Genomic DNA, 144,179 nt, shown 5'->3' on the forward strand with positions numbered 1-144,179 from the left:
TTTTAACCTATACAGATACACTGTATTTGTATGCAAAGAATTGTCCTTTGTAAAGGGTATACTTAGGCAAAAAAAAATTGAAAAAAATATCTAACAGGCGGTTTTGCCATAAATCAAAATATTTTTGGGATTTGCTATTTTTCTATTTGCAATCCAATATTTTGCTATTTTCTTGGTTAAATTTGACAGAAATAGCAAATTGAAACTAATAACATATCTTTAGGGATTGTTGGAACAATATAATATTTACAAATACATTGTATTTGTGATATGTGATATTTTGTTTGATTTTATGATCTTGTATATGGACAATTGTCATCAGTGCAAGGGTAAATTCAGGTAAAAAAAAAAATGAAAAAAATTATTCTGACATTTAGTTTTGCCATAAATCAAAATAATTTAACAATTTGCTATTTTTCTTTTTTGTATCCATAAATTTGCTATTCCCACGGCTTTCCCTTCTTTTTTTCTCTCAAATCCTAAATCTCTATTTCTCACTTTTTCTAGTTTAGGAGTTATTGGTTTGGAGAAATATCCATTACAATGTATAAACCACACAACATTACAACAAGTCGGGCTACTCTCAATGGATAAAACCGTTAGAAAAGGTTTAAAATATACGTTGGAAACTCATTTTTCGACGCAGAACGAGACACTCGAGTAGAGAGTCGGAAGAACTATGTTGGGAAACCTATTTCCGATGCGTTACAACACGGCATCAGGAGTACATGTCTCCCGACATCTTCATTTCCGACGTTATCCGTGCATCAGAAACAAGCCATCCCCATTGCTTTTTAGAGTGCGTCTGGAGATATTCCTATTCCCGACATCTTTGGTACGTCGGAAAATCGTTTAAATATATACATTTTATTTTTTTATGGAATGTTTTTTATTCAATTGTAATATTCGTTTTCAATTCTAGAACGATTTATGCAATATTAAATTACAGAAAATAAACAATAAATTAATAAACAATTATATAAAATATTTAATTCAAGTTCATATCTTTATGCAATACACCGACTAAAAAATAGTAAATGTTAAAAAAAAATTTAAAAACGTTATGTACGTCTAACAAGTTGCGTACGCCATTCTACACTGACGGGACCTACAATGATACAAAAGTGCCTAAGTTTAGTACATATGCATATCATCATTGAATAATGTAATTTCAAAAACTTAAAAATGGAAACATATATACGTACCGCAAGGGATTATGGTCCTTGTTGTGCCCGACTCATGTTTTCTATGAGTTTCCACATTTGTTCCACTTGTGAAGCTAGCATCTCTGATGTCTTTCTCTGTTCTTCAATCACTCGTTTAGCTTCATCAAGCTGGAACCGTAATTAGAGCTTCATCGTGAATTGCGAACACGAGGTTGAGGCACTACGAGCACTGGCCATCTTACAGGACTTGAGCTTGGGTCCTCAACCAAGACCTTTTTAGTAGCCCGATCGTCTATCCAAAACAGTTTCAAATATCTCTCTAGCATTTGATTCTGCAACAAATTTCAAAATTAAGTTAGCAAGACACAAATAAAAAGGACATAATTAATAAGGACAGAGTATTGCTTGAATAACTTAAAGCGCATCTTTTGCAGCTTGTAATACGAACGTGCCAGCTCGAATATGTGTTTTCCTGAATAACTCCACACAGTTAACCGACTCACCTCGTTGCTCAGGAGCTTGTGTTGTCATTGTAGAAACGACTTTGACTCACTCTTATGATTGTAAGGCTGCTTTTCTCTAACAGCCTTGTTCGTCCGTGATTGCTCATGCATGAAAACAATTGTTTATTTCTTATACATATAAAAAGTTGAATGAAATAACCATTACAAAATATAAAGGTCATCTAGAATGCATGACTCATGTAGTGGTCGAAGAGGAAGTGCCAATCTTTCAAACGTACAATCAACATATGTGATGGGTTGGCACGTGCCTCTTCAGGGTCACTGTACTTTTTGAAGTGTGTGTGACAATCGGCCCTGAACTCCTTGAAACTAGTGAGCATTTGATGCTCAATGAACCTATTCATTGCTTGATTGTTGAAATCAAGCATGAAAAAGTGCTACACATTACAGAAAACCTCACAGTAGGTTGGTTAACTTAAATATGTTTCAAATGAGAACAAAATTGTCTATTTTACGTACCTGTAGGTCGCCCTTAACGACCTTGATGTATTCTCTTCCTACGTCTACCAACCTAAGGCAGTGGACTGAAAATATCTACCTTATATACACGCCATGATACACCATCTTTTTGTTCAATTGAAGCTTGTAAATCATTGAGCATACTAAACATATCATCCTCTTCATGAAAGTGGCTACTACAAGTCTCTTCATCCAAAAGGGTTACTACTAATTCCTTCATCAAAATTTTCTGTACCTTTATTCAAGTTATCTGGCACTCCATGATATACTCATTCTGTGTAGTAAGGAGATATTTCAATAGTAAGTAGATGTCGTTTTACACCCTCTAATGAGTTCCAATTTGAGTTCATATATCCCTTGCATTGACGCCTTATTCGTCTGTAATCATCAACGTCAAACTTGGCAACATCTAAAATTTTGGCCACTCAATGAAAAACTTATTCCTAAGTTTCATCCAACCTTTATCCATCGTTAAAGCCCCTAAAACATAAATATGTTTGATTTGAAGTATATTCCTCCCCTAACACCCTAAACTTACTCCCCTGAATAAACAATAACAATCTCCCAAACTTTTCACTAAAACTAACTTTAAACTACAGAGGCTACCATAATGCAGGATAGCCATCAAAACCTAATTAATCACAAACAAATTCAAACCTCGGATACTACCTATCATTCTAACAATGCTACTTTACAACCTACCCTACCACATCTTCAAACCCTGAGAAATACTAACAAATTCAAAACTGAGTTGACACAAAAAAGGCTACCATAACTACAGGATAGCCAAAACAAATCTCAACCACAAATTAAAACATTTTTAAAACAATAGTAGCCCTCGCCCCCCTAATTTTTAACATGAACCCCTCAAATTTTCAATTCAACCCCTCCCACCCCTTCTTGCACCCAATTAAATCCCTCCACTCCCTTCAAAATTTCAATTCAACCCCTCTCCCCCTTTAATTTTCCACCCACCCCCTTCAAATATTTAATTAAACTCCCACCCACTCAAATTTTCAGATTTTCAACCCACACATTCAAATTTCTAATTCCCCAACTCAATTTCTCAAATAACCTCTTCCCCCCTTTGATTTTTGAACCCACATTCAAAATTTGAACTTAAAACAAAAATCTATTCCTAAACAATATCCTAAAACTAATTCACCATTAAAATCCTAAACTAATTTCAGAAAATAAAACTCTAAACTAATTCACCATTAAAATCCTAAACTAATTAACCTAATCTAACCTAAGAAAAACTAACATTTAAGGGTTTGAAACTTACCAAAATAAGGACGAGTGACGGCAGAGACACGACGGCACGGGACACAACAACATCAGAAGCAGCACTACGGTCTCCCTTTTGTGCCCGACGGTTTCCTTTCTCTTTGTTTCTTGTCTTCCCTCTTTTCTCTCGTTTCAGTTTTGTGAATTACAGAGCTGAAATGAGGATATATAAGGGAACTCCTGACACACCACGAAAATGTCGAGAGCTCTTCCATGTTTCCGATGTCATTAATGATTCGTCAGAAACGGCCAGCAACATTCCCGATGAATCACTAATGGCGTCGGAAATAGTTAAAATCATTCCCGATGTCATGCATGGAATGTCAGAATCATTATCTAACATAATTAATGTTCGAATATATTTCAATGGTCCATGCACTACGTCAAGAATGGTGTTAACTATTCCCGACGCATGACGAGTAATGTCGAAAACAAGGGTGTCCATTCCTGACGCCATGCATAAGACGTTGGGAGAAGATATATATTTTATTTAATTGTGAACTATTTCTTATGCCCTACACCCCAACGTCGAGAATGAGTTATTGTTTTTCCACATCTAATTCGTGGCATCAAGAAAAGGTAATATTAAAATAATGTATTCGCCATTTCTCGACTTGTGCAAAACGGCGTCGGGGAAGGTGTCTGTCTCGACGTGTTTTCTTCCGACGTCGTTTTGTACGTCGAAAATCCTCCGATTTTTTGTAGTGCAAGTTTGTTCTTGTTTGATTTGGCTTTATTTTAGTGGACCTTTTGAATATTGTCTCCTCGAAATGAAAATACCTTTGGTTTCGTAAAAAGCATGCATCTCATTCAACGAGCTAAACTTTTCAAACTTTTTAGACTCTTTTTCATGAATTTTTTGTTCTAATGGTTTTTGTAAAATAAAAATAAAAATTGGATTTAATTAGATGATTGAAATGATACGATGATGATCATTATTAGATCATGACATATATGGACAGATAAATCATTACTTTTGCAATAATCCATTCGTATTCACAACATTTACTTTATAAATGTATCTATATGATATGATGTGATGCGGTGTTTAAAAGTCTCATTTAATTCAATGATGAATTTTATAGATGATTGGAGAGTTGATACTATTTAGAAGAGTCTAATTAAATTGATAATAAAACTAACTAATCCTATTGAGAAAATAAATGATTTTTTTTCCTTTTTTGGGTACTTAAACTAATGGATAGATCAGTACCATCTACTTTTAAATGGTTGATTATTGTTGGTATCTTTATTATCTAAAAGTTAACTATTGAATGTGCAATTGAAAGGAACTAATTAATACTATCCAAAAATATATAGGAGAGGTAGTTTACTTATATAGACATTCTAATTTTACCTTAAAGCGAAAAATTCTTTAGTTGGTGAAGGATGCATAAAGCCTCAAGGCTGTGATACGAAGGGAGATTCAATTATTTTGTGTAACAACTGGTGTGGCTGAAAAAGAAGAATAAATTTTGTCCATCGAATGAACGCAACAGTTACAAATATTTTTTAAATACAACAAAAGTTTATTTTTTTATCCAAGTATAAAATTCAAGTCTCATGAATCATGGCCTCAACTTCCCCTACAACTAAACCTTAATTTCTTCTCAATTTTATATCGAACCATTAATTTCTCGTGAAACAATGAAGGTTGTTTAACACGTGATAAAACTTGTTACATACGATGTTACAACATATTCCAAAAGACGTCATAGAAATTTGTAAAAAACTGAAACCAGAATAAAACATAGAGTGTCTGTTAACCCAATTCGGTGCAATACCGCCTACGTTTAAGGTGTAGTGTATCTTTGGAAAGATATATTCACTAATATATAAAGTCAAGCAATTACAACAATGCACTTATTTGTAAAGAAATTACAATATTACATTGGCACACAAATAGCTCATAGACAACACTGGTCACTTAGGATCCTCCTTATAAGTTTGAAACTTCTTATTAATGAAACTTAGGTTGTGCTAAGTGTGAGAACCTCTCACCTTTGCCATTTTCAGTAGAAACCATTTGAGACAGGAGAAGTTGCCAAAGAGAAGCCATTATGTACCACCTGTGGGAAGCACCATCTGGGTCGTTTTTTCTTTGGGACAAGGATTGGCTTCAAGTGTAAGCAAAAAGGGTATACAGCTAATAGATGCCCTATGAGGTTTACTAGGGTTGCACAAAACCAAAAAGTAGGTGCACCAGAGCAGGGTAAAGTCTTTACTATGAATAAATTTGAGGCTGAGAAAGCAGGCAATGTAGTGAAAGGTACGCTTCCAGTGTTAGGGCAATATGCTTTAGTTCTGTTTGATTCTTGTTCATCACATTCCTTTATCTCTTTTGTATTTGTATCCCATACATGCTTAGGAGTAGAGCCCCTAGATAATGTTTTATCAATGTCTATTCCATCTGGGAAGGATATGTTGTCAAAAGAAAAGATAAAAGCATGTCAGATTGAGATAGCGAGTCATGTAATAGATGTAATGTTGTTAGTCTTTGATATGAATGATTTTGATGTAATTCTAGGTATGGATTGACTAGTTGCTAATCATGCTAGTATAGATTGTTACCGTAGGGAGATGGTGTTTAATCCTCCTACAGGGATCAGTTTTAAGTTTAAAGGGGTAGGAACAGTAGTATTACCTAAAGTGATCTCAGCTATGAAAGCCAGCAAGCTGCTTAACTAGGGTACTTGAAGTATCTTGGCCAGTGTAGTGGATACTAGAGAGGCTGATGTTTCCTTGTCATCAGAACTTATGGTGAGGGATTCTGCAGATGTTTTTCCTGAATAATTTCCAGGATTACCCCCTCACAAAGAGATTGATTTTGCTATCGAGTTGGAACCTGGTACTGTTCCTATATCTAAAGCTCCATACAAAATGGCCCAGTAGAGTTTAAAGAGCTTAAGGTTTAATTACAGGAGTTGCTTCACAAAGGCTTCATTCGACCAAGTGTGTCACCTTGAGGTGCACAAGTTTTGTTTGTTAAAAAGAAAGATTGGTCAATGCGCTTGTGTATTGACTACAGAGAGTTGAATAAGGTAATTATTAACAAGTATCCTTTGCCCAAGATTGATGATCTTTTTAACCAGTTGCAGGGAGCTACAGTGTTCTCTAAGATCAACCTTCAATCAGGATACCATCAGTTGAGGATTAAGGATAGTGATATACCGAAAATAACATTTCGTTCGAGATATGGGCATTATGAGTTCATTGTGGTGTTCTTTGGATTGACGAATGCTCCAACAGTTTTTATGGATTTGATGAACGGAGTGTTTAAAGATTACTTAGACACTTTCGTAATTGTGTTTATTAACGATATCTTGATATATTAAAAGACAGAGGCAGAGCATGAGGAGCATTTATGCGTGGTTATAGAGACCCTTCGAGCCAACAAATTGTATCCTAAGTTTTTAAAATGTGAGTTTTGGTTAAAGCATGTATCTGTTTAGCCCATGTGGTTTCAAAAGATGGTGTTTTTGCGGATCCAGCTAAGATAGAAGCTGTTAACGGTTGGCCTCGACCTTTTATAGTTAGGAAGTTCATATCTTTCTAGGTTTAGTAGGCTATTACCGACGGTTTGTGGAGGACGTTTCTCGTATAGCTACTCACCTTACTCAGTTGACTAGGAAAGGAACTCTATTTCTTTGGAGCAAGGCTCATGACGATAGTTTTCAAAACCTTAAATAGAAGCTCATTACAGCATTGGTCCTTACAGTACTCGATGGTTTATGGAGTTTTGTGATTTACAGTGATGCTTCCAAGAAAGATTTGGGTTGTGTTCTGATGCAACAAGGTAAGATAGTCTCTTATGCTTCCTGTCAGTTGAAGAGTCATGAGCAAAATTACCCTACGCATGATTTAGAGTTGGAAATAGTAGTTTTTGCACTAAAGATATAGAGACATTACTTGTATGGTGAGAAGATACAGATCTTTACGAACCATAAAGGCTTGAAATACTTCTTCACTCAGAAGGAGTTGAATATGAGACAACAAAGATGGCTTGAATTAGTAAATAATTATGATTGTGAGATATTGTATCATCCAGGTAAGGCGAATGTGGTAGTTGATGCCGTTAGTAGGAAGGTATCACATTCAGCAGAACTCATCACCAAATTGGCCCCTTTGCATCGAGACCTTGAAAGAGCTGAGATTTCAGTATCAGTAGGTGCAGTCACCTCGCAGTTAGATCAGTTGTCAGTACAGCCGACTTTGAGACAGAAGATTATTGTTGCTCAATTTAATGATCCTTATTTGGTTAAGAAACGTCGTGTAGCAGAAACGAGGCAAGCTGATGGGTTTTCCATATCCTCCGATGATGGACTTTTGTTTGAGAGGCATCTTTGTGTGCCAGTAGATAGTGCATTTAAGATAGAATTATTGACTGAGTTCATACTTTCCCATCAAGCACCCAGGTAGTACAACAATGTACCAGGATCTGAAACGAGTTTATTAGTGGCGTAATATGAAGAGAAAGGTGGCAGAATTTGTCAGTAAATGTTTGGTGTACAAGCAGGTTCAGGCACCAAGACAGAAACTAGCAAGGTTATTACAACCTTTGAGTGTGTCAGAATGGAAGTGAGAGAATGTGTCTATAGATTTTGTTACAGGACTGCCTAGAACTCTGAAGGGTTTTTACAGTGATTGAGGTTGTGGTTGACAAGCTTACGAAATCAGCACACGTCATCCTTGGGAAATCCACTTATACTGCTAGTAAGTGGGCAAAACTATACTTGACTGAAATTGTGAGACTGCATGGGGTGCTAGTATCGATTGTCTTTTTACAGAGATGCCTGTTTCACTTCTAAATTCTATAAGAGACTTCAGATAGCCATGGGCACAAGGTTAGATTTCAGTACAACTTTTCACCCTTAAACTGATGGTCAAACTTAGCGTTTGAACCAAGTTTTAGAGGATATGTTGCGAGCTTGTGCATTAGAGTTTCCTGGTAGATGGGATTCTCACTTGCATTTGATGGAGTTTTCTGATAACAACAGTTTTCATGCTACGATTCGCATGGCATTGTTTGAGCTCCATATGGAAAATGTTGCAAATCTCCTATTTCTTGGAATGAGGTCGGTGAATAGAGATTGTTGGATCCTGAGTTAGTTTAGTCTACTAACGAAGTGATCTAAAAAATTAGAGCACGTATACAAGCAGCATAGAGTAGGCAGAAAAGTTACGCTGATGTGAGATAGAAAGATCTTGAGTTTGAGGTGAGAGACAAAGTGAGATTTTTGTTGGACCGTCTGAGATTTTTGAGCGAATTGACCTTGTGGCGTATTGTTTGGCATTGCCACCATCACTCTCTGTGGTTTATGATGTGTTCCATGTTCCAATGTTGAGAAAGTATTTGTCAGTTCCATCCCATGTGGTGGATTACGAGACACTGGAAATTGATAAGAATTTGAGCTATGCAGAACAACCAGTTGAAATTCTGGTTAGAGATGTAAAGATGCTGCGTAGCAAAGGAATTACTTTAGTCAATGTTTTATGGTGAAATCACAGAGTTGAAGAGGCTACGTGGGACAGGGAGGATGACATGAGAGATCGTTACCCAGAGTTGTTCGAGGATTAGAACTTTCGAGGACAAAAATTCTTTTAGGAGGGAAGAATGTAATGCCTCAAAGTTTCGATGTACGTTCCCAACATAGTTACTTTATGTTAGCGAGAATTTAATTTGTTAGATGCTAAGTTATTTAAGTTTAAAGAGGAAAAGAAAAGAAAAAGAAGAATATGAGTTTTATAATAATATAATATATAATATAGTATAATATAAATTATATATTATTATTATTATTATTATTATTATTATTATTATTAACAAAAAAAAAATAATATTAGACGGGTTAGAGATTAAACGAGCAGGGCGGAAGAAGGACCAAAAAATTACCCTAATTGCAACTAATCAACAAAAAAAACTTATATTCGAAGCTCTGATTGATGCTTGAACCACCACTAGAGTTCACCTACTATCCTTCGGACTCTGAACCGAGTTGTAAGACCTATTGGATGAAGGAAATCGGGAGAGAGAAAAAAGATGGAAAAAAATGGAAATGAGTTGGATTTGATTTTTAGAAAAAAAATAGCCCAATTTTTGTTCTTTAGAAAATAATCCAACAACCCTTTTCCTTGAGGCCCTAAGAGCCCAATTTATAGAGGCTTTTCATGCAAGGTTGTATGTACATGCAAACACATGGGCCAACAATACATAACCCACTAACCATTAGTGGGCTTAATGTATTTATAGTTTGCTACCACCTACCCCAATATAGTTAATGGGTTTATACAACAAAATGTTGGATTTTTTCACTAATTTTAGTCAAAGGGTAAAATTGTTATTCCTCCTTTGAACCAAGACAATATTGTCTAGATGCTAACTCTAGAATAACATTTAGTTATCGCTTCTTTGATCGAGAATGTACTAACAATTTAGTAATTCTTGTAAGTGTAACCTGCCATTTTCGGTTCTCATAGATCAGAATCAATATGCTCCCGAAAGTGGAAAAACAATATGAAAACTGATTTAAGAAAAACTATCCATCTTTGGAGATTGCCGTGTTCTGAATCCTATAATACAACCCTCCGAAGGGAACGTCTCTCCTGAGCAGACAAGCAGGCGCATTATAGGAATCTCATGGTGCGACCTAATGGAAGAGACCGTGGGAAGTGTCGTCACATATCTCTTATCCACTTACTACAAACTACTTCTCCTATTCACCTTGATCTTGATCCATGCAAACACTCTTTGAAGGGAGTCCGCTCTTATATACGGCGGAAAGCCCTGCATGGATCTCACGGTGTGAACTCTTAGGGACGCTAGAGCTAAAAGTACATTACTTCTCTCTAACTGAAGTATTCTACAATGATTTTAATGGTATTTGAAACTTTAGGATTATATTTAGGCTAACGTGAACAAATCCTAAATCTAGGTGAAACATCCGAGCATAACTTATTATACTGGATTTTAACCTACGATGTCTAAGTGGTAAACCAATTTTATTACCTCACACCTCTCACGCATGCTCATAAAACTAGGTTAACTAGGCTCAAGAACTGATTACGATCTCCAGGCAAGAGGTGTTCCGTACACTGTCAACTTAAGAACCTCTAACCTTAGTCATCCTATCTGACTTGTTACAAGATCGAACCAGGTGAGCCTCTTACAAGGAATTTTACAAGATATCGACCTAATTCTATGAAAATTGGAAGATATGATTTTAACCTAGGTGAGCATGCATCTTATCTTTGTTATAGATTTTAAACGTCTAATTCTTTTTATAACACTTAAAAAAAACTTAGACAAACCTATAACATACATCTAACAATCAGCCACTACATCTCTCCCCAAGTTGTCACCGTCAGCCTCACAACTCTGACGTGCACCCATTCGCAACAGCCGTCTGACCCTCTTCTTCTTGTTGTTGTTTCATCGACCATCAGCCCTCTCTGTCATCATCCGTTCATCCAACTTCAAGCCCGATCACTCGTCGTCGTGACCCATCTTCCATCCGTCAAAGACATCAAGACAGGAGTCGTGGCCTCGTCTTCCACCGAAGCCCAAATCTTTGTTCGTCCGAGCAGATAAGTTGCCCTTCCTTAGCCACGTGCGTCAAGCTGTCTTCCAAGCCAAGTCGCCAACTAGCTTCCCCTTTTTGCAGCCACGTCACCCACTTTGTGGTAAAAATGAAATTTTAAGTTTCATAGTGTTTGCCATAGCCGACTTAAGTATAATTGTTGGAATAACATGTTGGATAAACTGGGTTCATTACCATTGAATTTTTTGAAGGTGTAGAAATTGAATTCTTGGATTTTACAAAGGGTTTGTTTGGAGTTTGATTCTCCTCTTATTTGGGTAAGTTTGTAAATGTCGCTTCAGAGTGTTTTAGATTAAGGAAATTTTTTGTGAAAGTAATTGATCTTTTTCTGTTTCATTATGTTTTGTTTGGATCGTTCGGATTTTATGCAAGTAAAGATTTCTAGCTATCTTGAGGTAAGGGTTCCTACTACTGGACTCAAATTTGAGATTTAAACGTAGTAAATGTTACAAAAGAATGTTTTAGATGCTGCATTAAATTGATGGTTATGTGCTCATATAGAAGGTAGTAATGATATACTCTTCACTGGTTTTAGACGGCATGGCTGTTAAGTGTAGTTTGTATACATTGATGGGTCGTACTATTGACTAAATATAGATGATGAGGATTTTACAGCTATATATAACTTAGATATATTGTTGGGTTACACTGTTGATGGAGTGATGATATCTGAATGTTCTGCATAGTCTATGCATATTGTTGAGTTGTTGTGTTGATGGACTAAAGGTTCAGGACCGTCATGTGTAGGTTTTATAATTATTGATGGACTGTGCCACAGACTGAATATAGACGTTAGGCATAGTATAGATTACTTGTAGTTTGTGTTATTTTTTGGGCTGAGACGATGAGATTGTCATATGTAATTACATAGTGATGATTTGATTTGTTGACTGAATTCAGGTAGTGTGACTGTATTGTATGGATTGGATATAAGTGTAGTGACAGATGATACTGTTAACTGAACCTAGATCGTCTTACTGATTATGCTTAAAAGATTGAACTGTTTGTAACGCCCCAAAAATTTAGATAATTTTGGAGTCAGTTATCTTAATTTTGTTTATCTAGATTTAATTTATTGGGCGTTATTTTGAATCCATTTAATGAGAATTATTTGATTTAAGTGGGAATTAAAATTAATTAAATATTTCTTGAATGAATATTTAATTAATTAGAGGTTTTGACACGTGGTGTTTGTTGAGTTTTTATTAAATGGTAGGTTAAGAGGATTAAGTAAAGTTGTGGATTTTAGTGTTGTTGAAGTTGAATTTAATTAAATAATTATGGACGTTATTTAATTAAACAGTAGGGTGGAAAGTTTGTTGGAGATTTGATAATTATATGTATACGTGGAAATATATATATAATTATTATGTTAAAGGAAAAGATAATTATATTTGTTGAAATATAATTATTTAAGGAAAAGATAGTTGTATTTTGAAGAAAGGATATTTATTAAAGGAGAAAAAGTAAAATAATTATATTTTGGGAAAATATAATTATTTGTAAAAGAATAATTAATTACTTTGGAGAAGATAAATAATAATTAATTATTGTGGAAGATAATTAATTATTTTGGAGAAGGATAAATAATAATTAATTATTGTAGAAGATAATTAATTATTTTGGAGGAAGATAAATAATAATTAATTATTGTGGGAAATAATTAATTATTCTGTAGAAAGATAAATCTTGATTATGGAGTGAAGTTGCTATGGTTGGGTTAAGATAATTCATGTTGAAAGTTATATACATATAATTATTATGTTAAAGGAAAAGATATTTATATTTGTTAAAATATAACTATTTAAGGAAAATGTAATTGTATTTTGGAGAAAAGATATTTGGTAAGGGAGAAAAAGTAAAATAATTATATTTTGGGAAAATATAATTATTTGTAAAAGGATAATTATTTTGGAGAAAGATAAATAATAATTAATTATTGTGGAAGATAATTAATTATTTTTGGAGAAGATAAATAATAATTAATTATTGTGGAAGATAATTAATTATTTTGGAAGAAAGGTAAATAATAATTAATTATTGTGGATGATAATTAATTATTCTGTAGAAAGATAAATATTGTTTATGGAGTGAAGTTGTTATGGTTGAGTTAAGATAATTCATGTTGGAAGTTATAAGTGATTTATTAGAAAAGATTTGATTGATTAAATTAATTGAGGACTTAAGTTAATTTGAGATTTTGGAGGGAAAAGTTAGTTTGGTGGAATTGTAATTAATTGAGTATATATATATGGATATATATATTTAATTAATAATTTGGAAAAGTGTAGTTAATTATATTATGGAATATAATTATATTTATTTGGAAAAGAAAATAATTCATGAAGAGAGAGATGATTGATTTTGATTGGACGAAAAAGATATATATTTATAAGAGAGAATAATGGTTTAAATAAATATATATTTATTGTAGTTTTTAGTGAGAGAAAAATAATAATAATAAAGAAGTATTTTTATTTTTATTAATGGTTATAAATGCCTAAGATTAAGGCATTTATTTAGGAAAGATAATAGGAATAAAGATATATGTATATTTTTTTGGTATTATATATATATATATCCTAAAAGGAAAAGGAAAAGGAAATAATAATAATAATAATTATTATTGTTATTATTTGGGTCTATAAATAGCATTGGAATGTTTAAGATGGAATTAAAGGAAAAAGAAAAAGGTTCTTTATCTTCTTCTCTAAGATAACCCTCTGCTGTCGCCGCCTCAGTTAAAGTTAAGATTGGTCTCTTTGGAAGCTTGAGGATTTAAAGTGATGAATTAAGAGGATTTTTCAACCTCCATTTGAGTAACCTTGGTAAGCAAATAAAATTAAATTAATATTTTATAAATTTAATTTTGGATCTATTTGAGGTTCTTTAAAGGTTCAATTGGCTAAACTTTTTAAGATCTAAATCTTGGATTTTTCCCAATCAAGGTTGAATTGGTTTCAACCCCAATTTTTGGAAAGTTAATTAATTTGGAAGGATTTTTGGATGTTAGCCAATTGCTAATTTCATTAATTAAGATACTAAGTGTTCCTTTTATGATTAGGATCAAGTTAATTGAAGAATTTTACTGTCAACTAGGGAGTACCTTTGTTTGGCTAAAATCTCCAGGTAAGAGATTCTCCTACTAGACCTTCGAACTGAATTCAAGAGACCGCATGTAATTATGATTATGCATTGATGGTAGCTAAAATGCATAATTTGATGATAATGATTATACTGAGATTATGATGATAGTTGATGTTGATGATGATGACTGAGATTATTATGTTGATGATTGATGATGATGACTGATGTTATGTTAATGACCGGTAGTATGTTGTTGATGACTGTTGATGATTGTTAATGCATGATATATTAATCACATGATTAAGGACGTTAAGATTAATACTCATGCCATGTTATGATGTTATGTTATGCTACATGCTATGGACAGGGTGTTCTGTTAACTTTGTCTATTAGAGTCGTACCTGCATGGGTGTCCTTCGGGATCACCACCTATTTAGGACTGTGTGGTCCGACGGGACGCCAGTCTAGCATGGATATAGATATGATTCGAGTGATTCGACGGGGTCCTCGCATCCCGATTGTCTTAGTGTTACCCCCGGGTTCACTACAGACCAGCATGTCCTAGGTGCTCCCTCGGGACACCGAAGACCAGATTTTCGTTCCTACGGGAGCGCATGTTGCACGTGTTCGGGAACGTGCCAGAGACTGGGTACCATTTTCAGGACACTAATGGGAAGTTAACAGACACCTAGCGGGACTAGTAGTAGGTCCCTTACTGAGTATATGTTTATACTCACTCTTTCTATGTTTAACATTTCAGGCGAAGGTAAAGGTAGACGAAAGCTGGCGAGCGACAGAGAAGGATCCGTGACATGCCATATGGGGACTCAGTTTTGCTTCCACGTTTATGTTTCAATGTTTTCATATTCCGTTTTTAATGAAAATTTAGTCTTCCCTCGTTTCAAAAAGGTGTCTCTTGTCATTGTTTCTTTTTAGTAACGACCTCAGCTTAGTATAAAGAGTTGGGTCGTTACACTGTTAGATTAAGCTATATTGTGATGTGACTGTTGTAGACTGTTTAGAATGAACCAAAGGGTAACAATTAGCTTTATCTATGGGGTAATGTACCTTGCAGGCACGGCGTCCTACAGGATCACCACATGTTATGTATCCTTCGGAATCACTAGACTGATATGTTTATCCTACAGGATCACTAGACTGATATGTGTATCTGATGGGACCATTAAAGTGATATGCGTATCGTTCGGGATCACTAGACTGATAGATGTGTGCGTCCTACGGGACCACTAGACTGTTATGTTGCAAGGTATCCCTTAGTAGGAAGCTAATTGTTATTACCCTAACAGGGCCAGTAGTGGGTCTCTTACTTGGTATACTTATACCCACCCTTTTATGTTTAACAGGGCTAGTATTCGGTCTCTTACTTGGTATATTTCAAGAAGGACGCATGAAGGCCATATGGGAATGTCTAGTTTTAATGCTTTCGCTCAATGTCTTTGTTGTTTTCGTTTTGAGGATTTTAATTTGAGTTTTGTTTAGAACATTCGTTCGTTTGTTTTGTTTGAAGATTGCATAAACTATGTTTTGGAACTTTTTAAATTGATTTGAAATAGGGCCCGAAGATGACTTTATTACATCTTGAAGTTTTAAATGAATTTTGATTAGGTTCTTTATTGAGTTTTTATGATTGGATGTCGTGTCTTAGCAGTAAGTAATGACCAAACCTTTTATGTTTAATTCTTTTCAAGTAAAGGTAATGTACGAGGCAGACCGGCGAGAGGCAAGAAGAATGCATGAAGGCCATATGGTTAGCAATAAGTAATGACCTCAGCTTAGACAAAAAGGTTTGGTCGTTACATTAGGCTTCCTGGCCCTAAGACCAGCCGATCTTCTTTGGAGCACACTTCAAGAATAAACAATGGCATAACTTCAAGATGTTGATCAACAAGGACTCTTCAACCACAATAAAAATAGTACTCATTTCGAACGAATTATCGATATGATCTAGAAAATCACTCATGATCAATAATGGTCCCACAATCTCATAGATCTACATATATGTTTTAGTAGGGTTGAGAATATATTGAAGAAAATAATTAATAAATCAATTATGCGAGGAAAAATACAGTAGATCATAAAATCTAGAAAGCCTTGCTACTAGATAAAGGAAAATAATATTCTACCATACGTTTTTATTTATCATATAACAATGTCTCAAATTATGATAAAAGGAAAAGAATATTCTATCGATGTGAGTGGTTTTAATATAATATTGGGCATACATTAAATTATGATATTTCATATGTATGGTCCAAATCACACTCATACATGAAGTAATGAACCTGTGCACGAAACTACCCTGATAATCTAAATAGTTGTATATCATTATAAAATATTACTTTTTAAAGGATACAAGTGTAAACAAAGACGATGGGAATATTCACTCCTCTATATGTGTCTTCGATCCGTCCTACCACTTGATTCAAATTTTAAAAGCTTCTCTATGATTATTATATACATCAAATAGTAAAAAACTAGAAATACATTGAGATTTTACCGATAGATCAAATAGGCTAAGTCTAGTAGTACTGCTTCTTTACCATTTCTACAAAAGCATTGTCAACAACAATTCTTTGAATTGATGAGACAAAAAATTAAAAAAGAAGTGCAATTAAATTCTCACTTTTTAAAGGCAGATAGATACTACATTACAATGGAGGATATCTAATCTAAAGTCATTGTCACTACCCATATATAAGAATTGAAATAATTGATTAGTAAAGATTTCAAATATATTCATCCCTCTGATCCCAATATCAAATTATCTCATCTCCTTCCTCTTATGTGGCTGATATTTCTTGTAGTGAAACAAAATCTATGGACCCAACTTTGTCCTCAATCAAAAAAAAAAAAATTATATACACCAAATTAATTGAACCCAATTTTTGAGGAAAAAAAAAATTAAAAACATCCCACCTTCATTTCATCTTTCCCCCAACATTCACATGGCCATGTACCCACTACAAAACCCACTTTACATTCATATGTATAAATATAAATTGACACCAAAGTTTTCTTTCATTGCAACAATCCCAAACCAGAAAAAAGAAACATGGTAACTCCAAAAACCCTAGTTAAGCTAGCTCGTAAATGGCAGACGGTTGCCGTGGCCGGGAACGGGCAGCGGAGGATCTCACTGCCAAGAACAAGAAGCTCCTCCTCTGTGGTAAACAAAGGTCATTTTGTGGTCTACACGGTGGACCAAAAACGGTGCGTTCTGCCCATAAGGTATTTGGGAAACTATGTTTTAAAGGAATTGTTGAAGATGTCGGAGGAGGAGTTTGGGCTGCCCGCGGATGGACCGATAAAGCTGCCGTGTGAGGCGGCGTTTATGGAGTATATCGTGTATTTGATCCAACGACATGTTGACCTTGAAGTCCAGCAAGCTCTGGTTTTGTCGGTTGCTCCAGCGATGAAATGCTCTTGTGATTCTAGTTTGTTTTCTTCGACGGCGCCGGTGGCTGAAAATGGCCGGCCGGTGATGATTTGTGGGTTTTGACATATGATTTTTTGTGAAGGAATTTGGACTTTTTACTAATCATAATTATTAACTTATTTAATCAAACTCATTAAGATAGTGATTTATAATACTTTTAGGTTTAGTACCACAATGTAGGTAGCAAATTGAACCTCCGTCCTCTGGCAACAAACATAAACATATTAATTAGGATGGAGGAATTTTGAAGTATTTTTTCTAGTTCAATAAATTTGGAGGTGCAGATCAAATCATTCATATTTGAAATGGTAAGTGATCATGTAATTAATTTATCCATCAAGTCATTGTTGAGATTGGCAAACTTTTTAAAAGAGTTATTGCTTTCTTCAAAGATTTTGAGTATGTTAGTGTTGATTGTTAAAACATTGAGAAAAATGGGCTCTTTTTTTTTTTTACAAGAAACCAATGGATAAAAATATTATTAGGTGTATCCGATCGAACATTTTAACTAGTTTAACACACTCTTAGTACCTTCATTGTACATCATATCCAAAATGACTTTGATTTTAGGCAAAAACTTGTTGTATAAGAACTGTTGTTTTGGTGTTACGTAAGAATCCTAGCGACATTTAGGAAGACATTTACTCTACAACTGTAGTTTTGGTCTCATAGGAACTGTCGTCTTTTCAAAGATTATTGCTCTGATTATATTTCTATCAATCTTCATGCTTTTTGTAATCAATGTTGATTCGGGTATGCTGTGTATCTAAACTTAACTCTATCCATTGACATGTTTATTTCTCCTCTGTGCTTAGTTGAATATCTTTTTGAAAGATGATAGAGAGGATACCATGAAAGTGTTTTTTAGTAGAGATATGCAAGTGTATCTCTGATTTCTGATATACTGTATTCTTTTCAAAAACAAAAGAAAAAATTGTTTTCTTCTGACATCATGAGTTTTAAAAGGAATTTCTCTCTCCATATAAATTATAGATATATATATATATATATATATGGTACGTGTTCATGATTTGATTTTAAAAGAATGAATTGATTTTAGTCAAACATATTTTAAATACTCCTTTCTTTTCTTAATAAATTGCAAAATCTATTACCAAAATAAAATATCCCACCATGGCTTTCAATTATGTTTGACTGAGATATTGTGGTCAAAGTCAAAACAATTATTCCTCTCCTCTCCCAACTCCAACATCTCTCATTAAAGAAAAAAAAACAAAAGATTATATATAATATTATTCTCATTCAATTACGTTACGTATTTTTATTTTTTATTATTCTCAATGCATTATATATAAATTATTAAAAATAAAAAATTTGACAAAATAGTTACATTTCATAAAAAAAAAAACAAGTGTAATAAATTTTAGGGAAATTTTTTTATATATAACAAACTATTGAAATATTTACTGGTGTAACAAAACTCATAAAGTTAGTCATTTTTTAAATATTTCAGCTTTGTTTTTCCATCTTTTTCTCCTCCTTACGATTTTTTAATCGTCTTCCTCTGTACTCTTCTTTTTTAGCTGAGATTTCTTCCTTTTTTTTGTTTTTAGATTTGGGTAACCAAATCTATTTCTTTCTATCGTGCGTGCATATCTTTCTTCATCTTTCTTCTTTTTCTTTTTTTCTTCATTCACTACATGCATTGTATCGTCTTTCTTCTTTTCTTTTTTTACGTTTAGATTACTTAACCAAATCTAATTGTGTAATTTGAAAAAATTGGTTAGACATTTAAATTAGGGTAACTAAAACTAAAAGATTGTGTATAAAGAATATTCAAAAAAATCGTTTATACCAAATTTTGAAGAAAAAAAAATCGTGTAACCAAATGTAAACGATCCTATACCAAATTTTGAAAAAAAAAATTGTTTAGATTTGGAACCCCAAATCTAAACGATCGTATAACCAAACGATCGTGTACCAAATTTTGAAAAAAAATCATTTAGATTTGGAATCCCAAATCTAAACGATCCCGTAGCCAAATCTAAACAATCGTGTAGCCAAATCTAAACGATCGTATACCAAATTTTGAAAAAAATGGTATAGATTTGGGATAGCCAAATCTAAACGATCGTATAGTCAAATCTAAACGATTGTGTAACCTAATTAATTAAAAATCGTGTAACAAATTAGTCAAATCTAAATGATTGTGTACCAAATCACGTTACCAAATATATTACGCGCATTGTTGATGGGATATTTTTGGTATTTTACATGTTGGGCCTCTGGGCTTTTTCCATTTTCGGAATTGCTTTATACAGTGTAAATATTTTGTCACTTTTTTATACTTTTGAAAAGACCCTAAATTTTATCTTTTAATAGTTTTTATATGAAGTATAAATAGTTCGTTTTTTTATTTTTGAAAAACGTACCTCATTTTTTTATTTAAAATGTTCAAGTTTAATTTTCATTTTTTATATATATATAAAAGATAAGACGGGTTAGTTGGGTGCATCCAGACATCTCTACTAAGTGAAGATCCCTATAGCACTCTCGCTTCATTAATATATAGGAATAAAAAATACAGGAAGTAGGAGAAAAGGGCTAGAGATGAGTTCCAAAGAGAGTTATACAAAAGCATTAATGTTTAAAGCAATCGTATTAAGACTATAGGTCGAAAAGTGTTTCGATCTGCTAGTCCAAAACCCAGTAAGAGCTTGAATGTCTTCCTAAATCACAATAGCACTACGCTCCTGCCCTTTGAAAATCCTATTGTTTCATTCCAGCCAAATGATCCATAAAGTAACAGATACTGTATTAAAAATAATGGTCTTTTTCCTGTTGTCCGTCTTATGGCTACAAGTATCTTTGCATAGAGAAGCAACGTTTATACCAATAGTTATCCCCTTTAAGTTATCAGAAACCTTTTTCCAAAGTTCATGTGAAAACAGGCAAGAGATGATGAAGGTCTTCTAAGCGTTTTTTGCATAAAGAACACCAACTTGGGTTGAGATTCCAGCAAGTAAGTCTTTTTTGAAGATTATCAACAGCGTTAATACATTCTTGCAACGGCGTCCATAAAAAGAACTTACATTTTTTCGGGATGCTGGACTTTCAAAGGTTCTTGAAGATGACAGAATTGGTGCCAGAAGTATTACTAGTATCAGCCTGAAGAGCCTCCTTTTTTATAGATGCAATATCGAACTGGCCATTTGAATTGAGTTTCCAAATAGAAAGATCATTATCGCGACTATGGTTAGGAGCAAGAAGCTCCTGCTTAATCTCATTCCACATATATTCTTCAAAGTTGTAGAGGGGCCTTCTGAGTTTTATGTCCCAATCTGCTTGAGTCTGATTCCAAATGTCATATACATTCCCCTGTTTAAGATTAGAAATGGCAAAAAGTCGAGTGGCATAAGCAGAGAGGGGAGATTTAGCATTCCATAATCCATTCCAAAAAGAAACAGATTCCCCATTATTTATCTTCCAAGAAAAATGAGGTAAGAACCACTCCACACCTTTAATGATAGATCTCCAAGGGGGCTTTAGAACTACTGTATTTGCTTCTAATAGGAATATCACCATGGGACTCTTGATTATATTTGATAGATATCAATCTTCTCCATAAAGATTATTTTTCAGTGAAGTACCTCCAAAGCCATTTACAAAGCAAGGCAAAGTTTGTGTTCTTAAGATGATTTATGCCCAATCCACCCTTTTCTCTAGGAAGAGTAACCTTAGCCCATCTAAGGAGATGAATATTATTTCCTTCAGCATAATTTTTTCATAAGAAATCTCTCCAATATTTCTCAATGATTTTGCACAAATCCATGGGGGCTCTGAAGATAAACATCTGATATCTGGGGAGACTTTCAAGAGTAGAGTTAATAAGGGTGATTTTGCCACCTTTGGACAGATAGGAGTATTTCCAACTGCACTGTTTTTTTTTTTTTTTTTTTTTTTTTTAATCTTTTCACAAATATTTTCCCAAAATCCCATTGATGAAGGTTTTCCACCCAAAGGTACACCAAGATAAGAAATCGGCAAATACTGTTTTTTAATTCCCCATTTAGAAGCAACACATTCAGTCTAATTAGAATCAACATTTATGGGAGTAATAGTGAACTTATTTAATTTGAAATTTAACCCCGAAGCAAATTCAAAAGTGTGTAAGATGTACCTTAGATTTGTAGGATATTCATCTATGTCTTCAATAAAAATAAGAATATCATTTGCAAATAATACATGTGACAGGTTGAATCTATTTTCAATAGATACACCTTTTATTTTACCTTTTTGCTCCAAATCAAGAATAAGCTTGCTGAGATAGTCCATGGCTAGCACAAAAATGAAAGGAGAAATAAAATCTCCTTGACGAATACCCCTGTTTGGTTTAATCCATCCTGAGGCTTTCCATTAATCAAGATCGAATAGTGAACACTCGATATGCAAGCTTTTATCCATCTCCTTTATTTCTTCGAATAATTTTTTTTTTCTGAAGCATATAGTCGATGAAAGTGTTGGAAGCGTTTGATGAACACCCCAAATAAATAATCACCAAATAGAATATTTGATAGAAAACAAAAACCTTTTTGAAAGACTTGTTGTGTGTATTCAACTCACACTTGGATAATTTAGATTACAACAGTTCAATCCTATTTATAGGATTGTCATAAGAATAACTCATATCACAATTAAATACAACAAATTAAATCCTACATTTAACTAAGGTGAAACTCTTACTAAATTAACTCCAACATTTTTAACTCACATCCTTCTCTAACTTACATAAATTAACTCACATATAACTTATTTATTTAAAACATGTTTAATTTTCAACATTCTCCCTTAAACATGTTTTTTGTTTTGAAAAACTCCAAGCAAAGTTCTTAAGTTGTTAAACACATTAACTTTGAGTGGCTTCGTAAAAATATCTGCAATTTGATCTTCAGTCTTCACATATTCAACTTGAACTTCCTTCCTTGAAATGCAATCTCTGATGAAGTGAAATCTTGTATCAATGTGTTTGCTACGATCATGGAACACAGGATTCTTTGCTAAAGCAATTGTTGACTTATTGTCTATATGAATCACAGTTGGATCTTCTTGCAAAATTCCAACTGTCTTTAACAAATTTCTTAACCAAACTGCATGACAAACACATGAAGCTGCAGCAACGTATTCTGCCTCACAAGTGGATAATGTCACAATAGGTTGCTTCTTAGAACTCCATGTAAATGCAGTATTGCCAATGAAGAAAACATATCCACTAGTGCTCTTTCGATCATTAGTATCTCCAGCCCAGTCACTATCACAATAGCCTTCAAGCTTGAATTCTTTAGATGAAGAATAAAACAACCCATAGTCAAGCGTACCTCTGAGGTAACGAAGAATTCTCTTTGCCACTTTCAAATGAGTAGTTGTAGGAGATTCCATAAATCGACTCACCAATCCAACGCTGAAAAGAATATCTGGTCGTGTGCAAGTCAAATATCTCAAACTCCCAACCAAACTTTTGAAATATGAAGAATCAACATCATCTCCTTCTTCATGTTTGGACAGTTTGGTCCCAGTTTCAATCGGAGTTGCGACAGGCTTAGAATTCATCATATTGAACTTCTCTAGAATTTCTCTAGTATATCGTTCTTGAGAGATGAAAATTCCTTCCTCTGACTGCTTCACTTCAATGCCAAGATAATATGACATTAGTCCTATATCTGTCATTTCAAATTCTTGGGTCATCGCCTTCTTGAGATCTTTAAACATACTTGCACAATTTCCTGTAAAAATGAAGTCATCCACGTACAAACAAACTACCAAAATATCTCCATGACCATTAACCTTAATATAAAGAGAATGTTCATAAGGACACCTCCAATACCCATTATCAAGGAAATGTTTGTTGATTCTGCTATTCCACATTCTTGGTGCTTGTTTCAATCCGTATAATGCCTTCTTCAATTTTAGAACTTTATCCTCTTGACCTTTCACAGAATAACCAGGAGGTTGTTCCAAGTAGACTTCTTCTTCTAGATATCCATTCACAAATGCCGATTTGACATCCATCTGAAAGATCTTCCAATTATTTTGTGCAGCAAGAGCAATTAACAACCTTATGGTTTCCAAACGAGCAACGGGAGCAAATACTTCATCATAATCAATGTCTTTTTTTTTTAGAATATCCTTTTGCAACTAATCTTGCTTTGTATCTCTCCACTTCTCCCTTTTCATTTCTTTTTATCTTGAACACCCATTTGACACCTACTGCTTTCTTTCCATTTGGAAGAGTAGAAAGTTCCCACGTATCATTCTTTTTTATGGCTTTTATCTCTTCATCCATAGCAATCTTCCATTTGTCATTTTGCGAAGCTTCTTCAAAATTCAAAGGTTCACTGTCACCAAATAGACAAAAAAGAGTAAGGTTATTAAAACTTTGACTTAACTCTTCAGTTTCATCATATATGTCTTGTAAGCTTCTCATGCCACGAGGCCCTTCACTTGAACTTGCAGATGATGAAGATGTGCTTTGTTGTGGAGTGATTGGCGATGTTGGTGGAGAAGCAATGTCACTAGGCTCATCACATTCGTCGGGAAAAAATAAAAATTTGTAATCTTCTGGTTCGTCATTCCAATTCCATGATGCTTCTTCATCAAACACAACATCTCTGCTTACGATCGTCTTCTTTGTAACAGGATTATAAAGCTTGTAGCCTTTTGAGCTTGCATCATAGCCAACAAACACATATTTCTCACTTTTATCATCAAGCTTACTACGCTTTTGATCAGGTATATGCGCATAAGCCATGCATCCAAATACTCTCAAATGACCAATGGATGGTTTTCTTCCTGTCCATGCTTGTTGAGGAGTTTTGTTCCATAAGCTTCTAGTAGGGGAACGATTTGACAAGTACACTGCACACTCAACAGCTTGTGCCCAAAATTCTTTTGGCATCTTCTTGCACTTCAACATGCTTCGAGCCATGTTAAGTATTGTTCGGTTCTTCCTTTCAACAACACCATTTTGTTGAGGAGTAAATGGAATTGTCATAGGGCGACGAATTCCATTTTCTGCGCAAAAAGTTTTGAATTCATTTGAAGTGAATTCACCTCCCCTGTCTGATCTCAAAGCTTTAATGTAATAACCACTTTCTTTTTCAACAAGAGCTTTAAATCTCTTGAACATGTCAAATACTTCTGATTTCTCTTTGACAAAGTAAACCCAAGTTTTCCGACTGAAATCATCAATAAATAATAAGAAATAATTATTCTTACCAAAAGAACTTGGTTTGATCGGTCCACAAAGATCAGTGTGAACTAACTCCAGTGGTCTCCTTGCTCTCGAAGATGATTCTTGTGGAAAACTCTTCCTTGATTGTTTGCCATGAAGACAACCTTCACAAAGTTGATCTGGAAGTTTGACATATGGCAACCCTTTCACCATGTTCTTCCTGGCTAATAATCTTAAGCCATCAAAGTTCAAATGCCCAAATCTCAAGTGCCAAATCCAATTGGGATCTTTCAAACATGACTTTAAACATTGAACAACATCAGTTTGAATGTTTAATAAAAACATTCTATTTTTCGTCATTTGCACTTTAGCAATAATTTTGTCATGATTATCTCTTATCTAAAGACTACAATCCTTCATCAAAATATTATAGCCTTTCTCTAAGAGTTGCCCCAAACTCAAAATGTTGTTCTTCATATTAGGCACATAATAAACATTAGAGATAAACTCATGCTTCCCATTCTTCAAATTGATCAAAATCTTACCTTTTCCTTTAACTGGAATTTTTGTGGCATCACCAAATACGATATCGCCACCAACAGATTCATCAAGTTCAATGAACATTGATTTACTTCAACACATGTGATTGCTTGCACCACTATCGAGATACCATGCACTGTTTTCACATGTTTCCACACCTTTGCATGCTAGAAACAATGAGGAATCACCGCTTTCTTCATCTTTCTCAGCATAATTTGCATTTTCTTCAACTCTATTTCTGCATTCCCAAGAATAATGGCCGAATTTATGACAATTATAACATTCAATCTGTCTTTTGTCATATCTCCTGTCATTATTTGATCTTTCCCAACTTGACCTCGAATAATGTTGTCTTCCTCTACCTCTTGATGAATTTGAGTTTGAATTACTCTCATCAAATGTTCTTTGACCGTAGCTTCCTTGACCTCGATCTTTGAAATCACCACGTCCACGATTACCACCACGTCCTCGACCTCGATTTCCTTTTTCTAGGTTGCCTTCCTTGTCTTTTAATTTCAACTTTGACTGAAAAAGTTGCTCAGTCATCTGCTTGTTCTTCTTAAGAAGCTTCTCTTCATGGGCTTGTAAAGAACCCATAAGTTGATCAATGGACATTGTACTCAAATCCTTTGATTCTTCAATAGCTACAACGATGAAATTAAATTTTTCATCTAATGAGCGAAGTATCTTTTCTACTACTTGCTCATCGCTTATTGTCTCACCAAATCTTTTCATTTCATTTACTACTGCTAGCAATCTTGAAGTATAATCTGAAACTGATTCAGACTCCTTCATATGTAGTGATTCATAATCACCTCTCAATTTTTGAATGCGAACCTTCTTGACTCGATCTACTTCTTTATACGTATTCTCCAAAATTTGCCATGCTTGATATGCAGTAGTTGCTCCAGAAATTTTCTCAAAATTGTTATCATCAATGGCTTGATGAATGATGGTGAGAGCCTTTTGATCTTTTTTTCTTGTATTTTGTAAAGCTTCTCGTTGAGCTTGATTCAAAGCTGCATCACTTTCTGGTTCTTCATAACCATTACTAACAATGTCCCACACATCTTGTGAACCAAGTAGAGCTTTCATTCGAATACACCAACTACTATAATTTTCTTTCGTAAGTCGAGGTACTTGGAAGGGAACTAAATTGTTGTTTGCCATTTGCAAAACCAATTTTTTTACTCCAAACTCAAGCTCTGATACCACTTTGTTGGAAGCGTTTGATGAACACCCCAAATAAATAATCACCAAATAGAATATTTGATAGAAAACAAAAACCTTTTTGAAAGACTTGTTGTGTGTATTCAACTCACACTTGGATAATTTAGATTACAACATTTCAATCCTATTTATAGGATTGTCATAAGAATAACTCATATCACAATTAAATACAACAAATTAAATCCTACATTTAACTAAGGTGAAACTCTTACTAAATTAACTCCAACATTTTTAACTCACATCCTTCTCTAACTTACATAAATTAACTCACATATAACTTATTTATTTAAAACATGTTTAATTTTCAACAGAAAGCTCAGCTAATCTTGTCAATGCTTTTTCTATATCGAGCTTTATAACAAAGCCCTTGATCTTTTTTGCTCTCCAGTAATTAACAGCCTCATTTGCAATAAGCATAGCATCTGTAGTTTGTCTCCCCTTAACAAAAGCCATCTGATATTCTGAAACAGTCTCAGCCAAAGTATGCTTCAATCTCTCAACAATAATTTTAGCAATAAGCTTATAGAGAGCAGTGGTGAGACTTATTGGTTTAAAATCGGATGTCGTATCACATTTATCCTTTTTAGCTATAAGTGCGATATATGTCTCATTGCCCACATTGTTAATGATGGCATTTGATTGAAAATCTTTGAAAATTTCCAAGATATCAGCTTTCATGAACTTCCAAGTTTTCTTTAAGAATACCATATGGAGAAACCATCCAGTCTTGGAGCCTTACTATTTGCAAAAGACTTCAAAGATAGCCAAATTTTTTACTCATTAAAAGGTATATCAAGAAGATTTCTGGAAGCATAAGAATTAGGGGACCAGTTCAGATTATCCATAAAGAAATTATCCTTGATAGTGTCGGTGTAAATATTGTTGAAGTGATCAATGAAAGCTTTTTCAATGTCTGGGTCTTTTGTGCAAATCTTCCCTTTACAATTCATCACATTAGAAATAATGTTTCTCCTTTGTCTAGCAGAGAAAATGTTATGGAAAAAAAATGTGTTTTCATCCCCTTCAAAATTCCACATCCTTTTACATTTTTGGGCCCATATTTGATTTTTTAGAAAAATTGATTGGCAAAGATCAGCTTTAAGAACAGTCCAACGAGAGCAATGGATCTCTGAAATATTGTTTTCAGCTTCAAGCTAATCAATGGAATCACTCTCTTTTATCCACAAGGATTTGTTTGTACTAAAAGCACCTTTTTTTGAATACTATATTGCTTGATAGTGGAAGATAGTTGTTTTAATCTTCTCATGAAAGAATATCCCAAGAATCTCAGCTGGTTTGTGTTATTCCACCATATCTCCACATTTTTTTTAAAACCAACCTCATTAAGGAAAGCATTTATAAATTTGAAGGAAACAGTGCCCCATTTGAAATTTTGTAGATTCCAGAACAATTGAAAAATGATACAAGGTGACTCTAGAAAGAGATCTTGAGTTATGGTCTCCCACTTAGGGGTATAAAGGAATGTGTCCAATCTAGACAAAGTTGGTTGGTTTCTCAAATTTGACCAAGTACTTGGCATTGCTGAGGGGAGGGTCAATGAGGTTACAGTTGTCAATGAAAGCATTAAATTTCTTCATATTATAATTGGTCAGGTTTGTAGCAGATGTTTCTCTATTCCATCTAATGACGTTGAAATCTCTCCCAAGAATCCAAGTAGGAAGACATTTATTTTTTAGATAATTAAGTTCATTTCAGAATTGATTTCAATTCCTTCTTTTCACTGGCCCATATACAACAGTTAACCACCAACTTGTACCATCTGGAAAGAAAACATTTGCTGAGATAGAGAATATTCTCTCAATAACATTTTTTACAAAATGCCTCAAATCGTCCCACATAACAGTAATGCTACCTGAACGACCATTTGTCTTGAGAAAATCCATTTGATACTGGTAGAGCTCCACATAGATTTAATGTTTTTTTTTTAAACACAACTAAGTTTGGTTTCAGTCAGAATAACAAAATCAGGCATGTAGGCAGAAACAAGAGTTTTTATTTGAGCTCTTTTACTGGGCGAGCTTAGCCCTCTGACATTCTTCCAAGTTAGGATTTTCATGGGGAAACATTCAACCCCAATACATTTTGATTTTCAACAATTAACCTGACATCAGTATCAATTTCATTGTTCATATTTTCCATACAATCAACAATAACATTACATTCAGATTTAAAATTAGGAGCCAACTTTAGATTCTTTGTCTTTAGCCATTCGACTAACTTTTGCTTGAAACAATTTTCATCTTTGTTTGCCTTCATCCTGGTTACATCTATGTCTTCTTGATCACCGATTAACATTAGACCCACATTATCTTTGACAATATCTGACTATATAGGAGAGGGGAGAGATGGGCTAGAATTAATATTGTCTGGGCTTGAGACCATTACATCTGAAACTGGAGAAATTTGGCCCAAATCCACCACTAGGTTTATTTCTTTCAGCTTTTCACTATCTGTAGTCTTGCTCTTGTTCTTAGTACTCTGATCAATAGCTTTCTTGGGATCTTGATTTTTAATTCTGTAAACCTACTTGCTTTTTCTTTGTTTCAACCTATTTAGCTTTGCATCACGGCATTTTTGGGAATATCCACTCGAGCTCCCAAATTTTAGAGGCTTAGCAGGGGCACAATGGGCATCAAAAGAAAAATTAACATTCTAGGGGATGAGAATGTAACCTTTCTCTTAGCATTAAATGTAAAGTGATTTGGTGGGGAGACTTCTCTACAAACTTTCTTCCCCTTTCTTTTCTCTGTTAATTTCAAAATCAGAACGCTTTCGGTCACCATCTTACCACTATTATCGTTGTCACCATCATAATTCAAATTTGAATTTGAATTTGTACGGCTGATTCTTTTATTATTTTTTATTGACCCTTCACTCCGGTGAATTTTCATATCAGTTTTTCCAGCAGTAGGAGATTCTGGCATGATTTTTTCAGTAATAACAACCGCACAGCCGTCAAACACGAATTGCTCTGCTTTCAAGTTGAATTCGTAGAAATTTTCAGCCGCTTTTCTGGTAAAGGAACCATGGATTCTTGGATTCCTTTCTTTTAGCCATCTTCCCTCTGAATGTGTAACAATTTGAATTAAAAACCGATTCCCATCTTCATCAATCAAGCCAGTGGTTGTCGGAATAAAGCTAGAGTAATTATCTTTCACCTTAATCACAGCATCAACTAAATCAACTTTTTCAATAGTATCTGAAGCCACTTCTAAAAAACCTTCGCATGCATCACCAATCTGAATGAAGGAATTTAAGTTTCAAATATGAAGTGGGATTCCCCTGAATTTGACTCATTCTCCATAACTTGGAACAAGTTTAGGAGAAGCATGGAGCTTTAGACATCACTGCCCAAATTTAACATAAAAGTTTCCTACCGTATACCAACCCTTGTTATCACACATAATTTTTGCTAAGCTAGCATCATCAAAGTAAATAAAGAAGAGAATGAGATTTCCACTTCTATCTGCTATTTGAGTCTTTCAATTATTTTGCACTAGTCTTCATGAAAATATCTGCGCGCTAGGACCACTGCTCTCTTCCAATTAAACAAATTTTTCACATTAGGCTTCGGCGCATCCCTATTTGGACACTGAAAGTCAGCGTTGTGAGATGAGTCTGAATCAGATTCACATTGGTGAGACCACATCAACATATGATCTCTTTGAGGTATCTAAGTTAAAGGATGAGTTGTATCGATGCTTATTCGTATCTCTGTTAGTCATAAAAGTTCTCTAGGATCTTCTTTTATCGTCTTCCTTTCTTAAGATCAAAATGCCTGAGAACTGGGCCCAACCACTCTTGTACATTCCGGTCCAACATCTACAACCCCTATCATCCACTTTATATGTAAACTCGATATTTTCTTTGGATTTTCTTTAAAAAAATATGAAAGGAATAGAAGAAAATGGAAATTAAGTATAAAATTCTTTTATATATAATTAATGGTTTTTATAAAACGAAAAAAAAAAAAAAGAGAAAAGAAAGGATATAAATGAAGAAAAAAGAATAGAGAAAAGAGAAATTCCATTCTTTTTTTTCTTCTTCTCTTTCCCTCCATCGCCAAGCTTCTTTCATTCCATTCTTCGTTATTTTTTCACCATTTATTCACCAAATTTCAAAGGAGTTTCAAACGATAGAAGACTGAGAAAGAAAGAAGAAGTTCAAAAAATGTATGTTGAAGAAGACATGAAGTGTGCAAGACAAACTTCTCTATAGTTCGTTAAGCACATCTTTAGTTTTTTATTGATTTCGAGCTATATAAAAAGAATTAAGAGGTGAAGTTTAAATTTACTGAAAGTTAATTCATTTTCAAACATATTTTATGAAGAAAGCTTGAGCAAATTCTGATGTTCATTAGGTGAATTTTGACAGAGAAGACAGGGGAGATTATTCTCATGTGAAATCAGAAGATCTCTGGTTTTTTAGTATTTCAGGGTGTATCGGTAGATTTAGGATCTCTATTTAGTATGGTTGGAAAGTGTATTCAATTTACTACAACTTTCATGCAGAACTCGTGAACCAAAAACGACTAAAAATAAGTTAAATTATAGGGAAAAGTTAAAGGGGTTGTGGTGTACGCGGTTGTGGGAGTGGTCCTGTTTCGAGGGATGTCTGAGATTATACACAGGGAATCAAATTTATATGTCTTGAGGTAAGTTATAGAGGACCTCAAAATAAAGATTTTAACATAAAGAACTATCATTTTAGTTGAGTATTGGAAGAGTTGTGATCATTTGAATTTCAAGCTGCGAATCTGGAAAATTTTGAGAAATGTGTGAGATATGGTTTTATTTCTTAAATTTAGACTTCTTAAGCATCATCTTTAGTGAGCCATATCAAACATAACATTTAAAGATCATAATATTTAGGTTTCTAATACTCGATTTTGGTTGTTTGACATGCCAAGAGGAAATAGGTCAGGTTTACACACCGGAGAACTAGTCTAAGACTGTGAGTGACAAAAACAAGTTTTGAAAATGATTCTTTTTTAAAAAAAAAATGTTTCTTATAACTACATGTTTTACGTGTTTGACTACAAGTTTGTAAATGATATATGATTTCTATGTTTAGATTTCAAGTATGAGTTTCGAGCTTAGATTTCATAATGGAATCCACATGTTAGCACGTAATTAATGAGTTCTGAAAAGCAGTTGAAATGGCATTTGTTTAAGCAAAGTATAGTTTAAGCTAGAATTATTTTAAGATTTTTGGTTTTTCCACAAACAAGCTGAGTAAGTTTGAGTTTATGCAAGGTTAAGATAAACATACATGTTTTAATGCTTTCATATGCTTTATGATATTTCCATTGACTACATGACTGAGAGCCTGAGGCTAGAGGATACCATGTGTACACAGGTTATGTTTTATTGTTGACGTTGAGTGTACTCTGTGACAACGATGCTGTTGTGAGTGTTGGACGAGCCCCACTACAAAAAGACGATAGGAGTGTTGGGCGGGTCCCACTACATCGTAGAATTAATAAACGTTGGTTGTACTGGGCGTGCCCTACACAACGTAATGAAGTCATGTTAGTTAAATAATTTATAAACAGAAAATGTCTTGCTAGATTTTATAGATATACGTATTGAATGTTTGACGTAGCTGTTTTCTGAAAATATTTATAGTTAACGCTTCGCTTGTTAGATTTATGAGTTTTCAAAGATTATCATGAGATCTGATTTACACCTTTAAAGTATTGTCACACACTGGGCTTTATAGCTTACCCTTCCAAAATGTTTTACCCACTTTCCAGGTAGAGATCGAGTTCCCGGTGCCTGATAGACTGCCTTAGTCTACTGAAGCTCCGATGTCGATTGCCAATACGTGGTTAGAGTTGTACATAGAGTCTGTCGTGTTATGATTTATATATCTTTGTATGATATAGATACTCTACAGTTTGTGTAAGCTTTATTAGTTGTTGTTGTGTAAATCTCTGTTGATTATGTTTTGGTTAAGGTGTCTCCAGGTTGCGAAATCAATTATTTCCGGGCTACACTTCAATGTATGTATATGATTAGTTTAGGTTCCGCTGTGTTGTGTTGCATGTATCATAGTTTATATTCTAGATTAGCAAGTTTATCACGTTAAAGAATCCAGCAGAGTCGACAGATATCGGTAGAGAACAGCGTTGTCGGTCAGCTTTACGCCGTCTTTCGGTCTAAGCTAGCAGGTAGTCTGAGAGGGCGTGTGACACTATAAATCTCTGCTATGTACCCCTTTCTGTTATACGTCTTTTGAACCCAAATACAGAAATCCACATACCTTTTCTCTAGAAAAAATCTTGTAGTACGCGGAGTTTTCGGTAGAGTGTTGAAGGTATCTTTTAGCCAGTCGAGAAATTCCAAAGTGTTGAAGGTTTATAGCAAAGTTTTATTTTCATTTAAGACATATAATTTCTATGGTTGTTCCAAATATAACAAAAAAATAAGTAATTTATTTACACTTGCATTTACTCATCTACGTATATAGCAAAATGCAAAATAGACGTCTATATTCGAAAATATTTACAAGGATATTATATTTAAAATAATTGTCCTAGAAGTGCAGTGACGTATTCAGAACTTCAAGTTGGGGCACAATTTAATATCAGAACCTTGTGGATGAAGCTCTGAATCTTTATTTACATATAGTCCCTATAATGTAAAATGTGTATGATAGGTTACTATTTTATTTTGTGTCTAACAATTTTGATGGTTTCAAGTTAATGTCCAATAGAATTCTCTTCCACATACATTAAGAAATGTGCAAAAATGCAACTCTATTAAATTATTTCAACATAGGAAATAAGGGATAAATTATTCTTTTATCTCTCCTGAAAAAAGATTGATTAATCCATAGTCAAAGTCTCTTAAGAGAACAAAAATCAACAAAGTATGTATGATACGAAAAATATAACATTCTATTTTGGCCAAAACATTTAATTAGATTGGTTCTAATTTTCTACTTGTTTATCACATCGTTAAACAAATTTAAAAACACACACACACACACAAACTATATATAAACTATAGGCTTGTGGAATGATTCAAAGGAATTATTTTGATGGAATATATATATTTGATATGGAATTGCTTTGTAGCGAATTTGAAGATATAATTATTAATTGGTTTAAAGCACAGTATTAATCAAATATTTGAATCTTCCTTTCACATATATATTTCATACTTAAGTCTATTGTTTTTGGATAAAATCTTATGCTTAGTTATTCTATTAGTGGAACAATCGCTTTTTAGTTTTAATTTTTACCAAAATTTTGAATTATCAAACTTGAATTTTAATTTTAATTTCATAAAACTCGTTATTAAAATATAATTTCTTCCAAATACAAAAGTGAAAAGTGTATATATTGCTAACCAAATGGCTTCGAAATTTTGAAATTTTAATTTGGGGAATAAATTGTTAAAAAAATTGAAGTAGGGTTAATAAAATATATTTAGTTACTAACTAAATCAAGTTTTAAGAATCATTTATATTTTGTTTTCTTAACCATAAGTCTCCCCACGTGTTATATTAATCATTTAATTTATCCGAAGTATTATAAATATAATTTTAAGAATTATGATATTTTTAACAAATTTATTAGTTGGCTATTTTTAAAATGATCAATTACCTCATATATTCTCAAACCATAGAACAAATTAAATAAAAAAAAAAAAAGAGAAAAGAAGGGTGGAAAAACAAGAGAGAGATCCAATTGATTTAAGTTGATCGATAAGTAACTAATGACCCTTAAATACCAAATAGTTTTAAATTATGTTGAAGTCAAAAATGGCAACTACAACACAAATATATAAATTCTAATAGTTACTAAAAACAAAGTGTACATTACACTTTTCTTTTTTCCTTTTTACGATGAAGTATTTAATTAAAATTTTTAGTAAACGTAATGAGCCCGCCATTGCCATTGCCATTGCCATTGCCATTGGTTTTTCAAAATATTTTATATATCATAATAACATAAACAACATTATTCAAGACATACTTGATTATTTAATGAAATTAATTCAAAAAGACCCCGGGCCAACATGGACATAGTTCTATTGGTATTATTACGACGCTTAAGTTCAAGTTTAGGAGGAGTAATGAATTGACTAAGATCACTTTTGAATGAGAGAGATTTTAAAGAATGTATAAAAGTATATTTTAGAAAAGTTAAAAGAACTAATAGAGTTAGTATTTATACTAATAATGTACAACTTCCTTTTCTAGTAGTTCGATAATAGAAAAGTCAAAGTTAAGTGTATTTAGTTTGGAGTTATATCCTGTGTTGGGTGAGGTTTTAAATTTTTTCTAAAACATATGTAAATGAGGAAGAAGCAATGTCAAAATAACCTGTGAGTTGGATTTTGGATATGGTTAATTTCACTTTTAAATGATCAAGTCCTTCAAGACGATTATGGAGATTATTGTCAGCGAGATATAGGACATATAGAGAAATACTGTTAGGATATTCAAATTTTGAATCCTAATTTGATTGAGCCCCATGGCATTAAAGACATAAAATATGTACTCTCGACGAAGAGATTAAATGGTTAAAATCTCCGATGTCACATATTGTTGAATTAAAAAAGAAATAATTTTTGTTCAAAAAAACATATATATTCCAAGTATAGTCACTATAAGAAATCGGGGCTTTCCGGACACCAAAAAGGACGTCGACAAAAAGAACGTCGGGAATAAGGGTATTCCCAATGTTGGTGTAACGCCCAACAAATTCGATTTTTTTGTTCATTGTTATTAATATTTAAGTGCGGTTATGGAAAATTCAAACTTATTGGAAGAACCTTATCATTTGATTTCTCGAGTAATTAAGGTTGGGAATCTTTATTTTGTTTAAGATAATAAGTATTTTTTTTATTGGAAATAATTGGGGAAGTTTTATTAAACTAATGTTGGTTGGTTAAGGGAGAAATGTGGGGACTAGTTGGGGTTAATAAGGTAAATTTCAAAAGATTTGGAGACATAGGAGGTGGTTGTTTTCAAATTAATTAAAGGAAATAGAAAAAAAAAAAAAAAAAAAAAAAAAAAAAAAAAAGATAATTTTTCTCTTTAAAGCAGCCTTGGGACGTGCATAAGAAAAACAAAAAAAAAAGGGCAATTAAAGTCCTCCTTGAAACCCTAGCCGCCGACCCACGCCACACGCCCAGCCGCGCCGGAGACTTCAAACCGAGTCAAGCCACCGCACGCCGAGGATTAGCTACGTACGCCCGTCGTGTCTGCAGCCGGAACTCGCCGCGCCGCTTCGATCTGAGGTAGAGTAGCCAGCCGCGTCGCGTCGCTCCGATCAAGCGCTGAGGAGCCGCAGCCGATTCGTCAGCCAGCCGTGTTCGCAACGCCGTCATTCACAAGCCCAGCCACGTCGCGCCGCTTAGATCCGACGCAGCGCAGCCGGAACGTTCGTCAGCCAGCCGTCGCGCCGACTGAAATCCAGCAGCTAAAGCCTCGCGCGCCTCCAGCCATCGAACCCGAACCCGGAACCGCTCCACGCTCGCTCGCCCGAACCCGAAACCGAACCCGCTTCCGTGCCCACACGTGCCTAGCTCTCCCCGCGTGCAAGCCGCGCCGCGCCGCCTGCACTGCAAGCCGAGCCGCGCCTCCTTGCTGTCGCGAGCCGAGCCGCACGCGCAAGATCCTTGCGCCAAGCCGAGCCGAGCCGATCCCTGTTCTCTTTCCAACCGAGCCGCCAAGCCTAATTTGGCTCCTTCCACCTAACTGTTGGTAATCAAATCAATTATTTTGGCATTATCCAGTAAGATTCAATATTTTTGGGCACTAAATAATTTAATTTGGAATTAAATTAGATTATTTTCCTTAAGGGACGTCTTGGACCAAGTAACTGTTGCAGCGTGGGATTTTCTGCAGTAGGGGCTTGAGCACTGCAACCTCTTTCTAGGGTATTTCAAATGAGTTCTGAACCGTTAGTCGTTGGTGACCTAATTACGAATTTTGGCATATTAAACAGTTAGGACCTCGTCGCTTGGAGAGCATACTGCCTCGCGGTTAGGACTCGTCAAGTAAATCTCCAGGTAAGAGATTCTACTACTAGCTCCACGTCTAGAATTATGAGATTATGTATACTTCAATTGTGCGTGTTGGGGGCTAGACCGTACGATGCATGAAAACAATGATAGTATAATGCAAATGACGATATGGTTATATTATAGCATGTTGTGTGATGACGAGAGCTGTTATGTCTGTAAGACAGATGTCGAGATGGAGAGTGTAATGATGATTTATCTGTTATGTTATATGCTGATGCCATGTGTATGTATACTGCGATTAGGGTACTTGTTAACTTAACCTGTTAGAGTCGTACCTGCATGGGTGTCCTTCGGGATCACCACCTATTGAGGACTGTGTGGTCCGACGGGACACCAGTCTAGCATGGATATAGATATGACTCGAGTGACTCGACGGGGTCCTCGCATCCCGATTGTCCTAGGTGTCCCCCGGGGCACCGAAGACTAGAGTTACGTTCCTACGGGAGCGCATGTTGCACGTGTTCGGGAACGTGCCAGAGATTGGGTACCAGTTACAGGACTCTGACAGGAAGTTAACAGGCACCTAGTGGGACTAGTAGTGGGTCCCTTACTGAGTATTTTATACTCACTCTCTTCATTTCATGTTTTCAGGTAGAGGACGAGGCAAGGGCAAAGGCAAGCTGGCGAGCGACCCGAAGTGACCGTGGAGGGCCATAGGGACTACTGCTTCCGCTTATCCTTATTTTAGACTTTCGTATCTGAGTTTGAGTACTTTTCATTACTTATCATCTTATTATGTAGATAGGGCCCGAGTAGGACTTTAGGACGCATTACACCTTTTTGCATAACTACCTTGTTTAAATTTTCATAAATAAAATTTCTCAAACCTTATGCGTTTTTAATAATTTTGATGACTTAAACCGCTTGTTCTATATTTAGTAATGACTTCGACTCAGTATAAGGAGTTGGGTCGTTACAGTTGGACAGACGCGTCGTGAAAGCCGTGTAGGAGAAAACTCTATTCTCGATGCCACGCACAATGCGTCGGGAGTGGCATCGGAAAAGAGGGCATTCCCGACACGTCAAACATGCGTCCAAACGGCGTCAGGAATAAGGCCAAATTAAATTTAAAATACACCTTATTCCTGATGCCATGCATAGTGCGTGGGGAAGGGCGTCGGAAATAAGGGGTTTTTTCGACGCACTATTGCGCGTAGGGAAAACCTTTTAATGAGCGTCAGGAATACCCTTATTCTCGATGCCATAAAGGGGATCTCTCGACGTTTTCGTTTTGCGTCAAGAGATCCCCTTTATAAAAGTTTCAGTTTTGTTTTCCATAGAACTGAAAACGAAAGAGAAAGGGAGAAGAGAGAAACGAAGATTCCTCGTCGTCTGTAGCTCGCCGCCGTCCGTTCCGTCGTCATTGTCGTCCCTCGTCATTTCGCCGTCGTCTGCCACCTTAGGTAAGTTTAAATATAAAGTTTGTTTAGTTTAAATATAAGTTTTAGGATTTTTTTTTTTTTTAAGAAAATTGTTTTAGGATATTGTTTTGAAATAGATTTTTGTTTGTTAAATGTATTTTTGTATAGAATGTGTGTAATTTGTGGTTGAATTGAAATTTGAAGGGTTTAGGGTTTAGGATTTATAGTTAAATTGAAAATTGAATTTAGGGGTGGAGGGGGGGTTTAGTTTGTTGGTGCGGGTTCAACATACTAATGATTGTGGATTAAATTATGAATGATATTGAGTTTTTGGTGGTATTGAAACATCAAGTTTTTCTGCTTAAACGTTTACCCCAAGTCTTTTGAGACTATGAATAACGATTCTTTCTTGAGTCATTAGAAAAGTTGTTGTATTATGGATGCAATATACACTTCTTTTGTACATTTGGAACATTTTGTTATTATTGTTAACTATTACATAATTGAGTTCTATGATTGACAAACCTAGGGATGTAGGATTTGATCTTGACCCCTTACCATTCCCTGTTAAGCACCACTTACCTTATCAAACTAAGCAACACACGGTCTAATCAAAGCCATGAAAATTGGAGCAAATGAAGTTGTTCTTTTAACGTTCTGCCTTCAATTTGCTATGGAGTACGTGTGAGGTTCTCATTTTTTCTCTTTTGCAGTAATAAACAAGTTGTTAGCTCATCGATGGATTCAATTAAGACATTGGCTGCATTTCCACAGGGGATGGTAAATATATAATATTAATTGCTATTATTTATCTGCTCTATATGGTTAACTCATCCTCTATGTTATTGTTAGGGTGTTGATATAATATTAACTTTACCTTCTCTTCCAACTCAAGCTTTTGGGTCAATAACGTCGTTTACTTTCCATTTAACATTAATTTCTACTTAATGGGTTTTTCTTTCAAATTTCAAGCACATAAGTGAGAGGCAAGGGGTAGAGTATTGATCCATCATTTTAAGCTTTTGTGTCAATCGATGATTTAAGAGTCACAATAAGTCTTTTTGCAAAACTAACTACAATTTTTTCCGGTAGGAAATCATCATCCCATCGAATATAACAGAACCAACACACCTAGAGATTGTAGCTTCAACATGTTCATCTCTGGTATTGTAGCAGGTACTATGACTTTATGATATTTATAGCACTTAATACTTGCTGAGCTACTGTTCTTAAGAAAATTACTCTAATGTCCAATCATGTTCGTTTTTGCTATAGTTTATGTTTATTCATTGTTTCTTTTTAACATCATTACTTAGAAGAAGAGCCTCTCATCTTGTAGTTTACTTGATAGTAATTTCTGTTGATTGAGATTAAAATTTCTCAAGGAAGAGTTCGAGTCATGGCATTGGTAGTGAAGCTATTTTTAGTTTCTAGCTCTGTGGCATCGACAGCATACAATGAAAATTTACTAAGCCTACTGGAAAGTGAAATCAATAACCTCCAGCCATTACTAAGCGTTTATTTGTATTATGAGAACTAAATTTTTGTATTAAAACTTACTAATATTTTTTGAACTTATTCGTATTATTAATTTTAAATCTTTTTTTAATTTGTGTTTGTATTTCTTAATTTATTAATTTATATTGAATTTATTTTAATTTAATCCAAAACGTCGGAAAAAATATTTGAGCAATCCGAATGTCGTTGTGAATGTTTGAGCAAAATATTTTAGAGAAAAAAAATTAGAAATTACATATTTAAAAAAATATAAAAAAAAATTCCCGACGCAATGAAACATTGGGACTAGGATGCATAAGACACGTCGGAGGAAGGTTTTCCGACGCACAAAAGACGTCGGAAGAGGCATTCCCTACGCCGTGTCATGCGTCCGCATAAGGTTCATCAGGAGAGGAAATCCTGACGCCACTTTGGCCGACGTATGTTATGGCGTCGGGAGAGGCATTCCCGACGTCGTACCAACACGGCGTCAGGAATGCCTCTCCTGACTCATTTCTCACGACGTTGTTTCTGACGCCATTAAAAACGTCGGCATATCCTTTCCTGACGTTTTTTTCACCTTTCCCGACGTTTTTGTGCGTCAGGAGTACCCCTGTCTCTTGTAGTGAGTGGTCGGGCAGATTTCATCTCCCAAATCCAAACCAAATAATAAATTGAATCAATCAACAAGAACTAGTTTTAATTATAAGACTAAGCTAAGTCAAACACATGGAGTACGATAGATCTTTCAGATAATTAAACAGTTTCCAATGACTGATGGGGTTTTTTTGATAGGTTCATCGCACAAGAAAGTAAATTGCATAAAAACAAAAGGAAATTAAAGATGTAAACCAGTTAGAAAAGGCTTAGCTTGGGTTTTGTAGATCTTTCCTTATTCATAATTTAGAGATTGATACTCCTAATCAATTTAATTAGAAAAGCTAATTAAGCCAACCTAAACATCAAACTAGTCCAAATTAATCCGATGAAAAGCATACAAGATTAATTAATTAGTCCTAGTTGCATTGAGATCATGACTAAGTTAGATCGATAGTCTATTTTTCAAAAACCTAATTATACAATCGCTAAGTTCAATTCTAAATCGAGATTATAGTAATATAAGATCTAATTAGATTCGTAAGCTAACCTAACTTATTGCTTGTTTTCAAGTTGCATACAACCTAAACAAGAAAACTACATAAAAATCAAAGCATTCATCATGAAGTCCACAAGAGTTTCTGACAATATGAATAATAATCATTAAAAACATAGTTATATTGGAACCATTATTATATTACATGAAGTTCAGTTCAAACCGCACAAATATGATGAAAATTATGGAAGATTACTACAAACCAAAGCTAAAAGAAGGTTTTCTTAGCCCATGATCGACATGCCAAACTATGGGGGGGAGAGTTTTAATTTCATAAAAAGACCAAAATTAAAGTACTCAAAAAAAAGAGAGAGATCGAGGTTTTGTTGGATGGAATCAGTGGTAATTAAGTTGACCTAAGCGGTTAAAAAACGTGACGACATCGTGACACTCTATGGAAGACGTGTGCTTCATGATTTCGAAGCGGCATGACACTTAAGGTAACAACATTTTGTTCTACGCTTTTCTTAAATTAAAGTGCTCCTATCTTACACTATCGTGATGCTACAAGCTGGTAGAGGCCTTCAAGGTTATAATTGCACTCTTTTAGCTCATGTTAATGCAAATTGACTTTGTTTTCGTCCAATTAAACTTCATTTTGTCATCGATGCACGGTTTTACCCCAGATTTGTTCATAACCTACAAAATAGTTAGATAGTTAACTATAGGTTATTGTCTTACAACATCACGACACTGCAAGAGTAGAGGCCTCCAAGGCCACAATTGTACTATTTTGGCTCCCGTACTTTGATTTCGCTCAATTAATCTTCATTTTATCATCAACTCACGATTCTATCTTTGATTTGCTCATAACCTACTAAATAGTCAAATAGGTAATCATAGAATGATCCCCAATTAAACAGGATTAGATAGCACATTTTTAGTACTATCAAATAGTTGAAGTGTTAAAATACTTATAATATTAGTTAATGTCAAATTTTTTTTATATTAAATAATAAATATGGACATTTTTTAAATATAGAAAAATAAAAGTAAAATTTCATATTTTATCCCAAACAATGGCAGATGCATGTGAGAAAAGAAACTACTACCGCAACAAATTTTACTTTTTTGATGTGTGATAACACCACCTTTTGTTTTTTGCTTTTACTATAGCTCTTCGTCGAAGTCATTTTCAACGATAATTCCTCGTTATTAGAAACATATGTAGTCATAATGAATTACACATGTGAAACTATCCCCTAATTTATCTTAATACTATACTAATCTTTTTCTTCTTCTTTTTTTCTTTGTTGACCGTAGAATCTCTAAACTATTTAAAAAAAAAAAAAAAGAATGGTTATACATCTTGTGGAAGATAAAAAAAAAAAAAAAAAAAAAAAACAATAACAATTGCAAAATAGTCCCTCAATTTTTAAAATTATATATCTATACAATATTTCTAATTATTCACCCATTTGATTATTAAAAATGCGACCATCGAGGAAAAACAGTATGTATATAACTAATAATTTGTGTGCTTCATTCACAAAATAAGATTCTTTTCCGTCTACCACAAAATTACAACATATTTTATATTCATATTTTATTTTTAAATTATCATTCAATAAAATAATAATTAAGTTGTTTTAAATTGTTTTAAATATAACAAACTATTGAAATATTTATGGCTCATATAACAAAACCCATAAATTTATCCATTTTTTAGATATTTCAAATTTGTCCTCTCATCTTTTTCTCCTCTTTGCTATTTTTTATCGTCTTCCTATGTACTCCTCATGCTTTTTCTTCCATCTTTCTCTTTTTCTTTTTAGATTTCTTTTTATATTCTTTTTTGTTTTTCTCTTTTTTTAAGTACGTGTATGTCTTTCTTCTTCTCTCTTTTTCCTTTTTTTTCATTCACCGCATGCATCGTATCGACTAGATAACCAAATCTAAAAGATTGTGTATAAAGAATTTGAAAAAATTGGTTAAGTATTTAAATTAGGGTAACCAAAACTTAAAAGATTGTATATAAAGAATATTGAAAAAAAATAGTTTATACCAAATTTTGAAAAAAAAATCGTTTAGATTTGAAGTAGCCAAATCTAAACGATCATGTAGCCAAAACTAAAAGATTGTGTAGAGAAATTCAAACGATCGTGTAGACAAATCTAAACGATCGTGTAGCCAAATCTAAACGATATTATACTAAATTTTGAAAAAAAAATCGTTCAGATTTGAAACCCCAAATCTAAACGATCATGTAGCAGTTTAGTATACCAAATTTTGAAGAAAAAAATGGTTTAGATTTGGGGTAGCCAAAATCTAAAGGATCATGTAACTCAATTAATTAAAGGATCATGTAACTAAATTAAACGATAGAATTGAAAAAACAAATCTAAACGATCTTGTACCAAATCGTGTTACCAAATATATTACGTGCATTGTTGACGGTGCATTTTTTTTATTTTACACGATGGACTTCTGGGTTTTTTCCATTTTTGGAATTGTTCTAAAATACTCTGTCGCTTTCTTATATTTTTTAAAAAATCTCTATTATATATTTATTATTACTATAAAAAAATAGAAAATACATGCATTTTATTATCCTTTTCTTGTTTTTAATTTTTTTTACAATTTAGGATAAGAACAACAACTATGAATAATCAAAAGATTTTTATCATCGCATGACGTAGTGATGACTTTTCTTCATAAATACTCATTTTAATGATTTTGTATGTTCTATAACTAACATTGATGTAATATTATAACTTTATTTGCTTCCTCTCCTCTTTCTTTCTTACTCTCCTGCTCGTATAAGATTGTCAACAATAATTGACACGACATTCTTTTTTCTTTTCTTTTTCAAAAAAATTACAACTACGTCCAATAGAAGTCATACGATAGTTGAAATGATCTCTTTTTTCTTATTGACTAGAATTCGATCAACCCCTCCTCTTTACAATGTCATTAAAATTGTTATCCAAGAACTTAACTTAGCTAACATCTATATGTATTTGGAAAAAAAAAATTGATACTCAAAATCCGTACTTTAAAAAAATACTTTAAAAGGAATATATATCATTGAAATTATTATCATTGACAACTTACTAATTATATAACTTAATTTTAATCTATGAACTAAAAATAAATAAATATTATGAACTACATAATATTAGGGAAATTCGACGCATTATTTGGACCGAGTCAAGTCAAGAAGATTTTTTTTCTATTAGTAAATTAGATAACGTTTCATATATTTTAATAAAGTCCTTAAATTAAGATATATTCTTAATTCTTATATGGATTCTTTCATGTGAAAGAATAAGATATTAAATGGTCCATAACCCAAGCATGATTCTTTTATTTCAAAGAAAAAAAAACATCCTTACTAGAATAATGGTATTAAAAAAAAGTTTTGATCAACTAAAATGGTAACAAGGGATTAAAACAATTTAGTAATACGTGAATGTAACACTCTAAATTTAATGGTATAAGTAATTATATATAGTAAATAAAAATAATTAGGTCATATGATATAGAAAAATCAAAATTGGTGATGATTTTTTAACCCTTTTTTCTTCATAAAATTATTTTAGAAAAAATAAAGTCTATATATATATATATACACACACACACACACAAAAGAGAAGGCCAAAAACTTAATACTCTTATTGTTGACCCTATACAATAAATTTAGTTTTCAACTATTTTTCCTTGACCGCTAGTACTAGAAAAATGGTGTCATTCATTTGCTTTCACAACCCAACTTCAGAAGCTGCCATTTTGAATTCCAAGCTATTATTTTTATAATTCAATTTTTTAAATTCCAAGTTATTCCTCCACCTCAACTAATTGTGTTTATATAAAGAAACCCAATTTCAGGTTTTGATGAACAACCAAAAATAAAGCCCTTTAACAAAAAGGTGGTGGAAGGGGTTGGAGGGCTTTTTGAGCATCTCAAACCCTTAATCCAATATTATTCTAATTAACCCCAATGGATGAAGTAACAGAAGCTACCCCAACTGCCACCCCACGGGTCGTTGCTCCCCCCGCCCAATTCCACTCCCCATCTCTTACTCGGTCGCCGCTACTCTCTACCGACGACCGGATAGAAGCTGTGGCGACCAAAACCCCGCAATCGTCAAGCCCTAGACCAAGATTCAATATCACACCTATTGGAAGTCCGATTAGAAGAGCCCTAAACCTAACTAGGCTCGACCCCCATGATGCTTGGCTTCCCATCACTGAGTCGAGAAACGGAAACGCATTCTATGCTGCCTTCCATACGCTTTGCTCCGGGATCGGAATCCAAGCCCTTGTACTTCCTGTAGCCTTCACCATTCTTGGATGGTAAAATTTAAAAAGAACATCACAACTAGTTTAATATTGAGTTTTAGTTTTTTTGTTTTTTCTTTTATTGACAAGTTTTGAATATATATATATATATGTATGTATGTATGTATGTATTGTATTGTAGGGCTGGAGGAATAATAAGCTTAACAGTGGCTTTCATATGGCAACTTTATACTTTATATTTGATGGTTCAACTTCATGAATCAACAGAAACTGGGTTGCGTTATAGTAGATATCTTCATCTATTTAGTGCTTCATTTGGTGCGTATTTTTCTATATTCTAATCATCTGTGCCCTTTCCATAAACCATCTTCATCTTTTTTGTTCGTTAAAAAAAAAAAAAAAAACTTTTTTTTTCTTTTGGTATTTTAAAAGCACATGTGTTCATTATTTGCAGTAAAAAAAATCACTTTTATTTACTTTTCTTGTGTGTTGGGGTAAATAAAGTGGAAAATATAAAATAGTTTTATAAACCAAAAAAACCAAAATCAAATAGTTATCAAAATTTAAAAAAAAATATTTTAAATGAAAAATTACTATAACTATTTTTAATTATAATAAAAAAAGGAAAAAATCATTTCAAAATTTTTATATGGGTGTTTGTAAAAGTAGAAAAAAAATTGTTATAGTAAAATCTATGTCACAAAATTTATAATTACAAAAGTAGAAAATTTAAAAGCGAATAGTCTAGCCCTTTGATAATCCTTCGATAACATATCTAATTACTTGATATATTTGTCATATTTGTAATATAAAAAAAAGTGCTAGAACTGCTTTTTTTTTTTCTAAAAATTGTTGCGAAGTGATGCAATTTTATTTTTTATATTTATAAATAAGTTGGTTAGTTTGTATATATATATATGAAAATATTCACTTGGCTTTGATTTTTTTATTTAGAAAATAAAAGTGAAAAGTGAAAAATAAGTTTTTCTAAACTTTTGTTTTTCATGGGTTTATTGAAAAAAAAATGAAAATCCTAATATGATTGTAAAAATAGTAAAGGAAACATAATCTGAAGAAATTAAATTTTAAATATTTGTAAAACAACCTAGTTTCTTGTATTGTATTTCAAATAGTTGTTGGATGGTGAGTCAACTTTCCAAAATCAGTTGGAGATTTTAGCTCAAATGGCACATGTTAAAAACCAAGAAATCTTTGGTCCAAATTTTCCTACCTATTTGTATTAGAAAAAATGTCAACTTTGCAAACAAATTTAAAATTAACACCTGACCTAGTTGACATAAATATATTGAAAATCAACACAATTTATTTCAAAATTAAATTTTAGTTTGTTCAATACAAATATGGTTTTCAACATCTATTTTGCTTTAAAAGTTAGCAATATGATAGTTGTCACTAAAATAATTTAATTTGTGTTGATAGGCAACGGGCTTTCAAGGCTACTGGCCTTCTTCCCTATCCTTTACCTATCGGCGGGGACGTGCGTGGCTCTCATTATCATTGGAGGCTCAACTTCAAAGACATTCTTCCAAATTGTATGCGGAACTAATTGCAACCCCAATTACTTGACTCCCATTGAGTGGTACTTGGTGTTCACTTGCGCTGCTGTGCTCTTGGCCCAACTCCCAAACTTGAACTCCATTGCTGGCGTGTCGTTGATCGGAGCCATCACCGCAGTCGGCTACTGCACTTTGATTTGGGCGATCTCCGTCGTGAAGGGAAGATTGCCCGGCGTTTCTTATGATCCGATAAAACCCCCAGCTCAATTGGAACGGGCTTTTGCGGCTTTGAATGCTCTTGGAATCGTTGCTTTTGCTTTTAGAGGCCACAATCTCATCCTTGAGATTCAGGTAATATACTAAAACAATATTATATATATATATATATAACTTTATGTTTTGAATATTACGTTTCTGTTTTTTAGTTTTTGTTTTTCATTCTTTATGGTTTGTGTGTTTGTGGTTGGTTGCAGGGAACTATGCCATCGAGCGAAAAACACCCGTCAAGAGTGCCAATGTGGAGAGGGGTGAAGTTTGCATATTTGCTTGTAGCCGCTTGTCTCTTTCCTCTCGCTATTGGAGGCTATTGGGTTTATGGTGTTAGGGTAAAATCAAATTCTTATCGAACAAGTGTTTAATACTTTATTTCTAAACGTCAAGTTATTTAGGATCTATTTAGTAGGAAACTTAATTATGTTTTATGTTTTCTTTTTCACTTAATATTTTGAGGAATATAATCTAAATACTAGTTTTGGAAATTGTTTTCGAACTCATTAATTCAAATAATATGACATTAGTAAATATGTATACTTTTCTGATCTATTCCAGAAGATTTATTCTAAATAAACATGTACTAAAAACACTTGTAGATACCTAGTAATGGAGGGATGCTTACAGCTCTATACGCCTACCATAGCCGCGACACATCTCAGTTCCTCCTGGGCTTAACGAGCTTGCTCGTGATAATCAATGCGGTTAGCTCGTTCCAAATCTACGGCATGCCAATGTTCGACTCGATTGAAGCATGCTACACCAAGAGGAAGAAGCAAGCATGTCCATGGTGGTTAAGAGTCATCTTAAGGACAGTATTCAGCTTTATATGCTTTTTTGTGGCAATTGCGATACCGTTCCTCTCGAGCTTGGCGGGGTTGATCGGGGGCATTGCATTGCCAGTGACATTTGCTTATCCATGTTTCATGTGGTTGAAGATGAAGAAGCCGAAGAAATATGGAATTGTTTGGTGGGTTAATTGGGTTTTGGGAGTTTTGGGGATGGGGCTTAGTTTTGCCATGATTGCAGCTGGGATTTATGTGGTTATTAATACTGGTATTCAAGCTAGTTTCTTTAAGCCTCACTAAAACAAAAAATAAAATAAAATAGAGGCTTATTAAGTTAATTTCCTCTAATGGAATATGGGATAATGTCATTTGTAGGATTATTTGTGTTTTTTATATATATGGTTTTCGAGATGTTTTTTGTTCAATGTTTTCCCATATGTAATAGAGTAATTGTAATGTGAAGTGTAATCATACAAAGTGTTTTCATCTGTTTAAATTTTGTGTAGGGATGAGAGATTTATTCAAAGATGATCAATAATTTATTGTACATTTTTATTCCCTATGTTGGGTGTGCCTATCTTTTAAGTCTACACAGTTGAGTTTATAAGCCTCCCTCTCATAACGTATCTTTATTTCTTGTTTCTCATTCATTTTCTGTTTCTTTTCTTTTGAGAATATGTAATTTTAAATATAGGAAATTTTTAATATTCTAAAATTTAAATAAAATATAAATTGCGGAGAATTATTTTATAAACAAAAAAATTAATAAAGAAAAGTTAAAAATAAAGAAAGACTGAAACTGATTCTTCAAAAACCAATACACCCAAAGCATATATACTCATTATTCTTTGGAATGGTAAAATAGAAATAGAAACTTGACCGAGAACTATTTTTTTCTCATTTTTTTCTTATTTTCCTAAATGTTACCCAAGTTCTAGAAACAAGAAATAGGAAAAGTTATCAAATGAGTTCATTTCTTAAAAAGTGAAACAAAAACATAAAACAAAAAACGAGAACATTGACATAGGAATCTTTTAAGTGATGAACATTTTAGGGAATTGATTAACTAGATGAAGTCGTTATGAGTAGCATAGCTCAACAAATTAAAACACAACTTTCAATGGCACTCCCATTTACCATGAATGGTATCTCACTCAATGTTTAGTTATTCTATTATAATCATTAAAGGTCTGATCTGTTGGGGTTGATGCCCTAAATCTCGTGGTCTTGTAGTTTGTAATTGTATATATAATACAAACTTTTTATTTATCTAATAAAATAAAGTGTTTTATTTTATTTGATTTGATATTTAGTTGCATTAACTCACAAAACCAATAAACTAACATCCAAGGTTATCTTCTGTAACCTAAACATGTATGTAGAGACATACAAGTGGATCATGTTTAAGTGATAACCTAAATGGTCTGTAGTAAATGGATAAGGCTGGATACCTTATCCTGGTGACACTACGAATACGGTCTGCTTTGTAGTTGTTACAATTGTTCTAAAGTGCTACAAATGATTTGATCCTAATCATTTATGTCGAGACATTAGAGCGGGGGTATTCTATACAAAGAGTTTGTATAAGACCGGACCATGAAATGAATAGTCTCTCTTATTAACACCGTTACTAGTTGAGACTACATTTCACCAGGATGACTATAGGTGACTTGACCTGAATCTTGAGTGAGTTGTGAACTCCTGCCTATGTAGGCGATCCTTTGATTTGTATGGGTGAGAGTGGCCTATGTAGCCGACTCAATATGCCTACCATTTTGGGGATTCGTCTGATTGGGGAGCTGGGAACGCAGCTACACAAGAAGGAATTCACTCCTTCTCTATAGATGGAGTAAGTAGAGAATTTGCTCTCTTAAGGGTTGATTTCAGGGCTTGAACAATGTGGCGCCACACCCTCTCTTGGCCTGAGAGGAGTTCAGTTATAGTAGGACTATAATTATTGTTCATTAGAGGAATCAATGGTACTTAAGGAGTTAGATGTAACTACAGGGGCAAAACGGTAATTTTTGGCCTAGCTGTACTTACGAGCAATTTGTGAAGGGTCATTGCACTGTTGATTGGTTATATCTAATGGACACAAAAATATATCTACAGTTAGAAGAGTGCAACTATTAGTCTTTAGTGGAATGACTAATAGTTAATGAATATAGATTAAATTTAATTAAAGAGTTTAATTAATTAATCTCATTTCATTAGAGCTTCAATCTGTAGGTCCATAAGGTCCCCTTGTTAGCTCAATAAGGATAAATGAGAATCAAATTTATTTTGGTTTAATTTGAATTGTTCAAATTGATTAAAGGGAATAAATTGTATATGATACAATTAATATAATTTATTTGATACATTATAATGTAAAGTTTTTTATGAGAGAAGTTAATATTTGAATATGATTCAAATAATAATAGTAATATGAATGAGATTCATAAATAAACTATAGGTTAAAATTGAATTCGATTCATATTAGAACTATAGATTATATGAGAGATCTAAATCATTGGTTATATTATATATGATATAATATAAAGTTTATATTATATGAGATATAATATATTTGTAATTAAATTTATATTAATTTTATGTTATATGAGATATAATATATATTAATTAAATTTATATTGATTTTATTTAATTTAATTAATATATATATATATATATTAATATATTTAAATAGAATAGAATAACTCCCTTGGGAGTTATTCTACGTGGGAAGGATGGGGAAGTTATTTGATAACTTCCCCCTCCATTGTTGAGATTTGTTTTAAAAGAAAATAAAAAGAAAGGTTTCTTTTTTAACAGCAGAAGACAATCTTACGATCTCTCTGTATCCCAACAAAACAAAATCCTCTCAAAAGCTTCTTCCCTCACCAAAATTACAGAAGCCAACAACTCTCTGTGATTCTTTACTTGGAGAATAACGAGGAAGATTTTGTGGTGCCACGAAGCTTGGAAGAAGAATTGGTTCTACAAAGGTCAGTTTATTTTCACCTTTTCCATGAAAAGCATGTTTATTATTTTTCTTTGAATTTATTGGTTTCATAAATTGAATTTCACTCGCACGGGCGTTCATAAGCTTTCGCTTTAGGAATTCCATTCCTTCAATTGGTATCAGAGCCAAATCGTGCAATTGTTTTTTCAATTTTTTTTGAAACAAAATTCAAAGAAAAGGTGGGTATTTTTTCTCTGCATTGTTGTATGTGGGTTTGCAAAATAGATGTTTTCGATTTTGGCACCTTAGATTACAATTTTTTTTATTTTTCATTAATTTGATTGATGTAAGGGGCTGTTGTTTTGGCCATTTTAATTCTGTAATCGAGTCTGTAAGTCCATGTCGTTCGAGGCAAGTGTTGCTGGGTTGATGAACGATTTTCGGAGGCATTACGGAGTTTTTTTTTTCCAGTTCGTACAGATTCAAATCTGTACAGAGTTGCAGCAGATTTTGTTATTAAAAAAAAAAAAAAAAAACAAAACAAAACAAGTATATCTATTATGCGCGTCTTCCAAACATCGTGGATTGCTTCCTGGTGCAGTGGCTTGTTGTCCATTTCTGTTGCAAGAGGTCGTGGCTTCAAGTTCCAGATCGTGCGGTTTTTCATTTTTTTTTTTTTTCAATTAATTAAATTAATATAATTTGATTATATTAATTTGATTATTTTTTTTAGGAGTGCCAAATTCGGTCTATTTTGCTTTTAATATTTTACTGCATGTGATGTTTTATTAAACTAATTATATACATAATGTATGTCATATAGTTTAAAATCCCACCTTAGGATTATAATTATCATGCATCATACTTAAATATAAGTGTTGTATTTTAGTTGCATGATTTTCTAAGCATGCTCATGCATCATATTTAATATAATTGTTATATTATATGATAGCATGTATAATTAATATATCCATGCATCATCCTATAATTTAACATGTTGTATTATATAGTTTGATTGATGGATGTTTTTATTTTCATTGCATTAATATAATTGTTGTATTGTGTGATGAAAATGAAAATGCATTGAGCATGTCATTACTTAGAGAATATATATATTAAATGACATTAGAATTGCATGTTTATAGTTTTTAATTATTTTCTTTCCTTATAAGTGTTATAAGTTTATGAATTTAGAATTAAAATCTATAATAAAGAGTTGCATGCTAACATAAGGTCACAATTAGTTTTAAATAGTTTAAAATTAATTCACCTAGACCTTAATGAATAATATTTCTAATGAGATTAGAAATAGGGTTAATCTTTTCTCGTTTTATTAGGATTAAAATGATATCAATAAAAGATTAAATTTATAAAATATTTGTCTATAAGGGACCTTTGTCTAAGGAAGGTTCTGTCTAGGCTGGGGTACTTAAGCTGACGGTAACGGAACACCCCTACCTGGGAACTGACCTGGAAGGTGAATTAGTCAAACATTTTATAAGCATGCAATACATGATTATATTTATCAAAGTGTTTGATGAACAATAATCATATATTGTTAAACAATCCAATATAAGAGTTATATTGGGCCAATTTAACAATGGACTTAGATAAATAATTAGCCGTATTTTCTAAGTTGTTTTTTAAGTAAAACACTAAGTGGGAGGAAATGAGGTATATGATACTTCATTTTTCTTTTCATTTTTCTCCTTAAACATTCACACCGTGAGACTTATGCTCGGCCTCGAGGCACCTTTGCTTGTGTCCCCCTACGGATGGTGTTTGTGTAAGTCAATAACAAGGTGAATGGAGATAGTGTTTATAGTAAGTGGGAGAGGGATGTGTGTCAACACATCCCGCGGTCTCTTTCATTAGTTTTTAGTAAATTCTCATGCTTGGCCTTGAGGCACCTTTGCTTGTGTTCCCCTACGGAAGGTGTTTGCATTAGATTTTACTCAAACTCCAGAAATGGATAAGATTTCTTTAGTTTTTGCTCCAATCGGTTTTTTCCCTACGGATTACTTATTGGGGCGGAACTCTAGAATCTAAAATGAAAGGTTACACTTACAAGAAATTTTTAAGTAAGTTAATCATTTCTTGACTAAACAATGATGACTAACTATTATAGGAATAAGAGTTATTCTAGTGTAATATTTAGTTGAGATTGTCTCAATTTAGTGAAGGGATAATTAATCACCCTACGGAGATTTTTTATCCTACCTCACTGAAGCATCATTGCAAAATAGATATCACTTAGGATACATTAAAATTTTGCTAAATTGATTGGTTTTATATGGAAAATGCTAGTATAACTAATATAAATAAATTGTATGTTTTCAGTAATTTGATAATGACGAGTGCTACTTTGAATATGCTGGCTGCTGATAAACTTAATGGCAATAATTATGCATCTTGGAAAAATACTATCAACACTGTGCTAATCATCGATGACCTTAGATTTGTCCTAGTTGAGGAGTGTCCTCAAGTCCCAGCTGCTAATGCAACTCGAACTGTTCGAGAACCATATGAGCGTTGGGCCAAGGCAAATGAAAAAGCCCGAGCATACATCTTGGCAAGCTTATCTGAAGTATTGGCCAAGAAACATGAATCAATGCTCACTGCTCGTGAGATTATGGACTCCTTGCAGGAGATGTTTGGTCAGGCCTCTTATCAGATCAAGCATGATGCTCTGAAATACATTTATAATGCCCGTATGAATGAGGGAGCCTCAGTGCGAGAACATGTTCTCAATATGATGGTTCATTTCAACGTGGCAGAAATGAATGGGGCTGTCATCGATGAAGCCAGTCAGGTTAGCTTTATTTTGGAATCTCTGCCAGAGAGTTTCCTGCAATTTAGAAGCAATGCTGTTATGAATAAGATTGCTTATACCCTTACCACCCTTCTCAACGAGCTACAGACTTTTGAGTCTCTGATGAAAATCAAGGGACAGAAGGGAGAGGCAAATGTTGCTACTTCCACAAGAAAGTTCCATAGGGGTTCGACCTCAGGAACAAAGTCTATGCCTTCTTCATCTGGCAATAAGAAGTGGAAGAAGAAGAAGGGTGGCCAAGGAAATAAAGCTAACCTCGCTGCTGCTAAAACGACCAAGAAAACCAAAGCTGCAAAGGGAATATGTTTCCATTGCAACCAAGAGGGACATTGGAAGAGAAACTGTCCCAAGTACTTGGCAGAAAAGAAGAAGGCTAAACAAGGTAAATATGATTTACTAGTGCTAGAGACTTGTTTAGTGGAAAATGATGATTCAGCCTGGATAATAGATTCAGGTGCCACTAATCATGTTTGTTCTTCATTTCAGGGAATTAGTTCCTGGCGGCAGTTGGAGACTGGAGAGATGACGATGCGAGTTGGAACTGGGCATGTCGTCTCAGCAATTGCAGTGGGAGGGCTTCGACTTTGTTTACAGAAATCTTTTCTTTTATTAGAAAATGTATATGTTGTTCCTGATTTAAAAAGGAATTTGATTTCTGTAAAGTGCTTACTAGAACAATCTTACTCGTTAACTTTTAATGTAAATAAAGTGTTTATTTACAAAAATGGTGTTGAGATTTGTTCTGCAAAGTTAGAAAATAATCTTTATGTGTTAAGATCATTAACATCTAAAGCTCTTCTTAATACTGAAATGTTCAAAACTGCAATAACTCAAAATAAAAGACTTAAAATTTCTCCAAAAGAAAATGCTCATCTTTGGCACCTAAGATTAGGGCATATAAATCTCAATAGAATTGAGAGATTAGTAAAGAATGGACTTCTAAGTGAGTTAGAAGAAAATTCTTTACCTGTATGTGAGTCATGCCTTGAAGGTAAGATGACCAAAAGACCTTTTACTGGAAAAGGTCATAGGGCCAAAGAACCTCTAGAACTTGTACATTCAGATCTATGTGGTCCTATGAATGTTAAAGCAAGAGGAGGATTTGAATATTTCATCACTTTTACTGATGATTATTCAAGATATGGGTATGTTTATTTAATGCAACATAAGTCTGAAGCCCTTGAAAAGTTCAAGGAATACAAGGCTGAAGTTGAAAACGCATTAAGTAAAACTATTAAAACATTTCGATCGGATCGAGGTGGAGAGTATATGGATTTGAAATTCCAAAACTATTTGATGGAATGTGGAATTGTATCTCAACTCTCAGCACCTGGTACACCTCAACAGAATGGTGTATCAGAAAGGAGAAATCGAACCTTGTTGGACATGGTTCGGTCTATGATGAGTTACGCTCACTTACCTAATTCGTTTTGGGGTTATGCAGTGCAAACTGCAGTCTATATTTTGAATTGTGTTCCATCTAAAAGTGTTTCTGAAACACCTTTAAAATTATGGAATGGTCGTAAAGGTAGTTTACGTCATTTCAGAATTTGGGGTTGTCCAGCACACGTGCTTGAGAATAACCCTAAGAAATTGGAACCTCGTTCAAAATTATGTTTATTTGTAGGCTACCCCAAAGGAACTAGAGGTGGTTACTTCTATGATCCTAAAGATAATAAAGTGTTTGTATCGACAAATGCTACATTTTTAGAAGAGGACCACATAAGGGAGCACAAACCGCGTAGTAAGATAGTATTAAATGAACTTTCCAAAGAAACTACTGAACCTTCAACAAGAGTTGTTGAAGAGCCTAGTGCATTAACAAGAGTTGTTCATGTCGGTTCATCTACTAGGACACATCAACCTCAATCGTTGAGGGAACCTCGACGAAGTGGGAGGGTTACAAACTTACCTATTCGTTATATGAGTTTAACTGAAACCTTAACTGTCATATCTGATGGCGACATTGAGGATCCATTGACTTTTAAGAAGGCAATGGAGGATGTGGATAAAGATGAATGGATCAAAGCTATGAATCTTGAATTGGAGTCTATGTACTTCAATTCGGTCTGGGATCTTGTAGATCAACCTGATGGGGTAAAACCTATAGGTTGTAAATGGATCTACAAGAGAAAAAGAGGTGCAGATGGTAAGGTACAAACTTTTAAAGCTAGACTAGTGGCAAAGGGTTATACCCAAGTTGAGGGAGTTGACTATGAGGAGACTTTCTCACCTGTTGCCATGTTAAAGTCTATTCGAATACTTTTGTCCATTGCTGCATATTTTGACTATGAGATTTGGCAAATGGATGTAAAGACTGCCTTTTTGAATGGCAATCTTGAGGAGACCATCTATATGCAACAACCAGAAGGATTCATAATTCCAGGTCAAGAGCAAAAGATTTGCAAGCTTAATCGTTCTATTTATGGATTAAAACAAGCTTCTCGATCTTGGAACATAAGATTTGATACCGCAATAAAATCTTATGGATTTGATCAAATCGTTGATGAACCTTGTGTCTACAAAAGAATCATCAACAAATCAGTAGCTTTCTTAGTTTTGTACGTAGATGATATCCTACTCATTGGGAATGATATAGGTTTACTAACTGACATCAAACAATAGCTAGCAACCCAATTTCAAATGAAAGATTTGGGAGAGGCACAATTTGTTCTGGGTATTCAGATCTTTAGAGATCGTAAGAACAAAATGCTAGCTTTGTCTCAAGCATCGTATATTGACAAAATAGTTGTTAAATATTCAATGCAAAACTCCAAGAGAGGCTTACTACCTTTCAGGCATGGAGTTACTTTGTCTAAAGAACAGTGTCCTAAGACACCTCAAGACGTTGAGGAAATGAGACATATCCCCTATGCATCAGCTGTTGGCAGCTTGATGTATGCGATGTTATGTACTAGACCTGACATTTGTTATGCGGTGGGGATAGTCAGTAGATATCAATCTAATCCAGGATTAGCTCATTGGACTGCCGTTAAAACTATCCTCAAGTATCTTAGGAGAACGAGGGACTACACGCTTGTGTATGGTTCTAAGGATTTGATTCTTACAGGATACACAGACTCTGACTTTCAGACTGATAGAGATTCTAGGAAATCTACTTCAGGTTCAGTGTTCACTCTTAACGGAGGAGCTGTAGTTTGGAGAAGTATCAAGCAAGGATGTATTGCTGACTCCACTATGGAGGCAGAGTACGTTGCAGCTTGTGAAGCTGCCAAAGAGGCTGTTTGGCTTAGAAATTTCTTGATTGATTTGGAAGTCGTTCCAAACATGTCAAAGCCAATTACTCTTTACTGTGATAATAGTGGGGCTGTGGCTAATTCTAGGGAGCCCAGAAGCCACAAGCGTGGAAAGCATATTGAGCGCAAGTATCACTTGATTCGAGAGATAGTGCATCGAGGGGACGTGATCGTCACACAGATAGCTTCGACACACAATGTTGCTGATCCGTTTACAAAGCCCCTCACGGCTAAGGTGTTTGAGGGTCACCTAGAGAGTCTGGGTCTACGTGACATGCCACATTTAACCTAGGGCAAGTGGGAGATTTACTGGGTGCATATTGTATGCCCTAGTTTCTTGTTTTGTGTACTATTATAGTATTTTATTTTTTTATTTTGTACACCCCACTAGCTTTAGGACAAGTGGGAGATTGTTGGGGTTGATGCCCTAAATCTCGTGGTCTTGTAGTTTGTAATTGTATATATAATACAAACTTTTTATTTATCTAATAAAATAAAGTGTTTTATTTTATTTGATTTGATATTTAGTTGCATTAACTCACAAAACCAATAAACTAACATCCAAGGTTATCTTCTGTAACCTAAACATGTATGTAGAGACATACAAGTGGATCATGTTTAAGTGATAACCTAAATGGTCTGTAGTAAATGGATAAGGCTGGATACCTTATCCTGGTGACACTACGAATACGGTCTGCTTTGTAGTTGTTACAATTGTTCTAAAGTGCTACAAATGATTTGATCCTAATCATTTATGTCGAGACATTAGAGCGGGGGTATTCTATACAAAGAGTTTGTATAAGACCGGACCATGAAATGAATAGTCTCTCTTATTAACACCGTTACTAGTTGAGACTACATTTCACCAGGATGACTATAGGTGACTTGACCTGAATCTTGAGTGAGTTGTGAACTCCTGCCTATGTAGGCGATCCTTTGATTTGTATGGGTGAGAGTGGCCTATGTAGCCGACTCAATATGCCTACCATTTTGGGGATTCGTCTGATTGGGGAGCTGGGAACGCAGCTACACAAGAAGGAATTCACTCCTTCTCTATAGATGGAGTAAGTAGAGAATTTGCTCTCTTAAGGGTTGATTTCAGGGCTTGAACAATGTGGCGCCACACCCTCTCTTGGCCTGAGAGGAGTTCAGTTATAGTAGGACTATAATTATTGTTCATTAGAGGAATCAATGGTACTTAAGGAGTTAGATGTAACTACAGGGGCAAAACGGTAATTTTTGGCCTAGCTGTACTTACGAGCAATTTGTGAAGGGTCATTGCACTGTTGATTGGTTATATCTAATGGACACAAAAATATATCTACAGTTAGAAGAGTGCAACTATTAGTCTTTAGTGGAATGACTAATAGTTAATGAATATAGATTAAATTTAATTAAAGAGTTTAATTAATTAATCTCATTTCATTAGAGCTTCAATCTGTAGGTCCATAAGGTCCCCTTGTTAGCTCAATAAGGATAAATGAGAATCAAATTTATTTTGGTTTAATTTGAATTGTTCAAATTGATTAAAGGGAATAAATTGTATATGATACAATTAATATAATTTATTTGATACATTATAATGTAAAGTTTTTTATGAGAGAAGTTAATATTTGAATATGATTCAAATAATAATAGTAATATGAATGAGATTCATAAATAAACTATAGGTTAAAATTGAATTCGATTCATATTAGAACTATAGATTATATGAGAGATCTAAATCATTGGTTATATTATATATGATATAATATAAAGTTTATATTATATGAGATATAATATATTTGTAATTAAATTTATATTAATTTTATGTTATATGAGATATAATATATATTAATTAAATTTATATTGATTTTATTTAATTTAATTAATATATATATATATATATTAATATATTTAAATAGAATAGAATAACTCCCAAGGGAGTTATTCTACGTGGGAAGGATGGGGAAGTTATTTGATAACTTCCCCCTCCATTGTTGAGATTTGTTTTAAAAGAAAATAAAAAGAAAGGTTTCTTTTTTAACAGCAGAAGACAATCTTACGATCTCTCTGTATCCCAACAAAACAAAATCCTCTCAAAAGCTTCTTCCCTCACCAAAATTACAGAAGCCCACAACTCTCTGTGATTCTTTACTTGGAGAATAACGAGGAAGATTTTGTGGTGCCACAAAGCTTGGAAGAAGAATTGGTTCTACAAAGGTCAGTTTATTTTCACCTTTTCCATGAAAAGCATGTTTATTATTTTTCTTTGAATTTATTGGTTTCATAAATTGAATTTCACTCGCACGGGCGTTCATAAGCTTTCGCTTTAGGAATTCCATTCCTTCATGATCAACTATCAATTATAACCCACAATTAATTACAATAAAAAAACTATTTTAAAAACTTCATCTTCTCTGTATAGTGTTTACTGTTTTCCGATCATTCTCTCCCCAAAAATGATATACAACCTTATATATACTTATAACTCAAATAAAAATAGTTATTAGCACCTCAAAACAACCCAATTTTAAAAGAAAATAAAACCTCCCCAGTGCGGATGAGACTTTGAAGAATGTACTAATACAACATATACATATACATGACTAATCTAAAATGAATATAACATATTCTATTAACATAGCTTAATCTTTTTCTTCCAAAATAACGAGAGAATTTTTTAAGAACTATGATGTTGGTCAATCTTGTTATTCATCCAAACCAATATTTTTCAGTACCAGTGGAATGAATGAATAGTAACATTGACTAAGATCACAATTCACCTTTTTAAAGGAAAAAAAACACAAGGACTATTTCAAAAGCTGCTTACAAAGATGTTAACTGATGTTAAAGGGAAAAAGAGGGGGAAAAAAGAAGCAAAGAATATATATAAAGTTTAGATACAAACAAAAAAAGTAGAAAAAAATATTTAAAAAGGCAACAAAAAATTCATAGTATTTGAAAATACTTACACAATACATATAAATCACATGAAATCTTACCCAAAATTTGTAAAAAGAGAAAAAAGAGAAAAGGAAAGTCCAAAATTAGGAGAATGATGGGAAGTTCAATTATAAGTGCAAGTATTATTGAAAGAGTGAGATTTTCCAAGTTTCTTGGTGCTAAGAGTGATAGGACATGTAATTGTTGTATGAAATGTAGACTTCACCAACCTCCCTAGAATGTAAGCTCTAGATCTCACAGCCACCGTGAGGTTAAGCGATACCTCGACCCCAACCCCGTCCTGCCGTTGGTCTCGCCAATTCCCTATTGCTGAGATCCCGCCATAGAGCGGGACCTGATGCCCTGCCACCGATGTCACCATCCTTCGAGAGCTTTGTCTTTTTTGATAAAACTCCTCCATCTAAGGATCATTTTCCATATTTGGTTTAAGGTTACTCAATCTTGTGACAATTATTTAGCATCCCACACACCAATGTTTGTTCAAACATAGGACTAAGAAGGACAAGACAAAAATATGGTTTTGGTTTAATGTAGTTTTGGGCAACTATAGACTGTCCTAGAGTTTTTATGTGATAATTCCAGTCATTATAAAAATTTAAGTTAGAATAGAATTAATCAAAGACAATGATGTGAAATGTTATTTAGTTTATTGTTTTGTCACATGACAAATATTGATATATTGGAAAACTGTAGGTTTTTGGAGAATTATGAAAATTTTAATTATGTAATTTTTTTTTTTAATTATGTCACAATATGAATTTCAAGCATCATTTTATTTTAGGTTTTAAATACATAAATAATTTTTATTTTACTTTTGTTTAAAATTCATGAATGTTGTTAATTACTAGCTTACAAAACCTTAGGACTAATTTCATGTGACAATTTTATATTAAGTTGACAAAGAAATTTATGAGATATTAATTACAGTTAGGTAAATGGTCACTGTAGTTATTTATTATTTGGTTTAACCTTACAAAGACCTTCTAAGCTATTTATTATTTTCATATGGCAATTAAAGTATTTCAAATTACTTATCTAGTCCCTTTAACCTTACAAAGATTTATAATTCTAATCCTTAATTTGCCTAACCATTTTATTACCTAACAAGTCTACCCATTTAATATGTCTTAAGCCAACTTGAACATAGTTGTTGATATTTGATAAATGAATACTAAATTAGGCATATTATTTCAATTATTTTTATAATATATTAAATGAGACAATCACACATAATAGTAATTATATCTAAAATATTTATAAATACAATCCAATCCAGGAGAAAAAAAAAACTATATTTTCAACTTTTCAAGACAAAGACCATTTCTTCCAAGTTTTTTTTTTTTTTTCCATGTAAATAATTGAACTGAAATTTTGTCAAAAACATTTGAAGACCTATTTATCCTGGATAATGAAGTATAATAAATTTTACTTTTTACTAATTTTATTTTAGGAAGTATAAATAAATTTGTTAAATTTTTACTATTTTTGAAAAAACTCTAAAAGAAAAAATTGAAAGTAGAACATAAAAGCTTTTATACAACTATAGAAAATTGGATAAATTTGGATATATTTCAGAAATAATTTATTTTGAAATAATTGAAAATGGGGTTATAATAAAATAAATGTATTATGTGCAATTAAGATTCCTCCTTAATTATATTTATCCGACAAAAGTAAGCCTAAACCCAGCTTTAAAATAAGCTTAAATGTCCAAACTTAGGGACCACAACTACCAAATACAACCAAATGTGAGAAGAAAGGGAAAATTGTGAGAAGAAAAATCAAAGGTATTATTTATTATATATGCATTTTAAAAAAATGAAAATGAAGAGAAAAAGGTTTGAATTTCCGGAAATGGGGATTTATTTATTCATTCATTTATTGAATTCCAACGGCAAAATTACAAGAAAAAAGGGACCCTTATGGGGAAAAAGACTTACAAGTGTTCAGACTTTCAGACACTTGATTGCGAGTGGTAATCCCCTTCCCAACTCCCAATGTCTCAAAAGTCTCACCCCCCCCCCCCCCCCCCCTCCCCTAAATAAAATTTAATTTCTTTCTTACGAATATAAAAAAAAAAAAAACCCCTTTTTGTAATTATTCAAAATCTAAAGCCCCAAAACACCTAAAAATAAACAAAAAAAATCCATTGGTAATTCAATCTAAGCCACGGTTCCAACGTACGTGCCTACCATGCCTTAAGTTGATGTATATTTTCAAGCTTTATAGAAAGAAAGTGGTACCTGGCCGGAAGCAATTTGGAGCTGGAAATAGTGGAGCTGAAATGGAGTGGAGCTGACGTGGACACCGAAAAACGTGGCAGGATTTCTGTAGCTAATCCTCACCGTTGAATTTAATGACATCAGATCCGTTGCTACACCCCCCGGATCACTCCCTGCTTGTACGTTAAACTTCGAGAACACCATACTCTGTCATATCAATATCAGATCAATACCTCATTTCCTCATTCTTCTTTCCTTACTTAATCACACCCTCTTCTATCCTCTCTCCTATCTTTTTATTTTTTCTTATGTTCAAACTCTTTTTCTTTTTTAAATCATATCTTGTAGACCAGGTTGAAAACAGCATCGTTTTCTTCGATATCCATGATATTTCAAACCACTAGTTAATGCTCAGCAGCTTAAGTTGATCTTAAGCTGGATCAACGTAAGTTTATACTTTGGCTAATTGTATTGCAACTAACTTATCATGGACGTTGTCTCAGCTCATTCGTCCGATGACTTGGACTCGTTCTTTCTGACAATAATTAATTTACAATCGTCCAAATAAACTATTATTCCTTCATGTCAAAAACAAATACCCATCAAAGAAAACACCAATAAACCCAAAAGAAAAGGAGAAAAAAGAATCAATTACCTGTATAAGGATTTGAGGATGGAAGGATTTGCTAGCGCCCCAAAGGATGAGGGAAAAGACAGTAAAAAGAAGGACAAAAAACAAAAACAAAATCAAGTACAATCGAAACTTTCGATTCCATTTGGAATCCCGATCTTCGTTTTCCTCGTCCCCATCGTCTTCCTCATCATCATCATCCGAATCCTCAGCAAGGTGAAGCTTTCTCCAAGCCGAAACATTCCCATTCCGATTTTGGTTGCTCTTAAGCGAAGCAGAGAATCGCGAAGTGGATGACTCACGAGAATGGTGGATTGGAGAAGCGTGGTAAAAGTGGTGCGGCGGTGAACCCATGGGGCTGGACCCGTAAGACATTTTCTCGACATCGTGGTTAGACGGGCTCTGCACGTAGTACAGTGGACGCCGCGGCGATCGCGCCGGCGAGGATTGGTCGACGCTCGTGACTTCGGAGTAGGATTTGGCGTGCATTGTTGTGAGGTAGGAAGAAGAAACCGGAGGGGGGGGGGGGGGGGGGGGGGGGGGAAGGAACAGAGGAATAAGTCTGTTTTTGTTTGTTGAATAAAGGAAGAGAAGGGGTTTTATTATTTCTTTTATGGACATCACGCGCTTTTTGGATGGGCGCGTGGGGAGTTTCCTTGGGGGGATGCAAGAATGTCTATATGTCTCTCTCTCTCTCTCTCTCTCTCTCTCTCTCTCTCTCTCTCTCTCTCTCTCTTTTGTTAATTAACAATGTTAAGGCTGCCAACTCAGCTTTCTAACATACATTTGGCTAAAAAGTCCACGTGGAATCAAGAGTTACGGATTCAAATCTGTGTCGACATGTTCGTGTTAAAAACTTTCGTTGGTAATGTCAGCAAAAAATTCAGAGATTTGAATATCCTAAAGTTCCTATGTCAATTATTAAGAAATTTTGCCCCATACACTTACCTACAATGGATATCTATTTCTCTTACCTTTTCTAAGGTTCAAATTGTATTTTGCACCTACGCTGTTGAATATTTCATGTAGATACACACTATCTTTGAATTTTCACGCTTACGTAATCATTTTCGATTCACATAAAGTTGAATTTTCCAAGCGAGTGACTTTTCTATCGTATTTCTCAAATTTATAGTTCCATTGTTATTTACCTAGTTAGCATAAATTGCATTGATTTTAGTTTAAAATGAATGAAATGGAGTAGAGAAGGATTGAATGTCTATCTAGAAACTAAAAAAAAATAGACTATTGTTTGAAGAACTGAATTCAATTACTTTATTCCATGATTATTGGAAACATGTTTGATCATATCCTGAGTTATGCCATCACAAACCTCGACATATGCAAACATATAGTTTGAGGTTTCCAAACGTGCAATAAACCTCAAGTTGTATACATGTCGAGAAGGCTATTAAACTCTTGAATATAGGGCATTTTATTGCATCTACCTCACTACTAAATGCATCGCATCATTTATTATCATAATATTCACTAGAGAGTGAAGAGAATATAAAACTTATTTGGACAATTATAGCAAATAGTACTATTTAAGAAATAAACTAAAAAAAACACACAATGATGAAATATTTGTAAACATAGTAAATCTTGACCAATCACTGATAGTTGCTACCAACAATAGCAATTAATAGTATATTTCTCAAATTGGAATATATAATTGATATCATTTATCAGCAATTGCAACTTATAGTTGCTATCAGCGATACCTTCAATTTAAGAAAAACGAGAAGTAGCACCCGTAATGGTAGCACATAGAAATTTATCACTAATAGCATGTAACGGTGATGACAACCAATAAAAACTATCAACGATAGCTTTCAACACGAGAAATTCAAGAAAAATGTGGAAACAATCCTTTCTCTTGGAGAAAGGTATCTATGATAGTAACATCTAGCAATAATATCTTTCAATCTTTCCAAACCCAAAATTGTAGTCGCATTTGGAGTTTTTAATCTCTCACCGATTTTTAATGCTATATATGCTATTATTTTATTTTATTCATAAAAGAAATGAAAGATTGCTAATTGTTGGGGCTCATTTGAATCTGTTAACAAAGTCAATGTATGAATATTTAAAATCTAAAAATTGGTATAAGAAAAAAAAAAGTTTAAAAACTTTAGAAACTATAATCAAAGGGTTAAAGGAAATTGGAGAGTCGGCCGTGCCGGCTTGGGTATTTTAGCACTAAGGTCAAGGGCTTGTTGGGATGTGTTAGTTTAGTGTAAATTCATGGATTCAAACGCTTCCAATTTTCATTTCTTAATTAATTATCTCCATTTTCTCTCATCAAAGATTCCTTTCCTTCTATTAATCCAAACTATCCAAAACAAATCCACCCCCAAACATTCAAAAAAGAGAGTAAAGATTATGAATCTCTCTTCCTCTTCTTCTTCATTTTTTTTTTTTTTTTTTTTTTTTTTTTTTTGTTTCTTAAGATTTTTCCAATATTAGAAGAAAAAAATCTCTAGTTTAAATACATACTTGGGGGGGAAAGGCTTTGTCAAAGGGCGCTATCATTACTGGATTGGGCCTGAGGTTGGGTTTAGGGTTTGGGCCTGGGCCTGGGCCTTCTCAAACTCGTTAATTAAATCAGGATCCACATTATCCAAAGGCTCCCACGTGGCATCTTGTATATCCGTCCATTTAACAAGATACTCCATCTTCCCTTCATCCCCAACTCTTTTTCCGACCACCGCCTCCGCCACCGCATATTCCAACCCTGCTTCATAATCTGCCACCAAATCCTCCGCAATCAACCCCACTTTCACCCACTCATTATCCTCTCCATCTTTCCATTTCACCAAATACTCCAAATTCTCCCCTTTCCCTCTCTTCTCCAACAATTCCTCCACCTCCGCATACTCGTAAACCACTTTCTCCACTGCTCCGATCACCTTCTCCAACCCCAATCTCCTCATAAACTGAACCCTCGGCGTCGCTTTCAATATCTCCTTAGCTAACTCCAACGCCGTCCTTCCCTTCTCATCTTCAATCTCCGGATCCGCCCCCAATTCCACCAACAACTCCACCGTCTCTGGTTTCACATACCCAGCCGCCATATGCAAAGCTGTAAACCCACCGCTGTTATCACGGTGGTTAAGATTCACACCGGCTTCCGCCAATATTCTCACACATTCCACAGACCCAAGTCCAGAAACAAACAGAAGAGCGGTTCTCCCATCTTCATCCACCGCATCGAAGTCGCGTTCATCACCAGAATCTATAAGCGATTCGAGAGCGGATTTATCGGCTTTCTTTGCGGCGGTCCACCAGGGAGTTTCGTACTCGGCTACAACATCTTTAGCGATGAAATCGGAAGGAACCCATGAAGGGGAATGCCCATCTTTCCATTTAATTAGATACTCCATTCCAGTAGCGTCTGGCAGAGCACGGCTGCCGATGATGCCATCGACTTCGCCGTAGGATTCGTCGTCTTCTGGTTTGTAGGTTTGTTGCGTGATGGGTTGGTCGCTTTGAACGGCGTAAGCGGTGAAATGGGTAAAGTTGCGGCGGAGATTGAGATGGGGGATTGTAGATGGGAAAGGGATAGGGAGAGGGAGAGGGGGTTTAGGGGGAAGTTTAAGGCGAGAGAGAGATTGATTGAGAAAGACGGCTTCCATGGAGGAAGGTGCGGCTGTGGTTGTGAAGGAGGAGGAGGAGGGGGAGGAGAAGGGAAGTGGAAGAAGGGGTTGGAGAGAGAGAAACGGTGTCGATTTGGGAAGGTGGGGTATGGAAAATCTGAGATAAGAGGAAATTATGGATAAGGAAATGGATGGAATCCATGGCTGTCATTTTTGTTAGAGAAATTTTCTGTATTTTGTTTGTGTTTTTTTTTTTTTTTTTAATGGTTTATTTCACAGCTCTGAACTTTGAATTGGATTTAGTTTAGACACTTCTTTTAACCAAAAAATCAACAAACAAAGTGAGAGGAAGTTGGAAACAAGACAGAAAGTATGGAACATTTAAGTGATTCAATTAAGTTCTACATCCATTCAAATGACAAGTTTGCACTAATTTTTAACACTTTTAGTTCAAGGTTTAGTTTCCTTTTAATACCTACATTTTGATTGATATCAATTTAGTTGAAGGACTTTTGTTTTGACATAAAAGTTTTGATCTTTCAAATTAGCCTGTTTTTAGAAAATTTGTTAAAATACTTTTTCTTGGTCCATCTAGGTCCATATTTGATCAAAATCTTGTCCAAGATTAAAATCGAGGAGGTTCTACCCAACTTTTTCAAATATTATGTCATTTCCTAAAATTTTCTACCAAACCTTTGCGTTTTTCCTATGTTTTCTTATCTTTTCCAATTCCTACAGTAAATGGTATCATATGTTTCTACAAGTTTCAAATGGATTATACAATCTTAGTCTTTCAAGATTTCACCAATAAAGTCTAGAAGGATCGGCGGAACTATTTAAACTAATTTTCTTAAAGAAGGCGTTAATTTCAACCATTATCTAAATAAGCTCTCATCTTTATTTATCGGTATGCAACTATTTAATTTTTATACTTTTAGTTTCGATATTTTAAAGTCGAATGTCCTTTTCTTCTAAATATACAAGGTAGACTTTAGAGGGATCAAATCTCTAACTTAATAATGGTAATAAAATTCGTACATGTTAATGGTACAATCTAACCTTGGTCACGTATAATTTCGTCAAAATTAAATGTTATTTTTTATTATTTAAAACTTTTTACTTTGTAATTTATAAAGATGTTGGTTTCCTAATTAGGTTATTGATACAACCATGCAAGAAATTTTACTAAATCTTATAATAGTTTTAATAATAAAGATAAAATAGTCGTAAAGGTAAAAGTAATCATTACAAATGAATATAAAAGTACAAATTAAATTTGTTGCTTTTAGTTAAAGTAACGAATTTATTGTTAACCTAAATTTTGAGGTAGATAAACAGATAAATTATGTAATTGATAAAAGAATTTGATAGGTACGAGGGAGAGTAACAAAAATAGAGATTGTAAATGCATATAATAAAATTCAGGGGACTTAGTAGTAGTGGAGTGAATGGAATTAGAAAAAATGCCTAACATTTGAATCCATGACTAATTAAACATTTCATTGATGCGTTAAAAATAGCAAATATACATCTTTACTTTGGACAAATGGCAAAAATTAATTTAAATTGTTAATATAGTAAAATCTTAAAAAAAAAAAAAAAATTGGTGTAAATATACAATTATCCAAAATTCAAAACACCCCATAATTAATTTAAATTGTTTTAAGAGATTCGTATTTGAGAGAATTTTGGATAATTATACAGTAGTATAGTTATTTGAATTTAAAGTTAAAATAATTGTATCATGAAAATAATATAATTATCGGAGATTGGGTTATTATTTTGGAAAAATGAAGTGATGTGATTGGTTGAGGAGAGAGAAATATTGATTTTATTTTGAGAAAAGTTAAAAAGAATATTTGGTGGGTTTTTAACGAAGAGAGAGTATGAGATTTTTGGGAAAAAGAAAAATAATAATAATTATTATTATTATTTCATTAAATAGGCTCCTCCGGAAAAGCACTATTCATCATCTTCCTCAACAAACCCTAGTCACACAACAAGGAAACCCTAGTCGCTGCCACGTGTTGTCTCATCGCCACCGCGCTTCATCTCTCCACCGTGCGGTTACTAATCATCCGCGTAAACTGAGCTCACAGTCGTCCTCATCGTTGCGTTTTTGTAAGCCAGCAAATCGTCCACTAGCCAACCCGATCCACCGTTGTTCGTCAGCCGTTTGTCTTCAAGCGAGCCTTCAGCTGCAGACACCCGAGCCTTCACGTGAACCGTTTTCGTCGCCCATCCGTAGCCGAGTCGTCTGCCCGTCAGCGTCTTCGTTGTAAGTCGTCGGTCGTTCGTTTGCCGTCACGGTTCGTCGCTCGTCGTCGTCAACAAACATGTTCTTCGTCCGTTTGAAGAGTTGATCGCGCGCAGTCTAAGCCGTGAACACCCCAACTCGAGCCGTTGACCCATGCAAGCCGTCTTCAGTCGCACGCCTTAGTCGAACCCTCAGCGTTCGAGCCGCATGCACAAGCCATCCTCAGCGTCTGAGCCGCACGCGAGCTGCCCCTATTTTCCAAGCCACACCCGAGTCGCGCCCTATCCGAGTCGATTTCTTCCTTCAGCCGAGCCGCCTAGCCATTTTGAGCCACCAAGCTTATTTTTGCACTTTTGCCCACCTATTTTGGTAAGTTTTGGTAAATTGATTGGGTTTTGGTTAATGCCCAACAAGGATTAATTTTAGACCCTAATTAATTTAATTTTAGATTATTTAGTTACATTTTATTTGAGAGTTTGAGCTGTAGATTTTTCCAACAAAGGATAAGTTGGATTCGACCTCAACTTTGGGTAAGTTAAAATAATTGAACTTTTGGGTCTTTAAGCAACCATTAAATTTATTTTCTTAGTATTTTACCCTTAATGTTTAAGATTTTCTTGGGAAGCTTGATTTTGCTGTCAGGAGTGTGTTTCCGTGAATTAAGCTAATCCCTAGGTAAAAGATTCTCCTACTAGACCTTCAAATTGAAGTAAGAGCTTGCATGTAATTTTCCGTTATGCGTTGATGTAGCTGAGATGCATAATGAATTTATGTTATGATAACTGATAATCAGGACAAAGTTTTTGTTTATGTTGACTGTTAGTTATGACAAGGTAGTGTGATGATGATCATGTTTGATGATGTTGATGTTTATGTATGAATTACTAATCTTATCATTAAGACCGCTACGATTAATATTCATGTCATGCTTATGATGTTATGTTATGCTACATGCTATAGATAGAGTGTATTGTTAGTCTTTTCTATTAGAGTCGTACCCACATGGCTGTCCCTCGGGATCACCACCTTTCGATGGGATCACTAGTCCAGTATTTCATATGTTTACGAGTGGCTCGACGAGGTCACTCACAGCCCGATTGTCCTACTGTTTCTTTCGAGATTCACTAAAGACCAGTTTGTCCTAGGTGTTTTTTGTGTTCACCGAAGACCAGTTTTGTGTTAGGTGTTCCTTTGGGTTCACCGAATACCAGAGATGTTCCTACGGGATCACAGATTGCACATATTCAGGAACATGCTAGTTAGAGGTACCACTTTACAGGACTCTAATAAAAAGTTAACAGCCACCTAGCGGGACTAGTAGTAGGTCCCTTACTGAGTATATTTTTATACTTACTCTCTTATGTTTAATTTTCCAAGAAAAGGTAAAGGGAGAGGTAGAGGAAAGCTGGCGAATGACAAGAAGTGATCGTGGCATGCCATAGAGAATGTTTTGCTTCCACCATTATGATTTCAGTATTCCTTGTACTTTCATTATTACTCCTTAAAACTATATAGAGCCCGAACAAGAATTTTGTTATTTTGAGATTTATTTCTATTTATATATATATTTAATTATTTATGATTCTAAAGAGTATTTGAGGTTTTAATTATGAACATTTGTTTTATTTTCCAATTTACTTTAAGAAATTTTATTTTCCTAATGACCTCAGCTTAATACAAAAAGTTAGTTTCTTATAATTGGATTAAGAAAAAAAAATTTCAAATTTTAAAAATACAACAAATTTATAAGATAATTTCAACAAGTTACAAATAATATTTAAATTTATAGAAAAATTCAACAAATTTCAAATCCCAAACAACTTCAGTTAAATAAGAAATTAAAGTATTAATAAATAAATAATATTTTTTTATATAAATTATTAATAAATAGATAATAAATTATGATTTAATTAAGAAAAATCTAAAATTTTAAAAATACAACAAATTTCAAATCCCAAACAATTTCAACTGAATACTAAATAATTTTTTTAAAATTAGGAACTCAATAACATAATGTTATTTTTTTTCTAGAAAAAATATGCTTTTACTTTACATTTAAAAAACACACAAATATTCATTTAACAAAATAAAATCCTTATCATCTAAAAATTATACCATCTTGTAAATTGGTTTACAATTATCGGTACTTTGATTTTGTTGAAATTGAAAAAAAAAATTAGTGTATTGACAAAAGTGGAATTTTAAGAAGATTTTAATAAAACTTTACTATTTATTTGCCACCAAAATTGAATTTTTTAAAAATAAAAAGTAATAAAGAAATAAAAATAAATATAATTTATGCTGAAATTAAGGAATGTAATCTAAAATATAATTTCAAATTTTATTAAAATATATATTATGTATTAGTTAATAATAATTATGGATATTGTTAATAAATTATTTAAAATCTAATAAACCCGAGAATCTTGTTGCTACAATCTAGTCCAGTAACAAAATAGCAGATTTAGTTTGATTTATTAAATTTGAAGGTCTTTATCAAAATATATCATATGAGATATTCTGCCCCATCTTCAATCCATTCAAATACATGAAATCTATAAATTATCTTATAATAGAGGTAGATTCGGGTTTAATATAAATAAAAAATAGGAGCGTTATTTTGCTATTTTTCTTAATTTTTTTTTTTTTTTTTTTGCCAATTTTCAAGTTGTTACCTACGATTTCACTATTTCCATAATTATCTCTTTGTTTATGCACATTCCCATTCAGAGTGTTGCCGTCACTCTAATGGTAAATGTGTATTAAAAGAAAAAAAAAAAAAAAAAAAAAAGAAAAAAAAAAACTTGACCTAAAAGAAAATGGGTGAAATGGGCTTCACTTCACAAATGCTATTCATAGATGGTGGTCAGAATTACAAAATTTGTACTATCAAAATTGAGATTTGTGAAATATAATTGAAAAATTGTATGGATGACCCACCTATCTTTTTCAAACCTAAGATTTTGAACATCTTGCTTACATAATGCTTGAGCAATTTTACCAACTTACCTCTATTTTTATTTTTATCTCTCCCCATTAGATTGTTTTGTTTTTTTCTTGTTCTTCATCTTTTTTTCCCTCCCCCTCCTCCAAGGAGCAAAATTATAGACAGACGTCTAAAGAGAAACATGTGTAAGAGATAGAAAGGAATAGAAAGAGAGTCGAGATTGTGTATGTGTGTGGGATGGAAAGCGAGCCGAGACTGTGTGTGCGCGCACGCGGCGTACGTGTATGGTTGTGTTTGGGCATGCGTGCGTGTGAAGAAGAAGAAAGGAATAGCAAAAGATGAAACTGTATTTCTAAAAGCTTGGACATGTATTGAAAATGGGTCTAACAATATCATTTTTCCCAAAAGTAACATACCAAAAGTGTCCCATTTGTGGTGGATGAGTCGTCCTTTATTTACATGGTTGTGGGCTTATTTACCTAGGCCCAGCCCATGATCTACCAGCAACTTTTCAATGGAAACCCACCGTTGGGCCCAAGTCCAACTCTAATTTTTGTGTGGTTTTGCCAAGTGAATGGATTAGAAGAAAAAAAAAACCTCACTCTTACAAAATTAAAAAACAACAAAACAAATTTAAAAGAAAACAATGGAAATGGAAATGGAAATGCCAAAACATAACATAATTTTCTTTGAATGAAGAAGAAGGGAGAGTTTCTCTTTTGGTTTGCCTGTGGAAAGGAACAAAAAAGGGCATCCTCTCTATCTTCCTATAAAAAGAGAGATTAATTTATATGTAAATGAAATGACTCAGTGAGATTTATAAGAAAGGTTAGTTTTTTCTTTTTCTTCTTTTCCCACAAAAATATCCATTCACACATTCCATACAAAATTATCATTCATATTAGATTTCCATAAAATAGTTATTGCCATTTAAAACCTTGCTTAAAATATCTCTCGTTTATACTATATATATATATATAAAAGGATGGATGTGGATAAATTTTTTATTCCTATTTTACCCTTTCATTATAACTTTCCTTTTGTCTTATTTTAGTGACAATTTTGTCATCACATAGTTTTAATGGTTACGTTGATGTGAATATAAAAAGAATATAAATATAAAAAAAAAAATATTGAAATGACTTTTCTAATTTTATAAAGTTAAATTAAAACTATAACTTTTTTGTATGTAATTTTTCACGTGCATTGCACACGTTGTTTACTAATTGTATTTAAAATATTAGGTTACACCATACTATCAAATGTAATTACTAATTTTCTTAATATAACAAACAAAAACACAAAAACTTAAAAGACAAGGAAAATTCAAAAGATAAGGTGCATCCACTCATAGTGACCTTCAAGTCGTTCAACACAAAATCTAATTTGTAATCAAATATTTTGTTTTGTACATAAATGGTATCCTACCCTCGCCCTGAATGAATGGACTAATCAAATATTTGATTTCCAAATGCTATAGTACAATTAAATTCTATGTTATTTCAGCTATTGAAAAGAGTATAATTAACGACTTGTTATTCATGATGGATCAATAATTATTTATTTAATTGTATATTGTTCGTATAGATGAACTAATTGTCTAAATTTGGATATTATTTTGGATTTGTACTCCATATACATTTTTTATGGGTTTAAAATATGGTGCAACCTAATCTATTCTATTCACTTTGTTTCAAAGTTAAAAATTAGCATGCCAAACTGATTTACCAAATAAATTAAATTCAACTCCTTTTTTGAAAAGATTAAATGAGTTTTTCAATCAATATTGAATAACCTCACCTCAAAATTTACAAATTCAAATCTCTAACCTTCTTTCAATTTCAATTACATATATATATATATATCTATACATATTTTTATAAATTGCGTACTCTCTAAAAACTATCTGATTTCTTACTATAAATTGTTTTATGAATTTTAATTCATCATGTATTGCTCCAATAATAGGTTTTCAAATTTTTAGATTTGTGCCTACTCAATCTATAAATGATAAAAAAGATACAAGTCCAAGTTCTTAAGCTTCTAGTTTTGTCTATAATATACCTTTTACATTTTAATTTTGTGTTCTACATATATGAAAATTTAGAAGAAAATTTGAGAACCTACTGGATATAAGACTTAAAGTTGAATATTACTTATACATAATATTCAATTTTATATTGAACAGAAGCATTAATTAACTTTCTAAAACATATATCCATGGTTTTCTTTAGTATATAACTAAAGAGTGAGAGATGAAACCTATTATCTGTAAGGAAAACTATTAAGTTAATTACTTTGTTGACATTCATGATTTGTTAGAGAATTGAAAATTCAATGATGGGTTCTTTGGGTTTTAGGGTTTAGATCTCATGCCACCATTTTTCATTATTCACTCGTCAAAAACAGAGAATCCAACTCAGTTTCATATTGAGTTGACTCCCAAATTTCAACACTCCAAAAATAAAAAGAATATGCAGTCGTTTACGTCTGATGATGGGACCAAAACGGCGTAGTATTCAAAGGCAATAATAATATGTATAATATAATCACAGACACACCAGAAAGGCACAAACTCTTCTGTCTTTCTCTACAAATCTCTACGTCTCTCCTTCCATCTGGGCCGTTGATGAAATCTATACGGCCCCACTTTTGAAAAACAATTGGGCCCAGCTGGAAAGGCGTGTTTTTTTTTTTTCTTTTTCTTTTTTCCTTATAAATTTCCAGCACATGGAAATTCCGTGTGTCGCGTCAGAATTCACGGGGATTTCCACTCTTATCATCTACCCATTTGACGGCTCAACCAAACGCGCCTTTACAACAAATTATAAGATTTAACACCCTTTTTCCTATTCCCTATTCCCTTTTTCCCATTCATTCTTAAATTTCCCCCTCATAAAAAATTTAATCCAATCATTTATTAAAATATATGTAATTGTAATACCAACATTATTATCTCACTTCATCTCTATTAATAATATCTATCGCTAATAAAAAAAAATGACATTTTATTATATATGTATGCAAATATTTTAAACAATTTTGTCTTTTAGAGTTTTTTTTTTTCAAATATACCAAAGTATTTTTAAATATACTTCAAATATATTATATTTTTATCAAAAAAAATTAATTTTAAGTTTAGTACTCATTATTCTTTAAATTTTAATATATGAAATTTTATAATTAATTTTAATAACGGTATAAGATTAATAATAAGAACTATTCTATTGTAATTGTTTAAAATTAATTAACTAATAGTAACATTTAGAGTCATAAATGTGCACTTATTATAAACTCCATAGTTCAAGAATCCATACCTTGAAAGTAAATAAAACTTAACATTCATTAAAAAAATGTAACGATTAAAATCAAACTCAAAATTATTGAGTAAAAACGTAACATTTTATATTTAGAGATTGTTCGAACCTCTAACTTCAAGCTAGTCTTTTACGATCATTTTATTCAAACTAGAATACTTTATCCATCAACGGTAAATTATATCTATGAAACTTATGAAATTGAATATAATAATCAACTATGTGGACAAATTAAATGGAAATTAGATGTAAAATTTATAGATAAAAAATGTATTTTCTGTTTCTTTATATTAGAAAAAGAAAAAACAGAAAGGAAAGAAGTCGCCTTCCGTTGCAATTTGAGCATTAAATTCACATTCTCTTTCTCTTCAATTAATGTTAATTTGCTTACGTGGAGTGTTATTATTGGCCATATATATATATATGTTTACTATTTCGCGCCTTTGGACTGACCACCGCTTCCGCTTCCACTAATCACTCTTCATTTTGACTCTAATTTTTAAATCAGTTATTACTTATTTTATTTATTATTATTTTAAGAAATCTTTTCTTTCTTTTTTCTTTTTTCCTTTTTTTTTTTTTTTTGTTAAAATACCATTTTCTTTGGTTGTTTGTACATTTAAACTATCAAAGTTTGTTAAATAAAAAATAGTGTTTTTTATTTTTAGGCGATAAAATATATTATATTAATATGTTTCTTCAAAAAATTAAAAAAAAAAATGTTATAAGACTGCAAACGTTTTTTATTAATACATTTTTTTGGTTATAAGTTTTGGGGTAAGATTTTGTTTATTCTCTAGATTTCAAAATGTTACAACTTTATCATTTACATTTGAATTTTGTTACAATTTGATATATAGATTTTAATTTTTTATTTTTAGTCTCAAATTTTCACTAATGCTCATTCTTCGTCTTGTGTTAATGTACGTCAATAAATTTAAAATAATTAAATAAATTATAATTAATTAAAATTAATCTTTTCATCGTTTTTAACATTAAATTTAGAATTTTATTTTATAATTACTTTAAATTAATTAATAATATACCAGCATTTATTTTTTAAGTGAGTATTCAATAAAAAAAATAATTGGGGATAAAAATGTAAAATATTGAATTTTAGGAACCAGATTGAAACGAAACTAAAATTATAAGAGTAAACTTGTAGCAATTTAATATTTATGAACTAAATTGACACCAAAATCAAAATTAAGGACTAAATAGAAACTAGAGTCAAGACCTGAGGACCAAAATGATATTTTATTTTTCAAATTTTTTAGAAAAATTATAAACATTTTAAAAAAAATGCATAACTAAAATTGAAAAAATAACAAACTACAAAAACTAAAATACTAGTTCAATTTTGAACTCTAAATTTACAAGATTGTGCCGATGTCGGTACTTAACATTTCGTTTCAATAAACTATATTGTATCTCAAACTTAGATAAGTTTTACCATTCTGACCAACTTTAAAATGTGTTACAATTTTGAACATTGGATAAATTATTGTTCCAAATATTGTGGAGACTCTTCAATATGTATTCAATAAATTATAAAGCATTTGTAGAAATTGATAACATTTTACGAGTGATGCTGAAGTTAACTTTTGTTGAACTATATGAATATTAACAAAAGATTTTTTTTTTTTTTTTTAATTTAACAAATTTATTCTATGGTTAATTTATATGTATATGAACTTATTTTTGTATAACTCTTATATTATTAAAATTTATGGATTATTAACGAAGATTTGTATACAAAATAGTGGACAGTGAATAAATGAAAATTAGATCAGGAAAGAGTAAAAATTGCAATACTTATTTAAGTTTAAAGCCTTATTGTAAAATCTGTTTATTTATTTTTCCTCCGAAAAAGTTTTAACAACAAAACTGAGCACATGAAGTTAACAAAATTATTAACAATAATACGATGTTGATGGTTTAATTATCATTTAGTTGACCTTAAGATATCTATTCATATTTTTAATACCAGATCTGAAATAATTAATTTAGAATCACAGCAAAATATATATTTGTTAGCATGTGATGGTGAAAATCAAAATAAGATTAAATAAATTCCATGCACAGTATAGAATCTGACTTTATAAATTTATTTGAATACTCAATTCTTTGGATTTAAATTCTCATTCTCATTCAAATTTTAATTTTATTTTTCAACTTTCAAATTTTTAATAAAATTTCCAACTTTGATAACTATGCAGTAATTAGCAAGAACGCCAAATCATGCTGCGAGCAAAATCCACACATAAATTAAAAGGAGGAATAAAGCACTTGAAGATCCACAAATTTTTACCTTAATAACTTTTTAAAATTAAAATGTTGTATTTAATAGAATTATAGCTTAATCCATAAATAAATTTTAAAATTCATTGATTTTTAAAGTATCGTAATTGTTGGAAGTTTTAAGACAAAAGGATCAACTTTTATTTCACTATAAAAATGCATGAAATTGGTCAAAATCTTTATAGTTTAACCATTGGGATAAATGGTTGGTAAGAGATATTCAACACAACAATTAATTTATAGTTTAACACTTTAACTTTTCTTTCTCTGTAAGAGATATAGAATATGACTTCTATATATATATATATATATTTTTTTTTTTTAAAAATTCTCTTCCTTTAGAAAAGTTGTAATATTAGCCTATTTTCAAAACTATAGATTTGGAGCAAAAGTCAATTAGAACATTGGACAAAAACTAAGGCATAAAATGATATGACAGTGATTAGAAATGTACAAATGGAGAATCCATAAATCATTTAAATACATATAATTGAAACTTCAATCCACTAAATTTACCTCTTCTGAATAAGATTGTAATTTTAAAGAAATGCAAAACATAAAAAAATTGAAAAAAAAAAAAAGAAAAAAAGGAAGAGAAAAGAGAGAGAATTTGAAATTTACAATTTTTTTTTGGTGGTAAGTATCACCTATTTCAAATCTTTGCATCCTACTTGTACAAGATTGAAAATTTAGAAAACTTATTGAACACTCACATATCTTATTAGACAATTATATATATATATATATATATAAAAAGAGGTTAGGAATAATATGTTAAAAGTAAGAATAAATATGGATTCAAAACTAAAAGCACAATTATTCTTTCAAAACTTGGAGACATAGAGGAAAGAGTGCAACAAAAAACTAAATTGACTCATTGGTTTGATTCTTTAATATAAAATTAGATACATACTGATTTGTATTCCAAGAAAAACAAATAAGTATTGGTTCACATCAATTTTTTATTAGACAAACTAATCAAAAACAAAGTGACATGTTTATACCCTTTGAAATAAACTCTAATTTACGTCTCTTTTGTTATTTTAATTATTATCGAACATATATCTTTATGGTTTAGAAAACGGCTCATTCATTCTAAAGCGTACATGCTTTTGAAAATATTTATAAATATAACAAAATACGACAATCTATCTATCATGATATGGATGAATATAGACAATCTATATTAATTAGTGTACTACATCGATTCATCATAAATAGATTGTAATATTTTGCTATAATCGAAAAGAATTCAAGAAATAAATTAGAAATAAGATAACAATAAATAGTTTAGTTTAGTTTTTGATGGAGGCGGAGGGGAAGGAATCAAATAGACTTAATTTGTTACCGTTAATTTATTATAAAAGAGAAAGAGAGTGAAAATGAGTTTATTTGTAAATGTAAACCAAAGTTGGGATATAATATATTATTAGTTTGAAAATATAGAATAATTAAAAAGAGAATAAATGGAAATGAAGAAAACAGTTAAACCTTTGCTGTAATGACCACACCGCGGCCTTCTCCTAAACACTCCAACTTCCTCTCTCTTTCTCTTTTCCATTTCCATTTTAATTTATTCATATAAACAAATTCATATATAAATATAAAATTATTCTTCTCTCCTTCTTCTTCATTCTTTAAATACACCATTTGCTTTCTCTCTTCACCAGTTACCCATTTTTTGTGCCAAGACCCAACTCTTCCATCTCTCTAGCTCTAAATCCCCAAACACAAAACAAATGGCACAGAGATCATCCACCAACTTATGGGGTGGTTTTAATGTCGCTTTGGTTTTGGGTTTATTCATCAACATTGCATTTGCTGATAGCCCTTATAGATTCTTCGATTGGAACGTTACCTATGGCGATATCTATCCTCTCGGGGTTCGCCAACAGGTTTGAGATATTGATTCTTTTTTCTTTCTTTTCGTATCTAGCTTAAGCTTTTGATGAGTTGAATAATACTGATTTTGTGAATGGAATTTTGTAGGGGATATTGATAAATGGGCAATTTCCGGGACCGGATATTTATGCGGTTACGAATGATAATATTTACATCAATGTTCATAACAGTCTGCCGGAGCCATTTCTTCTGTCTTGGTTTGTGTTTTTCTTTTCTTTTCTTTTCTTTCTTTCATTCACACCTTTCTCTTTTTCAGTGTGTGGGAATAGTTTTGTGATGAAGAAAGGAATTGTTGTTTTTTTATTTTCTTTTGGTATTATTTAAACAAAACTTCACATCATAACAGTAATGACTAAAAGACTTCTGTTTTATATCTTAATTAATATTCACACACCTTTTCAATCAATTTTACATTGGTTTGGTTCCTATCCTAACTTTCAATTTTGACAAAGTCATTGGCGGAGTTAGGAAGGTTTCATTATTATAAATCTAAATATTAAACCATTCGTTACTAAAAATTTATGTTTAGTAGATTTTGTAAATTTGAAAAGATATCAAAAAACTAAATCTGTCGTATTTCAAAGTTTAAGAAGTAAAATACACACCAACTTTCAAATAATTGGCATTTGGAAACTATATTATTTATTTTCTTAAATATGGGAAATAATTTAAAAGTAAATAATTTATATATACATATACATATATTGAATCAGGAATATAGTAGTAATATCTAGAGATGTAAGAAATTATTTGTTTAATAATCAAATTTATAGAAAAACAAAGTGGTGGAATTTATATGGATAATTTTTGAAAGAAAATAACATTTGAGATGTGTTAAAAGAATTTTTAGTTTCTAAAAAGTTCCTTCGTAATGTTACTTTTTAAAAATAAAAATAAAATTTTTTAGTCTAAAAACAAAAGGTAGGTTTAATTTTTTTTTTTTTTTTTTTTTTTTTTTTTTTTTTTAAAAAAAAAAGTTTTAAAAAACAAGTTTAATTTTTGAAACAAAGTACATAACAAATTAAAAGAGAAAACAATATAAATAAGATTGCAATTTAGATATCTGAAAGGACACGTGAGAAGAGAATAAAATGCAAATTTCAACTTTTTAACTCAAAAGTCGTTTTAAAAGCTTTTATTTAATCATTTAAGTTTGGTTGGAGTTTAAAAAGAGAAAACTAATTGGACTTTAGGCCCATTAAACTTGGGCCTACCGTTTTGGCCCATTAGAAATTAAAGCGCTCTTTTGTGAATCCAAACGTAGGAATGGAGTTCAACAGAGGAAGAATTCTTACCAAGACGGAGTATACGGAACCACATGCCCGATTCCGCCTGGCCAGAACTTTACCTACCGGATTCAGGTGAAGGATCAGATCGGAAGTTACTTCTATTTTCCCTCTCTTGCATTCCACAAAGCCGCCGGTGGATTTGGAAGTATAAGAGTTCTCAGTCGTCCCCTCATTCCCGTCCCTTTCCCGGAGCCGGCTGCCGATTACACCCTTCTCATCGGCGACTGGTACACCGCCAATCACACGGTAACTAACGGTTCGACTTTACAGTGTAATAGTTTCACTCAAGTTTGGATGATTTTATGACATTTGTTTGTTGTGGTGTTGTTTGTTTTGATCAGACATTGAAGACCATCTTGGATCGTGGTCATAGACTCCCTTTCCCTAATGGAATTGTTATCAATGGCCGTGGTCCGAGTGCTACTACTTTCACTGTTGAAAAGGGTAATTTGTGATTTGGATTTAGGACTGATTTTCGATTGGAATGGAACAATTCGAAGTGATTTTTTTGGGTTTTTTGTTGTTGTTGTTGTTGTAGGTAAGACTTACAGGTTTAGAATAACGAATGTGGGGCTTCAGCATTCGCTGAATTTCAGGGTTCAAGATCATGAGCTGAAGCTAGTTGAAGTTGAAGGCACTCATACAATGCAGAATACTTATTCATCCCTTGATGTTCATGTGGGTCAATCTTATTCTGTGCTCATCACTGCGGATCAGCCGTCCCGTGATTTCTATATTGCTGTTTCGACACGGTTTGCTCCCAAGGTCCTCACCTCCACTGCCATTCTTCATTACAGCGACTCCACCACCTCTGTGGGTGGTCCAATTCCTGGTGGACCAACTGAAGTCGAGTGGTCCATTAATCAGGCTCGTTCCATCAGGTATTCTTCATTTAATATGTTGCAATTATATCATGAAATTAATATGTTGACTGCTGTGCTAGATCAATCTTTGGCATGATGTCGCTTATATGTTTGCTTTGTTTGTTTTTAGGACTAATCTCACTGCAAGTGGACCGAGACCAAACCCCCAGGGCTCGTATCACTATGGTCTGATTAATATTTCCAGGACTATCAAGCTGGAGAGTTCAGCAGCTCTTGTCAATCGCAAGCAGAGATATGCTGTTAACAGTGTGTCTTTCATTCCTGCTGACACACCTCTTAAGCTTGCAGATTACTTCAGTATTGATGGAGTTTTTCGCATTGGAAGTATCCCGGATTTTCCTTCTGGGAAGACAATGTTCCTTGATACCTCAGTCATGGGTGCTGACTATAGAGCCTTTATTGAGATTGTTTTCCAGAACCACGAGAACATCGTACAGAGTTGGCATATTGATGGTTACTCCTTCTGGGTTGTTGGGTAAGAACCGTTTAATTATTCAAACCAAGGAATGCATGCCGCAACAATAGTCAAATTTATATTGTTTTTGCTAATTCACGATAATGTCTTGTTTTATTGTCTGAGTGAACTTCACTATATGCATTTTAAGCTAATATTCCATAAATGAATCTACAACATTGATTTATTGTTGCAGAATGGATGGAGGAGTTTGGACACCCGCTAGCAGAGAACAATACAATCTCCGAGATGCAGTTTCGCGGTGTACCACTCAGGTATATCATCGCCTCTTTCTTGTCGAGAAATTTCTGAAGTTAATGGAATTCACATCCACCAAGTTCAGTATAAAATCTGATCCGAGTGTTAAAGTAATGAAATTTTTACTTGTCATTTGTAGGTATACCCAAAGTCATGGACTGCCATTTATATGTCACTTGACAATGTTGGAATGTGGAACATAAGGTCAGAGTTTTGGGCAAGACAATACCTTGGGCAACAATTTTATCTTAGAGTTTACACACCAGTTAAGTCCTTCAGGGATGAGTACAATGTTCCAGATAATGCTCTCCTGTGTGGGAAGGCTGATGGCAAAAGCACAGCTTCTCCATAAATAATTGCCGTCATGATGCACAACACATTCTTTCAGTTGAGCTCTGGGTTTGCAAAAATCCCATTTGCACCCGTCTCCAGTATTTTTCTTAGCACGTTTATCGGTGTTTTCTTCATCTTGTATTTTTCTTTCTTCCTCTGTTTAATGTTGCTACAATTAACAAAGAATTATGCAGTAGCAAGAGAAAGGAGAGGAATATTCTGCTGTGATGCTAACTTGTTTATAAATTATAATGGTCTGGAAAATTTCAGCCATGTTTTCCTCTCTTACCTCTTCGTTGCTGTATACTTTTGTTGTAATTTGAACAACAATGAGAGGAAGAAAGAGGCAAAAAAGAAAAATGCATTAGTGAGGAAGATAGGAATTTTAGTAGTTCTTTTCCTTAAAGAAGTTGCTCGTAAATTAGTGTGAATTATTGTACTCCAATAAGAACAGCGTTCGATATTCTTTAATCATTATTTATTTTAAAGATCAGCCAGGTTCCACTTTGTTCTTCTCTCTCTCTCTCTCTTGAAGTTATTGTTTGGTTGTTATGTGTTCAAATTCTACCATAATTCTCATTCACATGTGCTCATTCTAATCTAGGTGGAGAGTAGAAGTAAATAGGCAATGGCAATCAAACTAAGCAATCTGTTAATATACACGAGTTTTATAGTTTACAACTTTTGTCGAATTCTCTTGTTTGATACATTTACAAAGCCAAGTGATGAGAAAAGAATTATATCTTACTGAATTATCCCTAACAGTGGATCCATACCATTCATATGTTAGTATTCATAATTTGCTTAATCATGTGACATTTAAGTTATCAGAAAATCCATAGTTCTGTTCTGTTTTGGTTGTATCTCGCAGAGCCGATTCTTCATTTTTCCATAATCCCTTCTCAGCTTTGGGAGTTAGCACAGTTAGGAGATCCTCTTTTCCCCTTTGCATTTTCTTCAAGTACTCTGGTTCTTCAAATAGCTTCACTATCTGCATTGTGTTCTATCACAAGGTTAGCTCTGACATATTGAAATTTTAGTGCAGGGAAAGAAACTTCTTACAGTTTCCATTGTTGGTCGTCTCGATGATGAGTGCAAGAGGCAGAGGCGGGCAATAATCATCATCATTTCCATCACATCATGGTTATAATCTTCCTTCAAATATGGATCAATTAAATGTTCTGCCAAATTACAGCTTAGTAGGGACCTTGCCTGTGGATCAGCACGATAAAATATCATAAATATCAAGAAGATAAGGAAATGCTGTATTAAAAGTTACCCTAAACGTTTGGTTGTTCGTTTTCTTACCCAGAAAACTAAGCTTCTACGGTTAGTCGGCTCTGTCTGAACTGCATGTTTCCCAGTGACGAGTTCCAAAAGCACGACGCCGTAGGAATAAACATCGACTTTCTCGTTTACTTTTCCAAACATCAAGTACTCTGGGGCTAAGTAACTGAACTTCCCGATGTCAACTTGTGTTGAGTCCTCTTGAACTGCTGGACGTACCATTGCTTCTCCAAAGTTTGATAACTGAAAATGTGAGAAGTTTCATAATATATCTCAGAGAGAACATACAAACTAAAGCAAGATGGGAACTGACTTGTGGTTGGCTGTGATCAGAGAGCAGAATATTGGATGATTTTATGTTTCTATGAATGATTGGAGGACTACAAGAATGATGAAGATACTTCAATGCCTTCGCGACCCCGATTGCAACTTTCACTCTATCAGTCCATTTGAGTTTCTTCAAATTCTGCATCAAATTTCCTTTCAACCGATGATTGTACACTACCGCTCGAATCTCCTCCCGGTTACAACAGCCTAGAATCTTAACAATGTTTTCATGCTTCAAGCTAAACAACATTTCAATCTCCCGAAGTAGATCGTCTGATGAAAACTGTTTGGTTTGGACTTTCACAGCTACAAACTGCCCATCTTCAAGTTTTGCACTATACAATTTAAAGCACGCACCCTCTCCAATCAGCATCAAAGGGCTGAAGTTCTTGGTTGCGGAAGCAATCTCTTGGGGTGTGAAAAGCCTGATGGAATGCTTCAAATCAAGACGATGGAGCTTCTCCGACACGAATGTGGGAATTTGAACAGCCTTGCTGACATGAGTTGGTCTATGAGATTCTTCTGGTTGTGACGGTAATGGCGAGGAAGAAGAAGAAGAAGAAGATGATTCAGTCAATGGGTTTAGTGAAGGATGGGTGGAAGAAGAAGATGATGATTCATTGATGATGTTCTTGGGATTGTTTGTTGGTGATGATGAAGGAGGAGGTTTGGAGATTGGCCTTGTGGAGCCTTCTTGCGAAGTACCCTTCATTTGAATTTGGATATTTCCCTTGTTGTCCATTACTAGAAGGGTACAAGTTGGAGGCAGCCCTTTCAAGCATGTCTTAACAACTGAATCTTTGGGACTGCATAATTAATTACAACTCATGTTAGGGACTAAAATGCAAATATTTTATTTTCTCGCAGCTTTTAATGTTCTCTGTCTTGTTCGTGGTTTTAAATAAAAAGTTAGGATATTAAACTCTTGATCTCAAAAGAAAAATTATATGTATGTGTTCGAAAGTCTTTATCCGAACAAATATGAGGAGAGAAGATCTAAATGTATAATTAAATTACTAATATTTTATAATATAAGAATGCAGTGTAAAATTAAATTTAGCCATTACCATTCTAATATAAGGAGGAAAACCTAAAGGTTCCTTTATTCATAAAAACTCAATTGAATTAAAGTAAAAATTTCGTATTTTTCTTTTAGAAAGCATCTCCCCAAAGTTATAATATTACTTTTTGAGCTTTCACAAGTATAAAAACTATAAAATCAAAATCATTTAAAATTTTGGATAGATATTGAGACTTGGAATGATGTATGTATTACAAGGGGTTGTTTAAGACATTGGAATGAAGAATAATGAGAATATGAGCCAATTCAAATTTCATTCCAAGGCATAATCATATGATTTTAGAAGTCCCAATTTTCGTCCAAATTTTCAAAGAATTTGTAGGACCCAACAAATAGTTTCTATAGTTTGATCGGTAAGTTCTAATTATAACCTATGAGAATAAATTCTAACGTTTTCTTAAATTTGTAATTTTAATCTAAAAAAGTTGCAAAGAAGAAGAAGAAGGAAAAAAAAAAAAAAAAAACAAAAATCATACCCTGAATTGGTGGTTCCAAGAACGAGAACAGTGGCAAAATTGAGACGAACTTGACGAGTTAATTCCGAAATATAGGATTCTCCTTCACAAATCCTCACTTGAAAATCCACCTACAAATTCAAAATCATGATCAAAATCAAACCCGCTTCAATTTCCACTAAACAAAACCACCCCCCAATCCACCAGTTTTAGACCTGCTTTGATTTGCAAAGATCCTCATGAATATGAAAAGTATTAGGATCAAAATTATCATTCGGCTCCGAAACACGAACCGCCACCACATTATCTCCTGTTTTGACAATCACCACTAGCATTCGCAGCAGAATCTCTCTACCGGAACTCTCAGCGTTCAGACCCACAATGATCGTCCTCTTCTTCCTTGCCGCCGATTTGGTTCTGACGAGTGACAACATTTCTTTGTTTTGGAGCCTGAGAAGTGAGTATCAACAAAAAACCATGACTCCGTTTTTGAGGAGATAGTATGGATATGTTTGATGATATAATAATGGTTGATTAGTTGAAGTAATGTGATGGTGGTGGCTTAAACAGTTTTGAAGGTTAAACAAAACAGTGAATTGGATTGTTGAAGTAGCTGGAATGTCAATCAAACTTTGGTTCATTCTTCAATGGCCCAACTCCTCCATTTATGACCTACATTTGGCTTCTTTTCCCTAACCATGTTTGTGTCAGTCAAATACTTGTCAATATAGAACGAGTTGGCCTGTGTGATAATATTCCAATTTTAAGATTGTTTTAAGTATATCTCTCCACCAATGGACCAACTACAGATTGCATTTTAGTAAGATTAAGAAATGGAATCAAGTTAAATGGAAAGAGTATCGGCAAAACTACTTTGATTTCTCAATTTTATCCAATTTTGACAAATGTTTCTTAAAGTTTGGAAACGAAAAACGAGAACTTATATATTTTCTAAAAATGGAGAAAATAAACATGAACGTTTTAGTAATATTGATCCTTACGCTCCACTGTGCTAACTTAGTCATTTGGTTATGTTTATGTTACACACTTTTTCTTTATGTGTGTGTATATTTGTTGTGAAATTAGTGCATTAATAAGAAAATTTAATTTTGAAACTGTACATTTGTGTGTGTTTTTTTTTCTTTTTTTTTTTAATTTTGTCTTATACATAAATTCCGCACAAACCTTCTTATTAGGGCGGTTCAAAAAAACCTATTAACTCGACCATTCCGAATTATCCAAATAGTAAGGATTGAGTTGTAAAATTTAATATATATATGGTTTTATCAGGTTATTAGGATCTAGTAACTTGGTCAACTCGATTTTATTATTATTATTATATATTGAATGAATTTAAATGTACACTTATACTTCCCATAAAATGCTTTTTATTCCTATTTCGAATGAATTTGAATGTAGACTTAGGTTTCATGCATTTGAGGATAAACACTTTGACTTTCATTTGATTATAAATTTTAAAAAAATTGATGTAACATATGAAAGTCAATTATGTAAATATGACATTCTGTTTACGAAAAAAATTCAATTTTAGTAGAAAATGAAAGAATGAAAAAGTAGTCTAAATTATGAAAAAAAGCAATCCAATAACCGAACCCGAAAATTATGAGTTGAGTTGGAATTGATCCTTCCACATTGAACTGATATGATTCAATTTTTGCCAACCCAAGGACCTCGGTTTGGTCCATAATTTACCTCAAACCCGACCCAACTTATGTACAACCGTACTTGATATGTTTACCATTTATTTTTCACCGTGAGTTGATCTAATGATCATTTAGACTAATAAAGAGAATGATACTTATTAATGAACGTATATGACAACTAAATGTTGAATAGTGAGAGTTGTTTTTATAAGATTAGACATATATGAACACAATTCACCCAAGATGAAGTAATGAAGGACATGAATCGTTAGATTAATAAACTTTCGGTACTTACACGTCCTTCACTTGTGAGCCACATTCACCTCTTCCCTGAGCCATCAGGAAGTCTAAACAGAAAACAAAGAGAGAAAAAAAAGTACCCAACCACAAGTGAACTGCATCATCAAACTGCATATACAGAGGGCATCAAAATTAGTTGTACAACCTAAATAAAAGTTGCCATTAAAGCTCTATCTTTTTCTCGTTTTTCAATTCACAAGACAGATCATAGTAGAAGGTCCCCACCTTAACATGGGCAGGTATAGAGTTCACTTAATAAGTACTTCCTAACAAGTAGCACTTATGTCTGTTCTTGCCATTCAATAGATGAAGAACAAGGGCATTAAACACTGCTTCTAGAAACATGACGGGGACATTTGATCCACCAACTTCTTAAATTGGTGTAAACAATTCAACTTCAATAGTAAATACTATTAAAGTTTGCATATTTATTAAATAACTCCATCTTTCCCCTCTTTTCTCTACTTTTCACATATTATTTGCATTCATCGAAAAACTTCATCTTACAACTCTACATTCTAAACACAAACTTCCAAACTCCAGTATATTAGTTCCAAACTTATTAACTTCCACTAAAATCCACATCTAGACTGGGAAAGTGGCAGCACAGTTCTAGTTTGGATAGAGAGCATTGAGCTCTTATTCCTCCTATATGACTACCAAAATGCAGCCTATAAAATCATGTACTGAATTGTTTAATCCCCGAGGATAGTTCGAACAAAGTACATCGAACCATTTGTTAAGATAACCTCAAGGATCCATCATTCTTCAGTTCCTTTCACTTGAAATGAACATGCATCAAACGTGAGAGTACATAGTAGCAAAGCAAGGTCATAATAATATTGATTCTTATTGCACAACACTGGACCCAAACCTATTTATATGTATTTACGAGAGTCCTGTGCCATAATATGCAACAGACAGAAAGACCCATAAGTAGCAAACCAAACTAAACATTCCAGGACACAACTGAACTGAAGAAGAATTGGTCAGATTACAAATTTTGACCAAACTTTAGTAAACAGGCTAAATAATCTAGGGAAAACCTGCCTGCCCCATGCTGAAGGACGTGGATCAACTCACTCTGCTGCAACCTACCACAAAAAAAAATAAAAAAAGCAGGCACGGTTTAAAGAAAAGAGGGAAAAAGCAGAATAATGTTCTTTAAAATGTTTAAACATTAAGCTACCTGATTAAGAGGGTTGTCAGGAGACTTCTTCCATAGCTTCCATATCATGTCTTTATACTGATTGTGGGTAAGACCAGGTTTCTCTTCCTTCAGCCTGGGGAGCTCAGCTTCTTCGAAAGCCTAATTGTCACAGCAAAAGGGGGAAAAACAAAAACTTTCAGGGTGACACATTCTTTTTTATAGGAAGCAGCAGAATGCTCAATAACAAAATCGTTACATTCCAACAAAACCATGCTACCTTCGAAATTCGACACCAGTTTGATATAAACCAAATAATTGAAATAGGAATAGAAATGAAAGTAGAAACTTGAAGAACAAAGATATAAATCCCAGGTAAACTCAGGAACTTAAAAACCACCACCCTCTTGAGTAAGTTAAAGCTCTAAATAACTAAATAGCTCATTTTCTTCATCCCTCCTCACTGTCTCAACCTAATTATAACCACCATCTCCCATTAACAAATTCCTTAGCTGGCGAGTTGCTTCTATATCCAATTAATATTCCTAACACTAACCCTTTACTATTATTAATTGGGGATTTTCCACCCGCAGTATTGAGTAGGTAGGCAGCAGATCTAGATGAAAAAAATTCCTGAGTTTCAGGTTTCCAGAGTATGCATTCTCAATTTTGAGAACTAACTGCCCCCTCAAATTTTTTATGACTTAAGTCAACACATTCCACCACCTCCATGACAGTAGTTCATCTGATCAGTTCAAACTTCTCAGGAGTCAGGAGAGACAAGGATTTTTCCCCAGAAAAAAATCATCAACAAGACACTTCATTGATAATATGAACAAAAGGGTGCAAGTTTCTAAAACCAGAACAAATAACTTTTAACACAATTTTTTTAAGAGAGTAATAATCAAAACGAGAAAAAAATATAATTGGGCATTCAAGACAAGGAGAGTGAAAATGAATGAAACTGTATTTATACTAGATAACTGCCATAAAATTTGAAAAATATCAGAAAGGTTATCAATCCAAAAACATAGGTGTAAGAAAGGCTATTTTGTACTTGCCACATGATAGGCGATGAAATAGCCCCATAAAGACTGTCCATCAAAAATATAAAAATAATGAAAATGTGATTAACTGGTGCATTTTCAGTTTTTAAACAATATTAATATAATGATTCATGCTGCACCAAGAGAGCTATAACCTATGTTAAAAATCACAATGCTGAACTGGACATGTGATCAACAGGTACCATTATAGTAAACATTCTGAAGATGGACAACAATTAATCAGAAATGAATTGCAAGCAGATTCGTATTTAGAAAGTGAATGATAGGCACTAGTCCCATTCCCAGTTATTTACACGAGAAAGGAGCAAACACTAATTCCCTTAACAGAATCAATCAACTCACCCGCCACTGAGGATCACATCCTAAAAGAAAGAGGAACATGGAAAATTGCCTAAACTTATGATTACTTGCATAATATTAAATGACAGAGATATGTAATGCAATGCCCACTCCCGAAGAAGATATGCTTAAAAATTTACTGGCATTTTCTAGTCTCCAATGCCCAATTCATTACTACAATATTACTCGTTGAATAATAAGCAACATATATACAACTATTAACAATAATAAGAACAAGATAACATACCCATTGCATTCATATGTCCAAGAATGTAAAGACACACTACTTAAAAGGCCAATAAAGCTTCAACTTATGTGTACGATAAAAAGTTGATCCTAGAATGAGCTTCAATAACCTAGTCTTCCGTTCACCATACTGTTTCCCAATGTCCGTTTTCATTCGTCCAAAATTAATAGTTTCCATGGCACCAAAAGACACTAAAGTAACAACCTTCAAGTACCAGTTAGAACTATGCGAATTATAGAGATAAATTCTTTAAGTTCCCCATCAAACATTAAGAAAATTTCCTGGCCCACAATTTTTGTTAAAATTTTCAGTTGAAAAGACGTAGCTAAAGATACGTTAAAAAAGAAGACAGGATTGAACCATCTGCATCAACACAAACACACAGGGCAAGAGGCAGAAATAACGGGATAACAGAAAATCAAGGCGATGTCTATGCTACAATGTTTACAATTGCAAGTACAAGGAGAATGAAATCGCACCTTAAAAGAGGCCTTAAGCCGTCGCTCTGGATGCCTATCCACGGGCAAATTATCCGCAACAGATATCTGAGCAATCGCGTCTTCAACCGTCCTGGCTTCAATAATTGAATCATCCCTATTAGTATTGGTAACCAGCACCATCCTCTCGTACTCCTCCTCGGCCGCCGTCCGGCTCAGCTTTTTCTTGGCTTCCTCGGCCTTCCTCTGGAGCTCAGCTTGCTCCTCCTCTCTGCGCTTCCTCAATTCAAGTTCGGTTACCTTGGGGACCGGAATTGCAACCCTACTCGCCTTTTTATCAGGCTTCTTCATAGCTTTTTCCAATTCCTTGTCCTCCTGTTCGGCCAAACGGCGTGCCTCCGCCTTTCGAGCGGCGGCCTCAGCACGCTTCTCAGATTCATCCTCCCGTTTCTTAGCGGCGCGGGACTTGGGACCCTCGGCTTCTCGCCAGAATTGATCCTCCTTCTGCTGACTCTCTCGCTCCTTGCGCTCGGTCTCAACGGCGCTCTTGCGTGCTCTCGCCGCCTCGGCTTTGCTGTTTACACCCATCTTCTTCGGCATAGTTTCTTTCTAGGTTGAGAGATCGTCTCCGGCGAGGGTGACGATGAAGATCGATCAAAATTGTTCGAAACGGAGGATTCTACCAAGATATGCGAATAACGGAAATGGAACAGCTATCCAAAATAAGAAGCCCTACCAGAACCATTTTTTAAGCTTTGTTAAAAGACTAAAATATATATACTTTTTCCCTATAAAAAAAAGTATTTAATTACTAAGTACTTGCAAATATAATAATTATATTTAAAATAGGAATAATTTAAAAATTACAAATACAGCAAAATCTATTAACGATAGGAGTCCGTAGACCACGGGGTAAATATTGGTCTATTTCTGATAAACCAAAAGAGTCTGTTGTCGATAGACTTTACTATTTTTGCAATAAAAAAATTGTTATATACTTAATAATTATTCTAAAAATTACTATCCATTATAATTACTCTTAAGTTTACACCTTACTTGTGAATTAGTTTAAACTTTGTATTCATTTAATTGTTGAAGTGTCTTATTTGCATTCAATTTTCTAAGATTTTCGAACTAATTAATTGTTGATCCACAAATCGAGGATTAATTTATTGAATCAGATAAGATATGACCTGCAAAAGAAAGTAGACTAAAAACTTACATGGTACTCTATCGTACTTGTTAATGATGATAGACTTAATAAATCTAATCCTTGTTGTTGCACTTCGGTAGAGCTAAGCTTCGTAACGAGAAAACCTGCAAAACAAAAGTACGTTAGTAACAGGGTGAGTCGTAGATTGAAAGCAAACTGAAAAAACTTGCATGGGGCTCTATTATACTTCTTAATGATTTGGATTAATAATTCTAATCTTATTGTTGCACTTCGGTGGAACTAAGCTTCATAGTGAAAAATACAAAAAACAATATAATGAGAAGAAATAAAAATTGAGGCTGAGAGAGAGATATGGGAGATTTATAGAGGTGGAGAAATATTTTGACAAAAACGTCTGAATTTTATGACAGTCAAAAGTGCAATGGTGAAATGGTCATCAAACTCACATTTACCTATCTTCTCTTCTCCTTGCAAAATTTGGGTGTCCCTTGGGCCCAAAATTATAAGTAAAAGTATGGTATTTGAAGGGGCTTCCACATTGCTATCTTAGCTAGGGGTGCAAAAAATCGAATCGAATCGATGAACCGAATCGATTTGGTTCAGGTCGATTCGGGCTAAAAGAATAATAGTATCGAACCGAATCGAACCAGTGGGTGTCGGTTCAGTTTGGTTCGGGTTCGGTTCACTTGATATAGGTTAAAATTAATGTTTTTCAGAATACGTTCTGCCTTCTTCGTTCACCGAACTCTTTCGTTTTCTTCTTTTTCAAATGAAACTTTCTCCATCATTCGTTCTCTCATCTCTGGGTCTCCTTCATTCATTCTCTATCATCGTGGATCTACTCTTTGTTCATTCCAGGGTACATTTTTTATTGGGTTTTTCTATTTCTCTTATTTCTTCAAGAAGAGATCATGTTTGTTATGACGGTATGCTGATCTTCGACTTGAATATTGTTTATCAGGTGGCGAAGTCACAAATAGCATCATTGGCGGCCAGTGTTTTCTCGAACACGGTGGTGGTCGAGAAATGGGTGACCTGAAATTTTACTGCTCCGAAGATTATGCCTAAAAAACTTTCACAGCTCTTAAGCTTTTAGCTACTCGAGTATTGTTATGAAATTGTTTAGACTATTGATTGAGATTTCACATCTAAATTCTTAAGGTCGTGGAAGTGTATTCAAGTCCATCTGCACCCTCAAGTTCTGTGGATCAACTTTTCAGGTAAGTTTTTCCCTCTTGGATTAATTGTTCATTTAGTTTGTTGCCTTCTTACCTATTTTGCATAGTAATGCAATGTGCAATTTCCCCCAATTTGTGCTCTACACGGTGTGGTGTTTAAATTGATATATACTTGTTATTAGCTGGCTGTGTATATATTTTAATGTTTTCACTATGTATATACTTGTTATTTTTATCTTCAGAATGTTTTGCTTTCTTTTTTATATACATATATATTAAACTCCCAATGAACAACTTTTGTTTGATAATTATTAGTTAACTTTATTCTCTGTAGAAGAGACTTCAAAACAAAGTTGTTCTAATCCAATGTTAGGAAAAAGAAAACCGGTTAAACCACCATCATCGGTATGAGAATATTTTATAAAAGTAGAAGGATGTGATCCTAAATATCCTAGAGCTGCTTGTAAACATTGTTGGACTTTGTATGCTTGTGATTCCAAAAGAAATGGTACCACTAATTTGAAAAGACATTTAGAGAAATGTAAGAAGTATGTAAATCTATTGGAAGATAATGTTGAAGGAGAGGAAGATTCTGAAAGTAGTTTGATGGCTACATCCTTCACTCAAGAAAATTGTAGAACATTACTTGCTAGTGTGGTTATCCTAGATGAATTGCCATTTAAGTTTGTAGAAAGTGAAGGGTTTCACCAATTTTGTCGGGTATTAAATCCAAAGTTTGTGATTCCATCAAGAGTAACCGTTGCGAAGGATGGTTTTCAAATATATATGAGGGAGAAAAAAAAGTTAAAAAATGCATTAACTCGAAATGGCCAGAGAGTTTGTTTAACAACAGATACATGGACTTCTGTGCAAAATATTAATTATATGGTTATAACGGCTCATTTCATTGATGATAATTGGAACTTGCACAAAAGAATTTTAAACTTTTGTCAAGTAGCTAATCATAAAGGAGATACAATAGGTAGAGCCATTGAAAAGTGCTTAGAAGGTTGGGGTATTGATAGGCTTTTTACTGTAACAATTGATAATGTGAGTTCAAATGATGTAGCCATTGCCTCTTGGTTAAAAAGTTTAAAGGCAGAAATGTGTTGGTGTTGGATGGTGAATTTATTCACATTAGATGTTGTGCCCATATTCTTAATTTAATTGTTAGCGATGCTTTAAAAGATTTGCATGTGTCTTATCATTCAAATCAGAAATGCTGTGAAATATGTTAGGTCATCTCCTGCTAGATTGCAAATATTTAAAGATTTTGCTAAAGAAGATAAAATGTCAACAAAAAATTGTCTTACAATGGATGTTCGACACGATGGAATTTTAGTTTCATTATGTTGGATGGAGCAATTAAGTGTCAACCTTAGAGGATAGACCTTATCTCTCGCATAATATGATTTAGTTGAGTAGTTGAATCTAAAGTTTTTTCCTTGGGAGCCACCCTTCGCCAAGATATTTGAAAGATTAGAGAAGCATGACCCTAGTTATTTGCCAAAGGATGATATTCCTACTGCTGAAGATAGGGATAATGCAAAAGTGTTTGTAAAGTTCCTAAAGACTTCTTCAGAGGTAACAATGAAGTTTTCTGCATCTATGTCTGTGACTTCAAACATATTTTTTCACGAACTTTGTTTAATCCAAGAAATAATTTGTGAATACTCATCGTATGAGAATGCATTATTGAGTCAGATGACATTAAGCATGCAGAAAAAATTCAACAAGTATTGGGGTATAACTACATGTGAGAAGACTAATTTATTATTGTATGTTTATGTAGTTCTTGACCCTAGGTACAAGCTAGCTTATGTGAATTATTGTTTTAATGAATTTTTGGAGGAAGATTGTGCAAAAATATGGACAAATAAGGTTGAAGAAGCATTTCGTCGATTGTGTGATGATTATTATATGAGAATGTCAAAAGAAAAATATTTACAAACACAATCATGTACACCTATCGAAGGATTTGACTTTCAAAATCAAAGTGAAATACCTTCTATCTCATCTAGTGGATCTTATGAGGCATGTACTGCTGTTCATGATAGATTTAAACAAATTAATAAAACATGTCTAGATGATGCTAAAACAAAGGTGGCTCGTTATCTGGATGAGGCTCGTATAGAAGATGAATATTTAAATTTGCTCAATTGGTGGAAGGTGAATTCCTCTCGATTTAAGATCATTAGCCAAGTAGCCAGGGACATCTATAGTATTCCTATATTAACTGCGCCTTATGAGTCCGCCTTTAGCACTGGAGGAGGGGTGTTAGATTCTTTAACTCCTCGAACTGTAGAGGCACTCATTTGTGCTCAGAATTGGATTCAGTCTAAACCTTTGGATGACATGACTGAAGAAATTGATGAATGTAACATTCTTTTTGAAGTACACATTTAAAATTTTAAATTATCTCATATAAGCTAACAATTTGTCGTTTTGATCTAGAATTCATAAACATGGAAAAGGAGATGGAAGCTGCATTTTGAGAATTTGAATAATGACTCTATGGTTTAAATCCCTACTCTCAAATCTTTATTTACATTTTTTTTGTTTTAAATTGTTAACTTGTTAAATATTGAATCTTGTTTTTTAGAGTCTTGAAGCACAGTGATGAAAGCACTTTGGGTTATACGAACAAGGTATAACATAGACAATAGATTCAATAGGAGGTAAAAGAGAATTTGACCAATTTGAATAGCTTTTTTGTTACTATTGCTACATTAGTATGTGCCTTCTGTAATTGAAGGTGTTTTTTGTTTTCTTTTAATGGATTTTCTGAGATTTGTTTCTTCTGTTGGCTTATAAGTATGATTAATCTATGATTAAAAGTATTTTTCTTTTGATTCTTCTGATCGTTGACTATTTCTTTTTTGGTGGGGATGATAAACCTTTTTACCTTTACTGAAATAGGCTGATTTTGTTGTAATATTGTTGTGATATGTTTCTCTATTTTTGAAGTCTACTGATGATATAGATATCTGATCAACGACAGTGGCTTTATCTTAATGTTTGAATATGTGTTCAAACCAAATTGTTTGGACTTATTTACCTTTATCTTAATGTTTGAATATGTATTCGAACCAAACTGTTTGGACTTATTTACCGTACAAGAAGAATACTCAGTTAAATATAAAAGAAAAAGAAAAAATAGAAATGCTGGAAATCATACAAACGCAGCGGAAACAGGATCGAAAAATTACTCTACATGCAACTAAACACTTTAGTAATTAACATGCTTAAGACTACCATAATTACACTAATTAAGGTTAAAAGAAATTCTTTACCTTTGAAGCTTCCTGATGCTCCAAATCTTCTCACGATCACAAAACCCGAAACCACCACTAGAGATCACCCGCTGTACTCTAGATTAAGAACCAGGTTGTAGTACCCGTCGAATGGAAAAAAAATTAGAGAGAGATTTGGAATGAAGCTTTTATAAAAATTAGCCCAAAACAAAACTCTCTTTCAACTTGAAAAAGAGAACTATTTATAACCTAATTATATGCAAAATTGCATGTAAGTAGATGGATAATTTTTCAACACTTTGTATTCCGCTAACACTTAGTGGATTACTCACCATTACATTTAGTGGGATTTTTGGATATTTCCATTATTTTGGTCAAGGGCAAAATGGTCATTTGACCATTTTAGTCAAAGTCAAACTTTGACTTTTCAAGTAAAAAAAATAACATTTTGACTTTTCACAACTTTGACCATTTCCATCAATTTCGAGCTTTCGAATATGAATCCTTATTCATATTTTTAACGTTTAAATCACATTTAAACATAAAACCCTATAATTGACGACTATATCACATATATATGTCGGTTTCTCTCTCTTTACCTAATGGAACAATTAAAATTATTCCAACATATTGTTCTAAGTTAATTTCATATGAGCTATCAGGGGAACCTAATGGACCTATAGATCATGGGCTCCAACGATCCGAGATTAACTGGTTAAACCCTTTTAGACCATGCTAATTAACATTCGTTAACTAACGAGTCATTCCATTAAAGTCTCGTAGCTGCACTCCCCTCACTATAGATATATTTATGTCCATCTGATATAACCATGATCAGTAAGTTAATCCTTCACAGGTTATTTGTAACTTCGACGGATCAAATTACTGTTTTTACCCCTGAGACTACATCTTGTTCCTTAAGTCCCACTGATCCACTATTGAACATTTGGTTTAAGGTCCAACCTATAAACCGAATCCCTCTCAAGACAATTAGAGGTTGTTTATAGGTTGGAGCCCCTATGTTCAAGACTTGGATTTAGTTCTTAAGGGAACAACCTATCTACTAACCCTAAAACGGGTAGGAGGGAATTCCATCTTACACCCTATGTTCCCAACTATTCATCCGATCTTATCCCTGAAATGAGAGGCTTATTGGGCCAACGTTAATGAGTTGCCTTCACCTATGCAGATCTAATGATAATCTCGTGTGAACAGGAGTTCACAGTTAGCTCATGATTAAGATTAAGTTACCTAGGTCATTAAAAAAAATGAGATGATCAGTTTTAAATAGTAAACGACGTTATTACGTAAAAGTGACTATTTCATGGTTCTGTCTTATGTAAACCTTTTACATAGGATGCCCCCTCTTTCATGTCTCTACATGAACGATTCAGGATTACATCGTTTGTATTATTTACAAAGTGGGCCGCATCCATAGTATCTCTAAATAAAGCGCCCAACCTTTAATCATATACTATAGACTATTTAGACTATTTACTCGAACTTAATCCATGTTTATATCTCTACATAAAGTTCAAGTTTACTAAAAAATAGTTTTGGGATCTATGTTTATTGGATTTAAGAATATAGTATTCAATTTCTCAATAACGACTTTATTGAAAAAATATGATTACAAACTACGAGTTTTAGGACATTAATTCCAACAAGAAACAATTTCTCACTTATTTCTAAGTTATTGCCTGCATATTCTAGGTATGAACGAGTGTGTTTCCACCGGTTGTACTACCTCTTCAAGTTGCAGTTTCAATGGATTGGATTATTGGAACTTCAAGACCTATTCAAAGTAGGAGGGGTTTGAGTTGAACCCAGAGTGTGAAATTATAATTCACTGTTGCTCAACTCCATATGCTTTATTTTCAGTTCTTTACATTGGAAGAAGATGCTTTATTTTCATTTTTAAGGAAGCAGAAGAAGGTTTGTACACATGAGCTTTCGAATCTCTTTATCGATTCTCTCAAAATTCTCCCGTCACTCTCAAAGTTATATCAAAATGAAGTTTTTCTCACAAAAAAAAGTATTGATTCTCTCAAAATTCTCATATCACTATCAAAGTTATATCAAAATGAAGTTTTTCTCACAAAAAAAGTCTCTTCCTTTTAATGAACGAAATCACGTGTGTATTCATAATGGATTACTCGATGCATTTATAGTCTAATTAAAAATCCAAAATCTAAATAGAAATGTCATCCGCAAATGGCACCCAATAATAACATCATTGATATATAAAAATGGGATTAAATGTTATCAATAATGAACGAGAATGTTGCAGTATTGAGATGCTCTAATGACATTGACCTTAGATGTAATGTTGAGCAGAAGATTGAGACACAACCACCTTAGATGTTTTGTTTGTAATGTTGTATATTGGATGTCACGACATTCTTTAAAGCGTTTGAGCACCGTCTCTTTTAAGTTTGTTTTAACTTCCATTCTTCAACTCTTACCGTATTAACTTCCTTTTCCAATATTTTCCTTAAAATCTTTAGTTTTTTTTGAATACTCTGTGTTACAAGATATATAAATTAAACTAGTTGTCATAATATAGGTTCCACACAAATAGTACATTGTGTATTATAAGGACAAGAGTTTTGAGAGTCGTATCGTTATGAAATTTTAGCCCACTTTGGCTTCGGCCTAGGACTTGCGAAGGCCTATGTTGGGCTTTGGTTTTGTATGACTCGAACCTGAGTAGCGTCAGTTAATTTGAAAACTACTCGTTGATCACACATGCGAATGAGACTAAATTTCTATGTTAGTTGAATAAGAGGATGAATATTTAAGTGTAGAGAAGTATCTCTAATAGTGTTAGATATTTTAGATGGAACCATGAGAGTTTGTACACCGATTAAAGAATATCATGCAATCTTAAAGATATTTAGAGGTTTGTTGTCCCTAATAAATTATATTGGGAGTTATGCTTTTGAGTTAGTCATGTCGGTAGAATTCTTGAATAGAGATCCGTAGGTAATTGAGCTTCATCAAGACGACAATATGCTCCAAAAAGAAAAAAAAAGTTCACCTGAACAAGAGTTGAACAAATTGATGACTATTTGAGAAAAGGATGGTTGAGAAGCCAACAAAAGTTTCACGTGCATTTGTTAAATAAAGAAAGATGATCATGTGTATATATATATAATAGTATATATATAAGACATCTTTGTCTAAAATCAAAAGCAAAACCATAATGCGAAGATATATATTTGCAAGCTAGGCTACTGTTTCCGATAAATACGAATGCAAATTACATAAAGATTTAATTAAACGAGACAAGTTACATGGTAGAATTAATAGATGCGATAATCAATACAAATAGAAGAAGTAGTAACACAAAGTTGTTTGTTTGTATGTTTTGTCTTTAAGGGAAACATTGAATGAGTGATTGGATAGCTTGAAGGGGTGTAATGGTGTGTCTAGTGAAGCCAGCTTGATGGATAAGGAAAGCCCATTCTTCAGCTGTTCTTTCTCTGCCTTTGTTGGTATGGGCCATCATCACTAGGTCAAACATCAACCCCACATCTGATAACTTCTTCTTCATTTTCTCACCTTTTTCAGCTTCAATAATTATTGCTTCTATGATTATCACTTTCCCTCCACTTTTTGGAATCGCTTCCTTGCATTTCTTCAAAATTTTAATACATTCTTCATCCTCCCAATCATGTAGAATCCACTGCAGTTAAATTTCCAAACGTTTGTTTAAGTATTTAGTTTTGGAAAATTAGATTACCTTCAAACACATATTCTACCGCTAAATTTCTTGATTTTGTTTATCTATTTCTTAACTAATATTTAAAAAAAAAACCCCAGAGTTCAAAAACTAAAAATGAAGTAGTTTTAAAAATCTTGCTTTTTTTACTTTTGGAATTCGTTTGATTAAGAATTCAACTCTCTACATTTGATAAAAATGCAAATTTAAATCATGGCAAGAAATTTAGAGGAATTAGTCTGGTTGACTTAAAGGTTTCAACTTTCGCAACCTTTAGGTGAACTTAATATAAAAAGTTCTTGATGCCTCCAAGTTCAAACCTTTGAACGAGTTCAATATTTCAAACATAGTAGAGTACCTCCTTAATTTTAAAAATAAAAACCTTTTAGTTTAAATATTTCAAACATAGTTGAGTACCTCCTTGATTTTAAAAATAAAAACTTTTTGTCACATTCATAATCACCAAAAAAACGTGACTTATAATCATTCAAGATCCATTTTATTAGTGATTTGATAATTACATTTGAGAGTTAAAATCAAATTGATGATGATTTTAAATGATCGATGCTTTTAACCGTTTGAAAATCATAAAAAAAGAAAGGAAAAAAAAACCTTAAACAAACCCAAAAACTAAAGATTACCCTCAACTCAATTAAACAAAACATAAACGTAGAGCTATATTTATGAACACACACATATATACCAACCTTGAGGAAAGCAACATCGGCATGTGGAACAAAATCAAACATGTTACCAGCAACATGCTCCACATTCTCATATTGTGGTGAAGCACACACAACATGAGGAAGATCGAAGTTAATACCTTTCATCCATGGACAAACCTTAACCAAAATGTTCAACGTGCTTCCATTTCCACCTCCAACATCCACCAAACATCCAACTCCATCAAAAACATCCCCACACCCTTCAATTATAGCTGAAACAATCACCTTAGCACTACAAGCCATGGCCTCATTGAACAGCAAATTATGTTCATGATTTGCTTCAGCATAATTCCACAAATCCTTGCCGTGAGCAATCTCAAATGGCGAAGTGTCACTGTTCTTTAAATGAGCACTCAGGTGTTGCCATGGTGCAAGCATCACTGGACTTGTTTCCAGTAGAAGCAAAGGAGCCATGCTGTTCTCAACATTGATTGCAAGCAAGCGAGACATAGGTGTTTGAGAATAACCTATTTGGTTTTCATCAATGGTTTCTCGTTTGAAAATTCCACGATGAATGAGAAATCTCAAGATGCGGTAAAGGAGAGAAGAAGAACAATTTAGAGTAGAGGATAATTGTGACAATGTCACGGGGCTTCCGTAGCTTTCTATAATGTCAGCAATTTTAAGGTCTATTGCACATTTTATTGCTGCCATTTCAGTGAATCTAAAAATGTATCTCCACATTTGGATGATGGCTTGGCCATCTTCTTCCTTCTCTGATGAAGATTCTTTGTGCTTAACTTCCATTTTGACGTTATATCTCTCTAGCTATACTCTTTAATAAGAGGGAATGCCTATATATATAACTTACTTAAAACACGTTTGCTTCAATCATTTCTCAAAACTAGATCGACAAGGAAAAAAGGTCAACAATAATACAAATATCATTAGGACCCTTGGATTCAGAAAACTTATTATTCCACTTTTTTCTGCCAGAATTTCTTTATCCATTATTTCTCGTAGGTAGTAGCTCATCCAAATGTAACTAAAGTTAGACGCGTATTTATGTATGCATGTGAACACATTGAATTATTTTATTAAATTGAGCATATTATATGATCTATTTAATTAAGAGTCAAGATTCTTAATTGAGTATGATTTAAATAGGTAGAAGCCTGTTTCTTGATTGACTAAGATTTAATGGATAACCTAATTGAATTAGTATATAAAAAGACTTAGAACTGCGGTCCCCAATATACCAAAACAATAAGCACTCGTTTTTTCTTGTATCCCATCAAGAAAAAGATTTCACTGAAGGAATTCAAAGTTTTGGTTAAGAAAGATAATAGTCATTTTATAGCCATTAGACAATAACCATTTTATAGTCATCATCAATTGCTCGGAGATGAAATAAGTTAAAGTAGCTTATTCTTGACAATTTGGCATGAACGATCTGATGGAAAACGGTACAAATGCATCGGAAAAAACAGGATCTAACTCCTTAGTAACTTTTGTAAGTGTAACCCACCATTTTTGGATATCAAAGATAAAAATACTTATGCTCCCAAAAGTGAAAAATCAATATGAAAACCGATAAAAGAGATCCTATTCATATATTGAGTTCGCGGTGTTCCGAATCTTATAATACAATCTTATGGTTGGTAAGATCGCTTCAGGGAAAACATGCAGGCACATTATAGGAATCTCACATGTGACCTAATGGAAGAGACCATGGGATGTGTTGTCACATATCCCTTACCACTTACTAAGAACTATTTTCCCTATTCATCTTAGCGAAGCTCGATGCAAACACTCTCCGACTAGAGTCCACTCCTACACATGGTGCCAAAGCCTTGCATGGAACTCACAATGTGAACTTTTAGGGACACTAGAGCTAAAAGTACGCTACTTTTCTCTAGCTGAAAAGTTCTAAGATGGTTTTAAAGGATACTCACAAAATTAGGATCATATTTAGGCTAACTTAAACATATCTTAAGTCAAGGTGAAACATCTAGCATAACCATTATATTAGATTTTAACCTACCATGTCTAGGTAATAAAACAATTTTATTACCTTACCTCTCTCACACATGCTCATAAAACTAAGTTAATTAGGCTCAAGAACGACTTACAATTTCCATGTAGCAAGTGTTCCGTAAACCGTCAACTTAAAAACCTCCAACCCTAGTCATTTTATTTGATTAGTTAACAAGATCGAACCAGGTGAGCCTTTTATAACTTGTTTTATAAGATATCGACTTAATTCTATGAAAAATTGGTTGATATGATTTTAACCTAATTGAGCATGCAACTTATCCTTCTTGTAGATTTTAAAAGTCTAATTCAATTTTTAACGCTTATAAAATAACTAGGCAAATACTATAACATTCATCCAATGTCCATTATATAACAATTACATAAAGAAAAATCAATTAACATGGATTTTAATTTATTTAACTTTTAATTAAATCATATTTAATCAAAATTAATTAATCATATTAATTAATTAACATGCATTACTTAGGTATATACATTATAACCTACTTTCAATGCATAAATATGCTAAACCCTTGTGAGATTTTAAATCTATATGACATACTGTTATGCACATATTGTAGCCACCTATTTTTATCCTACATATTCTTTTCAAAAGAATTGTAAAAAATGGTAAATTTATTAAAATATTTACAAAATATAACAAAATTTCAGATTCTATCGATGATAGACACTGATATGCTTCTATCAGTCATATTGATAGACAATAATATAAGTCTATTAGTGTCTATCATGGATAGAATCCAAAATTTTGCTATATGTTGTAAATATTTTAGTTTATTTTACTATATTTAAAAATATTTTTTTTATTTTTTCAAAAAGAAATAATAATAATGGCTAAAGGTTTTAATTTCTTTAGAAAAGGTAAAATTTTGTAATAATAGAAAATCTTATAATAATCAAATTTTTTTGTGAAAAGAATCTTTTAGAAAAAAGGAAAAAAATAGAACTTTAAATGATCAAATATTTTATTTTAGAAAAAAAGAAAATTAATTTATTTTACACAAAACCACGTAATATCTCATTTAATTTACATATTAAAGATTTCCTAATTTGTGGTACATTTCAAATCTATAAATAGTGGCTTTTGGTCATTTGAAAATAATGAGAGAAAAAAATTCTTTTGGAGAAAATCTCTACTAGAAAAACCTATCATCTACGTAAAGGTGAGTTTTCATTTTACTTACTTGTTTTATTACCTCTTTTTTATTTTTTTTTCTTTTCATCTTCTAATCAACAAAGTTTAATTGGAGGTTGTATTTGATAGAGATTTACTCCCAACGACGAAGAAATATTATTTTCATTATTATCATCATTATCATTATTATCATTATCATTATTGTTATTGTTATCGTTATCCTTATCAATAGCATTTATTGAGGGTGGGTGGCGTGCCTACCTTTTCTTTCTTCTATTTATTTATTTATTTTTTTCTTTCCTTTCTTTCTCTTTCCTTATTATTATTTTTACTTATATTATGTTCTTTTTTCTTTCTTTTTCTTATCATCTATTTCCATTACTGCCATGATTATTACTATTACTACTACTAATTTAAAACTCTATATTTATATATTTATTTTGTTATTTTTTGTTTTATTTTCCTTTGTCTTTTAAATTAAAATTCATTTGGAGAGAATCTCTACGAAAAAATCTATCCTCTATGTAATGGTGAGTTTTCATCTTATTTATTTGTTTCATTACCTTTTTTTTTTTTTTTTCCCTTTTTCCTTCTTTTAGTCCATCAACAAAAAAAGCTTAGTTGAATGTTGCATTTGATAGAGATTTATTCCAAACGACCAAGAAATATTGTTATCATTATTATCATTATCATTATTTTAAGGTGGGCTGCCCACCTTTTTTCGTCTATTTATTTATTTATTTATTATTTTTTTCTTTTTTATTTCCTTTCGTCCTCTTTCCTTATTATTATTTTTTATTTATATTAGGTTCTTTTTTTCTTCCTTTTCTTATCATCTATGACCATTACTATCAGGATTACTATTATTATTACTACTACTAATTTACAACTCTACGATTATATATGTATTTCGTTCTTTTTTGTTTTAATTTCCTTTGTTTTTTCTTATCATCTGCATTTTGTTTCGATAAACGATGTTTTTCTTATCTCATTCAACACCAATACTCTTAAATTCGTATCTTATTTACGCTTTTGTATGTGGTTAAATATATGCATGCATACTTTCTTTGACATTTTACCTTACATTTATTTTGATAATCTACTACGATATTATTTTGCATAAGAGTTAATTAATTCGATTTCTTTCTTTATATCATTTTTCTCTTTACATTTTATCCTTAAAAACCTCCGACGACGAAATCTAGAAATATCTAAGAGTCCGTTATATCTAAATTCTTGAGATGAAAGGATCGGTTCTTTCAGAGTTCGAGATCAATTGCCAATACTTTTTCGTAAAAGTCTTATGTTATTTTCTTCATTTGTTGTGTGACATATTTGATTTTGTTTGTTATATTGAGCATTATTTCCTATTTCATTTCTATTTAAAATTGCTCGCAGTTTATTTTAAAGATATTTTAGCTTAAATCACTAGTAATTTTGAAATCTTTTTTAAATTTCTTTTCTAAAACAATTTAGAAATTTTTGCTTTAAAATTATATTTTTATGTTTTTTTCGAAGTTTAAAATTAGATCTATATTTCGTAAGGTTTTCTAATCAATTTTTTTTCTAATAACTCACGTTGATTTTGCTAAAAGAAATCCTACGACAGAATTTAGAAAATTTTAGGAGTATGTTATTTCTAGATTCTTGAGACGAGCGATTAATATTTTTGAATGTCTGAGATTTGATCACAAGAAAAGTGAATTTAATCAAAGTTTTTTTTTTTAAAAAATCTTTATTCAAAGACAAGTCTATGATGGATTTTGAGAAATTATAATACTTTCTCATTGTCTTAAGGTGATGAATTTTTTTTTTCAACATAGTCTAATTGATGGAATGCATTTCACTTATTTTATGGGGTCATTGTTTTAAATGTTAGAGTGATGAGCAATGAAATAAGACATAATTAAAAAAAAAATCTCATTTATTAAATGAATTTTATTTAAATAATGATTTCAATACAAAATATTAAATTTGGTCACCGTTTTCTAAACAGCTGTTTGGGAGTGCTAACACCTTTTCCGTACACAAATGACTCTCGAACTCAACTCTAATTTTTTTCGCACACCGTAAAAAAAAAAGATTGGTGGTGACTTTCTTTTTTTAATTTTAAAATTAATCCTTTTTGAGGATGTCGACTGTCTGCATCGTCTCGGGTAAGTGGTGACAACTTGGCGACTCCGTTGCGGACATGAGGTTCCACCTCCAGAGTTTGGCCTTTTTTTTTTATTTTGTATATTTAATTATTTTCCTTTTCTTTCATTATATTATTGTTTCACACTCAATCATAAGCCTCCTGATCAAGCTCTATAGGATTAGAAACGAGGATTTGAGCTTCTGAATATGAATTCGCATTCATATTTTTAGTATTTAAATCATATTTAACCATAAAGATCTATCTCAAACAGATCACATATATTTGTCTGTTTCTCTTTCTTTACCTAATTCAAACAATTCAAATTAATCTAACATATTGTTTTATGTTAATTTCATATGAGCTAGTAGGAAAACCTAACGGACCTATAGATCATGGGCTCTAACGATCCAAGTGTAACGACCCAACTCCTTATACTAAGCCGAGGTCATTACGGATTAAAAGATAAATAAAATTTCTTAAATTTAAATAGAAAATAAAACAAAACCTCAAATTACTGATTAAAATTATAAACAAATGTATGTAGAAATAAATTTAAATAAAATCCTAACTCGGGCCCTATCTAGTTTTAAAAGGAGAAAGTTAATAAAAACAAATACATAAATATTGAAATCTGAACAAATAACATAAGGCGGAAGCAAAAGTGTTCCATATGGCTTGCCACGGTCACTTCTTGTCATTCGCCAGCTTCCCTCTGCCCTTACCCCTACCTCTGCTTAAAAAATTAAACAAGAAAGAGCGAGTATAAAAATATACTCAGTAAGGGACCCACTACTAGTCCCGCTAGGTGTCTGTTAACTTCCTATTAGAGTCTTGTAAAGTAGTACCCCTAAACTGGCACGTTCCCGAACACGTGTGATCTGTATCTCGTAGGAACATCTCTTATCTTTGGTGAACCCAAAGGAACACCTAGGACAAACTGGTTTTTAGTATATCCGGGGAAAATAATAAGGCAATCGGGCTGTGAGTGACCTCGTCGAATCACTCATAATTATGTCTATGTCATACTGGACTGGTGATCCCGTGGGACTACACAGTCATAAAAAAGTGGTGATCCCAAGGGACATCTATTGGGTACGACTCTAATAGGTAAAGATAACAGTACACCCTATCCGTAGCATGAACATATCATCATATCATCATAAACATGACATAAGTATCAATCATAGCATTCGTATTCAAATATTAGCATCATAACATATCTCAATCGGGTCTATCAGTCATCATAATCATGGAATAATCTTGACTACCAATCACCATATACATGATCTATCAGTCCGATCGTCGCCGCCGTTGCAAGTCCAGCTGCGTCGCCCGAACTGACCCATCCCGCAACGTCGTCATTCTCCGGGCGACAGCGCCGTCAACAAACCATCTTCGGTCGTCCACCGTCGTGTAGCTGACCCGCTCCGAAGCCGTCAATCGTGGTGCGTCGCCACGCAATCGAACCCGACCCGTGCCTTTCTCTGTGAAACTGAACCCAACCCGCACCCTTCTCCGCGAAACCGAACCCGACCCGCGCCCTTTCTTTGTGAACCAAATCGACACCTGCGCCCGCGCCTGCTCCCAGCCGAGCTGTCAAGCTGTTTTTGAGCCACAAGCCTATTTTGGGTCCTTTTTCACATGTTTTGGTAAGTTTTGATTGGGTCTTGGAATACCCAACTAAGATTAAAATTTTTGGATCTTAAATAATTTAATTTTGTGGTAAATTAAATTATTTCTCTTAAAGGACAGTTTGGACCAGGTGATTTTGGGAGCGTATGTTTTCTCCAATTAAGGGCCTATTTCGTTGCAACCTCGACCTCGGGTAAGTTATTTTGGCTAAATTCTTGGGTCCTTGGTCGTTTGATGGTTAAGTTAAGTAAATTGGTGTCTTCTGACTATTTAAGACGTCGCTGCTTGGGAAGCGTGATTTTTACTGCTAAAATTCGTTTGAGCAAATCTCCAGGTAAGAGATTCTACTACTAGACCTACGAGTGATATTTAGAGATCGCATGTATTTATGGTTAGGCTTGGATGGTAGCTAAATTGCATAACGCCATGATATTGATGATGACCGATGCTGAGAATTGATTGTTATGTTATGAATAGTAGTATGTTAAGGAGGACGATTGCGTTGTGTTCATGTTTATGGTGCTGGTTAAGTATGCTATGTTTGTAATGATACGCCATGTTTACGATGATGTTATGACACCTTACATACTATGTATATGGTGTATATTAGCTTTAGCTATTAGAGTCGTACCCGCATGGGTGTCCTTCAGGATCACCACATTTTTAGGATTGTGTAGTCCGACAGGATCACCAGTCTGACATTGGCATTGACATAGACATGATTCGAGTGATTCGACGGGGTCACTCGCAGCCTGATTGTCTTAGTATTTCCTTCGGGTACACTAAAGACCAGATTGTCCTAGGTGTTCCTTTGGGTTCACTGAAGACCAGATATGTTCCTATGGGATCACAGATTGCACGTGTTCCGGCACGTGCCAATTTAGGGATACCACTTTTTAGGACTCTAATAGGAAGCTAACAGGCACTTAGCGGGACTAGTAGTGGGTCCCTTACTGATTATTTTTATACTCACTCTCTCCATTTCTATTTTTTAGGTAGAGGCAGAGGTAAGAGTAAAGGCAAGCTGGCGAATTACCAGAAGTGACCGTGGCGAGCCATAGGGATACGTTGCTTCCGCTTTATGTTATAGTTCGAATTTTAGTATTTGCATTTTTATTTCATTCTTTATTTGTTATTTTACTTCTTTAAAATTAGATAGGGCCCGACTTAGGATTTTATTTTGGACTTATTTCTAAATACATTTGTTTATATTTTAATGAGAAATTCGAGGTTTTGTTTTATTTTTCTATTTTAAATTTTACAAATTTCATTTATCTTTTAAATTAGTAATGACTTCGGCTTAGTATAAGAAGTTGGGTTGTTACAAGCTGCAGGCAGCTTGACGCGAAGACACGCGCGCGGCTGAAGAGAAGTGGCTGCGTTACTTGGTGGCTTCGTGTGTGGCTTGCAGACGGTTGGCGTGCGCGGTTGAAGATAAGCGACTGTATGACTCGACGGCTTCGTGTGTGGCTTGCAGATGATTGGTGCGCGCACCTGAAGAACGACTGACAGAGAGCGACGGGGAGCTGCGACGAATGGCTGGCGAAACGCGAACGACGTGAATGATTGGCTGGACGCGGCGACTGCGACGACAATTGGCTGGGCTTGCGACGAACGTAGGTGGAGGCACAGACGGACTTGGGAGGCTAAGGTTTGCTTTGTGAGGCTATGGTTTTTTTTTCAATGAAGGAGATGACACAACTCTCCATGCCATATTTAAACAAATTATTATTATTATTATTATTATTATTATTATTATTATTATTATTTTATTTTTAACTTATCTTTTTTCTTTTCCTTCTTTTACCAAATAAATCAACCATATCTTCTATCACTTCATTTAAAACCCATCAAATCCTCCTTTTAAAAAAATCAAATAATCTCACTCTTTCCAATCACATCAACTTTTTCTCCAAAACAAACTACCAATCTTAAATAATTACATTATTTTCATAATACAATCATTTTAACTTTAAACCCAAATAATTAAATATGCCTAAATATAATTATTCAAAATTCTCTAAAAAAAAATAACATATACCCTTAAATAATTATATTATCCTCATAATATAATTATTTTAACTTCACAACCAATTAATTATACAATCAAATATATAATTAGTCAAATTTCTTCCAAATACCAAATCACTTAACATAACCAATTCAATCATAAATTCCAATTAAACATTAAAACAATTAGATATTTTCCAAATATCTAATAAATTCCAATCGTCATAAGTCAAATAATTCAACCATTGAACCAAATAACACCCGAAATTACAAATTTCAAAATTAAACTTAGAATACTTAAACAATTGGTTTAAGGTCCAACTTATAAACTGAATTCCTTTCAAGCTAATGAGAGGGTGGGACCTCTTGTTTAAGACTTGGGTTCAGTCCTCAAGGGAACAACCTATCTACTAACCCTAGAGCAGGTATGAGTAAAATTCTGTCTTGCACCATATGTTCCTAACTATCCACCCGGTCTTACCCCTAAAATGAGAGATTTATTGGGCCAACACTGTTGAGCTGCCCTCACCTATGCAGATCTTAAAGGGATGAAAACCCTTTATAGCGGAATAATTACAGAAACCCAATTTTAATTGGAACCTTAAAATACCAATACATTAACAAAAAATTACAAAAACAATTTTTTATGGTAAAACATGCTTTAAATAAAAATACAGAGAAGAACTTACGCTCGTTGACGACTCTGAATCTACCAATCGGTCACCACTACTTGGAAACCTTCCTATTCTCTGATTGAGATGATTTGTGGGAACCAAAAATTGGAATAAGGGAATGGAGAGAATTTTTTTTTTCAGAGAGAATGGAGAGTCTTCTCCTTCACAGAACTCACCCGTTGTGATTGTTACGCAAAGTATTCCCACTTCTTCAGACGGAAGAAGTGGGAAGTTGGAGATAATAAATGGGAACGTGGGAAAACTACCCACGTTCCTTATTAACTTAATAATAATTATTAAATTAATATATATTAAACTAATTAATTAATTTAATAATTAATTAAATCATATTTAATTAATATTTTCATTTAAATCATATTTAAATGTTTATCTCTCGCATAACCTATAGTTTTAATTTAATTAGTTTAATTAAATAAAATTTAATTAAATCAAATTAAACTAAACTATTAATTAATTCTCCAATTAATTAATTTCTAAATTAAATATCTTATATTTAATTTAATCCATAATTTGAATCATATTCAAATATAAATTTCTCTCATAACCTATAGTGTTAATATATATCATATACACATTAAATTTTAACTTATAGTTTTAATATGAATCTTATTATATAAATTTATAGTTTTAATTAAATTTATATTATAAAGTCTAATTAAAATATAAATTTTATATTATAATGTATCAATATACATTATATTAATTCCCAAAGTAAATTTGAACAATTCAAATTACAACCAATATAAATAAATTTCATTACTCTTTATGAGCTAGGAAAGGGACCTAATGGACCTACAAATTAAAAGCTACAATGATATGAGATTAATTAGCTAAACTCATTAACTACATTAATCAATATTCGTTAACTGTGTGTACACTCCACTAAAGACTCACAGCTGAACTATTCTCACTGTATATATATTTCTGTGTCCACGGATATAGACCAATACCAGTGAGTTAGTCTTTCACAAGTGTTCGTAACACCAGTTGGGTCAAATTATCGTTTTACCCCTGGGTTACCTCTAGTCCTTAAATACTAGTGCTCCTCTAATGAACAATCTATTTATGGTCCAACTACTAAACAGAAAACCCTCTCGTGCCATAGAGAGGGTAGGGCCCTTTGTTCAAGTCCCGGAGACACCATTTAAGGGAACACTTATCTACTTACCCTAAAGGTGGGAAGGAGTGAATTCCATCTTGTGTGATTATGTTCCCAGCTCCCCACTCGATCTTGTCCCCAAAATGATAAGCATATTGAGTCGGCAATTTGGCCACTCTCACCCGTACAAATCAAAGGACAATCCATGGCAAACAGGAGTTCATAATACACTTAAGATTAAAACTAAGTCACCTAGGTCATCCTAATGAAATAGAAATCCAACTAGTTAACAGAGTTACATCTAATGATTACTATTTCGTGGTCCAGCCTTATGCAAACTCATTGCATAGGATACCTTCACTCGCATGTCGCATACATGAACACATTGGATCAATGTATTTGTATCAAATACAAAGTGAGCTGTATCCATAGTGTTAATAGGATAAGGTACCCAACCTTAACCCTATACTATAGACCTGTAACGCCCCAACAAATTGGATTTTTCATTTTATCGTCTTAAGTGTAATTATGGAAATTTCGAATTTATTTGAGAAACTTGATTATTTTTGACTTTGTGATTAATTAAGGTTTAGAGTTAATTATTTTGATTTGGATAATAATTGTTTTATTTGGAAATAAATTTGGTGAAGTTATTTGTTGAAGATTAAGGTTGGTTGGTTGAGGAGAGAGATGTGAGGATTTAATTGAGGAAAAGAAAGAAAGAATTATTTTAAAAGGAGAGAAAAAGGGGATTTTGTGAGATTTGGAGGAGGAGAGAGAATGTGAGGTTAATTGGTGTTTAAATGAGGCCTAGGGACCCGTGCACCATAAAAACCCATCATCTTCTTCAAAAAAAAAAAAAAAAAGAGGAAAAGGGAAGCTAACCCTAAAATCTTTTGTTTGAAACCCTAGCCGCCGCCGACCACAGCTCTACCGCGCCGTCAGATTTCAGCCAGCACGTACGGGACCTTAGCCACAATCCCGAGCCGACCACGTGGAGCCCCGCCGGTCCCTCGTCCGCCCCGCGCCAGCCGTCTCGCGTGAAGCGGAGCCGTTGACCCGCAGCCGCAGTATTAGCCGGATCGCCCCGCGCCACCTGTCGAAGCCGGCGAAGCCAAGCCGTGACTGCACCTTCGCACCGACCCGCGAACCTCGTCGATCCGCCCGAGTCCGTAAACCTTCGTCGCGCCTCGTTCACGCGTAAACCCGACTCGGTCGCATCTCCGCCCCGCGACCCGAACGACCCGCGTCCGCACCGCCAGCCGAGCCGCACGCGCACAGCACCTGCGCCCAAGCCGAGCCGCACCCACATCGTAGCCGAGCTGCTCCTCTCTGCGCCGCACCATGCCTATCCGCGTCGTGTCCGAGCCGATCCCAGCCTTCAAGCCGAGCCAGTTCCTGCTTCTCTGGTCGAGCCGACCCGCCTGTCCTTGAGCCGCTCGCCTGCTCCAGTCCCTTTGCACCTATTTTGGTAAGTCAAATGAGTTTCTTTGCATACCCAGTCGAGACTTGAATTTCAACCTAAATAATTTAATTTGGACAAAATTAAATTATTTCTCTTAAGTAACACCTTGGACCAATTAACTTGGAGCGTTGGATTTCTTCAGCAAGGGCTCAAGCGTTGCAACCTCGACCTAGGGTAAGTTGTCTCAACTACATTTTTGGGTCTTGGGTCATTTGGCGAGTTAATCATGAAAATTGGCGTATTAAACATTTAGGACCTCGCTGCTTGGAAAACACATTTTTCTAGCCGTTAGGACTCGTCGAGCAAATCTCCAGGTAAGAGATTTCTACTACTAGCTCTATGACTAGAACCATGAGACCGCATACACCTCCAGTTATGCATGTTAAGGACTAGACTGTATAACACATGTAAATTAATGAGAGTATGATGTGACTGATGATGTGGTTTTATATGATGGCATGGTAATGTGATGACGTGGCTTGTTATGACTGTATGTTGGATATTGTGATGAGATGTGAGATGATGATTAGACTGATATGATTACATGATGATGTTATGTATATGTATGCTATGGTTAGGGTACCTGTTAGCTTAGCTTATTAGAGTCGTACCTGCATGGGTGTCCTTCGGGATCACCACCTATTTAGGGTTGCGTAGTCCGACGGGACGCCAGTCTAGCATGGATATAGATATGATTCGAGTGATTCGACGGGATCCTCGCAGCCCGATTGTCTTAGTGCTTCCTCCGGGTTCGCTACAGACCAGTATGTCCTAGGTGCTCCCTCGGGACACCGAAGACCAGATTTTCGTTCCTACGGGAGCGCATGTTGCACGTGTTCGGGAACGTGCCAGAGATTGGGTACCATTTTCAGGACTTTAATAGGAAGTTAACAGGCACCTAGTGGGACTAGTAGTGGGTCCCTTACTGAGTATTTTATACTTACTCTCTCCATGTCATGTTTTTCAGGTAGAGGCCGAGGTAGGGGCAAGGGCAAGCTGGCGAGCGACCAGAAGTAATCGTGGCGAGCCATAGGGATTTCTGCTTCTGCTCACACCCCATTTTAAACATTTAGTACTTGAGTTTTATTTTCTTCTTTATTTACTATTTCGTTTCTTTAAAATAGATAGGGCCCGAGTAGGATTTTAATATTTTTATATATTTCGCACATTACCCTGATTTGATTTTTATAAATAAAATTATGAGGTTTTATTCATTTTAACTAAACTTTATGACTTAAATTATGTTAATTACGTTTAGTAATGACTTCAGCTTAGTATAAGGAGTTGGGTCGTTACAAGACCCTTTAAGCTGATCTTGAACATTGATCCCCGTATGTCTCTGCATACTGTTCAAGACTCATCAAACAGCTTAGGATGTTAGTTTATTGGATTTAAGTTATTAAGAAAAAACTAATAATATAATCAATAACACTTATTGAAATTATAATAATAAAACACTTTATTAATGACAGTCAATTGATTATATTTACTATTTATGAGTTTTAGGACATAAAACCTAACAGATCTAAGGAAAACTCCCTTTGAACAGAAGTTCAATTAGCTCATGATTAATATTAAGTTACCTAAGACATCAATAATCGATTATTTATAAGTTTTATACAGTCAACGATACTATAACTTAAAAGTGACTATTTCATAGTTGCAGTCATATGTAAACTCTTTACATAGGATGCCTCCACTTCCATGTCTCCACATGAATGATTTAGGTGCACAACCTTACTCATATACTATAGATCATTTAACCTATATACTCAAATTTGATCCACGTTTATGTCTCTACATAAAGTTTAAGTCTACTAGATATAGCCTTGAAATCTAGTTTATTGGATTCAAGATTATAATATTCAACTTTTACTAATAAATCTTCGATAACCACTTTATTGAATAAAATATAATTTAAACTATAAACTAGCTACATGTTAATCTATTATATAATTTAAAGTATTTATGATAACAAGTGGTATCGGAACATGAATTTGATGTTGAATTGTTGGAATATGTTCATCTTCTATTGGTTTCTCCAAAATATGCTTTGTCACCAATAATGGGATTTCGATTGAACCCACTTGACGATGGTGAATTTGAACCTGTTTTTGATGATACTCAAAATTCGGTGAATTTGAGGATTATTTGGTAATATTGAATTTGCCGATCTTTGAATTAATTGTCGACTGATTTTATTAATGCTGGTGTTTCTAAGCTTTCTTCATTAATATTTCTGAAGATACACCATTGTTCTTTTGGCTCTTGGCCATGAAAATAGTAAATTACTATTTTTTTTATGGTATTTCCATGTAATGATTTTGGTAAATTTATCTAATATTGATTTAGATAATTTAGGTATATATTTATTCAATCAATTTTTATGTAAATTATTTGATTCATGAACTTGAATGTAAAAGTGTAATCGTTAGAAGATTTAAGTTCAAAATTTCAAATATAATTGATCCTCTTGTAGATTCAAGATTAATTAATCTTGTTATAGATTAAGCTTAAATTTGATCGAAATTTTTAGCGATATTCATATATTTATGTTGCATTAATTGTATTTATTGTACCGATTGTTGAGTAAATTTTGATAAAGATTATTTGGTGTTTTTTCCATTATTTTTACAACAATAACGTTATTACTATTGTGTCTTATATTTTCAATTAAGTTGGTCAAAATAACATGCCACCCAAGTAACCTCTGTTATCTAGATTAGTTTAGATCTAAAATAATATAGAATGTCCATATTCATTGATTTATGCGAATTATTATCAGTCCAAAGGAAGATAATTATTTAGCCAAATTATGAGTATGTGTATGGTAATGAGTAGGTGACAGTTATAAGGATTGATAATGTGAAATATAGTTGGTCCAAATAAAAACTAATTTTTTGAAAGAATTAATTTATTGTCCGTTCTTTGATTACTGTTATGTAGTTTTCTTTTTTCTTATTTTCTTTACGACTTATTTTTTCTTGGGACACTATATTATAGACTTAATTTTGGAAGTGATTTTTAGGTTGTTAAAATTTTTCTCTCTTTTCAACGAATCTCTCTCTTTCAAGAAAATATTTCTCTAAAATAGATGAATGTTTGACATTGACTAAAATCAACTTTGAAAAAATTAGTTGGTAGGTAACTTTTGTGGAGATTTGATTGGAAATGAGTAAAAAAAAAAAAAAAAAAAAAAACAGAAAAAGCTATCTAGTTCAGTTTTGTTAATTCATTGGTTACTCATAAATGAATCCATTTTTTGTTTATTTCAAATTGTTTATCAAATGATAAACATATATTGCCTCTCATCAAATCAAATATATGATATATATATAACATATAGTTTTTTTAAGCATATGTAATGGTACAAATAATTAAACATGCATTTGGAATACATTTTCAAGTGAATCAATTTAAAAAATGAGTCATTTTAGAAAAAAAATAAATAAAAGAAAGAAAAAGATATGTTCGACAACTTCTTTAAATAGCTTTTGAACTGTATTTTAAATAATTTTAATAAAATAAAATAAAATTATAGAATGATGGTTGTCTTGTGCAATGTAAAATGCCACACGTTCTACAAAGAATAGTAATAAGAATAAAAATGAAAAAAAAAAAAACAAAAGAACACATGGAGATTGGTAACCTAGTTTGGTGTAGTAACACCTAAGTTTGAAGAGCAGTGTGCCCAAGAAAATTAATTTACTAACATCAATGATAAGTTGAGCGATTACAACATTGTACTTATGTATAGATTCTCAAGGTTATAGGATAATTGTAAATCTAACTCACAAGACACCCTGACGTTCTCTAGATGTGAGACCTTCTTCTCTTCGATACTTACATTCCCCCCTAAGTAGTTGGCAATTAGTGAACACGCACTAGACTTCCCCTAAGTGAATAGAACTTCTTCTATCTTGATGTATCTTTTTTTCTCACTTGTAAACTCTCCTCACCAACAGGACTTACGCTTTCCTAAGTTAATGAGAACTCACTTCTCAATAAAATGAGCTTTAGGTCCCCCTAAAGCAATGTAGATAGATCGATTTCACGAAGACCTTCAACAAATCATTAACACAAACAACAACCACAAACAAATATAAGAGTAGATGCTTGATCACCGTTTTCTCTCTTTTTTCAGTGATGAATAATCAAAACAAACATATGCGACAAGCCACAAAAAGATCATGCGAAGCTAATACAACTTATATGGGGACAACCACAAAACGACTTAGAATAACAATTAGGGAACTTAAGCAAATATATTTGTACTTAATCAATAACAAGGGCACCAACTAAAAGATTTTCAATAAAAATGAGTTTTTTTAAGTCAATCCAAATGGACGCTAACGCTAAATTGATTAAGATAAATGTTTTTGAATTTTCTTTCATTATTTATTATATAAACTTTCCTTAACAAGTCAATGATATCATTCTGATAGAAATTTAATAATAAAATAAATTAACAAAAAATAGATAATCATTAAAGTTATTTTAATTAAATAATTTTCCAAATAGGAAATATTACTTTTAGTAATTTGGAAACTCTCAGAAATCAATTTTTAACACTAAACATAGGATGTGTTTGGGAGTGATAGTTGGTGCAGTGATTTTAAAAAGAAATCTAGCTTAATGGAAAATATTAGAAATTAATACGCTAGATACATTATGGATAATACATTCTTAGAATACATTTCTAATTTCAAGATACATGCATTTTTAGATACGTGTAATTATTCAAGTATATGAATAGTGTATATACGTGTACTTCGTTGATCTTGTGCCTTTTAGGAAGTGTCTCTTGATTAAGTACTATACAAAGAGTTTTTTTTTAGGTATACGACTTGGGTCAGTAGGTGCACCCAAGCATCCCACTAGGTGGACACCCTTTTAACACTATTTTCATCCCCACCAATATATTCATTCATTCAAAGAAGCACTAGGTACAAGATGATAAGAAAAAAAGCTAGAGATACGCCCAAAAACAAAATGAGCAAGTCAAGTAAAGGCACTACAATTTAGAGCAATTACAGTGGGGGAGTAAATCCATTTTTTTTTGGTTAATTACCTCATTTGTATGCAAGAGAAAAAAACACAATCAATGGAAGCAAATTGAAGTTTGTGAGATTTAGAGTGAATTTAGGGGTTCTTCAATGCTTTCGACACCGCGTACTTGTACTTGTATGAATCAATCATTACAAACTTTTACAACAAGAAGACAAATCAGCAATGAAATATAACGCAGTAATTATTCATACAACATGGAAGTTCTTAGATAAATTTCAAGGAAAAGCTTGAATAACAGATTGGATAGTTGTGGTAGGAGTGATTGTATAATAACTAAAACCAGCTTTCTGAAGAAGATTGGCCCATTCCTCATTCGTTCTTTCTTTTCCCTTAATGGTATGAGCCATCATTATCATATCCATCCTTAACTTCACATCCGAATATTTGCTAATTTGATCTTCTTTTTCATCAATCACTATTTCAACAATTATCACTTTTCCTGTCTTTTCAGGAATGGCTTCTTTGCAATTTCTCAAAATTTTGATGCATTCCTCATCATCCCAATCATGTAGAACCTCCTGCAACATTATGTTTGCCCTCAAACTCACAATACTTCAATTTATCCATCATTTAATATAACGTTAGTGAGCCTCAAAACCATAGAAAACTATATAGAAGAGTTTTCAAAATAATGCATATCTGTGTGTCATTTTATACTAAAAATACTAGTTATTGTTATGTTCTATGCTGGTATCCAAACTTTTAAAATATAGTTTTTCTTTTATAAAAAAGAGATATGTTGGTCCTTTTAGCTTTTTTATATATATATATATATATGTATATTTAGCAAATTAAGTGACCTAACTTTGAAGGTACGTATTATATATTTGTTCCTAGGATTGTTACCTTCATCATGATTTATAGTAAAGTAGGTAAGAAGAGAGATTGGGTAAACACTATCAAGAATATAATATGACCAAATGATTGTCTTTAGGGATTGATACAAAACTAATTTGGATTTTTTAAAGGTTTAAGAACTAAAATAGAAGAGTTTAAAAACCAAGTTTTGAAAATTGAAACAAATTAATTGAAAACTTATTTACAAATACAATTTTGATTAGAAAAGAAGGAAAGATAGGAAATGATCATTTAAACAAGGAGATTTTAAAAATCAAAATAGACAAACTTTAAAAGTTAGACAAACTTTAAAACCTTAAATTTTGTTGAGGATCCCATATTGTTTATTGAAGATATATATTAACCGATAGATCTTAGAATTTTTATACTTCTCCCATTACCAATTATTATCTAATAAATCTACCATCTACAAACAAATTAAACAACATACCATAATGAAAGCAGCATCAGCCTTTGGGACAGAATCAAACATATCGCCACCAACGTGTTGAACACCTTCATACTCTTTTGAAACAGACACAACATGAGGAAGATCAAAATTAATACCTTTAATCCAAGGACAAGCCTTCACCAAAATACTCAAACAAGTCCCATTTCCTCCTCCAACATCCACCAAACATCCAACTCCATCAAAAATCTCCCCACACCTGTAGCGAACCAATTACTTTCTAACATCAGTACCTAGAATAATCCTTGATACATGAATACGAATTTCAAAAAGCAAAAACAATAGTTGACTATTTAATAAAAGATTATAAATAAACAAAACATGACTAAAATAATGTTTAATAAGAAGAACAAAACTGATTTACCAAATGAGAGCAGAAATGTTAGTTTTGTAATTTTAATCTTAATTTATCTGAAACTTGGGATGTTACAATACCTTTCGAGAACCGCAGGCAAAATAAACAGCCTAGCAAAGCAAGCCATGCCCTCATTGAGCAAGCTACTGTGCGATGGATTGGCTGCAGCATAAGTCCACAGGTCCATCCCATGAGCCATCTCAAAAGGCTGACTTCCATTCTCATGACCATTGGCTTTAACACAAGCACTCAAGTTGTGCCATGGTGCAATCATCACAGGGCTGCTTTCCAAGAGATGTATGGGAGCCATGCTATTTGGTCCAGTGGTTGTGAGCAGTCGAGACATGGGCGTATGGGAGTAGCTTTTTGAGGATTTTTCTTCTTTGAAAATGCCTCTATGTACAAGGAACCGCAATATGCGATGTAGAAGCAAAGGAGAACAGCTTAAAGAAGAAGAGAGTTGGGAGAGTGTCATTGAATCTCCATGGCTTTCAATGACGTCTCCTATTTTGAGCTCAATGGCACATTTTACCACTGCCATTTCAACGAAACCAAATATGTATTTCCATACTTGGACTTTGATATCACTATTTTCTTCTTCTATTTTCAATTTATTTGACTCTTTGTTGCCAGTATCATCCATTGTTTATCAAATGGATCGATATTGTCTTTGATTTGATCATGCAAGTTCCAGCCTGATAATGTTCACACACATATATATAAAGGAAGATATTGAATGCTTATGGGATGCTGCCATTTGGTATAGATGAAAATTACTTCTTCTCCCATCCTGCGATTTTTTCCATCCGTATTTCTTCCTTTCCCTTTTATTTTATCGCTGCGATTTATTTCTATCGTCTTGTTTTCTTTTTTTCTTTTTACCTCGTTTAGATTTGGTTGGGTAATCAAAGCAACCAAATCTGATTTCTTTTTCTATCGTTTTTTTCTATTTTTTTCGCTGTGATTTCTTTCCATCATCTTTATTATTTTTCTCTTTCTTTTTTCGCTGCAATTTCTTTCCATAATATTTCTTTATTTCCTTTTTTTACGTCGATTGTGTATGTCTATAAAGAATTTTAAAAAAATCGTTTAGATTGAAGTAGCTAAATGTAAACGATCGTCTAAAAAAAATAAACGATCGTGTACTAAAAGAATAAAAAAAAATCAGTCAAATCTAAACGATCCTGTACCAAAGAATCTTGAAAAAAATAAACGATAGTGTAAAAAAATCTAAATGATCGTGTACAAAAAAATTTTGAAAATTTTTTTTTTTTTAGCAAAATCTAAACGAGTACCAAATTTTGAAAAAAAAATTGTCCAAATTTTGGAAAAAAATTCTTTTATATTTGAGGTTGCCAAATCTAGACGATTGTGTAATTAAATTAAACGATAGAAATGAAAAATAAATTGTTTAGATTTGGCTATCCAAATCTAAACGATCGTGTACCAATATATTAGCGATGTTGTTGACGGGATATTTTTGGTATTTTTTATTGTGGACCTACGAACTTTTTTTATTTTGAAATTATTCTAATATAATGTAAATATTTTGTCGTTTTGTTATATTTTTGAAAAGACCGCTAGTTTTATCGATTATGTCATTTTCACTCATTTTTCTTAAAAAATATAATATTTGAATTATTAAACTTCAAAAGTATATATACACTTAGGTTTCTTTTTGTTTTTTTGGTTTTCGTATCTCTCTCTTTCTTTGTCTTGCCTCCCCTTCTATTTTATTTCATTTAGGGCAGGTACTTGGTCATAATTGTAGTTTTTCTTCTCTTCTAAACTTTAGGCTCCATATTTATCCATCCAACTTCATGAGGATGGTAATTCTATAGATAATATCACAACTTTTAAAAGACTAATTAACGATTATTTCTTTTTTGAATAAACGACCAAGTTTTAGAGATTCATTTTTGAATAACATATCATTGTTGTGTTTGGAGCATGAATGAGAGTATTTAATATTTGTCAACTTATTATTCAGGTATGCATAAAAATGATCTCTCCTTATCTTTTAACGATAGTTAAAATAAACATGGTTGTTCCATTATTTCAATACTAATTTGCAATTAAACGTAGTTCAACTATCTTTTGCATAAACAATGATTTGAGGTCTCTTGATTTTTTCAATGTGAGATTCTCAACATTGATGAGTTAACATATCCTCTTCGAGATGATGTTTTTTGAGTTTAGTATTCTTGAATGGAATCCCATATATTTTTGTTGGATCGAATAATCCATTCGGGCTTTCTAGATTCTTTGGGACTCTAATACTATAGAAGATGAGTAGATGGGAACGAAAAATTCCAAGATTTTTCGATATGGAATATTGAATATATGATTAGCGATAACTAATTATGGCAATAACTACTGATTCACGTGGTTATCTAAACTTTGTAAAACCACAAGTGGAAATTAGAGTAAAAGCTATGTGATGGACTCCCATTCCTTTTTAGTTAGTTATTTCCTTTTTCATTTATCATTTTAATGTAATTTTCATTTTCTTGTATAACACCATTATTAAATGATTTATAATTAAACTTTAACCTCACACCTACTAACTTGAGCATTTAGATGGTATCAAAACAAATGGTTCAAAGAAAACTTGATGGTATCAAAACAAATGGTTCAAGAGAGAACTTGTGTCCAACTCTCATATATATACGGTTTGTTTTCTCCCAATTTAATATTGATTTCTACTTGTTGAGGTTTCTTTATATTTCAATCGATTGAGAAATCTCACAAAATGAGAAGGAGTGTTAGATAATATATAATCAAATTTATCTCCATCAACTAACCTAAACTTTTAGGTAAATCAATGACCAAAGATACAAAATTATTTTAATTTTAGTTCCCATATTTTCTTTATAAAAGATATGCCTTAAATCATTGGCATTAATTGCTATAAATAAATAAAATTGGCCATCTTATAATGGAAGGAACCTTTAGATTTTGAAAGAAAAAAAAAAATCCTATAAAAATAAGAATATCTTTACACCATTTTGAAATCATCATTCTGTTTGGCTTTTTCTTGACAACAAGGAGTGGTGGGGATATCAGGGAATCTTATAAAATAATTTCTTTTCATAAAATAAGAATGATTTAGCCCTAAAAGAAATAGATTTTGCATATATCATCTCTAAATTTTTATATTTGTAGAGTATTTAGTTCTTTAATTTAGTATAATTTTTTGTTTTGTTTTGGGAAATGGATTAGATTTGAAACATATATATGTATTTTTGTTGTGTTAACTAATCACACATAAATTAAGGTGGTTAGGTATTTAAACAACCAACCCTTCCAATCACATTCTACTTTTAATTTTTTTAATTAACATTACTTTCTAAATTACACTATATAAAGTGATATCTTTTAAATTCATTCTACATATATTTAAGGGATTTTTTTCAAGAATAATATAATTATTGTACAAGCATTATGTTAAATGACCTATATTTGTTTTCTTTAGTATAACTTAGTTAATATATATTATAAATAGCTCTTTTTAAAAGGGTTGTTTATCTAAATCTCCATGGTAAATTTGGGGTTAAATATGAGTAATCGGCACTACCTTCCAACATAGGCGTTGAGGTTCAATTTTCCACCGTGAAATTGCACTAAAAAAATCATCTCTATAATTAACTTTTAAACCTATTTTTTTTTAAAGTGAAATTGTTATTGAAAATTAGCTATTAATCTATATCTACGTCGATAATTCTATAAAAATCTAATGTGACAATAGATAAACTTTTTTTTTTTGGACGATATTAACTTCGATGGTTTTGTCAAACTAGATTCACTTAAAACTTTTAATTTTTATTTGATTATTGATTATCTATTGAGTGACGGAGCCAAAAGTTTTATGTAGGGACACACTATACATGTGAATGTAATTGAAAATTTTATGAAGAATGTAAAGTAATATTAATTGATTCATATGTTAACTAATTTGATACAATATAACTGTTATTTTTTAATAGGAAAGTCTTTGGCCTTTTACAAAAGGAGTCTTTTAAAATATTTCCACCATATAGAAAATAATTCTAAAATGAAAAAATCCACAAACCCACAATGAAAAATACAAAAAATGTCTATATATTATTAATTCAAGTTGGGTTGGGTTGAACCGAATTTTCCCCCAATCCGAAAAAGATCAAAATTTTCAAGCAACTCAACCCATATTTTAAACTAACCCAACCCAACCCATATAATATGGGTTTGGTAGTCTGTGTTGTCGGGTTATTCTTACACCCCTAATTATCATCATTATTATCATTATCATCATCGTCGTCGTCATCTTCATTATTATTATTATTATTATTATTATTATTATTATTATTATTATTATTACCATTATTATTATTATTGTGTTATCATCATCATCATCATCATCATCATCATCATCATCATCATCATCATTATTATTATTCGAGTAGTGCTGGCTATCAGACGGTGCCCATTAGAGGGTTCAAATTTGTGATTTCACCTGCTGTGATAAATAGTTTTCTTGAAAATACTGTTGATATTGACTGCTCTCCATCATGTCCTACTACTGAGGTTCTAGCTACTGTCTTACCTGGAGGGATCTTGTCCACATGGCCTGTGAATGGAATCCCTGCAGCTGCTCTCAACGTCAAGTATGCCATTCTGCACAAGATTGACATTGCCAATTGGTTCCCTTCCTCACATGCCTCAAGCATATCTACTGCCTTAGGTACATTCTTGTATCAAATTTGCAATAATGATAAAGTAGATACGAGTGCCTTCATTTACAATCAACTGTTGAGGCATGTTGGGTCGTTTGGGGTTAAGGTTCCCATTGCTTTTTCGAGGTTGTTCTCCAGTCTGCTACTTCACCTAAATGGAGCGGTGCTTACTACATCTGATGCCCCTGGACCTGAACCTAAGACAATTGCACTTAGCTACAGACTCTTTCAAGGCAGTCATGTGCCTGATATTGACCATGATGTACATCCAACTGGGGGCCCACGTATTTTTGACACTACTGACTGGGATGAATCTGCTGAAGGCTTCTATGTGGATCGTGAGTTAGCTACCTGCATTATTAATTCCTTGACTGTTGAATCTCGTGCACTGACTAACTCCATCACTCTGTTGTCTGAACGTCGATTAGAGGTTGATGCTCTCATTCGACATTTGAAGTCTTCGACACCATCTACTAGTCGTCAGCAGCCACCATCTGGTTAATGTCATTACTTTTCAGGTTCAAAGGGGGAGTGAATGTACTGAGGAAATATTGTGGAATATTTTTGTTTTTCATGGTTTTGGGCAGAAATGGATAGTGTTCTGGTCCTATTCTTTTGGTGACTGTAGTTTTCCTTTGTGACATATGTAGTTTGATAAAATCATCTTTTGTCTTCTAAATTGAAATACCTTATGAATGGAATGACATTTGTCTTACTAAGAACTGACGGCTACGAATGAATGAAATGACTCTGTTGTACTGCTGTTGTTGAACCAGAAAAGAAATTCCTTTTAGACAAAAGGGGGAGTTTGTTGAAGTGTAGTTTGTCTAAAAGAATATCTTTTAAATTAAAAGAGAAGATATATTTAAGAGAAGATAATCAATGAATATTTGATTCTTCTATATTTATGGAATCCATCTATTTATCTTCAAAATATAAAAAAAGTTCATCTTTTTTAGGGATCTTATATTTTTAGAAGATACAAGTTGGGTTATATATGTTCTCTAAAGAGGATTGAAACGTGTGCAAAAAGATAAAAAAAAAAAAAAGAAAAGAAAGAGCTTGGGTGCTGATTACGAAGACTGATCTTTCAATTGGTGACTGAAGCGGCTGCGGCTGAAATGAAAGGTAATTTATAACTTCTGATGCAACATGACTACCTAAAGTAGAGTTTTAAGGATGAGTAATATACAGAATGAGACTATGGTTAGTTTGATTAATGACTGAGTCACGCATACATTTAGGGGGAGCCTGACCATCAGACGCTATCAACGTGAATCTTCTTTATTCCAGGGGGAGCCTGGAGTTTGATGTTAATTCACAAGTCATATAGTTATAGTATTAAGATGTATACTTAAGCTATATTGATGTTTTGATGTTTATGGTGACTATTAATAAAATTACTCATCTGAGCTGTGCGCAGCTCCCTAGACGTAGACAATATTGGCCGAATTGGGTTACCAAAGTCTCATGTGTTATTCTCTTCTACTGTCTCACTAGTTATTACGTATATTATTAGTTGCAGTCGTAACTGAAGGGTCCTTGATTATCTTTTACTGTTTTTCAAAAAGTTATTACAAGAAGAGAGTAATACAAATAGTAAGTTTAATAAGAGTACCAAATGATAAGCAAACAACACATCATAAGAAAGAGACATACCCATTCGAGGATCATTCCCTTTCGAATTTGACCATTGGCAACATCAAGTGCTTTTTGCTCTGTCAAAAGTTCAAGAACCAATATGCCAAACCAAAAAACATCAATCTTTTATGAAGATTATCATTATAGTGCTTGTAGCAATTTGACTATTCTCCCAATCATTGATCTGTATTATAGTGAAAACACTGTTCTAAACATTAGTATGATCCACAAAAGACTATTTCAATAATCAAATAACAAATGGGGGTATTGATTAAAGTTTTAAATAATATAAACCTGCAAGGAGAAGATGACCCAATACCAATTTTGCTACAAGCTGCTACATCATTCTACATAATTGTACGATCAACCATATACATTAAAAAGATTAATTTGAGCCAAAACATGAGTTCACTTCCAGAGCACAATGCTAAAAATTACTTGCAACATAAATTAATAATTGGGAGAAGAGAATATTAGTTATGAAGTTTCCCAGAAGAAAACTTCATAATTTAGACTTATAATTATCAACAATTTTAGCTGCCTCAGAATTTTCCTAAACATTAAAAGTATATGCAATCACTTACAAATTGAAAGAAGTTGACAACATTCAAGATACAAACAACATTGTATGAATTCAAAATAGTATGACTCCAAATGAAAAAGAACTCAACTTTACCCATAAAAACATGAACATAAAAGAAATATGAATAGAGGTGATGTACGCTTAAATAGTTTCAAAATTCCAAGAATAAGAAGAATACCACGACATGGAGTCTCCAACAAAGACAACTGTACTAAATGCCATGCATCATTGTCCAGCTGCAACCATACTAGAAACTTCAGTATTAAATAGTTTCAAAATCCCTATATGAGCTTTTATGGCCTTTGAAAAGTTTAATCCACCCACCCATACTAGAAACTTCAGTATTGGATTGTTCAGCCACTATACTTTTTCTTGCATCAAGTTATTCGGTCAGGAACTTGAAATCATCCACCCTAAATTCTGAAATGTATATGTGATGTACAAATCTTTTTCAATAGGTATAAACGTAGTTGAAACATATAGGTTTGCAGCAAATAATATAGCAACAAGACAATGGTAGCAATAGAATCCATACAACAGAGAAAGAATAAAAGGCATAAAGTGTTAATTTATAGCGGTGTGTGCAATTTCAACTGTCAACAATGTCTGTCCAAAATTTCTCAAAATCAACCAAAGACAATACAACATTTGCAGGACAAGTAAGACTTCAATAATTAAAGCTTAAAACAGAATTGCCTATCTAACTCTACAGTTCAGGGATCCAAGATCAATGGGTAAGAACTATTTAACTTTTGTTTGAAAAAATGAAAAAAAAAAACATCAAACTCATAAGTGAAAGAAAAATGGAACTTTTGAATTATCTATAACCACAATTTTCATTTTTCTAAGCAGTCCAAATATCAATTACATGCAAGAGTTGAATCAATTTTTAATATCTCTTTGATGGCAGCAAATGAACGGTATTAGACCTAATTTCACCATCAGCCTCGGTTGATGGAGTCACCTGTTCCAATGGAAGATTATGACCACACCGATGAAGCTACAGATTCTTCTACTTTGAAGAATATTCAAATGGGTTAGTAAGGTATTGAAGAAATTTTGGGTGTGTGAGTGGGGCTTTTCCCCCCTATTTTTATCAATCATCTAAGACAAATTTTGAAGGAAATCAAACAAATAAGTGGGGTTTTTCTGTTTTGATTAAAACCCAATTCAAAGTTGGAAGAGAATTCATGTGTGTATGTGTGTTTCTTAAGAAATTTCAAATGGGTAAGTGAGTAAATGAATTTGTTCACTGTTTTGAGAAAAATGAAGAGATTAGTAAGTATGTTTCCTCCTAATTTGCCTAAACCCAAGTTCAAATGGATAAAAATACCCAACTGAATTTTGTAAGAAAGCCTAATTTTTCAATAATAGCCTTTTTATTTAGCTATAATGAAGAACCGATGCAAAATCTAAATAGAAAATTGTAACGACCCGACTCCTTATACTGAATCGAAGTCATTACCAAATATAGAACAAGTGGTTTAAGTCATAAAAATTTTTTTAAAACGCATACGGTTTAAGAAATTTCATTTATAAAATTCAAACAAGGTAGTCATGCAAAAATGTAAAAGCGTTCTGAAGTCCTACTCGGGCCCTATCTACATAAAAGATGGTAAGTGATGAAAAGTACTCAAATTCAAATGCGAAAATCTGAAATAAGAATAAGCGGAAGCGGTAGTCCCTATGGCCCTCCACGGTCTCACTTCGGGTCGCTCGCCAGCTTGCCCTTGCCCTTGCCTCGTCCTCTACCTGAAAACATAAAACGAAGAGAGTGAGTATAAAAATACTCAGTAAGGGACCCACTACTAGTCCCACTAGGTGCCTGTTAACTTCCTGTTAGAGTCCTGATAACTGGTACCCAATCTCTGGCACGTTCCCGAACACGTGCAATCATGCGCTCCCGTAGGAACGTAGCTCTGGTCTTCGGTGCCCCGGGGGACACCTAGGACAGTCGGGATGCGAGGACCCCGTCGAGTCACTCGAGTCATATCTATATCCATGCTAGACTGGTGTCCCGTCGGACCACACAGTCCTCAATAGGTGGTGATCCCGAAGGACACCCATGCAGGTACGACTCTAACAGATTAAGCTAACAGGTACCCCAATTGCAGTATACATACACATGGCATCAGCATATAACATGTCACATAAATCATCTCTACACTCTCCGTCCCGACATTCGTCGTAACCATAACAGCTCTTGCCACACATAATAGATTATAGCATAACTATATCGTCATTTACATCATACTAACGTTTATCTCAGACAACGTACAGTCTAATCCTTAACATGAAAAATCGGGGCATACATGGTCTCATACTTCTAAACATGAAGCTAGTAGTAGAATCTCTTACCTGGAGATCTACTTGTCGAGTCCTAACCGCGAGGCAGTACGCTTTCCAAGCGACGAAGTCCTAACTGTTTGATATGCCAAAATTCGTAATTAGGTCGCCAACGACTATCGGTTCAAGACTCATTTGAAATAACTTACCCTAGAGAGGTTGCAGTGCTCGAGCCCCCCTGCTGAAGAATTCCCGCGCTGCAGCACTTACTTGGTCCAAGACGTCCCTTAAGGAAAATAACTAAATTTTAGTCCCAATTTAATTTAATTGACGTCCGAAGCATGGAGTCTTACTGGGAAATGCCACAATAATTAATTAAATTACCAAAATCTAGGTGGATGGAGCCAATTTGGTCTTGGCGGCTCGGCTGGAAGAAGACAGGGATCGGCTCGACTTGGCGCAGGCGCGGCTCGGCTCGGTACAGGAGGCTACGCGTGCGGCTCGGCTTGCAACAGGGAGGAGATTGGGCTCGGCTTCGCGGAAACGCGCGGCGCGGCTTCCCACGCGGACGCGGCTCACACGCGGAGAGGGCTGGACGCGGCGCGGCTTCGGTTTCGGCTTCGGGCGCGCGGGCGTGGAGCGGCTCCGGGTTCGTTCGTCGGCTGGAGGCACGCGCGGCGGATCGGCTTCGAGTGGCGGCTGCGGGAGACGGCTGTGCGCGGATCGAAGCGGCTCCCTTCGGCTCGATCGGAGCGGCGCGGCTGGCTGAACTTCTCAGATCGACGCGGCGCGGCGAGCTTCGGCTGCACAGATCGGCTTGCTCGATTTTTCCGACGCGGCTGGAAGCTCGGCGGCGGCTCGGTTTCGACTTGCAGGCGCGCGGCTGGTTGGCTTCGGCTGTCTCGGCGAGTTCCGGCTGCGCTGCGTCGGATCTACGCGGCGCGGCGTGGCTGGCTGCAGATACGGCGCTCGGCTGCGCGGATGAGGAGCGGCTCCGGATTCGGCTTGCAGACGCGGCGCGGCTGGGATGGTGGTTCGGCTCTACTACGGCCGGCTCCGAGGGTTATTTTGCAGCTGGCGTGCGGTGGCGTGCGGCGGCGTGCGGCGGCGGCGGAGAGTGGCGGCGGCTGTGGTGGGAGCAAAGTGGGGCTAGGGTTTTCTTGGGAAGGTGATGAGTTTCACGCCTCCCAATGCCCCCTTTTTAAAAGAATAAAAGAATAATAAAAAGATAAAATAAAACCCACACCAATTTACTTTCTTTTCTTCTTTTATTATTAATTTCTTTTCTACTTTAGTCCAATGGCAACTCTCCTCTCTCTCTCTTCATTAAAGCCACCATTGACCCTTTCCAAGGCATTAATTAATTTGTTGCTTCACAATTAATTAATTTATTTCACCCTTAAACCTCAACAATTAAATAACCCACCAAGGAAAATTTTAACCTTAATTAAGTGTAAGTCAAAATAAATCTCATTTCATAACCACTTTAGAAAATAAAATACTCTTGAGATGAACAATGGAACTCTAATCTACTGGGGCGTTACAACCTTCCCTCCTTAGGGAACTTTCGTCCTCGAAAGTTCTAATCCTCGAACAGCTCGGGGTACTGGGCTCTCATGTCCTCTTCTTTCTCCCACGTGGCCTCTTCCCCTTCATGGTTCTGCCAAAGGACTTTGACCAGTGGAATTTCTCGACTGCGAAGCTTCTTAACCTCCCTCGCCAGGACCTCGACAGGCTGCTCCTCGTAGCTCAAGTTCTCGCTAATCTGTAGTGGCTCGAAGTCCACCACATGTGTTGGGTCTGCGACATATTTCCTCAGCATGGAGATATGGAATACGTCATGCACTGCCGCAAGGGATGGGGGTAGCGCCAAGCGATAAGCCACGGGGCCAATCCGCTCCAGAATCTCGAACGGCCCTACGAAGCGTGGACTCAGCTTCCCCTTCTTCGCGAACCTCAGAACACCCTTCATGGGTGCAACCTTCAGAAAGACCATATCTCCCACTTCAAACTCGAGGTCCTTACGTCGTACATCAGCGTAACTCTTCTGTCTGCTCTGGGCTGTCAGCATACGAGCTCGGATCTTCTGTATGGCTGCGTTGGTCGTCTGCACTAACTCGGGGCCTAGCATCCTCTGCTCTCCAACCTCGCCCCAGCAGACAGGGGATCTACAGCACTTGCCATACAGAGCCTCGAACGGTGCCATACCGATGGTAGCCTGGTAGCTGTTGTTATAGGCAAACTCCATCAGATGCAGATGGGAGTCCCAATTTCCTGAAAACTCTAGTACGCAGGCTCGCAGCATGTCTTCCAAAATCTGGTTCAATCTCTCTGTCTGACCATCAGTCTGAGGGTGGAATGCCGTGCTGAAGTCCAACCTCGTACCTAATGCGAGTTGAAGTCCTTTCCAGAACTTCGATGTGAAACGGGCGTCTCTGTCTGAAATGATGGATACGGGTACTCCATGTAGTCTCACAATCTCTGTCATATATAGCTGCCCCCACTTACTGGCAGTGTAAGTGGATTTCCCTGGCACGAAATGGGCCGACTTCGTGAGTCTGTCGACCACAACCCAGATCACCGTGTAGCCCCTTAGGGTCTTGGGCAGTCCCGTAATAAAATCCATCGACACGCTCTCCCACTTCCACCCTGGCACACTCAAGGGTTGCAACAACCCTGCTGGATGCTGCCTAGGTGCCTTCACCTGCTGGCACACCAAGCATCTACTGACAAATTCTGCCACATCCCTCTTCATGCCCCTCCACCAATAGACACTCCTTAAGTCCTGGTACATCTTCGTACTCCCAGGATGCATGGTAAACGGGGAACTGTGAGCCTCAGTCAAAAGCTCCGTCTTAACTGCGCTGTCTTCCGGCACACACAGGCGTCCCTCAAACATAAGGCCATCGTCAGAGGATATGGAGAAGTCTTCACCTTGTTCTGTCTCTACCACACGACGCTTCTCTGCCAAGTAAGGGTCGTTCAGCTGAGCAGCAATGATCTTTTGCCTCAAGGTTGGCTGAACTGCCAACTGAGCCAACTGTGCGGTAACCTCACCTACTGAGACTGCAATCTCGGCTCTCTCAAAATCCCTGAGTAAGGGGGTCTGCTTGGTGATTAGCGCTGCTGAATGTGCCACTTTCCTACTCAGCGCGTCAGCCACTACATTTGCTTTGCCTGGGTGGTATAGGATCTCGCAGTCGTAGTCTTTCACCAACTCGAGCCACCTCCTCTGCCTCATGTTCAACTCCTTCTGAGTGAAGAAATACTTCAGGCTCTTATGGTCGGTGTAAATCTGAATCTTCTCGCCGTACAGATAGTGCCTCCATATCTTCAGTGCAAAGACTACAGCTGCCAACTCCAAGTCATGGGTAGGGTAGTTCTGCTCATGGATCTTCAACTGGCGGGAGGCATAAGCAACTACCTTACCTTGCTGCATCAGGACACAGCCCAGTCCCTTCTTGGAGGCGTCACTATAGATTACAAAGTTTCCCGAACCATCGGGCACTGTCAGGACCGGTGCAGTCACTAGCTTCTGTTTGAGCTCCTGAAAGCTCCTCTCGCAGGCTGGGCTCCAGACAAAAGGGGTTCCCTTTCTGGTCAACTGGGTCAACGGGCTGGCTATACGTGAGAAGTCTTCCACGAACCTCCTGTAGTAACCTGCCAAGCCCAGAAAACTTCGAATTTCACTAACCGTGGACGGTCGAGTCCAGTTGGTCACCACTTCAATCTTTGCGGGATCTACTGAAACTCCCTCACTGGAAACCACGTGGCCAAGAAACGTCACCTTCCTTAACCAGAATTCACACTTGGAGAATTTGGCATACAACTTGTTGGCTCGAAGGGTCTCCAAAACCTGGTGTAAGTGCTTCTCGTGCTCCGCCTCAGTTTTTGAGTAAATGAGGATGTCGTCAATGAAGACTATGACGAACGAGTCTAGAAAGTCCTTAAACACCCTGTTCATCAAATCCATGAATACTGCAGGAGCGTTAGTCAAGCCGAAAGACATCACAACGAATTCGTAATGTACGTACCTCGATCGAAAGGCCGTCTTGGGAATGTCACCGTCCCTAATCCTCAACTGGTGATAGCCTGATCGCAGGTCGATCTTGGAAAAGACAGTGGCTCCCTGCAACTGATCGAACAGGTCGTCAATCCTGGGCAAGGGGTAGCGGTTTTTGACTGTCACCTTGTTCAGCTCTCGGTAGTCAATACAAAGGCGCATCGACCCATCCTTCTTCTTCACGAACAATACTGGGGCTCCCCAAGGCGACACACTGGGCCGGATGAAGCCTTTGTCCAGCAACTCCTGTAACTGGACCTTCAACTCCTTTAGCTCGGCTGGAGCCATTCTGTAAGGGGCCCTCGAGATAGGGGCAGTGCCCGGCTCTAACTCGATGGCGAAGTCCACTTCTCTGGGAGGCGGAAGTCCTGGAAGTTCGTCTGGGAAAACGTCGGGGTACTCCCTTACCACTGGTTCGGAAGATAGGGAAACTTCTTGCTCTCTCACATCCACTACGCTTGCCAAGATGCCCCAAGTTCCCTGGCTGAGTAGTTTACTAGCCTTCATGGCTGAGATGACCTTGGGTATACATACCATGCCTGCCCCCCTGAACTTGAAGCTAGCCTCGGAGGGAGGGTTAAAGACAACTTCCTTGCCAAAACAGTCTATATTTGCATGGTTGGCTGACAGCCAATCCATGCCTAGTATCACGTCAAAGTCCTGCATGTCTAACACTAGTAAGGTCACGTCTAACATACGATTCGCTATCTCTACCCGACATGCCTTTATTTGTTCTTTGGACAACAGGACCTCCCCCGATGGAGTAGAAACCGACAAAACACTACCCAAAGGCTCTACCTCCAAACCCACATGCTGAACGAAAACGGAGGATATAAACGAGTGGGATGACCCAGAGTCAAATAGCACAAAAGCATAATGCCCCAAAATTGGGAGCGTACCTGTCACCACTGTGCCAGCTCGCTCGGCCTCCTGCCGGGTGGTGGCGAAAACTCTCCCCTGCTGGTACGCAGAAGGCTGGGGCGGTGTCGTCTCAAAGGGTTTCCGAGGACACACATCAGCAGTGTGCCCCGGCTGTCTACATCTGAAGCAGACTCCACTTCCAGCTAAGCAACGACCTCCGTGGACTCTCCCGCAGGTAGTACAAGCGGGTAGCTCTCTCAGAGTCCTCCCGGCTGCTGCAAGCTCCCGTCGGTGTCTCTGGAAGACACCTCCTGACCTCAGTGTTCGCTGCGGTGCTACGTCAGGCTGCGTCTCAACCTTTCTCTTCTGTCCCAAGGCTGACCCTCTGCCGGCAGCCTTAGACGGATCGGCTCTCTCAGGCAGGCTCAAATCCAGTGCTATACGTAGTGCATCAGCATGCGTGGCTGGGCGGAGGGCTCTGACAATGCCCTGAAGGTCTAGCCTGAGTCCTCTAACGAATTTCTCCGTCCTGGCAGCCTCATCCCTTACCATGTCGGGAGCAAAGCGGGACAGCATATCGAACTCGGCGTCGTACTGCTCCACCGTCATGTCGCCTTGCTCCAAGTTTAGGAACTCTTGCAGCTTGGCGTGCTTCACATTGGCAGAGAAGAACTTAGCATAGAAGTTCTCCTTGAACTGTTCCCAGGTTATTTTGCTGACATCGCCCCCCAGCATTCTCTCAGCGGTCTCCCACCAGGCGGTACCCCTGTCCTCCAAGAAGAAGACTGCACACTGCACCTTCTGGTCTTCTGGGCACTTCATGTACCGGAAAATAGTCTCTATGGACGTCAACCACATTTGGGCCTTTGTGGGGTTGTCCATGGATCCGTCAAAGGTCTTAGGATTATACTTCCTGAAATCCCGTAAGTGTTTCGCCTCGGCCGACAGTTGAACTGGTACTGGTTGAGCTTCCTCAGGGGCTGGAGGAGCGACGGCCTGGGCCTGAACAGGGGCGGCCTGGGCCTGAGCGGGGGCGGTCTGGTTCTGCTGGGCGGCAAGGAAAGGCGCCAAAGCAGCTTGCAGCATGTCCTGATAACGCTGCTCCATCGCGGCGAGGTCCGCCTGGGTGACCGGTGCGTTTGGGTCAACTGCCGGTGCAACAGGTGGCGCCTCCGGCTGGCCACGACCGGCTCCTCTGCCTCCCCTACCACCTCCTCGGCGTGCACCCCTACGTGGCTGCATTCTCCCTAAAATTCACCAACAAACTTTTCACCACAAGAACTTAACACCTTATTTCTAGGTCTTAGACTATTCAGGCAAAATTGTAATCTTAATATTAGCAAGGCTTTAGACATACCTGGCGAGTGCCGAAGGACCGTATAGCCATAGGGTGAAGTAAACCAAAACAAAAAATGACTTACATCGTAGGTCAGTCTACAGAACCTAAAACACTGTGCTCTGATACCAACTGTAACGACCCGACTCCTTATACTGAATCGAAGTCATTACCAAATATAGAACAAGTGGTTTAAGTCATAAAAAAATTTTTAAAACGCATACGGTTTAAGAAATTTCATTTATAAAATTCAAACAAGGTAGTCATGCAAAAATGTAAAAGCGTTCTGAAGTCCTACTCGGGCCCTATCTACATAAAAGATGGTAAGTGATGAAAAGTACTCAAATTCAAATGCGAAAATCTGAAATAAGAATAAGCGGAAGCGGTAGTCCCTATGGCCCTCCACGGTCTCACTTCGGGTCGCTCGCCAGCTTGCCCTTGCCCTTGCCTCGTCCTCTACCTGAAAACATAAAACGAAGAGAGTGAGTATAAAAATACTCAGTAAGGGACCCACTACTAGTCCCACTAGGTGCCTGTTAACTTCCTGTTAGAGTCCTGATAACTGGTACCCAATCTCTGGCACGTTCCCGAACACGTGCAATCATGCGCTCCCGTAGGAACGTAGCTCTGGTCTTCGGTGCCCCGGGGGACACCTAGGACAGTCGGGATGCGAGGACCCCGTCGAGTCACTCGAGTCATATCTATATCCATGCTAGACTGGTGTCCCGTCGGACCACACAGTCCTCAATAGGTGGTGATCCCGAAGGACACCCATGCAGGTACGACTCTAACAGATTAAGCTAACAGGTACCCCAATTGCAGTATACATACACATGGCATCAGCATATAACATGTCACATAAATCATCTCTACACTCTCCGTCCCGACATTCGTCGTAACCATAACAGCTCTTGCCACACATAATAGATTATAGCATAACTATATCGTCATTTACATCATACTAACGTTTATCTCAGACAACGTACAGTCTAATCCTTAACATGAAAAATCGGGGCATACATGGTCTCATACTTCTAAACATGAAGCTAGTAGTAGAATCTCTTACCTGGAGATCTACTTGTCGAGTCCTAACCGCGAGGCAGTACGCTTTCCAAGCGACGAAGTCCTAACTGTTTGATATGCCAAAATTCGTAATTAGGTCGCCAACGACTATCGGTTCAAGACTCATTTGAAATAACTTACCCTAGAGAGGTTGCAGTGCTCGAGCCCCCCTGCTGAAGAATTCCCGCGCTGCAGCACTTACTTGGTCCAAGACGTCCCTTAAGGAAAATAACTAAATTTTAGTCCCAATTTAATTTAATTGACGTCCGAAGCATGGAGTCTTACTGGGAAATGCCACAATAATTAATTAAATTACCAAAATCTAGGTGGATGGAGCCAATTTGGTCTTGGCGGCTCGGCTGGAAGAAGACAGGGATCGGCTCGGCTTGGCGCAGGCGCGGCTCGGCTCGGTACAAGAGGCTACGCGTGCGGCTCGGCTTGCAACAGGGAGGAGATGCGGCTCGGCTTCGCGGAAACGCGCGGCGCGGCTTCCCACGCGGACGCGGCTCACACGCGGAGAGGGCTGGACGCGGCGCGGCTTCGGTTTCGGCTTCGGGCGCGCGGGCGTGGAGCGGCTCCGGGTTCGTTCGTCGGCTGGAGGCACGCGCGGCGGATCGGCTTCGAGTGGCGGCTGCGGGAGACGGCTGTGCGCGGATCGAAGCGGCTCCCTTCGGCTCGATCGGAGCGGCGCGGCTGGCTGAACTTCTCAGATCGACGCGGCGCGGCGAGCTTCGGCTGCACAGATCGGCTTGCTCGATTTTTCCGACTCGGCTGGAAGCTCGGCGGCGGCTCGGTTTCGACTTGCAGGCGCGCGGCTGGTTGGCTTCGGCTGTCTCGGCGAGTTCCGGCTGCGCTGCGTCGGATCTACGCGGCGCGGCGTGGCTGGCTGCAGATATGGCGCTCGGCTGCGCGGATGAGGAGCGGCTCCGGATTCGGCTTGCAGACGCGGCGCGGCTGGGATGGTGGTTCGGCTCTACTACGGCCGGCTCCGAGGGTTATTTTGCAGCTGGCGTGCGGCGGCGTGCGGCGGCGGAGAGTGGCGGCGGCTGTGGTGGGAGCAAAGTGGGGCTAGGGTTTTCTTGGGAAGGTGATGAGTTTCACGCCTCCCAATGCCCCCTTTTTAAAAGAATAAAAGAATAATAAAAAGATAAAATAAAACCCACACCAATTTACTTTCTTTTCTTCTTTTATTATTAATTTCTTTTCTACTTTAGTCCAATGGCAACTCTCCTCTCTCTCTCTTCATTAAAGCCACCATTGACCCTTTCCAAGGCATTAATTAATTTGTTGCTTCACAATTAATTAATTTATTTCACCCTTAAACCTCAACAATTAAATAACCCACCAAGGAAAATTTTAACCTTAATTAAGTGTAAGTCAAAATAAATCTCATTTCATAACCACTTTAGAAAATAAAATACTCTTGAGATGAACAATGGAACTCTAATCTACTGGGGCGTTACAAAAATTACCTTCCAAATGAGCAAGCTAATGCCATATTGAGAACTTTTGTACGAAGAAATAGGAAAAATGCTAGCATTCATTGCTATTTCATTACTGATTTTCACAAACTAAGAACATAGCAAATCATAGCAACTAGTTGTTTGATAACTCTGTTTGAAATAAAACACACAACAAATTAAAATCAATAAAAAAAAAAAAGAAAACTCATAAAAATTTGAAATTATAAAAATAATAATAACTCTCAATCCATAAAAAAATGTCTTAGTGCTATTATCTCCATACAAATCACGGCTGGCCTGCACATATAATCAAAATCTTTTCATCCAAATTTTCTAAAAAAAAAAAGAAAGATATTAGAGAAAGTATGAACATTTTTATAAACTTGTCAACCAACTTCCTAAAAAAATCATGGTTATTCAATATACTTCCTAAAAATACTTAAATCTTACCCAAAAAAATCGAAATTCCAAAAACTTGCAAGAGATCCGGGCGATGAAAATAGAGGGTGGAGGTCTGAGTCTATGCACAGTGAAAACTGGAAGAAATGCGAAATAGAACGACGTACCTCGTAATAGAGGATGATTGCAACAAACGTCGATGGAGGGAGAACGATGGTGAATCTAAACGTTGGCGACTAGGTAAACGTTGCTGAGATGTTCCTAAAAAACATATGAGCTAGTAAGCATACGTAAGATGCGGTTGAGATTATAGGAGTCACTGTCGGATGGAACTATGTGAGGGAGGATCTCAGAGGCAAAGAGAGAAGAGTTGAAACTTCGCGCCAATGGAGATCGAAGAGATGGAAAAGATGGAAAAAAAGGAGATGGAGATGAAGAAAGAGTAGATGGAAGATGGGGAGATGAGTGGGAGGGAGGGAGGGGGATGGAGGCGGATGGAGGCGGCTGCTAATGGGTTAAAGGAAAAAAGCATCAAAATACTAAACCAAAAGGAAGATATTAATTTATAAAATATATAAATAAATAAACATAGCTTTAATGTCGGTTTTAAACCGACATTAATCCTTCCTCTTTGATGTCAGTTTAAAACCGACATTAATCCTTCCTCTTTGATGTCAGTTTAAAATCGACATTAAACATCCATTTTCATTTTTTACAACCGACATTAAAGGTCATATTTCTTCTAGTGATCGTGGCAACCAAACCACCTGTACTTGTACCAGCAATTACATCAAAGTAATCTGCTATTCTTGCATCTTCTCCATCCATTTTCTAGCCAGAAGTGTATCAAATAACCAAAAATCAAAATTTTACATATACAAATTAAACTTACAGGGACGATTAATGAGAAAGCTGTAACTATCCTAAGTAACCTGTCATGTCATTGATCATTTGAATTTTATAGACTTCGGTGCCACATATAATATATTTGTATATACATTAGTTTAGTTTTTATTATTAGATGAATAATTCATTTGTAGAAATAGTTCAATGTGATCTTAGATCCTTATAACATTATTCAATATTTTAAAGTCAACTTCAACCTTAGCTTTTTATAAAAAAAAAAAAACAAAAAAAATCAAAATCCAAGTGTTGTTATTACCTGAAGCACAAACTCGAGAAATTTTAGAATAACTTCGGGAATAATGCCTCTAATGCCACCTCCATCAATGCTCAAAATTGTTATGTATTTCCTCTTTCCAGAATCAAGCTCTGAATTAGCCATATGTTCTATTTGTAAAATGAAAGGAAGGTGTTGATTATGGAGAGAGAATTGGAGTTTAGTATTATGTGTGAGATATTATATCCCATCACCAAAGGAGTCTTTTATATTGAAAATAATAGAATAACAAAGCCGTATTGGCCAATACACCCAGTGAGCTGAAGTGAACACATCAAGAAACTTCATATCCCCTCAATCTCCAACACCAAACAAAATCGAAAACAAATAATAAATAAACGCAGAAATCAGATTTTAGTACCATGAAACTAAATTAAAAAAATGAAAAAAATAAATAGACACAGAAATCAGATTTCAGTACCATGAAACTAAATACAAAATGAAAAAAATAAATCGACATCAAAACAAAACATCTAATTACAATGATTATCGATAAAATTAAGAGGAAAATAGAGAAGAAGATTGAGAATTCGACTGCGGCGGGTTTGTGTTGCAATGGCGGCGGGTTTTCGTTGCAGCGGCGGCGGGTTGCGTTGTAGCAGCGTGTGGCGGAAGCTTCGTCCGTTGCGCAACCTTCGAACGGATGGAAGCTTCGTACGTGCGGCGCAGACGAAGCTTCAGCGCGGCGACGGCAGACTCTTCAGCGGCAGCAGACGAGCGGTGGCAGTAGTTTTCGAGGGAATGCCTTGCGAGAGGGAGATAGAAATTGGGAAGGGGAAAAGTTAGAGTTTAATACCTTTTACAAAATTTGAGGGAAAAAAGGTTGGGAAAGTAAAATTAGAAGAGGGAAAATCTTAATAGAAAAAAATATATATTATTTGACATTTTTTTAAATGCCAAGTAATTAAAAATAATCTTGACAATTTTAACCTGTCAAGTATTTAAAACAAAAAGAAAAAAAATTTGGGTTTTTTCAATCTTTCTTATTCTTGACGCTTTTTTATGTTATTTGATAGTTTTTCTTAAAACTGTCAAATATATCAATTGTAAAAGCGTCAAGTAAACCCAGTTTTCTAGTAGTGAGTCTTCCACCGACTTACTGCCTTGCCTCAATGCTTGAAGCTTTTGTGCCATGTCTCTTTGGAAATGATTTGGAACAAACCGCTTCCTCATAGATTCTTTGAATTCATACCACAAATCAATTGGTGCTTTGAGATTTCTTCTTCTTTTATACATTAATTTGTCTTAACAAGTTTGAGCATAATCCTTAAATTTGGAAACACAAAATCTAACCTTCTGCTCGTCAGTAAAATTATGGCAAGCAAACACATTCTCCACCTCTTTTTCCCACTGAATGTACTCCTTTAGATCAGTTTTCCCGAAGAACTTTGGAATTTTAAATTTGATGGCTCCCATGTTACGCTCAAAATTGAGGTGCTTCTTGTTGAGCTCTCCTTTGGATATTTTGGTAAACTCTCCCACGACCTCTTCTTCTAACTACTCCATGTCCCACACGTCTCGACTCCCCCAATAATGTAACTTGGTCATCGTCTAAGCCATCAAAACCATCACCCTAATCTTGGTTATCATTATGGTTAATTACCATAGGTGGTGCTAGGAGGAGGTGACATTCTTTCTCTTGCTCGATTTTCAATCTCCAACCTCTCGAATCGATCTGTCAATGCTTCCATATTACTAATCATTCGTGCAATAACTCCTTGTTGTGCCTCTCTTAATCGTACTTCATCATTTTGATTGTCCATCCTGCAAAAGAAAAACAAAGTAAAGAAAAAAATGGACCTCACCAACACTCCCTTACGTGATTACTCTCTAGAATATGAAAGGTCACTCGTGTTTGCACTCACTAAAATTCACAGGTTTACTTTAAAACTAACAATATCTCAAACTTAAGCAAGCCTTATGGTATTCTGATGAGAAGCATTCTTAGACTAACAATGTCAATTTAGCTAGAATGTGAGAAGTCACGAAAATCTCAAATGTAGAAAACAAGTATGGCTAGCTAGGAAATGGAGCAAACTTTTTAAGAAACAAACAAATAATGAAGAGTTAAGAAAATATATGTATGAGAACGAACGAAAAGGTGTGAATGAAAGATGGGAATGACAAAAAGATGGAAATATGAGTTTATAAGGATACATCACAATGCTTCAATACTTGCTTGACAAACTTTTTTTTATATATATATATATATCACCTTAAACAAGTGACATAGAATTTGAAAAGTCAAAAGGACGATAAGTCACTCTTTTTTTTTCCCTTTTCTTTTTTTGCAAGCACAAATAACTTATGAAGCAAGAAAAATTGATAAGATAAAGAGTCACAAGAATTATGGAAAAAAATGAAATGATTTCATGGAAAAGAAAATAAAGAAATGATATAATCTGTTTAGAGCCAAAGCTCTGAGAACTCCCCTTATCCTAGGTGAACCCCAACAACAGTAATGAGAATAACCCCGATTAAACAATTAGTTAACAACCCCAAGAAAGCTAAACAGATTTGGCTTGGGAAGATTGATCAACGATCAAGAAGAAAGGAGAACTTGTTCTTGACTTCAAGATTTCGAACTCTCCACAATCTAATTGATCAAACTAGATTGAAAGTCCTAAGCATACATTCTAACACAAGAATACAAAGGAAAGCATAAAGCTTGAGAGAAACACTCTATGAGAAAATGACATTCAAATTCAAGTTATCTTTCAAATGTGGAAACTACAACCTATTTATAATAGTTTCAAATGTGATATGAAATGACACAACATTTAATTTTATGCCCTTTCAACTACCCTGGTAAATGAAAGTACATTCCATTAAATAGGTACATATTAAAGATGTGAATGAACCTAAAATGCATTAAAAATGTGAATGAATATAGAAATGTATTAAAGATGTGAATGAATCTTAAGTTCTAGATTCATTATGACCCTTGAGTGTCCAAGTGACTCTTGAAGTTCCAACTCTTTATTGAAGACCGAAAATCTAGCTTGTAAACAAGCATTTAATTCATCTTGAAGTGTTTTAACTCTATCTTTTGTCATTGAGCCTTGAGTCATAATGATTGCCTCTTGATTGGTTTGACTTTGAATGTTCTCCCATGAATTTCCAGCATATGTTTCATTTTCCTCTTTACTGTTCAACATCTTATCAGGTAGACTGAGAGAATGTCGACAACAAAACAGTGAGGTAACGTAATAGAACGCAACGAAACATCAACGACAACATAACAGAGACTGAGAAGGAGAGACGATCGGAGACGGTGAAATGAGAAGTCGACAGCGATGGAGACTGAGAAGGAGAGGCGTGAGATGAGATGTTGAGATGAGAGGGAAATGGTAATTAACACCGACGACGGTGTGAGATGAGAAGTCGAGACAAGAGGAGAGGATGAGTCAGAGAGATGAGATGAGGCATGACGTGAAGTTTGTTGTACGAAGTGAGGCCAGACCTAAATGTACTATTTACAAAATTAATAATGAAATAGAATATATATATATATATATATATATATATATATATATATATATATATATATCATTAATTTGAGTTGGGTTGGGTTGAACCGAATTTTTCAACCTCTAATTTAAGACCCGACCCAACTCCAAAAAAATATAATTTTTTAACCTAACCCAACCCAAAATTTAAACTAACACAATCTAACCCTTATAATATGGGTTGGGTACTCCGGGTTAATCGGGTTGTCGGGTTATTCTATTACATCCCTACTCTCAAATTCATATTTTATTTATGTTTTGTTTATGCTTAAATATATGTATGCATGCATGTTTTCTTTAGTATTTTACTTTACATCTCTCTCTCTCCCCTTCTTCTTCTTCTTTTTTTTTTTTTTTTTTTTTTTTGCAATCTACTATAGTGATATTTCAATATATATCATTGTTAATATAACCTTGTTCATAAATAGTAGTTTGATTTTATCATTTTTCTCTTTGGATTTTTAGCTTAAAATATTTCAACGACATAATTTAGAAATAATTAAATTTTTGAGGTGAGGAGGTCAATTCTCTAGGAGTCCGAGATCTATCCTCAATATTTCTTTTAAAAAAAATTTCCTTTCTTTTTTTGCTTAATTTTCTTTGTTGCGTTTTTTAATAATATGCTTTGTTCATGAATGGTTCATAACTCTTTTTTTTTTTCATTCCTAATTAAAATTTCTGAAAGTTCTAAAATATCTTTTAAGTATAAATTACTTTAAGTAATTTAGAAATGTTTCATGCAACTCATTTTTAAAACCATTTAGAATTTTTTTCTTTAAAATTATATTGTTTATGTTTTCAAATGTTCAAAATTAAATCTATGATTTCATAAGGTTTCCTAATCAATATTTTTTAATAACTTACATCATTTTCCCTAAAAAAATCTTACAATGAAATCTAAAAGTATTATGTTATTTCTAGATTCTTGAGGTGGGAGATCAATATTTATGGGAGTCTAATTTGATACCAAGAAAAATGATTTATTAGATGTTTTTTTTAAAAAAACACATTTATTTAAAGAGTATCTTAGGATGGATTTTGAAAAATTGTAATAACTTCTTGTTCTCTTAATGTGAAGAAAATATTCTCAATATAGTCTAATTGATGGAATATTATCTCTTATGAGATAATTGATTCAAATATTGAAGTGATGAGCAATGAAATAAGACATTTTTTTTAAAGAACTTAATTTTTCAAATGAATTTTATTTAAATAATGGTTTGGATTTAAGATATAAAATTTGGCCACCATTTTCTAAACTGGTGTTATTGGGTGCTAACCTAACACCTACCTCATACATAAATGACTTTCGAACTCAACTCTAGTTTTTCGTAGATCATTTTTTTTATAGATTTTATTTAAAAATTATTTACTTTATTTCGGTATCCAATCACACACCGTAAAAATATTGGTGGCGATTCCTTTTTGTTTTATCTTAAAATTAACCATTTTTAGGATGTCGATCGCTCTACTTCATCTCAGAAACGTAGTAGCATAAGTGATTTCACTATTAGAAAAAAGACCTTTCTTGATGGTTGTAGTTTTTATTTCTTGATGTTTTTTTTGAAAAAAACCGTCAAGAAAGGTGTGATTGGAAGGAGAAACCATCAAGAATTTTTATAGAAGGTCAATTTTCAGCTTTCTTGACTTTTTTTAAACGTTAAGTGATATGTATTTTTTTTTTGACATTTTAAAAATGTCAAGAATTATCTATTAAATTATTGACATTTTCTAAAATGTCAAGAATAGTTATAAATTCAACATTCTTGACGTTTTGTAAATGTCAAGTAATAGTATTTTTTCTTGATGTTTTAACAACGTCAAGTTAATTATATCAATTAAATTCTTGACGTTTTAAAAACGTCAAGTTATATCAATTAAAGTACTATGTTATTTTCTAGATTTCTTGATGTTTTAAAATTGTCAAGAATTACTAAGTAATTTTTGAATAAAATATTATTTTTATTAATTAT

General features: G+C 34.3%; 9 protein-coding genes across 10 annotated transcripts; 2 read left to right on the forward strand and 7 right to left on the reverse strand.

The window, feature by feature from the left end:
* Positions 1-25,400: 25,400 nt before the first annotated feature.
* Positions 25,401-26,102, reverse strand: LOC127148444 (uncharacterized). Its single transcript, XM_051082072.1, has one exon. The coding sequence runs from the start codon at positions 26,100-26,102 to the stop codon at positions 25,401-25,403; it is 702 nt and encodes a 233-aa protein (XP_050938029.1).
* Positions 26,103-44,285: 18,183 nt separating this feature from the next.
* Positions 44,286-47,976, forward strand: LOC103490244 (lysine histidine transporter-like 8). The gene is made up of 5 exons (XM_008449673.2): positions 44,286-44,908; positions 45,036-45,172; positions 46,295-46,722; positions 46,845-46,976; positions 47,241-47,976. The coding sequence occupies exons 1-5, from the start codon at positions 44,553-44,555 to the stop codon at positions 47,727-47,729; spliced, it is 1,542 nt and encodes a 513-aa protein (XP_008447895.1). The 5' UTR covers positions 44,286-44,552; the 3' UTR covers positions 47,730-47,976.
* Positions 47,977-59,311: 11,335 nt separating this feature from the next.
* On the reverse strand, positions 59,312-63,265 carry LOC103490245 (uncharacterized). The gene is made up of 3 exons (XM_008449674.3): positions 62,287-63,265; positions 61,653-61,838; positions 59,312-59,809 (listed from the first exon to the last, which is right to left on the reverse strand). The coding sequence occupies exons 1-3, from the start codon at positions 62,881-62,883 to the stop codon at positions 59,513-59,515; spliced, it is 1,080 nt and encodes a 359-aa protein (XP_008447896.2). The 5' UTR covers positions 62,884-63,265; the 3' UTR covers positions 59,312-59,512.
* Positions 63,266-64,512: 1,247 nt separating this feature from the next.
* Positions 64,513-66,298, reverse strand: LOC103490246 (signal recognition particle 43 kDa protein, chloroplastic). Its single transcript, XM_008449677.3, has one exon. It carries the CDS (start codon positions 65,898-65,900, stop codon positions 64,797-64,799), a length of 1,104 nt encoding a protein of 367 aa, XP_008447899.1. The 5' UTR covers positions 65,901-66,298; the 3' UTR covers positions 64,513-64,796.
* Positions 66,299-78,198: 11,900 nt separating this feature from the next.
* Positions 78,199-82,296, forward strand: LOC103490248 (L-ascorbate oxidase homolog). Its single transcript, XM_008449680.3, has 8 exons — positions 78,199-78,578; positions 78,673-78,782; positions 79,850-80,120; positions 80,216-80,318; positions 80,413-80,755; positions 80,868-81,233; positions 81,409-81,487; positions 81,610-82,296. The coding sequence occupies exons 1-8, from the start codon at positions 78,423-78,425 to the stop codon at positions 81,820-81,822; spliced, it is 1,641 nt and encodes a 546-aa protein (XP_008447902.1). The 5' UTR covers positions 78,199-78,422; the 3' UTR covers positions 81,823-82,296.
* A 134-nt stretch (positions 82,297-82,430) lies between these two features.
* On the reverse strand, positions 82,431-87,460 carry LOC103490247 (PTI1-like tyrosine-protein kinase 2). 2 transcript variants are annotated; one of them, XM_008449679.3, is made up of 7 exons: positions 86,913-87,460; positions 85,169-85,403; positions 84,975-85,084; positions 83,404-84,223; positions 83,112-83,333; positions 82,866-83,015; positions 82,431-82,794 (listed from the first exon to the last, which is right to left on the reverse strand). In XM_008449679.3, the coding sequence occupies exons 1-7, from the start codon at positions 87,029-87,031 to the stop codon at positions 82,612-82,614; spliced, it is 1,839 nt and encodes a 612-aa protein (XP_008447901.2). In that variant the 5' UTR covers positions 87,032-87,460; the 3' UTR covers positions 82,431-82,611. The 2 variants fall into 2 exon arrangements, with proteins under 2 accessions (XP_008447901.2, XP_016900474.1); XM_017044985.2 differs by having other exon boundaries at positions 82,432-83,015.
* Positions 87,461-87,735: 275 nt separating this feature from the next.
* On the reverse strand, positions 87,736-90,923 carry LOC103490249 (uncharacterized). Its single transcript, XM_008449681.3, has 3 exons — positions 90,197-90,923; positions 88,107-88,226; positions 87,736-88,011 (listed from the first exon to the last, which is right to left on the reverse strand). Exons 1-3 carry the CDS (start codon positions 90,752-90,754, stop codon positions 87,997-87,999), a joined length of 693 nt encoding a protein of 230 aa, XP_008447903.1. The 5' UTR covers positions 90,755-90,923; the 3' UTR covers positions 87,736-87,996.
* Positions 90,924-98,978: 8,055 nt separating this feature from the next.
* Positions 98,979-101,172, reverse strand: LOC103490250 (acetylserotonin O-methyltransferase-like). The gene is made up of 2 exons (XM_008449682.3): positions 100,192-101,172; positions 98,979-99,448 (listed from the first exon to the last, which is right to left on the reverse strand). Exons 1-2 carry the CDS (start codon positions 100,954-100,956, stop codon positions 99,137-99,139), a joined length of 1,077 nt encoding a protein of 358 aa, XP_008447904.1. The 5' UTR covers positions 100,957-101,172; the 3' UTR covers positions 98,979-99,136.
* A 16,313-nt stretch (positions 101,173-117,485) lies between these two features.
* On the reverse strand, positions 117,486-119,892 carry LOC103490251 (acetylserotonin O-methyltransferase-like). Its single transcript, XM_008449683.3, has 3 exons — positions 119,192-119,892; positions 118,739-118,955; positions 117,486-117,968 (listed from the first exon to the last, which is right to left on the reverse strand). The coding sequence occupies exons 1-3, from the start codon at positions 119,752-119,754 to the stop codon at positions 117,666-117,668; spliced, it is 1,083 nt and encodes a 360-aa protein (XP_008447905.1). The 5' UTR covers positions 119,755-119,892; the 3' UTR covers positions 117,486-117,665.
* Between the last annotated feature and the right edge of the window lie 24,287 nt (positions 119,893-144,179).

The sequence above is a fragment of the Cucumis melo genome, chromosome 1 (genome assembly GCF_025177605.1).
Source record: "Cucumis melo cultivar AY chromosome 1, USDA_Cmelo_AY_1.0, whole genome shotgun sequence".
Taxonomy (NCBI): Eukaryota; Viridiplantae; Streptophyta; class Magnoliopsida; order Cucurbitales; family Cucurbitaceae; genus Cucumis; species Cucumis melo.

Excerpts from the sequence above, each read along its gene's own strand:
- LOC127148444 (XM_051082072.1), bottom strand. The coding sequence starts at position 26,102 with ATGAAGGAGTCTGAATCAGTTTCAGATTATACTTCAAGATTGCTAGCA.
- LOC103490244 (XM_008449673.2), top strand. The coding sequence starts at position 44,553 with ATGGATGAAGTAACAGAAGCTACCCCAACTGCCACCCCACGGGTCGTT. Across the intron at positions 45,173-46,294 it reads TCTATTTAGTGCTTCATTTG|GCAACGGGCTTTCAAGGCTA; the intron begins GTGCGTATTTTT and ends TTGTGTTGATAG. Across the intron at positions 46,723-46,844 it reads ATCTCATCCTTGAGATTCAG|GGAACTATGCCATCGAGCGA; the intron begins GTAATATACTAA and ends GGTTGGTTGCAG.
- LOC103490245 (XM_008449674.3), bottom strand. The coding sequence starts at position 62,883 with ATGTCCATAAAAGAAATAATAAAACCCCTTCTCTTCCTTTATTCAACA. Across the intron at positions 61,839-62,286 it reads ATCCTCAAATCCTTATACAG|AGTATGGTGTTCTCGAAGTT; the intron begins GTAATTGATTCT and ends TTGATATGACAG. Across the intron at positions 59,810-61,652 it reads TCCAAATTGCTTCCGGCCAG|ATGGAGGAGTTTTATCAAAA; the intron begins GTACCACTTTCT and ends AATGATCCTTAG.
- LOC103490246 (XM_008449677.3), bottom strand. The coding sequence starts at position 65,900 with ATGGAAGCCGTCTTTCTCAATCAATCTCTCTCTCGCCTTAAACTTCCC.
- LOC103490248 (XM_008449680.3), top strand. The coding sequence starts at position 78,423 with ATGGCACAGAGATCATCCACCAACTTATGGGGTGGTTTTAATGTCGCT. Across the intron at positions 80,756-80,867 it reads AATCAGGCTCGTTCCATCAG|GACTAATCTCACTGCAAGTG; the intron begins GTATTCTTCATT and ends GTTTGTTTTTAG. Across the intron at positions 81,488-81,609 it reads TTTCGCGGTGTACCACTCAG|GTATACCCAAAGTCATGGAC; the intron begins GTATATCATCGC and ends TGTCATTTGTAG.
- LOC103490247 (XM_008449679.3), bottom strand. The coding sequence starts at position 87,031 with ATGCAGTTTGATGATGCAGTTCACTTGTGGTTGGGTACTTTTTTTTCT. Across the intron at positions 85,404-86,912 it reads GGCTCACAAGTGAAGGACGT|GCTCCAAAACAAAGAAATGT; the intron begins GTAAGTACCGAA and ends CTCACTTCTCAG. Across the intron at positions 85,085-85,168 it reads ATCTTTGCAAATCAAAGCAG|GTGGATTTTCAAGTGAGGAT; the intron begins GTCTAAAACTGG and ends TTGAATTTGTAG.
- LOC103490249 (XM_008449681.3), bottom strand. The coding sequence starts at position 90,754 with ATGCCGAAGAAGATGGGTGTAAACAGCAAAGCCGAGGCGGCGAGAGCA. Across the intron at positions 88,227-90,196 it reads GGCTTAAGGCCTCTTTTAAG|GCTTTCGAAGAAGCTGAGCT; the intron begins GTGCGATTTCAT and ends TGTGACAATTAG.
- LOC103490250 (XM_008449682.3), bottom strand. The coding sequence starts at position 100,956 with ATGGAAGTTAAGCACAAAGAATCTTCATCAGAGAAGGAAGAAGATGGC. Across the intron at positions 99,449-100,191 it reads CCGATGTTGCTTTCCTCAAG|TGGATTCTACATGATTGGGA; the intron begins GTTGGTATATAT and ends ATTTAACTGCAG.
- LOC103490251 (XM_008449683.3), bottom strand. The coding sequence starts at position 119,754 with ATGGATGATACTGGCAACAAAGAGTCAAATAAATTGAAAATAGAAGAA. Across the intron at positions 118,956-119,191 it reads TTGCCTGCGGTTCTCGAAAG|GTGTGGGGAGATTTTTGATG; the intron begins GTATTGTAACAT and ends GGTTCGCTACAG. Across the intron at positions 117,969-118,738 it reads CTGATGCTGCTTTCATTATG|GAGGTTCTACATGATTGGGA; the intron begins GTATGTTGTTTA and ends ATAATGTTGCAG.